This window comes from Excalfactoria chinensis, chromosome 1 (genome assembly GCF_039878825.1).
Source record: "Excalfactoria chinensis isolate bCotChi1 chromosome 1, bCotChi1.hap2, whole genome shotgun sequence".
In the NCBI taxonomy this organism is placed as follows: Eukaryota; Metazoa; Chordata; class Aves; order Galliformes; family Phasianidae; genus Excalfactoria; species Excalfactoria chinensis.
The window spans coordinates 6605407-6718327 of record NC_092825.1 but is presented as its reverse complement, the minus strand read 5'-3'; the positions used below and the strand labels follow the sequence as shown (position 1 = coordinate 6718327).

The 112921-nt window shown below is 43.7% G+C and overlaps 1 protein-coding gene across 3 annotated transcripts; it reads left to right on the top strand.

Moving 5' to 3' along the window:
• Positions 1–54371: 54371 nt before the first annotated feature.
• On the top strand, positions 54372–111754 carry FAM107B (family with sequence similarity 107 member B). 3 transcript variants are annotated; one of them, XM_072358721.1, is made up of 5 exons: positions 54372–54579; positions 81863–82001; positions 103274–103457; positions 107488–107641; positions 108591–111754. In XM_072358721.1, the coding sequence occupies exons 3-5, from the start codon at positions 103330–103332 to the stop codon at positions 108705–108707; spliced, it is 399 nt and encodes a 132-aa protein (XP_072214822.1). In that variant the 5' UTR covers positions 54372–54579; positions 81863–82001; positions 103274–103329; the 3' UTR covers positions 108708–111754. The 3 variants fall into 3 exon arrangements, with proteins under 3 accessions (XP_072214822.1, XP_072214813.1, XP_072214806.1); XM_072358712.1 differs by lacking the exon at positions 81863–82001 and adding an exon at positions 56428–56542; XM_072358705.1 differs by lacking the exon at positions 81863–82001.
• Positions 111755–112921: the final 1167 nt, after the last annotated feature.

The following is a 112921-nucleotide window of genomic DNA, read 5'->3' as shown; positions in this document are numbered from 1 at the left end:
TAGGTAGACCCTATTAGAGGACCTTATAGCTACTTTCAACACTTGAGTGTGTCTCTTTTTCACTTGCACCTTTTTGTTACCTAAGTTAGTTTCTTTGCTTGAGAACCTTGAGAGTCATTTGATCCAATGAAGCTCATTTTTGAGCCTTCGAAAGACTAGATTTTGGATCAGATAAGAGATAATGATGTCAGGCTCCCAAACTCACAGCTGTCAAGGAAAATGAAAAGAAACCTCGTAAATATTTATTCACACAAATAAGAAGATAAATTTCTGTTATCATCCTCATTTTTCTCTGTTTCTCTTTCTCTGGACAATGTAGCCACAGTTAACATCTAAGAGCTTTAAGTCATGCATTGCATCAGTCAAGCTCAATTCCACTAGCCTGACAGCTTGCACAACTGTTTACACCCGCGCAGATCAACAGTAAAATAGAGCCTGATCACAATTCACACATATTTCCAGCACTAATTTACAGCACATATTTACAGCAGGGGAAAGTGCTTGTTGTGTGGAGATAAAGCACTGCAAGAGATGAGGACAGTTGAGAAGGAGGATACGTATCAGAGGCTGCCTAGGTGAACTCCATAAGCATTTGGAGAATATGAATGGTTGGTTGAAAATAGCAAGACTTCTTGTAGCCAAACTCAGTCATAGCCATGGGTTTGTAGTACCAGCACCTAGAAATGCTGTTCCTGGGAGGCTATGGACCAGGTTCCTGGTATTGCTAATGGGAAAATGGACACAAGTGTTGGTGTTCAGCCTCCTTGGGTGCAGGACGGTAGGACAACAGTGTCTGACTGCTGAGGGGTGTTCCAAGTACAGTCTCTCAAAGTTTGGAAGTGATTAAGTATTTTGATTTCTAATTAACAGCTAATGATTGGCAGAAGAGGAGCAGCATTACTCAGTGCCCAGTGCCCATTTGATACTGAACCATATGCTTACCTCTGTGAATGTTTCTCTCCTTCAGCAGAAGAGTATTAAAGTCATTTTATCATGGACATTACACGAGGACGGTCTTTTCTCCGGTTCAACATGTAAAACTTACCTTCAGGTTCTCCAAACATACTCTGGTACAAATTTGCTTTCATTCAAGCAAATGAAATTGAGAGGGTAAATCCCATCCCTTTAAAACACTCAGACTGGGCACTCAGCTATGCACTCTGCTTGCCAGAGGAACATTAACACCCTTGCCTTCTCCAGTATTTTCAGGAGCTTAGCACCTCAAAAAATGTTGCCATGTGCTTAAATGATGTTTATATTTTAACACTTAGGCAAATTCAGCTGGGAATTTATGACCTTGGCAACTTGGCCAGAGCCCTCCAAGAAGCCTGAGGGAATCATTGGACTAAATTCAGTTTTGTGACTGATTTCTTGTGCTTTACCACAAAAGCCTCTCTTACTAGCACACAGCACTGTTATGTTTTCCTTTCATCTCTTCCTCTTAATCTTGATTCTTTAGCTCCAGTGTCTAGGAAGTGTGTGTGGGCTGGGCAATTCTTCACTCTTAATATAAACAACACCTAAATGAAACCAGACTTTCTCATTACATTTTTCTCTGTTCTCCGCTCCCACATAAATACAGAGGTAATGGCATTGTGCAGCACAGAGCCTTTCATCCTGGCCAACGTACAACTTGATTACTTCCATGGTTTGAGCATGCACAAAATCCACCTTTCTGATAGAAGCAAGTTCTAATCAGAAGGACCCTGGGTTGGTACATCACTGCGCCACTAACCCTCTTCTGCCTGCAGGATTCTTCATCCTGCCAACCCCCCTTCATCTTTCACAGGAAATTGCTATTCCAGATGTGACTCTGACCAACATGGTGCAGTTTACTCTCTGTATATCTGGTTCCTACCCCCTCATTTCTCAGCTTCCATCGGCTGGGTTATTTTTGCAGGAGGGTCATGCAGCTTTCAGCTGCTGTTCTGTGACGGCTCCTGCAATACTGGAGTGATGAGAGACAGCCTAAGAGCTTCCTACATGCCCCCTCTCACCCTGAAACCTATTCCAGCAGCTCTGGGTAGTAACGAGCCTCCTATGTGCCAGCACTAATAACAGAAATAGCAAAGCTTTCAGGGAGATCTTAGAAGTCACAAGAGCCTCTTTTAAAGGGGATTAAGGAGCAAAATTTGTGAATTTCCATGAAAAGAGCTTCTGAAAACAAGGTAATGTAACACGAGCGTTTTGAAACTTCCGTGAGGAAACTGGAGACCACATGAAACTTGACAGGTTTTGGGTTTCATCACAGGCACAGGGTCACTGAAGAGTTCATACCCCTTCTCCTCTTTGGATGAGGGTCCTGGGATGCTGCAATGGGAATAAGCCCATCTCATTAACATTGCTTTTGCTTTTACAGAGTTTAGCACCTGGAGAATTGATATTGCTCAGCATTCATAGGCTTTCGTACCCCATTTGCATGTGGTCCCTAGCCTTGCACTGAACACACATGGCTGTTACGTCAGCATTCTCTTTCATCATGCATCCCAGTAAATTAAAGGGTGTCAGCGGCTCTTGAAGAGGAGATAAGATGCAGTTTGAATCAATGGAGTAATTACAGAAGAATATGATACTAATGGAGCTGATTTGAATGTGTATCTAAGGATGAATGCTGTGGCTCTATGCCCAGACAGTGCACACTTTCCTCATTATGAGTTATTTATGACTTGACACATCGTTGCTCAGCTGTTTTGTGGCTCAGCAGCATTTGTGTCACTGATAAAGCAAACTCTGTCAATATTGTGTGTTCTTACTGATCCAGACTTGGCTGCTAAGCAGCATTCCCCTTTGCTGAAGCCACAGTCATCACTCCCTGGCAGCAGAAAGGAGACAAGTTGACATTTGGGGGGAGCATCTTTTCTTAATAAAGAAGAAGGGCTGAGCTCAGGATACCTAAAAGGGCACATGGCTTTCTGGGGACCATGTAAGAGTTTAGAACCATGCAAGTCTTGACTCTTTCTGTCATAGGGCTGAGGTAAGGTAAACCCAGCCAGGGAGACTAGACACATGCAAAGCTCGCACAGGAGCCTGGGTGGCTACCTCCAACCACAAGGCTGTTTGTACCTCATCAATCAACCTTGGCAGCCTTCTGCTCCAGGTTCTTACAGCAGCTGAGCACAGAAGATTAAAAAGATCCTAGCTCAGTTTTGATTGCCTCTTGGGACCAATGTTTTCACTGAGGCTCCTCTGTGCTGTATTGGTTCTTGGGTTAAGAGCCAAAGAGCTTGTCTCTGAAGAGCCTGAGGCAGCAACTAACTGCTCATCAGCCCATCAGGAGTCACTTTGTAGCTGTAGGACCTTGGGTAGTGAAGCATTGGCACAGCTGCCCAGAGAATGGATGCCCCATCCCTGAGGTGATCAAGGATTGGATGGGGCAATGGGCAACCTTGCTAGGGGTACCCAGCCCATGGCAGGGGTTGAAACTGGATGGGCTTTAAGGTCCCTTCCAACTTGAGCCATTCTATGACTCTATGATATGACTCTATGAACTCTGCATATGAAAAAAAGGCCAAGATTTCCATGAACATGATTGTACATTGACCCAGAGACAAAGGGCTCAATAAATCCAGAACTTAATAGATAATCTACTGTGCATATCATTAAAGATATACAATTGTATCCAAATATAATAGACTGAACCAGGCTCTGAGCAACCTGATGTAGCTGTAGATGTCCTTTCATTGCTGGGGAGTTGGACTAGCTGACCTTTAAAAGTCCTTTTCAACTCAAATGATTCTATGATTCTATGACATTTTTAAGACCTTCTGAGACTATGCCTTGTGGCACCAAGTGCTTCTGACATGAAAATGTTTGTTTTTACTTCTGCTTTTCTTATTTGTCCTGTAGCTATAGGTTAAGAACTATACTACCTAAAAGTATAACATACTTAACATACTAGGGCTAGGTGATAACACAAAACATATATATGAATGGCAATAGCTTGACAGCAGCTCAACAATGATGCAAGCATTCATCTTCCCTCCAAACAATATGCCTAAATAGTGATGTTTACAAAAGATTACTTAATGGAAGCATTAAGACCGCAGAATAAGTGTGTGCCAACAGTGGCAAAAATAAACAGCTCTTCTGGGCCATTAGTTCCTCTAATGAAACAACTAGGCACAGCCGGACCTAAGTGGTTGATGAGGTGGGTTCATCCCAAGAGGCTTTGTCATTGATTTCAGTGCCTGAGAAGCAGACACAAAATGCTGTTTGAAATTCACAGGCCTCAGAAAGCTTCAGAATAGGCATGGGGAACTTTATTTTAGGTTAGGGATACACACAAAGACTAAACCCCCTCCAGGAATAATGGCAGGTTCCTGTAATTTGGGCCAAGCTATGCATTTTGAATGTAGCCCTTTTCACCTTCTTTTCCAAACACCAGCAGCCACAGCTTTCCAGCTGCTCTGCTTGAATTAGTGCTTTTTTGGAAACACTTTAATTAAGGAGGAGAATGCTGCAGCAATAGCAGAAGGGACCCTTAGCTGTGCTGCCCTGAAACAAAACACCAACAAAATGTTGCCTTCTCTGAGAACAGTGCATCCTTTTCACTTGTTCACATCAATAGCTGCCTCTAGTCCTGACATCTTACAAGCTCTGAGAAGAGAAACTAAGCAAAGGTAAGAAAGCCAACAAATTCACCATTCATAGGAATCAACCCCACAGGTAGTTGGACAAGTTCACCTTTCCTGGAAGTCTTCCTGGGCAGATTTTGTTCCAGTGTTAAGCCCAACTCTTCCACTGCTTCCACAAACCTGTCTGAAAGCTCCTCTGTCTGCTGCCATCTTCTTTTGTGGGCTTGCTTCCCTTTAGAGGCCAAAGATTCTTGGTACCAGCTGCCTGTGCTGGGAAGTTATGAGGCCTTCGAAAGGTTAAAAGAAAATGTAAATACTGTACAGCAAAAATAGTTTCAGTTCTGCTTTATCTATTGAACCTTAAAACTCAAGTGAACTTCAGTCCTTCACGTAGCCTATTTCTCCACTCTCTGGGGTACATACATAAGATTCTTTTTATTCCAGTTTGTCTGCAATTATTCAATCAGGCGTTCCAAAGACATTTATCTCTTTGACAGAAGCATCTAATATTCATTATGCTGATGCTGTTACATACAGCCTCCACCCGTAGCAGCTTTTCCTAATTGCAGCATTTGCAAATGAACAGCTAGAAACAAAACAACTGCTACTACAAAAAGAAACAACAGAAAGTCACACACAAAAAGAAAAAAAAAAAAAACACAGAAGAGATTGTTCTTGTTGCAGCCAAATATAATAATGCACAATATTTGGAATGTTGCAATAATTTTCAAGACAAGTCTGCTTCCATTGCACAAGGATTCTGCAGTTTATCATCTGGCTTGCTCAACAGAAAAGCATGTGAAATTAAGTACTAAATCTTGAGATTCTTTCTGGTCTGAAGTCATGCACAACTTCAGTGAGGAAGCAGCGGCAGTTCCTTCTCTTGTGAAGATCAAACAATAAACTCAGTGAGTAAATGAAAATTATTTACCCTGAGCCATCATCCACTGGCAGAAGATTAAGGGTGTCTCATGAGGAGAAGTGAGTCTTTTTGCATGTGACTGAGAGGAGTGAAACAGAACAGTATTTAAGGTCCAAAAATGGCCACAAGTTGATGCATGAGTAAATGCATAGCTGAGGTAGAAGGGCAGGAGAAGAACACTTCTGTGTTCACAAAATTCCCTCTGAAAGTCTTGGTAACTGTTGAAATACCTCTTGACCATCTCTCGAAATACCCTTTGAAATACTCACTGCTGGAGATGGGTATTTCCAAGCAGTTTTCTCTTGCTTAGAAATGGTGTACAAAACAGTTTCGCCTTGAAATTCTTCTCCTTCCCTTGGCTTTCTTCTTGCCAAGGTTTACCTGGCCCAACAACCTCAACAGCTGAAATCATCCACCATCATAAAATGCTGGGACATTCCTCAGGCACTTTTCAAGTACAGCTGAGCCTTTTTTCCCTGCTCAAGTTAAACTGTTCCAGTTCGGAAATCGAGCCTTTTTTCCCTGCTCAAGTTAAACTGTTCCAGTTCGGAAATCTACAGTTCCTATCCTTCAGCTCTGTGCTGTGGACTGACTGGGGTGGTCTGAGTCCCTCTTGCTCATGGTTTCTTGCAGATGGACTGAAAGCAACTGATTACTTCCTTAACCTCTTCTGTAAGGACAGGAGAGGGCTTGTGTGCCTATGGGCAGCATTGGCACTGCTGTCCAGAGAAGATGTGGAGGCCATCCCTGGAGGTGTCCAAGGCCAGGTTGGATGGGTTGGATGAGGCCCTGGGCAGCCTGAGCTGGTGGGTGGCAACCAGCTCACAGCAGAGGGTTGGAACTGGATAATCTTTATGATCCCTTCCAACCCAAGGCATTCGTTGGTTCTGTGATTCTGGTTCCTTCACCCCATCTCTGCAGGGCTTTTTCTGGGCATGCGCCTCATACCTTCCACCATGAGATGGCCAGTGGCATGTGGTCATGCCTGACATTCACCTGATGTGAGCTGATAGTACCTTAGAAACAAAGGCATGTTTCAAGTCCTTGTGGATGCCAAGAAAAGCAGAAAAACCCCAGAGGCACAGAAAGCAAATAAAATTAATGATGCTCTAATATCAAAACAAATATTATTCCAAGCATACCTGGCTTTGGTTTGAGCATCCCTAGCATCACGCACACATGCACAGTGTGGTGCTTTGAGACTTCTCAGGAAGGGAAGTCAGGTTGCATTGTACTGTCCTGCTGCCCTGTTTCTGATGCATCTCCAGGGATAGCAGGGGCCGGATTCAGTTTTTGGGGCTGTCTCTGAAGCTGGTGATTTTCAGCAACTGCCCACCAAGAGCCTGCTCTTGAAGCTTTTATTTCTGGAGAGCTTTCCTGTTTCCAGGGGGATTTGTCTTCTCCACAGGAGGACTTTCCCAGTGGGCTTCGCTTGCACATGTTGGGAAGAAAGCTGAAGAGATTTCTATCAAACCATTCTTGCAGCTCCCCAGCCTAGTGCAATTTAGCATTTTCTCAGAATATTAATACTTATATCATTTTTCATCATTATTAGTTTTGCTTGTGGAATTGCTTTGCAGAGAACCCTCCTGGATGCAAGTGCTGGTTGAATCCTATTGATTGTTTCCTTTTACCATCACTTTATTAACAAATGTTACTAGCAACAGAGAGGAGCATGATTTTCCAGCAAAATCAGCAGAATCACATGTGTGGAACATGGGATAATTTCTCAATAAGATCTGCCTGGTTGGGGCTGAAACCCCAAGAGGGAGGAGTGCATGCATTCATATATAAAGGAGCATCTGGAGCCCAGCTTGCTTTAGTGCTGTTCCTAGGAGACTTGTGCTGGGTGCTAGACAAAGCTATGATGATTTTTGTAGTTTGCACTGACATTACAAAGCAGTGTCTCACTAAGCCCATATGGGCACATAACGAGAGGAGCTATGCCAGAGCAAGGCATTAGAGGAACTAAGTCTATACAATCTAACATAATGAGTTTATTTTCTAATGTAGTGTTCCTGAGTCCTTCCAAAGATGTTTGGACAGAAGCAGCATGGAGACCTGAACACGTACTTTGCAGTTTCAGTTCTTTATTCTCTCCCCCAAAGAAAAAATATAAATCTTGTTTGAAATTATTTCTGTTTTTAATAAAGATTTGTTTGTTTGCCAAACAAAACGAATAAAAAAGCTGAGATGGATAGAAAACTTTGTTTAGCCCTACTAGAATTATTAGTAGTCATTTGTACATCCATAAATTCTAATCCATAACCCAGTTTCCAGCAGTATTATTGTTTGATACCAGTAAGAATATTTAAGTTCCCTTCTAACATCTCTTGTTTGTATCATAAAATGCAGTGTGGCACCTGCTAACCTCTAGAAATAGCCAATCGCAGTGATGCTGGTGATTTTCTGTAAGTGATTGTTCTGAAGGCTTTTAGTGCAGTTTGGACCTCAGTCATTATGGATTTCTGGAGATGGCAAAGGGTAATAAGATAATGGATATGTATTTTCCATTGCTGTACTTCACTCACTTTGCCAGCCTGCTCTGTTCAGGTAGAACTGGAGGGCACGTACCCAAAACAATTATACTGCACTTCTGTTTGTATGTGGTACAATAAGGAGCAGCTTAGCAGAGCTACCAAACTGTGGTAGGAATTTGTCTTCACATAGGCCTCCTTAGAATCACAGGATCATTAAGTTTGGAAAAGTCCTCTAAGATCATCCCATCATCCCATCACTACCATGCCCACAAAACTGTGCCCATAACTGCCACATCTACATGTTGCTTGAACACTTCATACCTGAGGGGAGTGTGGTGAATGTGTTGATGTTCTGGGTCAGTTTCAGGTTTGGTAGTGGCTCCTCACTTACCATTCTGTTCAGAATAGCCCTCAGGTGCAGAGTGCTTTCTCTCCCAACTCTGGATTACAGATGGACACAGGGCTCAGCCTGGCCCCTGTCTAAAGTCCTGCTCTGTTCACTTGTCTTCTCTGTTCCTCATGCCCCATATTCTCTGGCACAGCATGGGTCTGAGAAGGTCTGGAGCAGATTATTGGGAGGTGAATCATAGAATCATTAAGGCTGGAAAAGACCATTAAGATCATCTAGTCCAACTGTCAAACCATCATCCACTCCCATTAAACCACATCCTTCAGTGAGGAGCTGTCTTACTGCAGTAACTACCTCTGCTAGAGATGGCATTGCAAAAGAGCAGACAGAGTGCTTGAGGCCTGTTTGTGTCTACCATGAAGCTCTTGTTGCTCAGAAATGAGCACTGGCCTGAACTGTAAGGCACAGCATGGAAGCTGATTTCAGTGCTTTTATGTTGAATGCTGCTACAAAGACCACCTTTCTGCAGTGAAATCGCATCAGTTCACCTTCATAGAGAGCAGGTTGAGACCTCTTCCACTCACCTTTTATTGTTGTTCTGAATTCAGCACAAAGCTAATTCAGATCGGGTTTTCCTCTATCCTGTTCAGAAAGCCCTACTGCAAGCTTTCCATAAGGATTTTTCACTAGACAGTGCATTTATTGTCTGAATTGTTAAAGCTGCCCCGCTGATCAAGATCTCATCCCTCCTCCTGTGAAAGCTCTACCAAGCTCCAACAGAAATAAGAGCAAAGAGACCTCTGCCATTTTTCTCCTGGCTGGCCCACCCTACGGTTGGGGTTGCAGGGAATGGTTGTAGTGATGCCTCTGTGGTTCAAGAGAATCTTTCCATCTCAGCATACCCTCATGCCACTGCTATGTGCAGGGATTTGGTCTGGAAGGTTCTTCTTCATCCTACCTATGACCAGTCATACAAGATCACTCATCTGTTCCTTCTAACACACGGGAAACTGTTTTCTGCAGGGCTGGCATCTCACTGATCTTTTGATGACTTATGCTAGGTTGGGCTTTGTCAGGCTCTGCAGAATCAGGACATCCTTCAAAACGGGAATGAGAGAAAATCTGGGGAAAGTAAACAATGGCATTAAAAATGTATGCACCTAATCCCATCTTCTTACTGCCATTTTCCACTGGTAGAATGCAAGAGCTTCCCCTGCACAGGGTGGGTGCCCATGGACTTCAGCTCATCCCCTGCTCTTTGTCAGCAGTGGAGAATTCACTTTTTAGGGAAATGGGGACACTTACAGAAGTGGTTTTGGTTCCCAACATTCACAGGAAGAACAGAGCAGACTAGAAAAGGTTTAATGCATAACAGGATAATAGATTTAAAGCAAGTCACCCTGGGGGCAAAAGCACAGAGAACTTCTTCTGAATGACTGATTTATGGCCAATAAATTATTATATTTATTATTTTATTGATAGCCAAGTACCACTCGTGAAAGAAAAATACTTGTCTTTCAGAGACATTTCTCTGCATGTTCCAAAGTCACGCAACTAATTTGTTCTTTTGAGCAGACCCCATTGGACATCCATCTGAGTCCAGTTTATGGCACGCAGCACTTTTTCCACAGTGCAGTTCAGTCCCAGTGTTTCGGCACTGCTAGACATTAATGATTGCAGAAGTGAAGTTGAAGAATGACCAGCGACTGCAGAATTCTCTTTACCCTGCAAGTCTGGTGACTCGCACAGACCAGACAGATGAATGTATTTCCCCTTGCAGAGGTCACATATTTTTAGCTCACAGATAGCTTATGAGATGTAGAAGCTCTGAGACAAAACTAACCGGAGACTTTTAAAGGTTGATTCTGCTGGCTACTTTTTCAAGAATCTCTTGCTCTGATTTCTGTTGTATTTTAAGAATAGCACATCACTGGATGCATCCCCTACCTCTAAACCTTGAGCACAAAAACAAGCAGAAGAGTGTGGTAGGGCAGTGCAGTGACAAGGAGGACACTTGCAGTGATCCCTTACACCTCAGCTTTGGACCTTGAAAAGGTCCAAATGAGGTGTTCAGAGCCAAAGATGTCAAGAGTGGGGCTGGGAGACACAAAGGACAGATGGAGTCTGTAGTTGTGAAGAGGTACATCTTGATGTTAGGGAAATGGGGGCAGAGAAACATGTTGAGGGGTGGATAAAAGAGATTCAGCATGCTCCAGAGACAAAGAGAAGATATCTACAAGGGGATGGTTAGTTCTGAAGAGAGGAGAGCTGGAGCACTGAAATAGTGAGAGGAGAGGGAGGCAAAGGTGTTTTTGTTTGAGTTTTACAGGCAATACCTCAGAACACAGCACAGCAGCGGTGTTGTGTGACTGCCTGGGCAAAACTGCTGGGAAACCTGGAAAATAGGGAACTGTGGTGGTGTCTGCTCAGGACGGTGGGCTTGTATATGGCACACTAGAAACATGATGCTGTAACTCACACAGGAGAGCTAGGAATGGCTGTTCACTCCCCATCTTTTGCTTTGCTCTGGGCAAATTTACTAGGGAAAGCCCAAAGGAGGCTTCCTATGGGTAGATGTGGCTGGAGAGCAGAATGCAAAGACCCAAAGGCACTGAACATCTCTGTCCCTTTCTGGCTCAGATTGCAGGACACGGGCACGTATTCTCTGCCACCTCTGCTGCTGCCTGAGGGAGATCAGCTAAGTGTTACAAAGGGAAAAAAGCAAAGAAAGGTCTCTCAGCTGTTCCCTCGAATGTACAGGAGTGCAGTGATAGCCACAAGCAAGTTTAGCTTTTGCCTTCTGGAAAAGATCATAATTTGAAATGATAATCATTCCTTCACACTTTAAAAGCCATTGGGAGGTACTGAAGGGGAAGGAAAATGCTGCAGACCTCAAGTTTTTCTTTTGTATCCTGTTTACCTAGAATCATTAAGGTTGGAAAAGACATCTAAGATCATCCAGTCCAACTGCCAACCCATCTCCTCCATGCCCACTAACCATGTCCCTCAGTGCCACATCTGCCCTTTTCTCAAACACCTCCAGGGATGGTAACTCCACCACCTCCCTGGGCAGACGGTGCCAATGCCTCATCACTTCTGAGAAGACATTTGTCCTAATATCCAAGAGATATTCTCTAAGATTCTCTAAGAAAAGCATTCAAAAGGCATGATTGGCACGTTCTTAGCTAACTCAGTCCCATCTGCTCTTTACATGGACACTTGTCTTTGGGAGGTCCTGTAGCAGCTTAATTCCTGACAATGGTAAAGCTTCTGATTTGACTTTTCTAACAAAAAACTCCGTATTTTTTGGAGCAAGTTACCCCAACTCACCTGCTGGGGGTCACCCATCTCTGAAACATATCAGTCAGCAACCACAGGGAGAAGTGAAATGATGCTCCCCTCCACCCATTTCCTACCCTTTCATAGCAATGTGAAACACAGGAAGGAGAAGGAAGGCATTTGTTTGCCCTTAAAATAAACTCCAATTAAGAAATAAGAGAGAACCGCATCTTTGTCACCACCTCTTCCCTGCCCCTTCAGCTCTGCTTGCTGGGATCACTCTTACCCAACACCAGCTCTGCTAACCCAGTAAATCTGCTCACATAATGGGGATGAAGGTGGTTTGCTGCCCATTGGCAGGGTATGTTAGCAGGCTGTGGGGCTGTCCCTTTGTCACAAATCCCCTATGCTTCCTACATCAATTAATAAGCACAGGACTATCATGGTAGGAGATAGAACTGGTATCCCACTGAGATCTGCCTGAGATCAGGCAGGTACAGCCCTGACATGGGACCTTTCCTAGTCCTGGGTGCTCAGCTTTAGCCGCAGAAACCAGAAGCTTCAGCTTTCTCAATCTTTATTGCAAAGCCCCTCGCAGGATTGCACAACTGCCTCACGGCTCAGTCATCCAACAGTGCTGCTACACGAAGTGCAGATATATGTGAAATGATTTAATGAGGAAGCACCTTTCTTTCGCTCCTCTTCTGTTTTAGCTTTCAACACTGTTGCTTATTCCAGGTCAACTTGCTTGATGATGGCACCTAACTAAAGGCTTTTTGGAAGCTGCTTGGTGCCTGGAGCTCTCTGGACACAACCAATGTCCAAGCACCTCCAACAAATCCAGGTCAGCTGGTGATATAATGCTTGGCACGAGCAGGACAACAGCATGAGGATAATTTCTTGTGCCTTGGGCCTTCCAAAGGAGATCGCCTCAACTGCAAATACGTGAAGGATATGAATGTGGGGAGGCAGCTGAGGGTGGTCCCAGCTGGTGGGAGGGCTGCAAAAGGGATTTGCTTCTTGCAGAAGCCAGTAAGATGCCAGGTCCCCAGGAAAGTTTGCTCTGGGAGAAAGCGCTTCTGATACAAAATGCTCTCCTTGGTGGACCCAACTACCTCTCTGTGGCTGCCCCTTTCAACTTTAGCAAGTACATCCTCATAAGCATTTCTCAGAAGTCTGCATCACAGCTCTTTTAGGCAAGGAAGAGGCCCAGAGCTTAGGCACCAGCCTGAGGTCGGCCTTAGAAGCTTGTACACTCTCTATAGTCCAGTGGCAAGAAAAAAACATGCTGTACTGAGTGCATGTGTATTTGTTGTGATATGTTCAGGTATGGTGGGAGAGGTAGATAGGAAATTGCCTGTCTCACTTATGGCACTTACAGCTTGCTCCTCTGAAAGCAGCTCAATAGGTTGTCTCTATCCCACCACATGTCTCTGGGTGCGTGAGGACAACCAAGTCCATTCCATGGAGGGGCCATTTTTCTCTGCTTTGTTTATCCTTGTTTATCCTCCATTCACTGTAAGACCTTTCCCCTTTCATTCAGTTTGCATCTACAAAGTCCTCAGTTTAGAAACAAAGATTTGTGACCCTGAATCATAGAACCATAGAATCATTCAAGTTGTAAAGGACCATGGGGTTGATTTAGGCCAACCAGCAATGCTCCCCCACCACACACACTAACCATGGCCCTCAGTGCCACATCTGCCTAATACCAAGGGACATCTTTGAGACCTGAAGGATGGAAGATTAGGAATGGTTTTTGAATGCCTATTTTGATAAGAAGGACAGAGGCAAGAATACGATCCAAAGCTGAGACATTAGTGCTATGTGTTTGAGAACCCTGTTTTATCCTGAGGTGCAATTAAGATTTGTTGATGCACTCAGTGCATTTTAATACAATCAAGAGGCTTAAAGGCAGCCAAATTGAGGTTTTATTTCAACTGGAAAGTGGTTTCTGTCACTTCTGTAATGTTTGTGCATGGAGACAAAAAGGTTTTCCAGGCAGAAAATACAAAAGCTGTTTATAGGAGCTTGAGCATTTGATCACAGAGCCCAGGAGAGAGCCAATGACAAAGCCTTCTTGCTTGAGGAGAACCAGGGAGGGAGAAAAGGACAGGAAGAGATCAGGCAATTCCAGTCTGACCAGCTTTTGAATCCCTGAAAATGCCTCCCCTCTTTATAAAAAGCCTTTCTATCATTAAGATGACACTTTGCAATGCTGCTATTCCAGCTAAGCTCATAACTCTGCCAGCCAAAAAAATAGGAGAATAGGTGAGAAGTGAATCCCCTCAAAGTCAGGAAACTTTTTCTAAATGTAGTTTTGAAACATATTATATATTTATGTACACACATATAATTTATGTATAATTTACATACACACACATATGCACACATATATTTATATACACGCGTATATTAAAAGACAAACTACTGAGAGTCCAAGAAATTATGCAATTACTTGCTGTCACCTTTATGCAGAAAGACCTCAGATCCCTTAGCAATGGGCAGCATATGGACAACCCAGAACACATCTGGAAGTTTCTTACGGAACTGAAAACCCAAAGCCAAGAACATCCTCTGACTTCCATGTGCTTTGGGCTGTGTGACTTGCATTGTTTAAAGAGAAATATGTCTGTCTTAGACTCACACTCTAAATTAAACACAAGGGGAATCTACTTTTCAAGGACCTCTGACCTGTTGGATTTGGGTGGCTGTGTGGGCCAGGAGCTGTTTTTTGATCTTGAGGAGAGAATGAAGATTTTGGTTAGAGCAGCAGGTGGGAGACGGTGTTGGTGGCAAACCACAAACGTATTGCCCTTCATAGCGCTCCGTCCCATTGCAGCACTGTGTGGTCAGCAGGATACAAAGGCTGTGTGTAAGAGTCAGGATGGCCACGTGAGTTACGGATGAAGGGACAAAGTATCCCTTAAAAACAGATGTGCAAGGAGAAGTCACTGCTGGCATCAATTGCTTCTGCAGGAAAGGCAAGACTTCGGGACTTGTTCTGTTTCACAATGGATTGGAGGAGGTGTGTGACCAGTTCTTGTTTAGACAGCTGGTGGTACTGCTGGTCTGGTGGGTATTACAACCTAGTTAGGTTGGTTTCCTTCTTCTTTCCTTCCTTCAGTTCCTTGTGGAGAACTGTTTGGATGCTGTGGAAGCAGTGTAGGTGGCTGCTATTGACCCTCACCTACTGGGTCCAGAGTCAGGGAGCACAGCTTTTAACACCTCTTTTGCAGTTCTTTTGGGGCAAACTCAATTTTGCTTAAGCAACTCAGAGTATTCTGAATTAGTTGGAGGTCAGTGTGGTGAGGGTCCATGCTGTAAATGAGGGATCCAAAATCATTTTTGCAGTGCCATTTTCCTGCCATTCCAAGGAGCATCCGTGAAGGGGATGCTCAGAGCCTGTCTATGTCATGCTTCAGGGGTTTTGGTCAGGATGAGCCAGGAAGTCTTTTCTTCTTAGGGGAGTAATTGTAGCAGTTTTCAGAGGAGGATGTGGACATTGAGGGCAGCTACTAATCTCCAGGCGTTTGTGTGAAAGGGCAGCTTGGTTCCTTACTGGGATTTGCAAGAGCATGGGAGCGGAAGCTGGGAAGAGTGGGTGGGTGTGATATCCCCCGTGGCTTGTCTGTGCTGAAGAAAACCAGCTGTCAGACCAAGTGCTCACTGGCAGCCTGGTGGTCAGCACAGACAGCTGTCAGAGCAGACAACCAGACAACCCAAAACTCCAGCCTTTTCGTGCTTCCTTTTATCAGTGCCCTTTTCAGCACACCACAGCTTTCTCCAGGCTTTTCTCTTCTTCCTGGAGAACTGCTGTTCTCTGATCTGTGTCAAAAACCAAAGTATCTGTTAGAAACAATGGCAGATTTTACCAAGGGGAAACTGCTGAGCAGCAGCAGCAGTACCTGAGAAAGAGCTGGTGATAGAAGCTGGAAATCCAACCAGAGATGTAAATTTCTTGCCTCATATCTTCTGTTTGATTCCCCTGGCCTAGGCTTGGTGAGGTGAATTAGGAAGGTTTAGCAGTCATTCACTGAGGCTCTACCAGCGGCTATTCATCTACCACTGACCGCATCCTTGTGCTCTCTCTTCATTGCATGTCACCTTGGTGTCCCTTCCAGTTGGACCATATCTGAGGACCATACTGGACTCACAAGTTCTGGTATACATAATGAGGTCCTATGTCTTAAGGAGATGTTCATAGGCCACTGAGTGATGATACTCAACAAGGCTGTGTTTCACACACAACATCCCTACCATCCATCTCCTCCAGCTCCCAGCATGGCTCAGGTGACAGTAACAAAAGATGCTTCCCAAGAAGTCACAGGCAAGGGAGAAACAAACCCCTAAAGTCTAATTCCCTCACATTCCCTAAGATGGAATGTGCCCAGACCTGGCTTCTAGCCTCAGTATCTTACTGAGAGTTAAAAACCCCAAACCTGAGCTGAGGAGAGGGGCACAGACCCCATCCAACTAGGGGAAGCAGTGGACGCTGTGGCTACCTCACACAGCGCCAAGGAGCAGCCTCAGTGGAGCAAGGGAATGATGGGGGTGGCAGGTAAGCCTCTCTAGTGCTCCCAACCTCCTAACACTATGAAAATCTAATTGTTCCCATGCATTTGCCTCTCTGACCTGTATTCTCATTCATGTTGGGTTTTGTGGAAGCATTATCACAATATGCATACCAGCTGCCACATCACTTAGTGCATCACCACTGTAAGATGGGAAGTGCGTGATGGGAAATAGACTCATCCGCTGCACAGCAGTGGAGCTGGAGCTCCTTGAAGAGTCTCTGCAAGCAGTGGCTGTAGCTGGCAGACCCTGCCACTGAAATGTCTGATCCCACACCAAATTGCATAGAGAAATGTTGGGCTGCTGAGAAGCCAGTGGTGCTGAGGCAAGATTTTGCTTTTCTTCTGCAAAATCAGAGCATGTTTATCTAAACATTTCAGTCCTTGCAGATTTCCTGCTCTGTTCACAGGTTTCATTGTATGTCTGTAGAAAAACGTAAATAGGAAAACTGAGGGAGGAACTACTTATCCCATATCCTCTTACATCTCTGCATACATACCAATACAATATAACATACCTGTGCTAATATACAGGTAAGTCCTTTAGCTCATGCCTGGGTCTCAGATTAATTGTTGACAGCAAACGATGCCCCCTGTCTGTGCCACTGGAAGGTCTTCCTTGACTGCCAGCTTGGATATAACCCATGGTTCTGAGGGGCAGCTGAAGATGCTTTCCCAGGCAGGGCACTTCATGGCTCTGTCTCTCTGTAGGTCCAGACAGTCCCCAGGGCTCTTGCCTTGCTTCAGAATCTCTGCCCAAATTTCCAATGAGCTGCAGCTTTACTGCAGCCCTTAAGAAAGGGATGAAGATGATGAGTGTCTTTTGGAGAGATCCCCAAATAATTCTTGTATGAGGAAGGTGCCACTGATCTGAGCTGGATTTCAACCAGTTGAGGTGGTGGGAAACCAGATGTGATTTATTAAGAGGTCAGGAGTGGAGCAGAGAAAGATACATGGCCAATTCCTGATGTCACAAATGTGCATCTCACCACCAGAAGAGGGGTCCCATCTCAGCCACGTTATGCTGCTGGAGGACACAGGGTGGTACAGCTGCCCACTCTGCTGAGCCAAAGGGAAACAAAAAAAGATCAGCTGTAATTGTTACAACCCAAATTACACAATGGAATAAGCTGATCGTGTAGCTTGTCTCTGATGTCATAGCTGGCACATGAACCAAATACATGCATTTCTAAGGCTTATGGGCCAGAAATGTAGCTATTATAAATCCTCTTATCTATCCCACAAAGTCTATAAGAAAACCTTCTCTTTTTATCTTTGAAGTGTTGAAATATGTATGAAGCATTCCTTGCCCTGTGCACCCATAAATATCACTCTTGCCTATCACCGTGCTTTCATTCAAGACATTATTTCATCCCCTTAGCACGTCATTAACAAAGCCATTCTCATCTTTAGTAGCTCCAGCAGGAAGGAACGCTTGTGCTTTTTGTCATACTCCATTTTCTGGTCAGTTTGAACAGGACCCTGGTCCCCATATTCCTACACTGAGGAAATGTTCTTCAGTTCCCTCAGAAAAAGGAAACATTGCTTCAGATGAAGTCTGCTTAAACATGGCCCGAAGATCCTGGTTCTATTTAGGGATGAGCCACATTTTCCAGATGCCTTGGATATGACATCAGCTTCTGATAAAAAATGTCACATCTTGTGACCTCGTTTTTACTTTTTCCCCACTCAGAGCAGTTTGTATGTCTGGCAGCACAGTTCAGCAGCAGTCCCTATACTTAGTTCCTTGAGGTCATTGCAGGGGGGTTGGACTAGATGACCCTTAAAGGTTCCTTCCAACTCCAAGGATTCTATGATTCCTTCTATTTTATAAGAAATGCCTCTCTTACCAAAATTCTTTTTTTAATATCCTAAAATGAGAATTCTTGAATATAGTGCCCTTATCTCAGGCACCACTGTGTCATGACCTGCATCTTCCAGTATATCTAGACACCGTCTCCCTGAATGCTTCACAGCCTGAAACTTTCGCATGCACTTTCTGCAAGTGAAATGGTTTTGGAGGCTGAGAATAGAGCATCAATATCATAACCTAATCATTTATAAGCTCAAATCCAATCAAATCTCCAAGAGGCATCTTGGCAACATTTCCAGACCTGCCACTTCAGAGTATCATGAATACTGTTGTGTTGTTGTGTCGTTTTGTTTTATTCTGTTTTATCAGACATTAAAATTTTCCATTAAGGATCTTTCTATGTGTTAAGTTCAAACTGCAACAAGTGAATGGTGCTGTTAGTGAGCTGGCAAAGCAACTATCAGGCAGCTGCGCTGGGGATGAAAGATGAACAGGGCAGCATACACTCGGTGCAAGATCTTTACTTGGAGATTATGAAGCTTCCTGCTTGCCTTTGCACTGATCACCGTCAGCTTTGCCCTATTAATATCTCTACAGGCAAGAGATGTTACAGAAGGTGAAATCCAGCGTGCTCCATAGCAGATGCAGCTGTGGAAAGCCAGGGAGATACTTGACAAAAGTTCTCCCCAGAGCAGACCAGGCTGAGCCTTCACCCAGTGTACCCCAGTTGTGTCACCTGCTCTTCCACAGCCATTTCTTTTCCGTTTCCTCCTCTTTACCCCCATGATTTCCTCTCTGATGTCTTTTCCCTTCCAACTCAGCCTTGCTAAACTGGTTTAATTCTCATTCACAGCCACGCTTTCCCACTGTGAGATTGTAAACAAACCTCCGAGCGGATGTGAATGTTCATTCCTTGCCCTCCACGCAGCTCCTTTGTGTAATTTCTGTCAAAACAATGCTGAATAACAGCAAACTGTTCTCAGACTTGTCACTTGAGAGGTTGTTGTTGTCAACAGGTTCTCCATAACCACCTCATCCTTCCTCCTACTCCACTTGGTGGCTTGGGTGTGTGACAGATTTGCAATCCACACTGCATTTTTAATAAGCCTCTCTGGACGTCAAAGGAGTCATCCTGAAAGTGAAGCTCAGCCCCTCTGACCTTTCTGAGCTTCCCTCTTATATTTAATCTGGAAATAGTACTCTGAAAGCTGAATGTGATCTCCTGCTTGCTTTATGCTCCAGCAGCTCCTGCCTCGTGTCATTCCCGGGGCAGAGTCCTCAAGGCTGGATCACTCACATTCATTTCCACGGCCAGCTCATTGCTAAATATCCCACTAAATAGAGGTCTACCTAGTGATGCATCTGTGGTTTACAGCCTGCAGGAAGGCTGTAGTTATTTGCTTGTGGGTGGAAAACCAAGGTCCGGAGAGATGAAGTGGTTTGGCCTGATATTGTGCAGGAAATGTGTGGGGAGGAGGGGGTGAACCTGACCAGCAGGCTGTATGTTGGGCCATACACACCTTCAGTACCGTGTTCAGTTTTGAGCCCCTCGCTATGAGAAAGACATGGAGGCCCAGGAGAATGTCCATAGATGGGCAATGAAGCTGTGAGGGGTCTGGAGCTCAAGTCTTACGGGGAGTGACTGAGGGAACTGGGGGAGAGGAGGCTTGGGAGATTTTATCGCTCTCTACAACTGCTTGGTAGAGTCAGCCTGTTCTTCCAGCAATAGGAGAAGATGGGATGGCCTCAAGTTGTGCCAGGATAGGTTTAGGTTGGCTATTAGGAACCCTCTCTTGGAAAGAGAGGGTGATTCTATGATTCTATATTCTTAGTGGTCTTTTCTAGTCTTAATGATTCTTTGTCAACCTGTTGGCGCCATGGGCTGTTATGAGGAACAATAAAGCAAAAAGTTCACATCTTATTTTAGATACAAGTGATTTACAGAAAGGCAGAGTTGCAGGCTCTGTGGCCAAAGCTGCTCTGAGTTACCCAGAATGTAATTCATCTTCAGGTTAGCACCACAAAACCTGCTGCCATCGCTTGCCCAGATCTCTTGAATGTGCCTCTCTTTTTCCCCTTTTAAATCACATGGGCACTTCTGGCAAGGCATTAGTCGAACAGACTTGAAAGTGCTGAGAGAACAATCTTGACTTCTGCTAGTTTTCAATTACATTTCAGGGTAATTGTAGACCAGCCTTCACTGTATCTGGCTGCAGTCCTAGCGAGCTGTGAAGCTCCATCCATGTATCATCTGCTCATTGCCCAGCGCTGATTTATATCCTGGTAGAGAGCAGAGCCCACCTTCTGTCACTCAAGTCATCTGACAGCTTTGTGTCTGGCCCATGGCAGTCTTTGCTGTTCATCCTAAGCTGTCTCCAGACTCACCTGTCTGAAGTGACTCTTTCAGATCGGACAGGTCACCACATGGAGGAGCAACTCTAGAGCCTACAGGGCAAGCTTAGTGTAGACTTAAGGCAGACAAAGGAGAAAGCATCCCTCTTGGGCCAGCTTGCCCCAGACAAGGAAATAGGCTGCTGGGGGTAAGCCATCTCCACAGGCCTATGGTTATCCTCCATTCCCAATCCCACTTCTGCCATTTGCCAAGCAGTATAAGAAAGCTATTGCCATCACATTGAATGTAGCCACGTGTAATGGACAGACAGCAGTAGAGGCAAACAGGTTACTACATTGCTAACAGTAATGCAGTTATGGGAAATACTGGATTCCTTCTCTTAGCTAAACTTGAGATGACAAGGCAGATGTTTATCTGTGACCAGATCTTTCCTTCTGAATGTTGAGGACATTCACTTCCCAAGGGACAAACTCAGAAGGAAAAACAACTCTGCCTTTTGCTTTCTTCTGCATTTGGCATCACTGGGATTTTCAGATGACTGGAGTTAGCATTTTAATAAGGAAGATTTAATAAGGAAGAGCTGAATAATTCTCATAATTTTGGTGCTTTTCTGAAATGGATAGAGAATCTCTGTGTCTTCAGCTGAAACATGAGACGAGCAATGCGGGGTTTTTATGTCAAAATTAAGTCTTGTATTTTCATCTCCGTCTGACTACCACTCCAATTCTGGGTGGGCTTTATGAGGCTTCACACAATTTCTGGGCTTCAGACCCTCTGTGCACATTAGTGGCATCATGGGGAAGTGAAGTCTGGCACGGAGCTGTTGGGAGGTTTGCTCTCATGCTAGGCATGAGTTACAAAACTGTTAGATGAAAGATGCTTCTGACACAATTAGTGTTTCTATTTGTTATTAGTACCATTCAAAATCTTCTGTCTCTTTTTGACAAACATTTTAATCATGCATATTTTCTCTGCTTTCTCTTTGGAAATGCAACATAAAAGGAAGAAGAGGAGGAGGAGGACAAGTCACAGAAGGAGCTGGATTTGCCAGTCTTGGAGAATGAGTCCTCACCAGGTACACGTGGTGCGTGGAGCTTGCTTCTTGTTGGTGGTGCCAATTTAAACTTGTCTTTTTATAAATGGATCTGATTCAGGATGATAACTTGATGACATTCAGATAGCAGCAAGTGAAACACAGATACATCTGAGATAACAGCCCTGGGACTTGTTATATGTCCATTACAGCCTGCTTGTGATCCTGCGAGCTTTTTAGCACAGCGTGTCTATGCCTGTATAAAGACAGGACAGGCATTTGAAGCTCATGAAATTTTAAGTCTTTGACCTCATCCCTTGCAAAAGATAATGACTATGGGTATACGCATATAGCAGGAGAGCCATGTTCTCTCCTGCAGTCTGTGTGCCAAAGACGCATGTCCTTACAGGGAGAGTGGAGAGGAATTTGTCCATCTCCACATCTAGAAATGTCATTCTCTTTTCCCTAACAAGAAATGTTGGGCTGTGAAATTTGTCTATAAAGTTCTGGATGTGAGTCACAGCCAGGCTGCAGGTTGCTCACTCCTGTTTGGCAGAGCTGGCTGTGAAAATCATTGGCAGCTCCCAAAGCATCTGTTAAAAACATATCAGTGATGTCTGTTCCCTGCCATTCTGAGCTTGTTTTGGTAGGAAATTGCTCCTCATCCTACCCATGGCTGCCCAGACTTGTTTCTGGCAGTCTTGCAGACCTCCTGCTCCTAGAAATGCATTGGGAGGACTGGCCAACAGATATTCCCTAAGAAGAGAAGACCTCAGCCCTGATAAGAGATCTTCCATCATAAACATCGGTGTCACTCATTGGGTCTTGCTGATGCTCCTGCTTTGTAAACTCAGAAAGAAAGCAGAGGACTGATTAATTTGGCCCTGTGAATAATACAGGCCAGAGAGCATTTAAATCTGGGGCGATTTGGTAAAACAGTTTGGGTTCTGTTAGTCATACTCGATGGAACAGCTTGTTGGGTGGAAGAAATTCCAATTAAAAGCCCTCCCCTGGGGCATGGACTCCATCTGCATTCAGCAAGAAGGGTTGAGATCCTACAAAAGGTAATCCCAGATAAATTCATATCAGAACATCCACGTTTCTCCCTCAGACACACAGAATCACAGATGTGCACAACCTTTACAAGTGCTGAGCACGCACTGATGGCAGCGGAGCTCTGCCTGTGAGGTTGGGCCCAGGGGTAGTGCTGCACAGCAGGATGGAGCTGCAAAGGGTTGGCATTGTGCTGATGGAAAACGGGTGGGAGAAAAAAAGTTATTTCTGTCTTCCTTGTTCATGTCAGAGCTGAATCTGCCCTGCTTGGACAAGAAGGGCTTTGTGTGCCATGTCTGTGCCATGTCCTGGAGGCAGCATTGTAAGGCAGCTGCAGTGAATTGAAATGTTTAGCTGACGTATTTTTTCACCCTTCGTCAGTTAGAATCAGCTGCGAGGTAGCTTTTATTTTCTGTGGCAGACAAACAAAAGCAAAGCTCCTGGCTCTTGCATTTGCAATCCAACAGAAACACTAATGAGCAGAGATGCTCTGAGTAGATGGAGATCAATACTGAGATGAAGAGATGCCCTCTGGATCATGATTTATCTCGATTCTGCTGGAGAGAGAATGGAAGCAACATTTAGTTGATTTTCTGGGAAGAAGAGCAGAGAATATTTTCCATCTCAAATCTAAAAAGATCAGAAAACGTGAAATATTTTAAACGTTGCAGACAGGATTGTGTGTCAGTTGTGTAAAATGAAAATCTGCGTTTTCCTGGCTAAAAGCAGAATGATGCCAAATGAAATGAGACTCCATGAAGAGTCTTAAAACAAAACACACAACAAAAGGGTTATTTGTCGTAAATATCTGAGCTAAACCCCATTAATGAGCAGAAAGATACAAAGAAGAACTTGGAGGAAAGACTGATGCTTCAGGAACTCTCTCATGGTTGGTATAGGTGGTTTTGTTGGTCTTTCTAACTTTAGAATCATAGAATCATCAAGGTTGAAAAAGACCTCTGAGATCATCCAGTCCAACCATCAACCTACCACCAATATTGCCCACTAAACCATGCTCCTTAGTACCATATCTACATGTTTCTTGAACACCTCCAGGGACAGTGACTCCACCACCTTCCTGGGCAGCCTGTTCCAACGCTTCACCACTCCTTCTGAGAAGAAATTTTTCCTTATACCCAACTTGAACCTCCCTTGGTGCAACTTTAATCCATCACCTCTTGCCCTCTATTCGCTTGCAGGATTGGGGCAGGCTGTCCCACTGTTCTCCAGTTGGCAGATCTCTGCTTAAAGATGGAGTGGCACAGGGATCCATGCTAACAGCTCTGGGATAAGGCTGTGTCATGCAAACACAAAGTTTCTGCCACCTTCTCTGTGCTGTTTTGCTGCTGCACTTCCTTCACCAAGCCCATCGTTGGGCACTTCTCCTGGCACCAGCCATCCATACCACAGTGTTGGAGAAAGATAAACCCCACAGAGCAGCCTCAAACCACCCATCCTGCCTCCGCAGAACCTGAAAGCAAAGCTGGAGTAGGAAACCAGGGGAAATGAAGGAAAAACAGTGTTCTGGCTTCTTGCTAAAGAAAACCCACAGGATGGCTGCTCTCTTCTTGCTGCCACGGTGTGGTTATGTGCTGTACCACAAGTGAGCTGGCTGCCACCCAAGCAAAGCAGAAATCACGTTTTGGTGCAAGACTCAGAATGTTTGCAGGTAGCTCAGGGTGGATGTAGCTGGAGGGGTTTAAAATGTGATGGACGTCAACTAAACACATCAATCCCCTGCATCTGGACTGGAGAGTAAAGATGCTTAAATTAACTTTATCGCTACATTTAATGATTGACAAGACAGGAATACCAGCATTGAGTGGTGAACTGCCCAGTGAAACCTGGGCACCATGATTTCTCTGTACAGCCTTCCTTAAGTGCAGGATCAGGTCACAAGTATTCTTAACCAGTGCTAATCAATGGCATGACCTTTAAGGTCCCTTCCAGCCTAAACCATTCTACAATTCAATGACTCCATGTTTATATGCACTGCTCTTCTGGTGGCAGCTGCAGTTCAGCATGTTCCTCTGTCTGCCCTTAGCTCACAGCTTTGCAGTACTTCTCCATTAAACCCCAGCTTCCTTGTTCAGCTACTGAAGAATGAAACATTCTGCTATCTCAGACTTCTTCTCTTCCTGAGGTAGCAACTTACACAAGGAAAGCCTGAACTGGCCAAGATGTTTATTTCCTCAGCAGCAAAAAAAGCTGCTTTAGCATCAGGTTAACAAATGACAAATAAAACAGTGTCCAAAAAGGATATTGCTGAAGGAACTCAATAGTGCCAAACAGAGTTATACCAGAGATGGATTTGGGTCTTGCAAATGGGAAAGCACTCCATGTTTCATATTTATTTCCCTTCTGCTTCCACCAAGCACAGTGAGGCTCTGGCACAGGTTGCCCAGAGAGGTGGTGGAAGTCCCATCCCTGGAGACATTCAGGGTTAGGTTGGTCAGGGCTCTGAGTGCCTTGATCTAGCTGTATGTGTCCCTGTTCACTCCATTTGTGTGTGCTGAGATAAGAAGAACCTAAGAAGACCTTCCTTTCTATAATGTACACAAATATACATTGCCCATCTTGAAACAAGCCACCATGACACATGGATTTGATCCAAAGTACAGATGCCATGTAACATATCAGTGCTCAGAAAGCAGATTCTTCCGTGTTATTTGCGGGTGAGCTGTGCTTTTGTCCTGGCCATCCTATGAATGCAAGCATTTCTAATTGGTCATCTATTGGAAAGTGAATCAACAGAGAAATGGGTTCCCTGGTGCTTCTGGACCACTTCAGAACTCCAAAGCCTTTAAGGAACCAGGGACAACTCCTCTGTGGGATTCCTTCCCACGTCCTCCATGGGTGGCAAGGAGAAGGTGCAGGATGCAAAGCCTCCAGATAGCACAAGAGTGAACTGCACTGGATATTGTTTTGCAAGCAGTTTTCCTTTGGTGTGCCTGATAAGGAATCAAATATTAGGGGATTTATTTGTATTTCCTAAAATGGGCAAATGGAGCTGGAAATTCTGAGGGGTTTATGATGTTCCCTACTTCCAATCAGGCTAAATATACTGAAGAATAACCTTTATCTCGGTATCTTAACACTATCTCTTCTAATCCAATATTAAAAAAAGAAAAAGAAGCAAATTGATTCCTGGAAATATAAGGCCCTTTTAACTACTGCTGGCCCATCATTTGACCATCTCTGGAAACAGAATGTGGTCATTGAGAAGTCTGGCAGATCAGCCTAGTTATTATTTTATTCCATATAAATCCAAAGCTCTTTCATTGTGCTCAGTGAGGCTTTCCTCACCTCCTGCTCTTTTATAGAAAAGCATAAATCTCTTCTTTTGAAATTCCTTTTGGACCACCACGGATCTCTAGGCATCAAAAACGTCTTGCTGGAGAATCTGGCACTCGGTTGAAACACATAAAACTGAGTCAGCAAAACTTCTAATCATTTAAAACCTTTCCTTTAATCATAACAGTCATTTTCCACGGCAAATTCCAGAGGAGCAATCTTGTTGACGCGGCCTTTAGGTGGTACTGAACCTTTGGCAGACCTCCTGAATAGAAATCAAGGAGCTTTCCTTCAGCTTCTTGTGTTGCACAGGAGAGACTTCCATGCTGCTGTTGATCTGAAGGGTGGGACTTGGGGCATAATCTTTGTGTCTGCTTGAGGATGCACACAGTGATGGCCACATCCCAGCAAATGCACCGTTACAGTTCCCTTTGGAATTTACTCTACCAAGATCCATTATCAGTGTTTTACCTATTCCTCTAATATGGTCATTTAACTCACGACCATGAAGTACAATATATTGAGATATTGGGTTTACGTTATGTTCACACATCTTATATTATTTAGTCTCAAGAGCCCATTTTTTTTTACCAGGAGATATAGGGCTTGAAATAGGCCATTCAGGGCAGAAGGGCTGGAAAAAGACCCAATTTAAGGATTTTTAAGTTATCAGCACTTCTGAAAGAGAAATATAAACCCCATGGCTGAAGATACATACTTATCAGTTCCTGAAGTCACTTATTTGGCCTTGGAGATTGGATACTGAGCTAAATGGACTTTAGGTTAGATCAGGTTCAGTGATTCTCATGTTCCTTTTCTTCCATTTGCATACCACAGACTCTACAAGTAAATGGCTCTAAACTCCTGATGAGTCAGGTTTGTACTTCCATTGGATCTGCCTCTGCCTCTCTAGTCTTAACATTTCAGACACTCAACTGATTGTGTATGAAGCAGAACAGATATGAATATAAGCCTAAAGGGGATGTATGAAGCATGATGTATACAGCATTGGGTAAATACACTAGTATGGATAAAAGAGTAGATGTGGCACTGAGGGACGTGGCTAGTGGGCATGGTGGGGATGAGTTGATGGAGTGGGAGAGAGCAGGAGTGATGCTGAGGGGCGCCTGCGTGTCACCAAACAGCGCTACTGGAAGAGTAAATAAAGAAGTAGGTGAACTTCAGTACTCGTGAAGTGAAAAATGCGTTTGCTTTTTTCAACTGTCGGCTGGAGAGAGAGCTCTTCCTGCTCACATTTGGAACTGTGTGAAGCCTGCCAGTCACAGGCCTGCCTGGAGTAGGGTAAAGGATATGCTCTCTAAAATATGGCCAGGTTTCTAGATCAGACTGGCTAAATACGCTTTGGAGGCAAAGTCTAGCATGAGAATCCTCCACGTTAGACTTTGGAGATGTGCTTAAAAGAGCTTTTGTGCTTCAGCATGAAGTCCTTCCTGCTGGGGCCCCTCTGATCTGGATTCTCAGACTGGTGGGAAGCAACAAGTGGGAGGACCATTTGGCTCCAGAATGCACACGCTGGGACACATCCATGCAGCCTGACACAAAGGAGCAATAGGAGCAAGCTCCCAAAGGCAATCTGTGGCCATTATATTCATGCAGAGCCCACGTACAGGAACCACAAAGTAGGTCTATGCATACTTCCCTGGAGAAGGCAGAAGACATAGAGAAGTCATGTCATCCTGGGTACTGCTGGGGTGCCAAAGATCAGGACACAAATAAGAATAGGATCATAGAATCCTTAGAGTTGATAGGGACATCTGAAAGCCATCTAGTCCAACTCCCCTGCAGGGAACAGGGACACCACGGCTAGATCAGGTTGTCCAGGGCCTGATCCAGCCTGGCCTTGCTTTGAAACCTCCAGGGATGGGGCATCCAGCACACCTCTGGGCAGCCTGTTCCAGTGCCTTGACACCTTCACTGTAGAAGACTTTCTCCTTATATCCAACCTAAATCTACCCTCTTTAAGCTTGAAATCAGTTCCCATTGTTCTGTCACCACAGACCCTGCTCAAGAGTCTTCTGTAGTGCCCCATTAGATAGTGAAAGGTCACTCTCAGGTCACCTCACAGCCTTCTCTTCTCCAGGCTGAACAACCCCAGCTCTCTCAGCCTGTCCTCATAGGAGAGGTGTTCCATCCCTTGGATCATTTTTGTGGCCCTTCTCTGCATGCACTCCAACAGCTCCATGTCTCTCCTGTACTGAGGACTCCCCATCTGGTTGCAGTACTCCAGGTGAGGCCTCACCAGCACAGAGCAAAGGAGCAGGATCACCTCCCTCACCCTGCTGACCCCGTTTCTTTTGATGCAGCCCAAGATATGGTTGGCTTTCTGATCTGTGAAGGCACACTGCTGACTTATGTCCAGCTTCCCACCCACCAGATATTAACTAGTATTGGTCCCAGCACTGACCCCTTTGTGACACCACTCATCACTGATCTCCATCTAACTATTGAGCCACTGACCACCACTCTCTGGATTCAATCCTGCAGCCAGTTCTTCATCCACTGAACAGCCCATCCATCAAATCCATATCTTACCAATTTGGAGAGAAGGATGTTGTGGGGTACAGTGTCAAAGGCCTTAATGAAATCCAGATAGATGACATCAGTGGCTCTTCCCTTGTCCACTGATGCAGTTACATCATCATAGAAGGGCACTAGTTTGGTCCATACAGGACTTGCCCTTGGTGGAGCCATGCTGGTTCTCCCATATCACCTCCTTGTCTTCATGTACATTAGCATAGCTTCCAGGAAGATCTGCACCACAACCTTTACCAGCACAGAGCTGAGAATGCCAGGTCAGTATTTCCCTGAGTCATCCTTTCTACTCTTCTTAAAAATGAGCGTGATGTTGCCTTTTTTTTCAGTCACAAGGGGCTGCCACAACTTTTCAGATATCACTGAGAATAATGTTCAATGCTGCTGTGCTTCAGCATAGGAAGACTAATGTTTGTACCATGAGCCTTAGGCTGAGGAGAGACAAGTCACCTTCCCTGTGTGTCTCCATCAGATTCATGGAATCATAGATTCATCATGAAGGGGTTGGTTTTGGCCCAACTGCCTGCACGGAAAGAAAATAGGACATTTTTTTCTGGTCCAAACGTGAGAATTACTCTTGGCTTGTCAAATTGATTGTGACTGTGCACTGATTTCTTTAGGAATATTCCCACATACAGCAGTAATGTCCTAGGTGGGAAGGATAGATGTGGCACTGAGGGACATAGTTTAGTGATTATGGTGGTGGTGACAGGTTGATGGTTGGCCTAGGTGGTCAACCTGAATGTTTCTGTGATTCTATAAGGAAAGAGCCATGGTTGGCAGCACGGTCTGGAGATTAAGAGCCTCAGGACCTGGGATCAGGGTTTGGTCTACTCAGGACTCTGTATGAACCAGGTGGACCTGATAGGACCACATAAAAGGTTCTTTTGTGTCCAAGAGCTATCCAAGCTTGGTGTTTGCAAAGCATTAGGCCACATACAGAGAGCAGATGGGTGGCGAAGCTCAGTCTACCTGAACCTGAGTTCTGAGCAACCTTATCTAGATGTAGATGTCTGTGCTCATGGAGGGGAGTTGGACTAAATGATCTTTAGAGGTCCTTTCCAACTCAGATGATCCCATGACTCTATGATTCAAGGAAGCTGGAGGTGTACAGTCAGGCCCAGCAATAATTTGTCTGTTGCATTCTTGCATTTCCACTTGGCTTCCTCTCCCACACAAACCAGCCCCCCACACTCTCACTGAATCTGTCTGATTTCCCAGCTGTAATCCTCACCCCATCCACATCCCTGCTGAATGCGGTCTAGACACTCTAATTGTATATAATCCCAGAGTTGTATTGAACACTCCACATTGAGCCCTGCAGTTTTGTGCACGCTGGGGATTCATTAACACTCATCTTTTCTGCACATTCAGAGCACGTTTTGTTAAGGATTAAAAGGTGAAGGTGAGGATAAAGGTGAAAGCACACTACATCTGCGTTTGATAAGCAGTGCTGCCTTGCACTGGTTTTTACTTAGGAAGCTTATGTTGAAGAGAGGCATGATGCTATCTAGAGTACATTGCTGTGCTTTTGTTGTGCTACAGCTCTTGAATCTGCAGACACAATGCAGTCAGGAAGACCTTAAATGTCTCTCTGTATGCTCTGCCAGCCTTTGGGGCTGCCATTGGCTGCTTTGTGGACACAACTCAATGTCCTCTTTTTCTGCTATCCAAAGCAGATGTCTTTTAAAATTAAGCATTCTTTCCTCTTTTGTTTCCTACTTCTTCATGATGAGGGCAGACTGCCTTCAGGAGGCCTTCATCAGTCTTGCTGGGACATCCAAGCTGAAGAGATGAGCTCTGCAGTAACATCTCATCTTCCCTCAAATCATGGCGGTGAGGCACTGGCACTTAGGGCCAGAGGAGCTGTGGATGCCCCATCCCTGGAGGTGCTCAAGGCCAGGTTGGATGGGGCCCTGGGCAGCCTGAGCTGGTGGGAACAATCAGCCCACAGGAGGGGGGTGGATCTGGATGGACTTTAAGGTCCCTTCCAACCCAAGCCATTCTGTCACTCTGTGATTAGCGTTCAACAAGGTGCTACAAGAGATGGGGCAGGCTGTTGCATTTGGGGCACTGGAAAACTCAGTGTCTGTTGTGCTCAACACAAGCTATTTTTAATCAGTCTCAAGTCCTTGGCAGTGAGCAAGTTTCAAGTGTTGGAAAGTGTGAAAACGAGCTGAAGGAAATCAGGCAGACAACTTATCTGACTTTGGAATAAGAGACAGGGGCCAGATGGCCAGAGGTTACTGGGGAAAGAGGTTTTGAATGACAGGAGTTTATCTTTCATTGCTCATAAGCTTTCTTTGTGAGGAGGGAATGAGTGGGGAAGAGCAACATGTTTTGGTGTCCTTTGAAGCCCAAGAAAGAGAGGAACAGCCTTGCTACAGCAAATAAATGTGCAAGACGTGACAGCCACACACAGTGAAGAAGCACTGACAAAGAAGATGGATCAAGGCAGGGGGAAGGGTTCTTGGATGCTGTGATTGTAGAGATTGGAGAGAACCTCAGTGGATGATGCTGACTGGTAGCACTGGAAGAGGTGGCTCTCCTAAGCAAGTGAAGGTTGACCAGGAACTTCTTGCAGTTCCATGAAGTAGAGGGAAGAGGGTTGGGAGAAGCCAGGTGTGTGACGAGGAGGGTGTTTCGGTCATTTCACCCAGCTCAGTAGCAGGACTGACTCAAAATATGTCTCCTCCTACGGGAAGGACATCCTGGAGTAGATTAATGAAGCAAAGGAGTGCAATTAGGGAAATCTTCACAGCAATTGTCTGTATCAGAGCATGAAGATACAGCCAGGGTATGCCATGGGAGGAGCTGAATTCTCATGCTGGCATGCGCAGTAATTGAAATATTCCTGCTAAGGCCAACTTACATTATTTCCTTCCCTTCACTGACTGCTTTTCTCCTTCCCCTCCCCTCTCGCCCCCCTCTTTTTTTTTCTATAACCAGAGCAAACTCCCTCCCTGTTCAGGCTCCTGCCCTGACACAGCAAAGCACGTTGTGTCGGTTCAATAGCAATCTGTGTTTTCAAAGCTACAGGAGATGAAGTGTGAAGGACTTCCAGGCATGCTCACAGGCCGGCTCCCCCAAGGGTTAGCAGCTGCTGTGCAAAGCAACACTCTTCCTGCTCTACAGCCACAAGCACAGGAAACAGATGTGGAAATCCCCCCAACCCAATACTCAAAAGCAACCAAAAACCGGTTCAGACTCATTTTCTATGTGATGGCAATGGCTGATTTGTTATGAGAACGGAAAAGGGCTGCTGATCCTGATAGTGGTGTTATCATGTTGCCACGCATGCAAGCAACAGAGGAGGAAAGCAGATTTTGTTTTGTTCCCTTGCTGTTTTCCTGTCTTGCCACCAGCCAGGTGAAAACCAGCTTCACAGGTCACCAAGGTGCAATCAGGGAAGAGTCGTGATGGAAATTCCTGGAATTATTAGTTCTTCTCTTATATTTAGTCTTGATTTGTATTGGATCAGGAATAGAAGTCTGATAAGGGAGAGGGGTTTACATTCATCGGAATATTTTATAGAGCATAAAATCATGTGGGACTATATGTACTGATCATTTACTTGACGTATCAGAAAGAAGGTGAAGATTACAGCTGCTCTTAAAGGGTGAGCCAGGATCCGAGCTCTGTTATAGAGAAACCAAGTGGGAGCCAAGCCTGAAGGTCCCCCTGTAGTAAAAGGAAGGAGCTGCAACCCCATTTTCCTGATGGCACATTCAGTTAGAGATATCCATAAAGTGTAACATTCCTTCAAACAATGCCTATGAGATATAAGAGCATTTTCTATACAAGAGGAGTAGGACCTCAAACCCTGCTGCTTTGCTTCAGTTTTACCGGGATCCATTTGGCCAGTTTGATGAAAGCTTTAATGTGCTGAAAAGCATTCTGTGAGTCATTTGAGCCTGGAGAAGAGAAGGTTGTGGGATGACCTCATTGCAGCCTTCCAGTATCTAAAGGGAGCCTACAAACAGGAGAGGAGTCAACTCTTTGAACAGGCAGACAACAGCAGGACAAGGGGAAATGGTTTTAAGTTGAAGGAGGGAAGATTTAGGCTGGATGTCAGGGGAAAGTTTTTAACTATGAGAGTGGTGAGATGCTGAAACAGGCTGCCCAGAGAGGTTGTGGATGTCCCATTCCTGGAGGTGTTCAAGGCCAGGTTGGATGGGGCCCTGGGCAGCCTGGTCTAGTATTAAATATGGAGGTTGGTGGCCCTGCCTGCAGCAAGGGTGTTGGAGCTTCATGATCCTTGAGGTTCCTTCCAACCCAAGGCATTCCATGATTCCATTATTTGGTTAAACGTGTGAGTGGTCCTGAAGCAGGTGTAGCTCACGCTCTTGGTGATTTCCCGAAGTGTTAGTTGGTGTAATCTTGCCCAAACACCTGCAAACTCAAAGTGTTCTCAGTGCAACCATCATTGCAGCCACCTTCTGCTTCTCTTTGCCTTCACCCTGGACATAAAAAGTTTTCTAAACTGAAGTGTAGGCATCATAACCAACGGGGTTGGAAGCGCTGCCTGGCTCAGCCTATCAATCCGATAAATAATTGCAAAACAAAGTGAGTTCTGCTGTAGCTATCGAAACCACTGGAAATGTTATCTCTGGTGTTGCAGGAAGCTGGATGGGCCTCTTAATCTTCCTCACTCAGGGAGGAGTAGGACTGGGGAAATGCAGCTTTCGTTAAGGAAGAAAAAATGATGTAGATAATATGTAGTATTTTTGTCAGCTCCTTAATTGTAGTTGCCAAGGAAATGTATCCTCCTGGGCCAGGGTAGTGTAATGACAAAATGCAAACAGCTTGATTCATGTTTATAAAGGGACGGAGCCAAATCTATCTCTGGTGCAGCTCAGCCAAAATGCAGAGCTGGATTTGGCTTGTTACCGAGCGAGCAGTGCTGTATGAGCATGTTCTCCCAGGCTATTTTACGAACAGCACCTCATTTATTAAAAGGTAAAGTTTAGGAAATGTAATTTTCATGATTTATTGCTACTTGCCCGCCAGTTGTACGAACAAGGAGCCCGCCAGTCTGTTCTGTGCATTTTTATATGCTAAAACAAATGCTCCAGCTTCAGGATTTAGAATCTGCCTCATAAAGTTTTAAATCAGCAGCACTAATCCTTTCCTCCTTTATTATCACTTATTCCTGCATACTTTTTACAAGACATTTCTAAAGTAATCAACAAGTTATTAAGCTCCCATTTGCCATATTTCGTTGTCTGTCTGAAGATAAGTAAATAATACTACTACGAATTTGCATTATAAATTACCACTGTAGACCACGGTTATGTGTTTCAAGCGAGAGGCTGTAATTAAAAGACTCATAAAGCTCTGTTGTGTATTAAGTGTTTGCTCAGTGCCAGCTCATTCACATCCTCATCCTACAGAACAAGGATCAATGGGAGCTGTGCCATGCATGTAAGGTCACATACACCCACCGTGAAACAAGGTCCAGGTCTCTGGGTCTGCACAGGATCCTCTTTGACCTCAGTACAGCCCCAGGCGTGGTTCAGCCCTTGTTTTGTAATTCCTGTCTGCACTCAGTTCTTCTTTTCTTACACCAAGTGGGGAAGTAGGAGCACCTGGCTTGCAGAGATGGAGAGTTTGGGGATGTTCGGCTCTTTGACTTTCACATGAGGGGAAGGACAAGAAGCATCCAGACGTCAATGAACCTCTTCTTGAGTGCTGGGGATACATACAGCTCTTCGTTTCCTAGCAGAGATTTTTTCTGCAGCTTGTTCCAGCAAAGCAAAGCTCATGTCACTTTGTACTGCTCTTCCAGCAGAAAATGTAGGCTGCTCCAAAACCAAAACATGTACCCTTCAAAAAAGGGTTCTGGAGTCTTAAGGGGAGCAGCTGAGGGAACTGGGATTGTTCAGTCTGCAGAAGAGGAGGCTCAGGGGAGATATTATCATACTCTGAAAGGAGGTCGTGGTGAGGTGAGGGTCAGCTTCTGCTTCCAGGTAATAGAAGGACAGGGAATGGCTTTAAGTTGCACCAAAGGGGGCTCAAGTTGTTTATCAGGCAATATTTCTTCTTTGAAAGAGTGGTGAGGCATTGGCACAGGCGGTGGTGTCACCATCCCTGGAAGTGTTCAGTAAATGTGTGGATGTGGCACTGAGGGCCATGGTTAGTGGGTATGATGGGCATGGGTTGATGGTTGACCTTAGAGATCTTTTCCATCCTTTATGAATCTTTGATGTAAATCTCAGTCAAAAATGAAAATGTTTCAAAGTTTGCAACGCAAAACTGAAAATGATCTGCTTGTCCAAGGATTTTCCAGGTCTACAGTAAACCGCCAAATATATCTATTGAAGAATATTCAGTGAACACTGAACACACTGGATTCTTGCAACTCATATTGAGTGTGGGATGGAAACTGTCCAGGTTGCAAAATCCTTCTCTAAAATGTGGAAGATGAAGCAAGCTGAGGAAGAAGTGAGGGGAAGTAGGAATGGATAATTCTTAATTAAGAGCTTTTAGCTGTGAAATGAGCTTGCAGTGCAGTTAGGGAAGAGCCTCCTGCTATCTTTAGGAGCCAGGAAGCAGGAAAGATTAATCTTAATCTTCCAGAAGTTCTTGCTACCCCAGCAGAAAATGATAGAAACTGCTGCAAACTCAGCATTCTTCACTCCAGTTGCCACCAGAAGAGTCTGTAATGTTCTTGAAAAACTTAAACCTGGAATAGAAAAATCAAACAAAAAACCAAACAACACATAAAACCGATCCGTATATACAGAAATAAGATAAAGACTCTGAGAAGTCCAGCGGGAAGTTTTACGTCTGTGCTGTATTTCATGCAGAAGATGCCTGTGTCACGCAGTACCTGATGGCAAGCAGAAATCACAACAGACGGGGGCACTTCACCACCAGCGCACTGCAGGGCATCTTGGATTGCAGCACAGATCTTTCCTACAGATGAAGGGCATTTATGAGCAAGGTGGGGGATTTGTTATCAGCCTGTCCTTCGTAGACATGCTCGGCAGCTTATTGCTCGTGTAACTCACAGTGCATGTGTGTAAGCTGTTGTTTACTGCTATCTGCTACCCAAGAACAATGGAAAAGCAGAATTCAGAGCCCTGCGTGGGTTTAAATAATTTGGATGCTCTGGGGAGATCTTATATTGGTGATTTTATTTTCGGTTTTAAGAAGCTGTTATTTGGTGGACATACAATATCACATTCTTTAAGAAGAAATAGATTAGATTAGGCTGGCCACGGGCAAATTTAACAACGTGCTTCTATTTCCTGTCAGACACACAGACTGTTTGCTTAGGAATTTGTGCCTCTCAGTTCACATTTAACTCCATTTGCTGCCTGCTTTCTATTTATAATGTACAGAGCAATACTGTTAGCCAGTAACAGTTTAAACAATGCCAGCGACATACTGCAATGTGAGCAGTAAAGGAAAGGGGAGAAGGCATTCCTAAATAAGTTAGCCAAGTAAATTTCTGCCTCGTTTGGATACTCGGGGAACCACAGGAATGAATCAGAAGTATTCAAGGTTGGCAGCGGAGCCTGACAGCACTGTGTTAACAAGGAGCCGGGGAATAAGGATTCAGTACATCGTATGGTGGTGGGGGTGTCCTTTCTGAGAAAGGAGCCTCGTTTCCCTCAGTTTCTGTGGTGTTTTGTCAGTTCTGCCCATACATGGGAACCAAACCACTGCAAACTGAGCTCAAACCAACATAAACTCCGGAGCATCTTTTTTTTTCTCCTTCCAACCCGATGACATCTCCATCTATTACTGAACCTCTGTGCCTTCTCCAGATCTTCTCAGAGCCACTCATTTTTTCTCTCTCAGGGCTGTTTCCTTCTCCTTTGGCAGCTTGTCCCTCCACAATCACAGAGTTGCAGAAGTTGGAAGGGATTTCTGATTTCAAGTCCAACCACCCCTCTAAGCAGGTTCCTTACAGTATGTTGCAGGTTCCTCTCATTGTCTGAGCACCCAAACCTTTGCTGAGCGTTTCATCAGGTTACAAATATGTCGTGGGTTAGCCTAAAATCTACCTGCACCCATGACAGGGGGGCAGTCGGCCCGCAGGCCGCTGGCCCAGAAGGAAAAGAAAAAAACAAGGAAAAAGAAATAAATACAGCGGCAGCGATCTAAGGAGGCACACTTATTTACTAAATACTATATCGGAATACAGAATAACACAATATAATGCAATATAATTGGAATTAAGGCTAACAAATCAAGTAAAATAAGAGAGAGTGAGTCCCGAAACCGAGAGGCCTACTGTAACTCTAGGCGAAACGGCTGGAACGCTTCCACACACTCCCCCATGGCTGGCAGGATCCGAGAGGAACGAGTCCAGCACTGAAGTGAGATTATATAGTCCTGGTCATATGACTGACCGTGGTGCTCCCTGGGACATGTAGTCTTCTTTCTGTGAGCAGCAGATTCGTCAAAATTATCTATGCTTAACATGATGTTATGATGTGGAATACTGATAGCAAAATTACAACATTGCAAAACCATGACATTCCACCCCTTATTCTACATCATTACATTATGCTTATTACACACACACACACACATATATAGTTGTGAGTAATCAGCAACCTTATTTTCTTAACAACTTATATCTATTTCATGCAAATCCATAAGCTGAAAATAAAACTCCGTAACTTAACACACTATTATTTACTAAATTGAGGAAATGGCAAAACTGCCAGAAAGAGGAATATGATAACGGTGGAGGGAAGAAAGGGGAAAGGCAGCACTAGCGGGGCGTCCCCCACATCATAGTGCACTCATCCTTTCCCTAAGCAACAGGGCCGCTGCATGGAGGACTTCTTGGGACTGTCCTCGTCTGTCTCCATCAATCTGGATGTCAGGCAGGAGCCCAGAGCATAAGCAGAGCGGAGAAGCAGACCAGCATCACTGCTGGTGGTATGGCCATCCTCCAAGTCATCTGTTCCCTTCAGTGGAACAGAAGCATCAAGGAGAGGCTCATCAAGAAACTCCCCAGCAGGTGATCACAATATCACAGTATTGTGCGAGTTGGAAGGGACCTTAGAGATCACTGAGTCCAACTCCCGGGATTCGAGACTTCTGTGTAGCAGAGCGGCACTTCTACCACTTGTGCCACAGCGGGGATTCGAACCCAGGCCTCCGGTGTTGCAAGCGGCACTTCTATCACCGCGCCACCGGGGCACACGATTGTGCCAGCAGCTTCACATCCTGGCCTGGAGAGTTCAGCTCCAAACCCTCATAGGGGAACAGTGAACCCAGGCCTCGTGGCTGCGGGATGACCCCCCTCACTGCGGGGTGGCTCACTTGGCACATCCACACCATCCTCACCATGGGCTTCTGCTTCATGCCCAGGTGACAGGGATAGGAGTGGAACTGCTGGGGCAGTGTCTGGAGTACCATGCCTCCATAGAACTTGCTTCTCCAGCCCTAATATGGTATTTCGGGTGATAGCATGGGGTACTGTGTATGTTTCAAGCCACCCAGTGGTTGCCTCCACCATGGTGAGCACATAACGCTTACCATTGCGAGATCATGGCAAGGTGATATAATCAACCTACCATGCCTCCCCATATTTATATTTTTGCCATCGCCCTTCCCCCCAAAAAGGTTTCCTCCTCTTGGCTTGTTTAATTATGACGCATATTTCACAGTCATGAATGACCTGAGCAATAGCATGCATAATTAAGTCCACCCCTCGGTCTCTGGACCACTTGTATGTTGCATCTGTTGCTTGATGGCCTGAGGTCTCATGGGCCCATCGAGCTAGGAATAATTCAGTCTTGTTCTGCCAGTCCAAGTCTATTTGAGCCACCTCAGTTTTGGCAGCTCGATCAACCTGATGGTTATTTTGATGTTCTTCAGTAGCCTTACTTTTAGGCACGTGAGCATCTACATGGCGCACCTTTACAACAATGTTTCTTATTTGGGCAGCAATGTTTTTCCACAGTTCAGCAGCCCAAATAGGTTTACCTCTTCGTCGTTGCCAGTTGTTTTGTTCCCACTGCTGCAACCACTCCCATAAGGCATTTGCCACCATCCATGAATCAGTATAAAGATAAAGCATTGGCCACCTCTCCCGTTCAGCCACATCTAAGGCCACCCCTCATGCTGGACGGCCGGGCCTCCAGCGGGCTGGATGGGGGGCAGCACGACCTCCTGCCCCGTGGCCATAGCAGCGGGTGCCTGCTCAGCCCGGAAGCGCACCAACCCCTTCCAGATATGGAACAGACCCACCGGGGGAGCCGAGACCGGTGTTGTCCGCTTGGGGTTGCGCTGCTCCGCTACAGGCTGCCTCGTCTGGGCTCGGGAAGGAGCCTTGCTCTGACCGGAGGTTGTTACACTCGGACTGGAGGGCGTCGTGCTCAGACTGGAGGGCGTTGTGCTCGGACTGGAGAGTGTTGCACTTGGACTGGAGAGTGTCATGTCCAGACTGGAGGGTGTCACACTCGGACTGGAGAGTGTCACACTCGGACTGGAGAGTGTTACGCTCGGACTGAAGGTCATCTCGCTCAGACTGAAGGGTGTCTCTCACAGACTGGGGTGCGTCTTGCCTGGACCAGAAAGCATCAAGTTTGGACCGGAGGGTGTCACGCTGATATAGGAGGTCATTTCTCTCAGCTCTGAGACTCTCCATCTCAGTTCTGAGACTCTCTATCTCAGCTTCAGAAACTTTTTCCCTCTCTGCCTTTTCAGCTCTGAGACTCTCTCTCTCAGCTTCAAAATTGAATAAGGCCCAATAGGCATTAGCCAGGCCCCAAATCATTTGTGCCTCCTGAGATCTGCCTGTGCCGCAACATTCCTGCCTCAAATATGCGATCAAGCTCTCAGGATTCTTCAAGTGTTCAGGAGTAAAGCTCCATGACACTGAAGATGTCTGCCTTTTTAAAGTCTCCTCAAAGCCTCTCCACACTCCCTGCCACTCAGTATTCTCTGGTTCTGGGGAAGACTTCCTCAGAATGTTATAAATCCAGATACTGAGTGAGATTAATAAAATAACCAACAGTATGTTCAGGGAAATTAACAGTGTGGTCAAATGGGCATTCAAAAACTGCATTAAGGATTCAGGGAAGGGACGAGGAGCATGCAGTCCCCTGAAAAGCAGTTTTACAAGCAGTTTTAACAGAGCACACATTTTTTTTCCTCTCTTCAATAACGAGATAGCAGAGCTAAAAGTTTACAAAATATTCTGGGGTATTGGCCGTCCGCCTGGACTTTCAAGGTCAAGCTCCCAGGTGCAGAAACGTAAACTTTAGATAGCTCCTTAACGAAAAAAAAACTCGTAGCTCTGTAAGAAGCTAAAGGAACAGCAGGAAAAACAGCAGCTTTTGCAGTTTTTGCCCACTTTTGCCCCTTTTTGCCCAAATTTCTTGGCAATCTGCCCGCATTCTCCACCAATAACCTGTCGTGGGTTAGCCTAAAATCTACCTGCACCCATGACAGGGGGGCAGTCGGCCCGCAGGCCGCTGGCCCAGAAGGAAAAGAAAAAAACAAGGAAAAAGAAATAAATACAGCGGCAGCGATCTAAGGAGGCACACTTATTTACTAAATACTATATCGGAATACAGAATAACACAATATAATGCAATATAATTGGAATTAAGGCTAACAAATCAAGTAAAATAAGAGAGAGTGAGTCCCGAAACCGAGAGGCCTACTGTAACTCTAGGCGAAACGGCTGGAACGCTTCCACACACTCCCCCATGGCTGGCAGGATCCGAGAGGAACGAGTCCAGCACTGAAGTGAGATTATATAGTCCTGGTCATATGACTGACCGTGGTGCTCCCTGGGACATGTAGTCTTCTTTCTGTGAGCAGCAGATTCGTCAAAATTATCTATGCTTAACATGATGTTATGATGTGGAATACTGATAGCAAAATTACAACATTGCAAAACCATGACAAAATAAAAGCAAAGTTCCTGGACACTGAGCTTCCAACTGAATGTCCACATTCTCACCTCAAGCACATCCTTCAAATGCATTGATTCTTTTCCCTGAGAACATGGTTATTGGCATTGTGGGGATATGTTGACTGCATACCTTCACCATTGGCCCTTGTTGGAGACATGCACCATGAAATAACCATAATGGGACCAGACTTATCTTTGTACAACAGTTAAATGACAAGCACGAACTGAATTAAAGCATGCTCCATATCCTCAGAAATGTGAGGTGAAACCAGCAGCACCTCAATACAAGACAACTATCTGCCTTTGGTTTTGCTCCTCCTTTAGGTTTACCATTCAATAATGTTAATCTGGAGCAGAGACGCTCACAGGCCAAAGCAATTAGCTCTCAGTCAGGAAGTTCTCCCAGTGTCAAGAGCATAATTCTCCCAGCCCACGCATTGCTTTGCATTCCTGCAGCACATGGGGCCCATTATCACTCCCTGCAGCCCTTAGGAACGGTGATTCCGGAGCAGCTCTGCCCCAGTGCCTTTCAGCTGCTATTCCTGCTCTGTGTCCCTGCTCTCACTGGGGCTACTTCTGACTCAGTTACTACACCAGATGCTACTGTGATAGCAGGCTCCTTAGTAAAACCCCAGTGGATGTTTTGTGCTGACCCTGAGCCAATGCCAGGGGCTGGCAGCTCTCCTGCTTTGCTGGCTTTGAGGACAATCATGGTGTTGAATTGCTGAGTGGCGCCAGCAAGCCCCACAATTTTGCCTCATTATGCTCTAATGAAGCAGGAGTTCCAATGTCTGTTCTTTTTCAGCAAAGCTGGAGGATAAATGTTGTATTTCACAGAGATGAAACTTGGAGGACTCAGCACACTCTGGGTTTAGATTCGTTCTGATTAGATTAATTCTCAAGATGAAAGCAGCTCTACACATAAAAAAATCACCGGACGGCTGAGGTCAGCAGAGACCCCTGGGCACATATGGCCCAACCCCTGCTCAAGCATGGACACCCAGAGCAGAGTGCTCGGGGACACATCCAGGTGGCTCCTGAAGATCTCCAAGAAGGCTCCACAACCTCTTTAGGACATCGGTCCTTCCTGATATTTAAATAGAACCTCCTGTGCTCCAGTTTGTGCCCACTGTCTCTTGTCCTAGCACTGGGCAACACTGAAAAGAGCCTTCCTCTGTTCTCGTCAGGTACTTATAGATATTGATCAGGTCCCCCTGAGCCACCTCTTCTCCAGTCCCAGCTCTCTCAGCCTCTGTCTGCTCATAGCAGAGGTGCTCCAGTCCCTCTGTCATTTTGTGGCTCATCACTGAACTCTTGAATCTGAGATACGACATCCAAAGTGAAGGACCCACATCAGCAAAACTCTGATGAGAAACAAACCTCCCCGTACCTCATCCTCGTCTTCACAGCTCAGATATGCCACAGCACAGAAAGGGAAGCAGCAAACAGCAAAGAGGAGCAGACATCTCTTCATATGACTTTGCAAGTAGGTGATGTGAAGAGTTCGTTCTGATGTCACCTGCCTCAGCTTTGCTTGGAGTCTCTCTGAAGCATTCAAGGTCAGGTTGGATGAGGCCCTGGGCAGCCAGAGCTGGTGGGTGGCAACCAGCCCATGGCAGGGGGCTGGAACCAAATGACCTTTAAGGTCCCTTGCAAGCCAAACCATACTGTGATGTCACCACTGTTGAGATGGGTGTGAACATTCCCAGGAAAAAAAACTCAGCTCAGGTACATCAGTTTTATTATCTTTGTTTCCCAGCCAAATGCAATCTCACTGGAAAACTCCAAGTCTTGTTTCAGCATTATCCCTGCAATTTGCACCCACGTCCACGTAATTGCAGGTGTTTGTTTTTTTTTCTTCTGGAACTGGGCACAAAAGAAGCAATGCCTGCAGTTTTGCTAAGCCCTCTGAGCACATCATGTAACTGCTGTGCAGCCGGGTCAGCCCCTACGTTTCTGCCAGGTTCAAATGTGTATTCAGAGTGTGAAAGGGCACAAAGGAGCGAAAGGAGATGTGGATGGGAAAGAGAACCACCAGCCTCATTAGTACAGGGAAGAATGCAAAGGCATGGCAGGAAAGCAGAACAACAGGAAAGCAAGCTGAGAAGATAAAACACAGTGTGGGGGCCACATGCTGATTAATGGTCTTCCTTGGCCTTGGCATCTGCTACTGACCAAAAGCAAGTCACGGGAGTGTCCTATAGCCGAGACACTGTGCAGCTGTTAAATGTCTTGATGAATTTCTTCCCTCTGCTAAAGTTTCCATCCCTTTTAACTTCTGACTGCGGGAAGCCATGTTCTGGTGCATGTATGTGGATGAGGATGTGGAGTCTGACCTGAATTGCTGCTGGAAGGGTCTGCTTGTACCTTCCCTGCTGCTGCTGGACACCTCTTGGCAGTCATGAATCAGCTCTATGGGTGCCCCCATGAACAGGCATCAATGGGGGGCTATGTTAGCTGTGGCATTGTGGGATAACTGGATAACTGGATAAAGTCTATGGACTTTACTTCTACCTCTGTGAGCTGGTAAACCTGAGTTATACCCCTTCTCAGGTGCCTTTCCTCCAAAGTGAGGAGTCCCAGCCTTCCTTACCTCCTGCTGTAAGGCTGTGGATCCATCTGTCCGTGCCTCCCCAGCTCCACCAGGTCCTCTGCTGATTTCCAGTCACTTTCAGTCACTCTTGAGATGGAACTGTGCTGCTTCTAAGTCCTGAAAAGCCATTCAACTCACATGAAAAGGTTACACTGAGTGAATTACAGCTGTGACACAGTCCTAGTTAATACAATTTAGAGACAAAGAATTATCTCTAGTTCATTAAACCAATCATCCAAAGAATGAATTCATGTCTTCTTATTTGTTTATATGTTGGTTTTAATCTTGCAGCTTGTTTGCAAAAACAGTTTGTGAGCTTAATTTGTACAAATCCACAGAACAAATTATATACTTGAAGTTATTCGCACAGCTTTAAGTTGGCCGTGACTTCCCTGCTCTTGTTTTAGCTGAATTCTCGTTTTAATTTCTTGTGTGTGTCTTGTTTCGAATTGCAACCTTATGAGAATCCCCTGGGAAGACCTTGCTTGCCTGTTCCTAGCAAACAGATCATCTTGCAGCTGGGTATAAAAGGAGCTGACCAGAAAAGCACTTCATTGTTTCAGTCTCACTCCTCCCTTCTCTTTGCTTCCTTCCACTGTGAGGTCTCTAGCTAGCAGATTACTTCCTGCAGCAAAAGAGAGAAGCTGGTGAGGCTCCAGCTCTGCTAGGAAAGCCATTGTGCTGATAGACCAGAAGCTTCCAGCTCCATCCTTTTCCTCCATCTCCCCCTTTCATCACTTCAGCACGCTGCCATGATCCTTGGACACAAGCAATCTTTTTCCTGTATCCTGTGGAGCCATACAAAGGAATTTCTATGCCCAATAACTCCTTTAGATGCTGGTTATTAAAGAAGTTTGGACTATTGCATTGTATCTATCTGAAACACACCAACCTCCTAACCCATATGTATAATGTATTCACAATGGGTTAGATGGAAGAAACCAAAGTGACAATACTGATATTCATGCTCTGGAGGTTTGGATGATCTAAAATGTCAGAAGCACTGAAATTTAGTCTGCTTCTGTAGATGTAATAGCTCAGGATTGTTTTAATTGGGTTATATATTTAGTTTAAATGAGCATGAGATGGCTCTAATAAGATTAACAAATGAGATAGGCTGAAACCAGAACCATTTATCTAACTCTTCCCAGTTAGGGAGTTTTGATTACATCCCAGTCATTCCCACTTTGGGTTTTACAAAACAAAACTCATCCAGCATAGATTATCACATGCAAATGAGGCTTCTGACACAGCGCTAGGACTGGTAAAATCATGTTTATATGCAAGACATGGCAGGTCCTGAGAGAGCTGGGGACACATGGTGAGATTAAACTTGCTTTCTCCCAACACTTGATCTTACAGTCCCTGAGATGACATGTGCCATAAGCCAAACCTTTGCCATCATTTTTCCATTCACTTTATAACTAAACAAACACATTATCCCTACTGTGGATACCGTGAAACCAGGACAATGAAATCAGTGGACAAAACCAAAGTGCCATAACTAAACCCCACAGAGCTCCCCTCTCCAAAGCCCATCCTGCAACATTCACACAAACAAAACCCCAATGATTTTCCATTCTGTATCTCTGGGGAGGGGACATATGGAAAAAACCTGCTCATCACAGGAGATGAATGAAAGATCCCTCCACTGCCCATTACACCCAGGGAACACAGACAATGGGGTGCACGCAGCGGGCGTCTCAGTGTTAAAGGCATGGATATGCCATTTGTGTAGGGCTTAACGCATAGGCTGGCACTATAAGCTGCTCACAAGGAAGCACTGATAATTTTCCACATGATTGGGTCTTTCCTAGGATCACAGGATGTCCAACATCAGCTTTTGAGGAAGAATTGTTATCTCCAAAAAGCACTTTTCTGTTGTTCTCCTGCCCCACCAAGAAACTGATTTTTAGACTCAGAAGTTTTAGGAAGGCACACTTTGTTTAATTCATGTCTGAACTAAATGTGACGAATGTTTGATTTTAAACCAAAACAAGATTGTTTTCAAATATTCATGTAAAGATTTTGCAAGAAAAAAAACCAAAACCATCAAAACAAAACAGAACTTACCTCTGAACAGCTCCTTTCATCAGAACGGGATCAGCTGGGGGATTGCATGTGCATCAATAAAGACATAAACTTGCAGTTCAGTAGAACAGGGCAGAAGAGTTTATATAGACGACTGGCAAAAAAAGCACCCTGTAAGTACAAGCAAAGAGGACCAAGCGTTTTCTACAGGGTTGTAATGAGGATCAAATACACAGAGACAAAGCCGTCTATTTCTAAAGGCAAGATGTTCGCTGCTCCCCTTCTAGGACCGTATTTTTATGGAGCTTCATTTCTGATGTTTTCTAACTAGGCTTGAATATCGCAGGACACCAAAGAAGTGAAATATTTCACTTGTGCACTTCCAGGAAAAGCTAGCAGGAAGCTTTTTGTTTCCTCTTTTGTGCTTACGGGGATTTATTTAATGCAGCTGGGAGGCCGGGGCCTCCTGGGATCTACTTGTGTGCAACATTACGACTGCCTTGCATTATAAAAGAATGCAAATGCAGCACACACTGCCTACATGGGTCACATCTATTTGGGGAAATATTTATATTGCCTATAAACGTGTAAATAACAGAGCCCTCTTCACCAAAGCCTACTGCAGGTACAGAGCACCTTGGCATTAATAAATAGCAAAACAGATAATAGCTGATAAAAGAATGGAATACATGGGGTATAAACTTGAGGGAATTACAAGGAGATCAGCCAAATTTAATCCTTTGATATAAAGGGCCACGATTTAGCTAGATGAGCGCAATAGCCGTGCAAATCAGAGCAGAGCTTTTCACTGAACTCATTTGTTTCCTCAACTGTTTGTAGGGGAACAGCCCCACTTGCCATTCATTAGCATTCATCCTTTCATCTTTCCTTCAGAAACACCCTGTAGGTGTTTTGAAACAACATCAAGGCTTGGGTACATTCTGCTACAAGCCAAAGGCAGCATTACAAAGCTGGAAAATACGAAACCAGTGCATTGACTGGCACTGGTTACTTAGGGGAAGTGAAACCTCTCTTTGACTCGGTTGTTATTTTGAAAGACACGGTATGTATTTTGAGTCTTTTTGTTCATTTGTTTTGGCAGACGGGAATTGTGGACCCAAGTAAGATGACTCTCACTGATTCTGAAGGGAGCTGGGTTAGGGCGCTGAGAAGCCTGAAAAGGTTGCCCTCATTGATTGTAGGATAGTGTTTCCCATAAGAAAGATATTACTAGGTGTCCAGATAGATCTGCAATCTGAATGCTACGGCCACTCTTGAAGTCCTTTGTATCCTTATACTACAATCAGTTGGAATGAAATGGCAAGAAAAGAAGTTTCTAAGAGGACAGAGAACACTTCTGTGCTGGCTATGTAGGCTCTGGCTGAGAAAAGGTGGTCTAAGAGTTCCACCATATCCCCACATGTGCTCCTCTGTCTATCATCTGGCATCCCAAACAGTCTTACTCTCCTCAGCGCTAATGTGTGATCTAATAAATAGCACACATAGATGTTGGCAGCAATGAGACTGCATATTTGTTTCTCACCATATGTCAAAATTCACCCTATATTTTGAGGTAGAATAACAAACTTCCCTTAGACAGAAATAAATGCTGTGCAGGGAACACAGAACTTTAGAAACTGGGTTTCTAATGCACTAATTCACTAATGTTATACTGGGACAAATTGGCATATGACCTTGGTCAGGCTTCACTGTTTCCATTGATCTTGTTGGTAGATGCAAATTTGCCCCTTGAATGAAAGAAATTCTTCTGTTTCTTTCTGTTTATCCAGAAGAAAATACGAAGCTGTAAATAAAGAACGACTATCTACTAGTGATGAAGCATACCCATTAGATTTGTATTAACACAACACGCTACTTGTTGCTATCACCAGTGGAAGGGTTCTCACAGTGGTGAGGTTTAAGATGGGCTGGAGCTCAGGCAGGACCTGCAAAGCTGTCCATTCGTGTTATTACGTGTGTGGCTGGTCACAGACAGCGATGGCAGCTGTCTCAATGGCTCCAACTTCATCAGGTACTTGAGAGCTATAAACAGAACAACTTGTCTCCATCAGTACTGAGGTGTTGAACTCATCCTCCAGTCCAGGACATCATTCATCTGCCTAAAATGGCAAGATAAGCTTCTTCCTTTTCCATTTGCTATCTGACATTCATCGATCTCCCAAATGAAATGTCTTTCCTGTATCCTGGCACAGAGATTAAGCATCTCCCAAGGCTTTTCATGGCAGATTGGAGGATCTAAAGCAAGTGGCTTATTTAGTACATTTCCTATCACCTGAATTGTCACAAACGTAGCTCTTGCAGGCAGAAATACTTACAAGTAGTTCCACTGACAAGTGTAAGGACATCCAATTTGGAACGTACTTTTCTGTGGTGAAATAAGTCAACACTAACAGGAGTGGTGATATGTTATTTAGTTAGAAAGCACATAGAAATCAGAAGAAGACTGTCCTGGAAATGCTTAGTTTCACTCTTGGGTATTCATGTTTACCCTACTTAGGAATAGCTTATCTCATTTCATGTTCACCAGGGAAGCCACTTCTTGAATTGAGCTCTCCAGTAATTGAAGAGACATGCAGGATTAGATCAGGTTTTATAATGAGGGGAGGGCAGCCCTGAGGCAGATGCTCTCAAGCAGAGCTATAGCCTACTGGCACCCTTATCTAAGGTATGGCCAGTCAATAAGAAAGCCTCAGAGGACATCAGGGTAGCCACAGCCTCAATCAACCTGCAGGTTTCTTTATAAGGAATGCCAGCTGGCTGCTAAACCACAGGGGGTGGAAAAAAATAAAAACAAGAAGTTAAGCATGGAATAATGATTTATTTCAAGTAGGAAAGCAGAACAATGTCAACAACCTATTTCTATTAATTGCTTATGTCCCTGTCATAATTTTTTATTATTATTTGTATTAGAATTGGTAACTCCGGGCTCAGCTGAGAACAGAAGCTGACTAAGCTGGAATGTGTTCACACTATGTCTTCACAATCCACTGTAGAAGGCTCTGAGGCAATGTTTCCCATGGTTTCTTTCTTGATCATACACAACCCACTGTTGCTTGACTTTGAAGCCATGGGTGGAAGTGCAGGTTATGGCCAAGGCTCTGCTTTCCCTTGGGATGCTAACACATTTACTCTGTCCTTCAGTTTCTTCCCACAGTCTTTCCCACGTGTCTAGAAGAACAAGACAAGTATTCCCCTGATCAATGACTCACTGAGAAAGAATCAGAGAGAATTTTAACTCATTTTAGCACAACTTCCCCTGAAAGTATGACCCTAGAATTAGCAGAATCAAAGGATCGTGGAATCACGGAATGGCTTAGGTTGGAAGGGACTTAAAGATCACTGAGCTACAATCCCCATGCCTTGGGCAGGGTTGACCAACCACTACATCAGGCTGCACTGGTAGAATGCAGTGCCAGAGATAAGGCAGGCAGAATTTCAGCATGAGTGCCTGAGACTCACCCAAGCCAGAGAGCTGCCATAAGCAGGTCACACATCTGAACCAGTTCTGTGATGGACACGGGCTGTAGCGTGCAACCTTTCTGTGACTTGGATAGTCAGCAATTGGAGCTCCCTACTGCCAATACTGTTGTAAACTCAGTGTGTTGACCTGGGTGTCTGCCAACTCTATCACTCCAAGTCATCTGTCATCCCTTGGATTTTTCTCTTGTTCTATGACTTTATGGAAAAACAGTTGAGCTTCATTATTGTAACTCTCACATAAAGGGTTTCTGGGTGACATGCTCATGGTCCTGCTCAGGAAACCCCACAGAAATACTGGGAATTCAACACCTAGAGATGAAACTTTCTGCTTTTAAATATCATGTATCAGCAAACACAATGTTTTCTTTCCCTTCTTCTTCCTGCTTTATTTTATATTCAAATGTGGGGGACTCTGAGGTTCCAATTAACTTCAGTTTCTCTGAAGCAGAAAATCTTCTGTTTACTCATTTCTAAAGTAGACATGCGGATGTATTATGGCAGTAAGCATGCTGGAAAAGACGTGCTTATTGACTTCCAAGAGTTGTTAGGCCTCACCAGCACTTTGAGATCATGCAATGGAAGATGCTGTAGATTCTGAACCAATGTGTTCTCTAAGTGTGCGTGAGGTTGGTGGAAAGTCTTTGGAGTTCAATTATTATTACATAAAATACAGAAAAAAGCTACTTACATGTAGTTGATGGGTTGATGGTTGGACTAAATGATCTTAGCGGTCATTTCCAACCTTCATGATTCTGCGTTTCTGCTTTATGATTTAGAGGATGGAGGACATCTGTCTGTCTTTCTTATCATGGAGGAAAAAAGACTTACTTGCTTTATGTGGGAAATGACACAAGGTTATCTCTCTAAGGCCACCCTGAGTACAGTCTGTTAGTAGCCCGTCATATTCAGTAAATAAAATAGCTTGGAAATGTAAAAAAAAAAAACAACAAAAATGCAGCCCGCGTATCAATCCAGATGTGTCCTAATTGGAGACAGGGACAGAGCTTCTCACGGGCTTCGTGTCACGTTTTCCTGTCTTTCCAGTTTTTACAGCTGTATTTTTATAGACCTTTCCGTCATCCCTGGGAAGACAGCTGGGCACAACTTTGTAGGCCCTGTACAGGCATTATTTCTTGTGATCTCCATGGGAGCAGGAGCAGCTCCTAGGCCTTCATCAGGCTTTGCTGCTTCATCCCATCTAAGAGGAAAGCAGAAACGAGAGCTCAATCTAAACTTGTTTGAAGGATGTGGGAATTTTTGCAGCGGCTTTAATGTGGACAACATCTTCTGTGTTTTCTCTAGAGTCAAACAGAGAGGAATTCTGGCATTATTAATCATTGCATCTCAAGGCTTTAAGTCTAGAGCAGACGCCAGGGGCATGCTGTGAATCTGTTACATGCTCAGTATCACAGCTCCGAGCTCACCTATTATCAGATGTCTGAGGATCTCATTTCCCCAGAAAAGTGCTGTAAATACTATGCACTGCATATTTGTAATGCATGAGGTGCATGTATGTTCACAGAAAGACCGTGTGCCTTCAGGATGAAACTGATACATGGGGATGGAGATCTCGATGCCTGCTTTGCTGCGTCAGGGACAGTAATTAGCGGTATTGATGGTTATTTATGGTATTAGAATGATCAAAAGTGTCTAGGATGTGAGACTACAAACTGAATCAGTGGGCACATATGAATTGCAAGCTAAGGGGTGAAGGTGCCCACAAAGCCATGATCCATGTGCAGCAATGAGTTTCTGACCTAGCTCCAGATTCTAAAGGTCAGTACTTGATTTCGTTTAGAGATGAACTTCTTTATGGTTTCCTATCTGCAGATTTCAAGCTGTGTCATCAAATGAGTCAGTGATTTTTGTTGTTCTGAGATCAGAACATGAGGTAAAATGATTTATCGCAGACTGCCCAGCCAGTAGCAGAGGCTGGAGGAGAAAGTAGAAATCAAGAATCCTAGTTTAGGGAGAGCAGAACAGATCTTCAAGGCAGCTGATAAAAAGGCAGGGAGAAAACAGTCTCCAAAAGAGTGATCAAATGAAATTCTGTGGTTGGAAGGTAAATAAAATCCTCCTTCCCCCCCTACAGCCTGGGGAATGATCATACTTTGGATCCAACCATGCCACGTTAATCACAATATGGAATATTTGAGCCAGGGGTCAGCCACAGGGGGGCAGCTATTAACATATGGGATTTATCTGCCTCCTTCTTCCATAAAGATGCAGCATGCTGGATAATTAAACTCCTGAGTGCCAGTGTGGAAAGTACTGCTTTTTTTCCACTGCTCCCTGTGATTCGATCCAGAATCATTTCCTTTCACTGTGTATTCAGAAGAGGAGGAAACAAAGGTGGCATCCTGATCCTCATTATTAACACGCAGGAAAACTTGGAGGAAATCCCTTCTGTGCCCGTGGTTTTGTGTATAGAGAACTGCAAACTGAGCATTGTGTTGTTCAGCTCCCATATGTATTTACACATCTCTGCACAAAGCAGATGTTTCTTCAAACGTTCTCCAAAAGTCTTTATGGCAACTTGCATTCCAGTTGGTTTACTTTGCTTAAATTAAAGGAAAAACTCTAGGAAGAAAACAAACAACTCTGTAAATGAATAATTTTCAGCACAGAAAACCACTTTCTCGTACAATCGGTGCTTCTGCACGTTATCTACTAGATGAGCAGCGCTCATCTCATATTTATAAATGAAAGTAGGTAATGGGGAGGCGTTTTGCCACTTTGGGGGAAAGGAATTACACACAACTAAAGAATTTATGAGGAAGGCAACTAGCTGAAGCTTGTCAAGCTGCTGCCTTTTGTAAAGCAGCAGAGGCACTTCCAGAAGGAATTTATCCAGTTCTGGAATAGACACCTAAGGTAGGAGGCACAAATCTCTCTCCCCCATCTCTCACCTACCCTATATGACCTGCTTAGACCAGACGTCTGCTTTCAGACAGCTAAAATTAAGCAAGGGGAATCCCACAGCAGATGGCTCTAATCCACTTTGCTTCTGCCATACACGAAAAAGCTACTATTATTATTTCAGATTACATTATGGTAACACTCAGAGGCCAGGTATGGTGCAAGCATGGAGGAAGATGCAGTCCCTGCTCTGCAAAGAGGAGAACTCTCGTAGTAAAAGGATGATTTTGCTTTTAATTCTGAAGTTTGGCTGAAAAGAAATATAAACAGCAACAGGCAATTAAAATACAAAATAGATTTCATTCATAAGGTACCAAAATGCCAAAACCAATTCTTTGAAACTTATGTAATAGAATTGCTATATATTTTTGGCTATGATATTAATAAAAAGGGGATTTATCTTGTTGAGTGTTTCCAGAGCCTCGTCCTCTCTGAGAGTTGTTCTAAAGTGCAGCAAGTTTATTCATGGTTTGGATTCCAGTACAGTGCTTTTCATTTAAAATCTAATAGTAATGTCTTACGTTTATACAGTGCTTTTCATCTAGAAAGACCCCTGAGGTTTTCTCAACCTCCTCCTGGAGTTTTAGCGCAGCCAGTGCTGGTGGAAGGCTTGTCGTGAGTAAAACACAGTTGTGGTTAAATTTCCTCATCACGTGGACCATGCTCTGTGATTTTCTTGTGGTCAAGTGCCATGAGGCACACACTGCGTGCCTTAATGAAAGAAGGGCAACCCTAGGAACCTGAGTGGCTGGTGACTGGGAGACAAAACTAACTCCTCACCAGTCCTTCTTCCTCAGTTATGGGCTGGAGCAGAGCTAAAGTGATTCAGCTTCTCCAGACCCAGGCTTACCAAGCAGCTATTCCACCAAAACCAGACAACCACACGACACAGACCTGCCCCTTAAATTACTTGCGAGATGTCTGACTCAAGGCTTATCAACTGACACTGTCTTGTGTAAGGCACCAAGTAAGAAACTAAGATAACCTGTTGATCTCTGCCATCATTGGTCTCCAGATGTGTTCTTGGTGAGCACTTTCAACTTTCTGCCTCTCTCTCCCAACTTTTTGGCTTTCTCGTGTGTGTACAGCAATGTTTTTCAACCTGGATATAACCCTATAGCTGTGTGACGTTACAATCATTTAATGGAGCACAGGCTGACAGTACGTGAAACATAACCACACTCTTCAAACTGAATGTATCACTGGAACAAGCCAGCTATCACCATGCAAAATGCCTGTGGCAAGGTACACAGAAATTGTTGGCAGTGTCAGCGCAGTGTTTTATATTGTTTAAAGGTGTGGATATGCAGTATATGTTGGGGAAATTGTACATATTGCAGCACAAATAGCTGTCTGAGCTCAGAATGGGCTGGGAAACATTGATGTAAAGTGCCAGATTTCAGAGCATGGACAACTGCCTGTGCAGTGTCTAAAGCAATGGAGATAAAACTTGATGAGGACTACAAAGCGTCCTTAGAATACGAATGGTTAATGCTGAAATACAAAAATGATATGGAGAGGTCAGTAAGGTCAGGAATGCAAAAGATAGGGAAATCCAGCATTCCAGCTGCCTTTGCTGTTCATTTTCTTTCCTCACTGTTTGCACGTCTCTGGTAAATACACCTTCCTTGCACATTCCAAAGAGAAGGCTGTTCACAGAACAGGGAACTCAGCATTCAATACTGATACTCTCTCATCTGTCTAGGCACATCACTTACTGCATTTAATTAAAAAGAATCAATTTTTATGAGGTTCTTCTCTCTATAGTAACCACGGGCTTTACATACAGGAAGAAATGTGCCTCACACATATCACTCCTGTGATGAAATACACACCTGGGGTATGAGTCAGGTCAAAGTCAGGGCTCAAAAACTATGAACACAGACAAGACAAACAGGTGCCCAGCTTGCAGTGCTGATATTGACTTCATGACAGTTCCTCAGCATAGCTCTGATTGCAACAGTTGGCACTTGACAACAGACTTCCATGGCACCAGAACTGAGAGCATCAACACACACGTGCTGGTTTTCATCCATTTGCCACGTTTCACACAGGTACTTCGTGGCTGCCATTTTTTTTTCCTAGTGATAGAACAGCTGCACACAAAGACCTGAGTAGTCTTTTAATACATGCCAGCACTCAGGATTTCAGCCTTTCCCCACAGGAAACACTTCTCCCTACCCACTGATTTCCCTTGGATGTGTAGGGGCAGTGGATTATGTAAGGCAGGCTCAGTGGAAACAGCACCACCTGCTGAGTGCCCACTATCCTTCCAACAGAGACTTTTTGGGGCTGGGGTTTCTGGGGAGCCCATGACATTGGATGTTTAACATTACTTGGCTCCTCAAGCAGCCTGACAGGGCCAGCAGCTTTCCATCCCTGGGATGATTCAAGATGCTTCTGTCACTGTGCCATGATGCAAGTCATGAAGAAACTCAAAATAAGCCCGGTGATATAATAATATACAAAAGAAGCTGATTTAATCCAAGTACGTACAGCAATATATAAACATACATTTCATCCCCAAAGGTCATTTTTGGGGCTCATACTCCAAACATCCACACACTGAGCGGTGTTCCAGTCTGTCCTGTCTCTGTCACTTATTTCTTGCTATGAGACAGACTTTGGGGCACAGAGCACCATAGGGATGAACTGCAGAGCAATCCGAGCCTGTCTTCTGTACCTTGGTAGTGCCTGGACGTGTCTGCTCACATAATGGGGATCCTAATTCCTCTCTAGTGGGAATATCCAGGGGGGACAAAGCGGAGCTTCAGATTTGGACAGAAGGGAACAGAAACGCAAACGAGGGAGTTAAAAACGCACTTGGAAGCTCCTCTTCCAGCAGGAAAAGAGTCACTCGCAGGTGAACGAGCTCACTGGGCGGCCTACCGCCCTCGGCACGCGTTCGGAAACCAGCCGCGATGGAACCACGAGCGCTGCGCCTACAGGAGCCCGTCCCGCTCCCGGAGCCCGTCCCGCTGCCCTCAGAGCGGATGGAGACAGCCCAGCGCTCAGGGCAGACTCCAGCCCCGCGGGCAGCCCGTCCTGCCCCCTCCCTCCCCTCTGTCTCTTTCAACCCCTTTTTTTCCCTTTCTTTCGCCGTTTCCCCCTCGTTCCTCCTCCTGACAACAAAGACAACGCGGGGCTCGAGCCCGGGGCCGCCCCGGCGGTGACTCAGCGGCAGACCCGCCCCCGGCCCGCCCCGCCCCGCCGCTCCCTCAGGCGAGGCCGGGACGGAGCCGCGCGTGTGGCGGGGCTGAGCCGGCACTCGGCGAGCGGGCGGGTATTGCGCGGCCTCCTTCCATCCGTCCTCCCGTCTCGGGGTCTGTTTCCCCTCGTTCCCCGCGGAGAGCCGCCCCGGTGAGGTAGGTGTAGCGTCTGTCTGCACACAAAGGCGGGTTGGCTGAGCTGGGGGAGGCGCTCCTGCGGAGCTCCGTCTGCCCGCCCGTAGGTGTGATCGGGAACGCGGAGCTGAGCGGGAATAGAAGATGCCCGACGCTCTTGGGGCACGCAGAGAGCTGGGAGAGCTCCTGCCCGAGCAGGCGCTGGAGCCTGGATGGTGGCTTTGCCCATAACGGGAAATTTCCTCCTGATTTTGGTTTAATGGAAGGGTTTCCTCTGTGAAACAACTTTTGTTCTCTCCAGGAGGAGCCCGTGGGCTGGGGGTGGCCGCCCGAGCGTGTGGGGCTGGGGAGGAGGGAGGGGATGGCCGAGGGGCAGCACGGCGCTGTGATGGCAGGGAGCCTCCCGCACCTCCTGCACGGCTCAGGGCAGCGACTGCGGCTGAACTTCTCATGTCCGAAGTGTGCAGAGCGGCCGCATCCGTACCCATCTTTACTAAGGAGTGAGAGCAGGCTCTGCGCACTCTGTGCTCCCATTCCTCCCACTTGGTTTCAGTCAGGGTTTCCCCGAATAGCCCTCGAAGTCTAAATGTCTCAGTCCTCCAGTGTGTTGCTAGTCCAAATGCCCAGATCTTCCTACACGTTGGGTTGAAGGATGGTACGAATGGACAGTGTGGCTTCAGGGGTAGATGGAGGAGAACAGGCTGCCCAGAGAGGTTGTGAGATCTCCTCTGGAGATATTCGAGAGCCATCTGGATGCTTTCCTGTGTGATCTGCTGTAGGGAGCCTGCTTTAGCAGGGAGGATGGACTCCATCTCAACAGGTCCCTTCCAGTCCCTACAGCTGTGTGATTCTTGTGTGTTCAGATGAGTAAGGGGTGGTATGTAAGTCTCTGTTACTTCGTTATTTGTTTCCTTCTGCCAGGACTCATTAAGCTGTATGTCAGCACTGCGTTCTGTCTTGGTTGGAGCTGGTTCTGCAAGTTCAGGGCACATTTGTAGGACACTTGGGAGGGTATGAGAGCAAAGGGGACAGTCTCGTTAGCAGGGTCTGTTGTGGTAGGAAATGGTTTTGTGCTAAAAGAGGGGAGGTTTAGATTGGGTACAGGGAAGAAGTTGCTTTACAATGTGGGCAGTGAGGCCCTGGAACAGGTTGCATAGAGAGGTGGTGGATGTCCTGTCCATGGAGACATTCGGGGTCAGGCTGGACAGAGCCCTGAGCACCTGGTCTGGCTGTAGGTGTCCCTGTTCATTGCAGGGGAGTTGGAGCATGGAAGAACGTTGTTAAAATGGAAGTAACTTGTGGATCTTGTGGGCAACTGGAGAAGCTGATAGTCTGCAGTCTCACCCTAACACGAATTGAGTGCGAATCTCTTCCTTTATTGATGGCTGTTTTCCCAGCAATGTATGGACAGGCAGTGTATACAGCGAATCTGGTAGCTGCTTGCTTATTGTCAGTGATGTTTGCTCACTAACAATAAGTGATTGTTTGTCGGGCTTTATTAAGAACAACATGAATACCCTATATCTCCTAGGACAAAGCTTTCATTGTCTTAAAGCAACTATCAGCCTATTTCATGGTTAGTGAAGCTCCGCTGATGTCAGTGGAGTTTTGCCAGGGATGGTTTTGGCAGGTGAAGTGTCACTGGTATTTTTCAGGGTCTAAAATGCCTGTGAGTAATGTTGCTATTTTACCTCCAGCATTTAAGTGTCATTAAGCATCAGTAATTAAAGCGTTAGGCTGGCTCTCCCTGAAAGTTAGGGGTGAAGGTGGGGACCCGCTTATAATCAGATCTAAATACTCTCCCATTTGCTCTCCCCTTTCTGCTGCAGATCCTGTATCCCTTGGTTTACAATCTTCCTTCTTTTTCAGTCTTGGCCCCTTTTTTTCCTCTCTTCAAAATTAAGGAGTTTCTCTGAACTGTGAGCACGGGAGGGTTTTGAGAGCAGCTGTATTGAGCTGTCCTACAGTAACACTGCCCTACTAGGTAAGTGACAAACTGCATGGCAGCTGCAGTTTGGACATCTTTCATTATTCACACATGCACATGCCTCTTCTTTACAAGCTGATTTGTGTGGTAGTTATGGTCAGTGCATTTGCTGAAGTGGCAGATTGTTTGCCAGAGTCACATAGTGTAACAGCCAGGCTTGAGATAGACTGAGTGAGCGGATCAGGGTGTGTGGGGGGAATTCACTGCATTTTTATTCAGCGCTATGTTAATCAAAACCAGTTCTGTTTTCTCAGCACCACATCTAGACATCAGTAACATAATGTTAGTAAGGAAAGAAAAATCATCGAAAAATTGGAGCAAAAGAAGAAAGTAGTAGGGAGAGAAGCAAAGGTTCTTGTTTAATAGTTGTGGGAAGAAGAATGGAACTGTTACACTAGAAATTGGCCTTGATAGATGTTTGGATCCAACAAAGCTTCAAAACATGGTTTAATCGAACAGAATGATGTTATCTTTGTGTGCATGTAACCCTACTAAATACGTTTGTCTGACTCTAAGCTGTCTGGCACTGTGGTGGTTGTTTGAAAGACAGCAAGCTTCAGTGCTCAGCTTTACAGAATCTTTGATTCATTTTTCTATCTGACAGTTTTGTACAGTTCGACTTTGGATCTGTCTGTTTTCACAGCGTAAGTACAAAAAAAAAGAGCACGTCAGACACAACTTCCAGCTGATGCTATTCAGACATTTTTGGAAAAAACAAGCATTAAAGAGCAAGTTGCACATACTGTCTAAGTTCAGTGGGAGGCCCATGGCTTGGACAGGTACATTCTTTGCAGGGTAAAGAACTGGCTGGAGGGCCGGGCTCAGAGAGTGATGGTGAATGGAGTTAAATCCAGCTGGTAACTGGTCATGAGTGATGTTTTCCAGGGGGTCAGTACTAGGCCTGTCCTGTCCAGTTTCTTTACTGATGGCCTGTATGAGAGTATTAAATACACCCTCAGTAAGTTTGCAGATAACACCAAGTTGTGTTGATCTCCCTGAGGGTAGGATGGTCCTACAGAGGAATTTGGACAGGTGGATCACTGGGCTGAGGCCACTGGGCTCAACAGGACCAAGTGCTGGGTCCTGCACTTTGGCTACGACAACCCTGGGCAATGCTATAGGCTTGGGGCAGAGCAGATGGGAGACTGCAAAGGAAAAAGAGCTGGAGGTTGTGGTGAGGTGGGGGTCAGCCTCTGTTCCCAAGTAGCAAGCTATAGGACTAGAGGGAATGGCCTCAAGTTGCAGCAGGGGAGATTCAACTTGGAATTTAGGAAAAACTTCTCTGAAAGAGTGATCATCCGTCTATTACATGGAGTTGATGGAGTCCCCATCCCTGGAGGTGTTCAAGAAATGCTTAGATGTTCTACTGATGGTCATGGTGTAGAGGGCAATATTGGTGATAGGTGGACAGTTGGACTGGATGATCTTGGAGGTCTTTTCCAACCTTGGTGATTCTATGGAAGAAAAAAAAGTGCTTAATACTTCTCCAGTTCACTGACTAGTCAAAAGTTTATTGTGGTTTGGCCATAGCTACAGCGTTGAGTCTTGAGTACCAGTGCAAGTATGGTTTGAAGCTCAAGATGATGTTGGAAGGCCTGAAACTTTTTTGCATTAATGTACCCGCAGAGCGTAGAAGTTGAGGCTTTAATGTTTATTTCTAATGCAGCCAACGGAATGGTTTGTCTGTAGAAAGGAAACTGGTTGTATAATAACCTGAATGGGGAGGTGTGAGTTTGGTATGAAAGAGAAGGATAAGTCATCTGGCTAGAACCACATTTCTCTGTGGTGTTTCCTCTTTCCATGTCTTGCGTGTTTCGTCAGACTTGTCCCCGTACCTCAGTTATATTAACCCTTCTAAAACCACGCTTAAGCAGAAAAGTGCTGTGTCCTTCTGCAGTGAGGAAGGCACCTTTCCTTTGCAGGTGGGGAATAAAAGCACACAAACAAGTAAATGGCTTTTCTGGGATTGCACAGGCAACGTGCAGTGGTGTAAGAGCTCAAACTTGTACCTTGAACAGCTGTTTGGTGCTAAAATGCAAGAGCTTCCTCCCACCACACAAAGCGAGTGGAGTGTGGAGAAGTGCAGTACAAACTGTCTGAGCACAGAGGTGTGAAAATCAGTTTGGTTTTGTGTCTGTGATGCAACTGGTTGAAGAAGTTAGCCACTACCAGCGTGCATATTGCTTGTTGTTAGATCATGGCAAACAGGAGATGTTTGTACCGATGAGTCTTTAAACAAGGACATTCAGCACATACAGGAGGGAGAAAACAAACATTTTTCTTCTCCTTTCTGCATCTTCCTTTGAACGGTGGGTGTGGTTTTCACAGACATTTCTCCAGATGAATTTCTGGGGTGCTCCTTCAGCCCATTGCAGGTGAGCAAGAGCCAACAGAAGAGAAGTGGAAGCCCTGCAGAGCCAGGAATGTTCTGGTGAGACCATGACTGCCTCACTGTGGCCCCTTTGACTCGGATAGATGATGTGAGTGCAGATCCTACCATGAGAGATGAGGCTCCTGACCCTCCTTGAAGGTACTTTCTGTAGGTCCTGTTGCTTTGTGCAGTCTGCTGTGTGAAGTCACACACTTTGCTGGTCTTAGTGCCAAGGGTTGTGTGCAGCGTGTGGCAGCAGGGGCAGCTGGGGTCATTCTCTTGTAGCAGGGTTCTCATAGTGATTCTGTGAGCAGGGATTGCTAACATCTGTGAGGAAAGGACGTGGTCTAACAGAACCATTTCCTTCTTGCCACAGAACCCAAAAACATTACAGGATACCTGCTGTGTTTGTGTCTCATGGCACTGGGAATACAGAAGGTTGAACTAAAGCTTTGTTGGCTGTTAGAATTGCAATTTCTTATGGTCTGAAGTTTAGTTTCAGAACGTTTTGAGCTTGCAGTCTGCTTTGTGTTTAGTTTATAATGTTTCACTGATGAAGGGCAGGAAGATCACAGGTGAGAATTCAGTGTTTCCAAGTTATGACTATCAAAGAACAAGTCACTGAGATTTTGGGATGCTTGTGATTTAAAGGTATGATACAGTCCAATGGACACATTTCAGCTTAGTATTCACTTCTATTCTTTTGCCTTGGACCTAAAGCTAACAGGGCAGGGTTTGTTGTGGCTTGGTGCAGTTTGAGTTCTAGTATAGATATTGTCTAGCTTGCAATTAACAAAGTCTTTAGCAAGTCATCAGCTTACTTTGATGGAACGAGGATGCTAGTTTCATGGTGAGAGCAAGGAGCACAAATGCAGTCAGTCTAAATAAGGTAAGAGTTATTTATTCTTTGAGCACAACTTCTGGATTTTCTTACATTTTAAAATCTTCTCTAGCAACACAAAGCTAGAAGTTTGCCTTTTGGGCTCCTCCTCAAAGAGAGGAATAGCTCAGTCTGCTAGGAACAGAAGAACAAATTCTTTCAGATGAGATCCGTTTCCTTCTTTTTTACTCTTACACTGAAACTTTGGGCAGGATAAAATTTTGCACTGAAACTTTGCAGGATAAAATGCAAGCCCATGACACGTAGAACTTCATTAAGAATCCTGCGGAGAACTATCTTTAGGATGATCAAGCACAAAATGTGCTTCTGCTATGCAGAGTGCTTTAATGACCTGGACAAGAACAACCTTGCTGTTTGTTGTGGTGGGATGGATCTTAGTTTTATCCTTCAGCCAGGAATTAGTCATCTATCCTGTAAGCTAGAAAGGTACAACCCGTGAAGGCTTCTGGAGGAGAAAATGCCCTCATGTTTGGCACTGGTTGAAGTGGTCCCTCTGCTTTGCAGTGTAGTGTATTTTAGAGAGGGAAACTTGAGTCTTGAAACCATAAAGCAAAACCCACATTAAGCTGCTTTTGTGTACTCGAATGTTGAGAGTTCTGCCTGTGTTAGAAGGACATTCTGTTCACTGTGCCAGCTGGTGCTAGCTAACTCACAGGGTCCAGTGGCATCTGCTCTGAATCAGAACCAAACACTGCCAGTCAGATGTATTTCTATAGAGATGGCCTTCTGTGGGTCTTCTAGTGTGCTGGTTAGAGGAGGATGATGATGGAAAATAATGGAATGATTCTTTTTGCATTTCATTCCTCGTATGTGCAGTGAATGGGCATTCATAACACCTCATGTATATACACGGGCCTTTGTTCTTGTGCTAATAATAAAATGGAGTTCACAGCTCCGAGTGTTGGAGACAGTGTGACAAGAAGTGGGTCAAGATTGTTCATGTGTGCATAAATGTGCTCCTAATCTAGGCCAATGGCTGTGCTGGGTGATTCTAAACAAGCTAAAAAGATTTCAGAGGGGCTGGAGTTTAGCTGTCAGATGCATGAAGCGCACCTCTTGCTGAGCAGAGCACTTAAAGATCAGGATCCAAATGCACGGTCTTCAGTCACTTTGCATGTTAATGCGAATAAAGGAGAAACTTTGCTTTTTGGTACCCCTGGAGAGCAAGGAATTTAGTTTGAGCCAAAGGAAATTTCCTTCTTACTGGCTGGATGAATTGCTGAGCAGCCCTTTAAATATGTTCACTGCTTTCTTGTTTCATATGAAGGACTTCCCTGCTACCTCGGTTTCCTTGCAGGTATCACCAGGGAAAAAGATGATGTGCTGACTCCTGCTGTGTTGCTGCTGTGTCCTTCTGCTGCAGTAGCTGAGCTCCTTGCTGCCTTTCATGGAAGAATTAACCAGGCTGCCTCTTCCCAGGCTCTTACTTGGTGCAGCTTGGTGCTTGTCTCTTTGTAGAGAGAGAAAGCCAATTTTCATCTGGATCCACTAGGATATTGGGGGTTTATTTCTGCAGAGGATATGAAGGAGTTTGATTGGGTTATGATAGTCTTTGTGTTGTGATTTATTTTTCATCCAACTCTCTTAGGCTGTTTGCTCATGAGGCTTAGTTATTAGTCTTATAATGCAAGCTGTAATATGTATGTTCAACTTGCATAATGTGTTACACATCACCACTGTTCCCTGAAAGTAGCCTGGTAAAAGTTTATAGCCAAGTTTTTTGTTTCTATTTTGTAAATAATGGAGAAAAGGGCAGGGATAGAGTAGCGGCATTCGTGTTTTTTGGGGGGGAGGGGGAGGAAAAGAGGGATCTGGGGGCTATTTTGAAAAGTAATCCATTTATTTTTCTTCTTTTCAAGTCTCAGAAATACTTCTGTGTAATACAAAGAAGCAAATCAGAGCATCGTGCATTGTAACTGACTTCCTGGTTGTGCTGGCAGGTAGGCTTTGCAAGCTGAAGAGATGACTTTTTGTAAGAGCAGGTAGGCAGCCTGGCTTGCTTGCCCTGTGACTCCCCTTTGAACACCCTTTCCAGGTACTTTTTGTCACACACAGCTGCACAAGGACACTCTGACCTGAAATGCTCAGGTACGGGGAGCTGTGTGTGTTCTGGAGTGAAGCCCTGGCTGTATGGTTCTGTTACTGCTGCTAACTCTCCAAAGACAGTCTAAGCATGTCCATTGTTTTCTTCATTTACCCGCATCATCTTCCAAGTACAAGAAGACTGAGCAAGTCATTTGTAAAGTATGAGCGAATAGGAGGATGTTCTGTCTTTTTCTGGGAAATAACTTCTGGCTGTAAATCTAGCTGTAGCATGTGAGAAATGTTATGTATCTGAAGAGCAGAAAACATTATTTCTTGGGCTGATGTCATGTTCCATTGAACAGGTGTATAAAGATGTTCTGAAGTTCCAGCAGCTGGAAAGATAGCCTTGACATTTAATATGCAGATAGTAGCTAAGAATGTCCACACAAGTCCGTCTCTGTTGGTTTAAAAGGCTGAAATGCATTACAGACAGCAAAAGTGTCAAAGTGTCATACCTACAACTCTTCCCTTATAAATCCAACTATTTATTGAATATTCCATAACTTTCTTTTATTCTTCTTATTACAATGAAATAAATCTTGCTTGAGCATGAGGGCAGATTACTACCTCAAGTTAGCAGATGAGTGTGTCAGCTCTTGTTTTGTTTCCCAGTCGCACAAGGGCCCTGTCAGCTCAGCACTATCCAGTCACATCTATAGAGACAGTCTCAGCCCTGAGGAATGTGCAGTTCAAACAGGGAAGAGAGTGAGGAAGTGGTGATTAGAAATACAAAAAGGTGAAGCATGTTACTTTTCGTGTCACTAGTTCAGTGTTTTTACAGACTTCATGTATCTATATAAACTGCTTTATTGCTCATGCGTATTGCGTTACAGGAATAATTTTTTTGCTCTGCAAGCTGCCTTACAGGAATCTCTGCACTTTCCAGCTAGTTAAGGTCCACTTTTCTCTGTAGAAGTATTAAGAAGTCATCTCCTTAACCTATTGTCTGCTTCCAGGGAACAAACAGGATTGACAGATAGAAGAAAACACGTTTCTGTAGTTAAATATAATCCATTTCCTAGTGTTTGCTGAAAGTAATAATAAGGAGGAGAAATAGTGGTAGATACAGCAAGTCTCCTTGTCCAGGAAAATAGGACTGAAAGAACCCTAAAGCAAAACTTGTCTCTTGAAAATCTCTGCAACAGATGTCACTTTTATTGTGAAGTGCTATAGTTGATTCCTCAAGTAATGGAGGTCAGTTGTAAGTGCAAAGACTGGTCTGGCCAGTGATGCTGGGATAGCTTTTTAAAGGAAAAGAGCTTTTAAAGAAAGGGAAGCATTTAAGTCTTGGGAGGCCTCTTGGATGCTATAGCTGTGGTCCACGTAGGTAGCTAGATTTTCTGCCTGAATTACAATTCAGGTGTATTTCATCTCTTCCTAATTCACTGCCACGATATCCTGCAGCTAAGTCATTTTATTTCCTTTCTTCTAAACTGCCGTGGTGTTTCTGGCATAGCGTGACTACAGATGGCAACAGGAGGGTTCCTGTTTCTATGACACTGAGGCTGTGCTCAGCTCTGTGGGGTACGGAGCTTTCCACCAGATACTATAATGTTATGCTGTTAGTCTCTTAGTATCTGCTGTGTGAAATTCTTAATTGTCCCAGTATCGGTTTTGAGCAGAACTTTTTCCTCCTTCAGAATGATGGAAGAAAAAAAGTTCTAGCTGCCGAAGCACGATGCTGACTTGTTTTACTTGTCTGTGTTTCACTGTGTCTTCGGATGGCTTTGTTTTAATGCTTAATTCCTTTGACTGCAATATCTGGTAGCATACAGGCAGAGGGCTGCATTTGTAATCAACTGTTCTGTGCACTGAAAGGCAAGAGATTGGTAATGAACTTTAAGGTGAAGGAGTATGTGCTGTCAAAGGTGATACATATTTAGTCAACAGAATGTTGAATAAGAAAGATAACTCATTCTCAAAGCAATGAAATAAGGAGCTCTAATCCCCTTCCTGTTGAATATTTTCCTCTTTAAAATAATACCGTTCCGATTCTTAAGTCTCTGTAATCAGTGTATCAGTGCTCTTTCAAAATCTGACAGAGGTAAGATGCTACAAAGTCTTCTATATCATGTTGTGCAAAATGGCAAACTGTTGTTAGCTGTTAGAAGTGTGTAGGAAGAAATGGTATTCCTCAGAAATGGTATCCTGCAGAAAGGGGAGGATGTGAAAGCTCAACAAGGCATGTACCAAAAAATACGACTGTTATTTAGTGTTGTTAAACTAGAATCATGGAATCATGAAGGTTGGAAAAGACCTTTTAAGATCATCTAGTCCAACCATCTACGTACCGCCAGTGTTACCACTAAACCATGTTCCTTAGTACCACATCTACACGTTTCTTGAGTGCCTGCAGGGTCAGCAGTGCCACCACCTTCCTGGGCAGCCTGTTCCAGTGCCTGACTAATCTTTCAGAGAAGTTTTTGTGAATATCCAACCTAAAGCTTCCATGGTGCAACTTGAAGCCATTCCCTCTCATCCTGTCGCTGTTATGTGGGAGCAGAGACTGACCCCCACCTCACCACAACCTCCCTTAAGGCAGTTGCAGAGAGCAGTAAGGTTTTCATTGAGCCTCTTTTTCTCCAGACCGAATAATCTCAGTTCCCTCAGCTGCTCCTCATAGGACTTGTGCTCCATTGCCCTTCTCTGGACGTGCTCCAGGGCCTTGATGTCTTTCTTGTAGTGAAGGGCCCTAAACTGAACACAGTATTTGAGGTGCAGCCTTGTCAGGGCTGAATACAGAGGGATGATTGCTTCTCTGCTCCTGTTGGCTGTGTAATTTTTGATACAAGCCAGGATACCATTGGCCTGCTTGGCTACCCTGACATGCTGCTGGCTTACATTTAGGTGAGCGTCAGCTAATAGCCCCGGGTCCTTTTCCTTTGCAGTCTTCCAGCCACTCTGCCCTAAACCCGTAGGGCTGTTGTGGCCAAAGTGCAAGACCCAGCACTTGGTCTTCTTGAACTTCATCCCATTGGCCTCAGCCCAGCAATGCTGCCTGGCCACATCCCTCCGTGGGGCCTTCCTACCTCCAGGCATTTCCTTCCAACTTGGTGTCATCTGCAAACTTAGTGAGGGTGCACTCAATGCCCTCACCCAGATCATTAATGAAGATACTGAAGAGAACAGGCTCTGGTACAACCCCTGGGGAACACCACTCATGTCTGTTTGCCATCTGGATTTAACTCCATTCACCACCACTCTCTTGGGCCCAGCCTTCCAGCCAGTTCTTTACCCAGCAAAGAGTGTACCTGTCCAGACACAGGCTGCCAGCTTCTCCAGGTACATAATGTGGGAGGCAGTATCAAAGGCTTTGCTGTAGCCTAGGTAGATTATGTTGACAGCCTTTCCTTCATATACCAGGCTTGAAACCCAGTCATAGAAGGAGATGAAACTAGGTAATTTCTGCTTAGAATTCTGCAGTCATTGTGTATTTGAAAATCAAACTGTCGGGGTAAACAAATACGTATTTGAATAGATAAATATTTGTTGTTGTCCTTTTTAACTAATTGGGAAACAAAGGCTGAAGCGATTTGATTACAGCTTTAACAAATTAGCAAAGGATAGAATTTTAACTTGGGACTTTGAACCAAGAGGAGAAAATAAACAGGATGAAATATTGCAAACAGAGCTAATGAAAAGAAAACATAAACATGCTGGACTTTGTATTTCAAGCATGAACTTATTGCACCAGTATAGAAGTCATAGAAAGGCCTTCAGGCAAGTAGGCAGCTTAAGAAACTGCTGTGTGGTGAGAAGAGGATCTGGTTAGGCCATGGTCATTTCTTTACATGACAACTCAGTGCCTCTGATGTTACCTTTATTAAGTTTGGTGCTTCACAGGAAATTCCTTAAGACAAATTGAAGTTTAAATTGAATTTCCAAATAATGGGAGTTCAAATAAGGAGCACCAGGCAAATCGGGCTTCATCTTGGGAGAAGATGCTACAGAATCCTGCTAAGAGATTTTCTGTGCTCACCTCCCAGGCTGTGTGTGTGAGTCACCTGAAGCAACAGCACTAAATGTGGAAATGTAGCTGACTCAGAGACAAGTGGTTGCCATTCTTTGGTGGGATGTCATCAGCTACAGCTGAGCTACGTTGCAATTTCCTCCCTATCTTGGTCAAATGTGAAATGTCATTAGAATTTGGGCTAAGCCAAAGGACGAACATTTCTTGTTGCACTGCCTCAGTTCATTGGAATGTGAAATAACCAGCACTCAACTGAAGGAAAACCTAAGGTAAATACATGAGGGTGTATGCTGGACAATCAGAAGGTCCTACAGTGATCTTAAAAACAATCTAAAGGTATCAGCTGTTGAATGAGGAGTGGGTGGATGGCTGGAAGCTTAAAAGCTTGAATCATTACAGATCGGGACATTTAAAGCTTAGACTAGATTTAAGTGCTCTTACTTTGAAGCCCTTAATGTGTAGAACAGCCTATCTGAAATGTCCGTTTCCTTTGCTTAGGGTTTATAATTGAAGCTAGAACTTGAAGTATATGGAATCACTTTCCTGTTGGTGAAGGAATGTCATCATACTGTTCAAGTGTAGTGTGGTCAGCTTAAATACTCTGACTTCAGAACTAAAGGCTGGTTAGAAACCAGCTAAGGTGTACATGCGTGTGCATTAAATATCAGTGAAGAAAAAATCTGCCTTGCAGCTGTTGCTGTTAGTGTCACTGAGCTTCTCCTCCCAGCCCTCTGCTTGACTCCTTGTTGCCTTTCACAGGCAGGACATGAAGTACAGTGCAGAGCTGCGTGCTTTGGTACGGGACTGTGTATGTCTTCCAGAGCTGGGTAGTGATGCTGGGTCTCTACCTGATTCTGTTCTAGGCATGAACAAAGTAAGGAAGAGATGTAAAGGCATATCAGGCATTACTTGGAGTAAAGACTTTTAGTGATACAGCTTGTCCTCAGCTGAGTAATTAGCCTGGGGTCATTCTTACTGCAGGAGAGCTGAACCTTTAGCATTATCCAGTATATGGCAGTTTGCTAAAATTTAACTTTTTAAAGTGAAAGTTGCTTTGGAATATAGGTGTCAGTTATGGGATAGACAAATGGCAAAGGCTGTAAAATGACCCAAATTGCTTCTTGCAAGGATATGAATGGAGGTCACTGAGGCAGCACGTAATGAGAGTAGAGAGAGGATGTTAGTAGTTGTTAATTATGTGCAATATGACGATGGTGTGTTTCTTTGCTTTTCTCTATAAGTTCTTTGTACTTAAAGCTGGAATAGATGGGGATTTTGTTTTTATTTTTCCACATGTGCCACAGAAGCCAGAGATACCAACCTTGCAGAACATCTCCTTTCAGATGGAACATGGGCATCTAGGCACATTACGGTTGACCTTTTCTTCATCACTGTTAGATAAATTTTGAGCCAGTTTCTGTACAGGAGGAAAAAAGTGGATCAGATTATGATACCAGCGGTTATAGTAGACTGAAAAGAAAAGGAAATGAGAGAATTCAAGAACAAAAAGTATCTTTATCTGTTTGTACTTGCACTCTGAGCTGGAGCTGTCAGCTTTCTAGCTGATCAGTGTGAGATAAGCTTGCATGAGCCTTTTGCACCAGAATCACAAGCCTGAACTCTTCTGTGCTGCATAAGGAAATCCCCATTGTCATCCAGTTCTCATGCAGGCAATGTGCAGACCCTCAGGTCTTGCCTTCTGTAAGCCCTGGTTTTCTCTTCTGATGCTTCATCTCTCATATCGCAGCAGCATTCTAACTTCTTTCCACGTGTCTACATGCTTTACAACCTGGTTGCTACCTTTTTATAAGCCTGTTATGGAAGCAGACCACACTGATTTCCTTCAGCTCGATTTCAACTGTCATTTTGTGGGTAGCTGCGATGGGGAGTGCTGGCTGCGCTTTCATTCTCACTGTCAGACCAATGAACCATATAAAAACTCTGTGAGGCTGAAGGTGGGGGGAAAAACCCCATGTATTTCTGCCCCCTCATTCTGTCACTGCGGTATAACCGTAATGCTTACTTCTCATTTCTTTCTAGAAACTGAGTGTAACCAAACGGGCAATTCCTGTAATTCAATTCCTGTATTGCGAAGTCTTGAAAATTAGAGCAGAGAGTAACCTCATTATCTCAATCTGTTATGTATCTGTAAACTTATTTCAGGCCTCTGAGCTGAGCGAGCAACCATTGAGTTCAACCTGCAGCAGGGTTATGCCACAGAAAAACACAACTTGCACTCTGCATGAAATGGAAACTTAAGCAAGTCTGAAACTCAGTAAGCCCACAGCGAGAATACTGTGTGCTGCACAGTAAAGGACTGCGTGGTGAGGCAGTTTCTTTGGATTGCTGGCATTATCACATTGTACAGGATCAATCTTTGCTTCAATAGGAAATAGTTGGAAAGGAAAGCTGCTGCAGACCTGCGTGTCTTCTAACTGTGTTATCTCTGCTGGCCGCTAACCACATGTTTTAGCTGGTATCCTTCCCAGAGCATGAACACGCCTGGTGAGTAATGCATGAAAAACAAACATAACGAGGCTTGATACGTTTGGCCAACTCGTAGAGCATAAGGATCTTGTTGGGTTTTGTCCTATTTCCTGCCTTTGCTTTTTTATTCCACATTTTACATTTGTAATATAGCTTTTCTCTTGCCTATTTCTCCTGCCTGTTTTATCTATTTATTTATTTATTTTCGGTGGGGATGCTGTGTTGAATGATGAATTCAACTTCTTGTTGTAGCAGTAGTCTTTTATTTGGATCTTGCAAGGAGCTGCATGGGTATATGTTTGTAATTTTCTTTTATGTTGGTATATTAAAGGAAGGCTAAGGGCCATATTCTACTGGGGAGAAATGAGGGCTGTTAGAAACATACCACTTTCTACTTTCAATAAAACTTCAATTAACTAAATGTTCTATCTGGCCTCTTGCCCACATAATAAATACAAACTAGAGAGATTTGCCTAAGTCATTATTATCTGTTATCAAAAATGTTTCCATTCCCATCCCACATTGGAGCTGAGGAAATCTGGCTAGCAAGTATTTATATGCAAACAAATCTAGCCTACTCAGCTTACTTGGTTCCCTACATCCGTATGTTTGTGCTGCTGTCCTAAAGGGTCACCTGTATCAAGCCGAACCATATTCAAAGTCTCCTTTGTATATAAAACATAGGAAATATGTGGTAGGATTCCTGTTGACTTTGTCTACCCGAGTCACCGCAATATGTGGCTGCCCTCTGCAGAGTTCCTTGGAGAGGAAAATTCCTGTTCAGCACAACTTCTACCATGCAAAAAGTTAGCCACTATGGGCAAGGCTTCCTCAACCCAGTAAGTCAGGATTTAAGCTGTCTGAGCCAGTGTTGGGCAGCTGGGCTGCCCAGAGCAGACAGCAGGTTGTGTTCCTAGAGGAATGAGTCTCCCTGCTCCCACCTTGTGTAAGGTGTCTGTAGTTCTGAGTTGCTTTTTGGGAGGTCTTATACCTGCCTGACCTACCCTCTGAAAGAGAGTTGATATAAATACTGTCAGGTGATTGTCCTTTGAGAGCAGTTGCAATGAGGAATTAATGAGGAAGGAAATAAGAGCTCCTATCGTCTTTGTTTACTTTTTGTTCTCGAATCTCCCATTTCTTATCTCTAATCTTCAGCTCCAGCAAATGAGGTTTAACTGCAGATCCTAATGCTGAGCTGATTAGGCAGAGACCTGCAGATGAAATGTTAAGCTGTCAAAAGGGAGATGTGCATTTGGGTCCTGGCTGAGCTGTCTGAGATGAAAGGGCATTTTGTTAGCTCCTCGTCAGAATGACAGTGTGTTACAGGAGGGAGCTTCAGTTCCAGAGCGTTGTGTCCCTCTGGAGCACTGTGTGCTGGAGCCAGGGCTGTGATATCCATGTATTTGCAGTGTCAGCTCTTTCACCTTAATGGGGATCCCTGGGTACAACCCAACAGTGCACAAAGGAAGGATGCAATGGTAGCATCCACACCCTGTTTCAAGCCTGGCTTCCTGACTGACTGTGAGTTGAGGCTGACATTGTGGGTGCAGGCTTGCCCTCAGCTATGGGCTCAGTGTGAGCTGACACACACAGCTTCTTCCAGTTGTTCTGCAGAGTGATGTTCTCTGGTTGTGGTGGCCTTTTTCCAAGGATCATGCTCAGGATGCTGATGGCCCCAGCTCGAGCATCCTTGCCCATGCACTGCTCTGGTTGGCTGCAGCTGGTTGGCCATATCCAGTAAGTTGCAGATGCTGTCAATTTCCCAGCTCTGCTTTTTTGCTGGAGTCACTGCAGCAAGAAACATTTTAGGAACATCTTTTTGTCATCAGATTATTCCTTTGCTATCTGAAAAGTGCAGATGAAGGATGACCAGAGTGATTCTCCCGGACTCTTAGAGTAGCTGAAGTCCACTGTGCGTTAACTGTCCTGAGCTTCATTACAGCTCTTTCCAGGTCCCACAGGAACGTTTATAGCAGTGGATGGCAGCCTCTGGTAACAGCCAGCAAAGGGAGGGAGAGGAAACAACATCTTGAAAGCTTATTCCCTGCAGACAGAGAACCCAATGACCAGTAAGTGAAATTCTCTGAGAGCAGGGACTTCCCAAGGCTGCTCCGTGGGTCACAGGAAAATCCATCATTTTTTCCAGCCCACTTTTTCATTTCCTGGCTCACCATTCAAGTTAAATTTCCTCATAAGTGTTATTTACATTTGCAGCTTTAAAAATAGGATAAGCTGTCCTATGGCGGGCTGTAATACACTGCTGGTAATTATTTTAGAGATGACCTGTGCTTTGCCTCTTGCCCTCTTACGTAGAATCAGCTCACTCCTCTGTTTTGTAAACTTTTGCTTTGCTGCTCAAGTCTGCTGCTATTGTGACCAGGCAAAAAACGAGCTCAGACAGAGCTCAAATGACTACTGTACTAGTTCAGATCTCCTTAATGGAAACCTTCCTTCTCTCAACCATTTTGCACTCGTTTTAATTAAGCCATAAAACTTCATGTGTTTGTCCTTCATGAAAACAAACCCAGATCCTCTTCTGTGTTAGTTAGAGAACAACTTTGGTTCTTTCCCCTGTTTTTGTTTCAAATTATTTACTGCGTTGCTGCTGGAGTAGCTGCTCAGGGTAAAAAGACACTGCTTCTCAGCGCAATGACTTCAATCTTTCATAAAGGGAGATGTAAACCAAACTCTTTGCGAAACGAGTTCAACATCCATTCCAGCTCAAGCATTAAATAGAAAGCGTGGATCATCTTAAAAGCCAGCAAAATTTGGATGTGATAGGGTATGGAAGTGATAATAGTTTTCAGCAGCTGTGGAAATAAAGGAGAATGACTGATTCTGGCAAAACCTTGTGTCAGTTTGTAACTTGGGGTGCATGCGTACGATCTCATGAGACAGCGAATCTTTGCAACCGCGTGTAACACTGAGAGGTAGGTGAGCATCACCCTGTATTTACAAAATCCTCTGGTAAGTATCTTTTCAATTTGTTTTCTTTTCCTGAGGCTGAGATGTGCCAGCATCAGTTCTGTATCTTAACATGCGTTCCGTCTCTCCTTTTGTGTTCTTGGTTTGCTTTTTGGCTACGGGCTGATCTTGTACTTCAGGGTAAAAAGATCTCAGCTGCACAGTCAGTGATGTGGAAAAAAAATACTGTATCTGCTTCCGAGCTTTTCTCTGCACTCCGTATGTTTCCTCCAGTTTTGGAAAGGGTGTGATGTTGTCCAAGTTACTTTGGCAGGTTGTGAAAAGCTTTTTTTAAAAGGGTCATTCTGGTGTTTTGGCAGGAAAAAAAAGTTTTATCTTCTGTCTCCATGATTCCAGCAAACCTGTGGCCACTGCAGCGTGTGGGTTCTCTCCAATTGCTGTGCTTGATGTTTTGCCTTTCTCAAGGCACTGCCCATGTTGCCTTTTGCTTTTCTCTTTCCTTTCTTTCTTCCTTTTAAAAGAGGGTATTTCGACCCAGCGCTCTGCATGCGTGCAGTAAATGACTCTTGTTGAGATCAATGGTTTCCTGTGTTTTATTAGCACTCCAGTTTCAGCTGGTCCTGTAATCTCACGTTTCTTTTTATAACTATTTTATAAGGAGAAGGACCCAATTAAAGAAGTTCAGGTTTCTCTGTTTCAGTGCTGTTATCCTGTCTCTCATTGTAACAAACCTGCCCTGGCTTTCTGCTGTGCTTTGTGAGCCTCTGGCATGTTCCCTCTGTGCTCTTATGTTTGCTCTGGAAGCTTCGGCAACCATTTATGCAGCAGTATCTTTTTGACCATCTATGCCTCCTTTTATCCTGGCTTGTACACACGAGCACATAATCCAGTGTTTGGTCTGTGCTTTTAACAAACAGGGCTACATTATTAGGTGGTTCCACATCTGTATGCCAGACTGTTCTAGACACTGAAAATTCCCAAATCTGGTAGTGTGCTGCCCTCATCTTTGGCTTTTGGGTAATGTGGCAGCATCATGTGCCAGCCCTGAGAGGCATGAAAAGAGAGGGGAAAGAGGGTGGTAGCTACTGTGGGCTGTTAGGGCAGCTTCTTCTACCTGAGCTAGAAAGCCACGTGGTTTCTGTCCTTGACAGTAGAAGTGAGAAGTTGGGCAGTAAAGGGGCCAGCCTGCACTTAGAGCAGCAGCCATTCAGATGCAGGTTGCTGAGCTGTAGCAAGAAGAAAAGGGAGAGGTTTGTGCACTGAATAGTGTGCCTTTTGAAGAATCCGCTGTGTCTCTGAGAAAGAAATAACAGGTAAACAGAGCCTGAAGACTTTCTACTGAGCATAGAAGTTTTTAAGACGACGTTTTGGAGGTGACGGTTTGAGCAGCAAACTCTATATGCATCTCATTGTGGGTGCTCATCGCTGTTGTGGTCTCCTCTGCTTTGCTCTTTAACTGGGAGCCAAATGGAGTATGGAAGCAGCTGCTGTTTGTGCCTTAGCGTTGCTGTGTAGGCATCCTGCCAACGCTGTGATACTGAAGCACGTTCTGACCAGGATCCTCTGTTGGGTTCTGGGATGCAAACACTGACTGTACGTTCAGGATTGACAAAGGGCCTGTTGTAGGGTGAATGTGTGTGTGTGGATAGGTCTCTTAAATTCCATAGATTGAAACTTTGTATTTAAACTGGATTAGAAATACCTATACAAAGACAGAGAAGGTTAAGTGTACTAGTTTTAAAACGGGAATAGTAACAAAAAATAATCAAATTGTTAACTTTAGATGATAATTGCTTTTTTAAAATAAACTTGATCTGTTACCAGCATGCATCCAGCCTGCTTCAAGTGATTGCATTTAAGTAATTAAAGTCAGTTTTGTAGTGCTGATTTTGCTGTCTTCACTTGTTTTAGTGCAACTTTGATATGAGTAGCTGCTGAAGATGTATTTGCTTTGAACGCTGGAACTGAATCATTTTCAATGCTGCAGTAAGATTTTGAATGAGTATGGTATCCAACCAATTAGTGCATCTTACCTGCCTGTTAAGCAAATAAAATGCTCGTATTACAACAACCCTTCTGCAGAGCGCAGCTGGAATCATAGAAAAAGCTACAAATACTTCACAGTCAAGATGTGTGCTTAAATCATTTTGATTTTAGCATCCATTCAGTCCCAGAATACAAATCAACGCATATTTTTTTTTTTCCCTGATGTCATCTTGAATCCTTTTTAGTTGAAGTGAATAATGGAAGCGTAGGATTATCTTGTGGCTGTTCCTTACTCTGTTCTGAAACACTGAACCCACAGACTGCAACCTTTGAATACACAGAAATCGCTCCTAGCCACGCATGAGTACATTTCAGTGTGCGTTGTGAAGAACCTTTCAAGGGAGGACTACTTTAGGTAAAAGCAAGTTTGGAAATGGAAGCTTGTTATGACTTCTTTCTTAGATCTAACAGATGCCTGGATAAAGGGAATTAGTAATAAGAAGGAAGTCTTAAAGCTGGTTTCAATTAGATTTCAAAGATGATGGTTATGTTAGTGATTTACAGCTTCAGGTTTCTCTCCACCACCAGAGTCAACGAGTGGTAATCTAACATGAAGTTCTGCAAGTTACTGTCTGGTCTGTTAAAGGCTGCATGCACGTTGAAGCAGATGTTTGAAGCAGATTTTCCAGGTTCCCACTGTGTGCCTGTGTCTGCCGATGGAGGTAGAAGAGGTGATGGATGTTCCTCAGCGCAGGATTGTTGTAGGTTTGGCTGACACGAGCCCATCAGATATGCAGGTTTTGGCTGCTCATCCTTCTGGGCTGAGGTGGAGGATGTCCACCAGCTGCCCCAGTAAGGCTCTGGTTTCTGAAAGGTAATTGCTGGTTGTGTCCCAGTGCCTCTCTTCAGTGCTGTCTGGAGTTCTTTAAAAGTCTGTTCCCTCTTCCCTTTGGTTCTGAAGACTTATTACCCGTTAACATAGAAGATGGAACCACTGAGGCAAACAGAAGGGAGACTTTGAGTCTGTGCTTTCCTGTGTCATTGCCAGCTGGTGTCCTGTGCAAAAGACAAGCAGGAAGACAGTGACTTTGCACAGTCTCCTTCTTCAGTCTGTGTGACCCTCTCATGTGCTTCTTGGCTCTCTGGAGGAGAACACGTGCTTCTTTGCATGTTTGCTCAATAAATAAAAGAAATAAGTATCAAGTGTGTTTACCTCCTTGGAGATCTATAAGGTTTTTTTTTAACCCTTACTATTTATCTGAATATTTGTTGTCAGAATCACAGTAGACTAAAAAGCACATTCAATTCCATCTGGGTATGATTGCAGCAATTGTTGCCTGGCGTTATTTAAAGCCATTCTGTCTAAGTACAAAACCTAACCAGTGGCAGAGGGAGAGAGTCTGCTAATGAGATTACAGGGGAAAATATCAACGAATGAAATTCTCTGTTGTGGAGACTGGAAAAGCAGGAGAGCAATTTATGCAAGATGAATGAAAAGAGGCCTTGGTTTGCAAATTAATTAAGGATTAGAGTTTGTACTTTAAGCGATGGGACTTGATCAGTTAGCAGAATTACAGTTTTATTGTTAACATATGTGAAATAGACTTAAATGTCAAAACACAAATATTGAAAGCATTTAAGCCAGATGCAAAAAGGGGAAGAGGTAGAAAGCAACTGTTGGGGTCTCTTTTTGCAAAGCTCTACTCAGGGCTCGTGGGGTCCACATTGTTTGATTTATTTCCCCCAGCCATTTTCATTATTGAATAGTGGTTCTCTTTTAATCACTTTTTTTTACTGGTTAAATTCAACTTTTTTGCCTAAAGAGAATATAATCCAATTTTGTTTTTCTTTTTAACTTTAGATCTTTAAGGTTGAAAGGGAAGAAAGTTCACATTTGTAAGAACGATTCTGTTTCATAGAGAGACTTGCCGATCTTTCAGTTCTCGTTAGTGGTTTAAAGAACCAATATAATGTACTAATGCTGTATTTTTCTCAAAAGCTTGCTGGAATGGGAGTAGCTTTGCAATGGGAGAAAAAATGTTTCTCTATCAGAAATGGTTTGAAATGATTAATTCAAGAATATGTATTGACCGAATAGGTGTAGCAATGCAGTGAAGGCACATGTGAGGCGAAGTCTTGGAAAGAAGCATCCTGCTCTGTGCGCTGCACCTATTCCAAGATAAGGAATGTGGATTATTGCTTAAGCTTCTTGATTCCGTCTATGTTATTAACTGTGTTGAAATTCTTGCCAACCTTGAAGAGCACTGAGAAGAAGATACTGAACTGGCACCGCTGCTATTTTACATCGATAAAGGCTAATGAAAGTCAGTGAGAATTTATATATTCTTAACGTCAAGCATAGAATCATATCACAGAATCATAGAATGGCCTGAGTTGAAAGGGACAGCAATGATCATCCAGTTTCAACCCCCCTGTTATGTGCAGGGTTGCCAGCCACCAGACCAGGCTGCCCAGAGCCACATCCAGCCTGGCCTTAAATGCCTCCAGGGGTGGTACACCAAATGGTTTATAAAGTGGCTTTTCTGCTTTTGATATTTATGATTAGTTCCAAATATATTATCCTCCTTCCCTCAGCTGCATGCTTAAAAAAGAAGGAAAAAAGATTTGCACAAAATGTAAGGTATCTATATGAAATGCTTTGTTTTCTTTTTCCCCCTGCAAATAACAAAACAGCAGCATGCTATTTTTCTGTGTATGGTTAAGGTTATAATCCTGCTTCCTCATGTGTAGTAGAGTGGTGTTGTAATGCAAACGTAAGTCTAATTACGAAAGTGACGATTTCTCATCATAATCTGATGTGAAGTTAATGCAGTTGATCAGAAGGGGTTAAGCTGAAAGCTAAATAGAACAATCTGAAGGCTTTCAAAGCAGTGCATCTTTTGGTAAATGCAGTGAAACTGGTTTGTCTGGCATGGTGGGCAATTACATAAACAACAGAGATGCGCTTATGTCATTAAAGCTATACCCAAAATAAAGCTGTATCAGAAAACTTGAATTAAAATAGAACCATAACACTGTAAGATGTGGGAGCAGAGGCCTTATTGTGGAGTAGTTTTGAAGACACAGAGCCAGTGTGGGACAGTTGTGCTGCTGTTGGAGGCTGTATTCCATTATCAACTATAGTCACCAAATAAAGCAGTAGATACTGAGGGGAGAGGAAATGTTTATGCAATAATAAAAGAACTCTTTAACTGTCAAAGTTTTAATGTGTTAGTATCATATCACTTCAGTGCTGGATAGTTTCTTTTAGAGTTTATAGAGACTTGCCTTCATCCCATCTACCATTACAACTGCAATGTGTCTGTCTTCCTTCCAGCAAGGAATGTTTGTAGAAGGTGATATGGAACAAAGCTGAGCCAGAACTGCATCTCTGGAACACAAGAGCTCTTTGTTGGCTGTAGGGAAACTGGTGACGAGACTCCCTGGCACATGGGGTGTCTGGCCAGGTGGGAAGAACTCATGGAGATGCCATCTGCTTTTCAGGGCAGTTCCTACAACAGCTTTGGGTAAAGCTCTCAATTGCCCTTCGAGGACACAGAATGCATTTATTTACTTATTTTTAATTGAAGCTCTTTAAAGGATACTTAATAATAAATACGCCTTCTCTTAGAGGTCAGGGATCACCAAATTATCCAGGCTTACCAAATGAAAACATTTTAATTTGCTTTGGAAATTAAGACAGCAGAGCAGTTCAGCGTCCGTAGCACCCACCTCCTATTGAACTGTTTCAATATCAAAGGGCTCTCACTGGGGATAAGGTTTTACACTGTCTGTATGTCACTTTGGTTCTTGAAATCTGCATATACCTTTCTCCCATGTTGACCTCTTCTGTAAAGGACTTGTGCATCTTACTGCTCCTTCTCGCCTATGTCCTTTGGTGCAGGCATCTGATCAGAGAAAGGACTCATTTATGACTTGGTACAGACATATATATTTTTCCTGTAGATAAGAATAAATCTGTCATTATTTTAGAAAACATTTGCACACTGATAGCACCTATTAGGCATAAAACGCTTCTTTTGATATTCCTTAAAAAGAAATCCACAAACTCCTTAAATCAATATTATTGCTTTTCATTCTCTGCCTTCTCAGTTTTGCCTGTTGCTTTTGTTATGTTCACTGTATGAGCTTTCCGTGATGGTATTTTCCTTTCAGAAGAGTCCTTGTTACTCTCCCTTGCTTTGTTTCATCAGCAGCACATGCAGTAATATGATAGGGAATTTGGGACTTAGAGTTTCAGAACAGCTCTGTTCTGAATGTCTCTAAGAATCATTTTCTTACTATTTGTTGGTGAGTAGCCTTGTGCACTCACTTCTGTTCATCCTGACTTTGTTGCCTATTCTTTTTGCAGTCCTAAAACTAGATTCTAATGTAGTGCAGATCCTCATCATCCTCTGCCACTCCTTTGTCAGCAAGGAGATGGACACAGCTCTGACACTGAGCCCACAAACCATACAAAAGCAGTTCATTGCTGGTGCGCTGAGCTCCACTTGAGTAAGATACCTTTGATGGTACGCAGAAGCAGCGTGTGTACTTTCTGATCATGACAGCCTGCTAAGTCTAATTTTTATAACTGAAAGTCTTGTGGAAAAAATAAAAATCAAATACAGGTTATTTACTAAAAACTGTTCCAATGAGTGACAAAGGATATGTTTGTGTGTATTTGTATATCTTAGAACTGAAGACTTCACTCATGTGGCTTTAACCACATGCACAATGCAAACACATTGCTTTTTCTTGGCTACAAACGTACTGGATTTAAAAGAAGTGCAAACAGATGCAAGCAAGAAGGATGATTGGGATTGTCTAATCTTCCCTGCCAGAGTTTGGGTCATCTTTTTCCAGTGAAGGAAAATTCAGCAGTGTTCAGTGAGTGCTTAACTAGGCTGAATTGGAAGCATCTAGAAGTGGAACAGATGGTCAAATGCAGCAGAGTTAACCTTAAGATACTCAGCTGGGACTCACAGGATCTGCCTTTAGTTCCCTAAGTTCATACGGAGCTTTGGACAGATAGCTTGATTTCTTTTTTTACAGACCTCATCTTACTGGTGCTCCACAGAGTGCCAAGAGGTCAAACTGGGAAATACACAGTGGATGAATGCAGGCTCCTACTCTTACCATTAGCTCTGGTCCAGTTGTGGAGGCAGTCAGGTAGGGAGGAACATCTCAAGAAGGTAACTTTGTGCATTTCAGATGATAAATGAGTGCACAAATGTGAGTTTCCCTGGAGCTGTGGTGTGTCCTGCCTTTTCTTTTATCATTTAATGGCTTTTCTCTGCCATGGGTGACCAGCTGCATGTAGTGGTACCATCACTACCTCTGCGTTGGCGTTGGTAAACTGATTTGAAACAGATTTCAATCTTGCCTTCTTAAATGTTTGAGTTATTATAAATTTCTTTAATTTCTTTGCAAAATGGCTCAAAGGGAACAAAGTTCTTTGAAGGCAGTCAGGGAATCCCTGACTAAGGCATGTGCCTGATCCCAGTGGGTGTGCTCCTCTGCTGTCCTGATGCTGGTCAATTCTCTTGCTCTCTCTCCTGCAAGTCACTTGCAAGATGGATGCGCTCACATGCAGGGCATCTTTTGTAGCATTTGTATCCTGGAGGCTGACTGTAGTGCTACATGCTGTAATGACAAACTCTGATGATTTCCTTTTCTGAACTTGTCTTCCTTTTGCACCCATCCCATGCTTCAATGTAGAGAATCAAATTGTTCAGAAAAGCTCTTAAAGTGATAAGGGGGGGGATGGTGATTATGCTGGTGTCTAATGATGAGTCTCACGCTAATTTAAACATACATTTATTTTGAATTTATTTAAATAAGTGTAATAAGTTCTACAAGAGCCACGTTTCCCAAGACCCAGTGGCTTTTAGGTCTTGAAAAACTCCTTGTGTGCATGCACGTCTATAACTCTAAACATCTTTCATATCAATCTAGATTAATGAAGTGTCTTGAGAGTGCTTGTCTATACGTGCACTTAACCTAAGCGGGTGGTGATTACGAGGACAGGCTGAGAGCTGGGGCTGTTCAGCCAGGAGAAGGAAGGCTGTGATGTGACCTGAGAGCGGCCTTTCAGTATCTACAGGGGGGCTACAGGAAAGAAGGGGACAGACTCTTGAACAGGGTCTGTGGTGACAGAACAAAGGGAAATGGCTTCAAGCTTAAAGAGGGGAGATTTAGATTGGATATAAGGAGAAAAATCATTTACAGTGAGTATGGTAAGGCACTGGAACAGGTTGTCCAGAGGTGTGATGGATGCTCTGTCCCTGCAGACTTTCAAAGTGAGGCTGGATCAGGCCCTGGGCAACCTGATCTAGCTGTGGTGATCCTGTTCCCTGCAGGGGAGTTGGACTAGATGGCTTTCAGAGGTCCCTTTCAACTCTAAGGATTCTACGGTTTGACATTTCCATGATTCTATGATCTGAATATCTGAATAGTTTATTACAGAGAGATGGAGACGAGCCTGTAGTTTTTAATTTAAATGAAGGAAGCTGGGACTGACTTTTATATGTGACCAAATTGTGCTCATGTGTCTCCTTGTGAGGAGACTGTCACGCATTTACAGTCTGATCTCATTCTACTCCAGTGGGAACAGATGGGGATTTTTGAACTCGGATCAAATTCCTAGAAAATCACTGCACTGACATTTCAGGAAGGTGTGAGAGGAAGTGGGAATGTGGATGGCAGAGGGTGCGACAGCAGAGGATGCTAAAAGGAAGAAGCAACAACACTTTCCTTCGCTTTATTCAACGCTGTGGGGATGACTGTGAATATAAAATATTTCGCTGTAGTAGAATAAACACTTCTTGCCTTGCCGTTTAGGTTCAGTGTGATTGATTTCCGGTGCCCTTTTGTAATTAGCTCAAAATGGTAATTCTCAGTGACACTTCCAGATGTGAATGTATGAGTCTTCCTCCCTCCAATCTGCTTGGGAACCTGGCTGCCTTGCAGATATTTTGACATGTGAAGAAGATGGGACTAGGAAGGTATTTCCCTTCACTTTCTGGCCCCATTCCTTCACTTTCTGGCCCCATTCCCTGCCTTTAGTGCTGCTGCTTCTATCCTGTGGAACCTGAAAGGAGAAGCTCCCACTCACCCCTATGGGTGTCATCACATTGGACCTGAGGCGTAAAAAGTTTGAAGAAGACTTTGCTGCCTTTTGTTATCTAATGGAACACACAGAAATGTATGTTTTTATTGTAAAAAAAAAAAAAAACAAGACACAAAAATCACCACCAAGATGTTATATTTGGTCATGATTACTTAAAAGTTTTCCATTTGGCGATGTGATTCTTCTCTTTTTGACAGGCTTTTCTCACTAGCATGGCAGGGTGGTTATCTTGTTTGTCCACAGCTTTTCTGACTGAGTTCCTCTGGTTTTGTTTGGGGTCTGGAGATCTTGTGAGCAAGCTTCCAAGTTGGTTAACCTTAATATAAAACATGCAGCGTTTAAGAGAACAGCATGTGCTTCCGATGGAACAGCTTCTCAACACAAAATTCCCTCTTCTCTCTGAACATTAAATATTCACATCTGAGAAGGTCTGATGGCTTTCCTTGGAATTGTGTGGCTCGAGCCACAGAGCCAACAAGATTTTGTGTCGGATTGAAACTGCTGTATTGTATCAGACTAGAACTGCCTCTTATTTGTATTTATGAGATACCTACTCGCGTGATGGGCTTTTCGGAGCACATCTGAACACGTCTTTTGTTCTCAGTAGAAGTGCAAAAACTCTGTGTGTGCGAATGTGTGAAATAGAACTGAAATGAGCCATGGCTTTGGAAATGGTTTGTGGTTGGCGAACTTCGATTTTATGGTCTCTTTTTAAAGTTCCAGTTTATCAGTTGTTTTTGTTCCAACAGAAAGCAAAAATATGCAGCTTGTGTTTTTTAAGTCTTCTGGATCTGATGAACCCACACAGCAAGACTAAAGTAAGAAAGGGAGCTGTTGCTGGTGGATGACTGTGGATGTATGCAAGAAAACTGGCAGACAAGTAGGCTGCAAATGTGGTGCTTCTACAACGCAAGCTGCTTGAGTTTTTATTCACAGTACACAACTCTGACTAGCATGGACTGATCTTGTGTGCATATCTACAGCACAGAGTCATTTGCCCTCACCCGGGTACACAAGGCTTTTGTGCATTAACTAATGGCTTCCTATTCGGTGCTCCTTTATGACAAAGGTGTGAGAATAGACAAGACAGGAAACATCCCATTGCATTGCTAATTTTAACCATCATTGGAAATGACTCGAGGACATAAGTCTGCTGTGAGTATACTGAGCTGTATCCTCAAATGCGCAGCAGCTTCTACATGCTTCTGGCATCAGTAGGGTGCTGTGCTCTGCTTCAGAGCAATGCAAACCACGTCTACTTCTTACCAGGCATTAATTCAGCCCAAAGGCCTTCTGCTCCTCTATGGAACGTTTTTGCCATCTGGCACTGTTGGGTCAGCAAAGCAGTTTTGCTTTATGATGCACCAAAGAAAAGAAGAACAATCAGCCTCGCTGCTGAAGCAGCTGCTTTGGGGGCAGCATGTGGGCTGCCTGCTCTAACATTTGTTCTCTGTGTACAGCAGATAATACTATCCCTTGCCATTGGATCTCTTCCTTGCGATGGCACAAGCTGGAGCAGGACGCCTCCTGCTTTACTGGGACAACTGTCCTTGCTGCATCTCAGAGTACAGAACAAATGTGTCGCAGCAGACCTCACTGGTAATTTCTTACATTTTATACTGTCTCTTTTAGGCCTGCACATGTGTTTGGAGTGTGATTTTCTTTTAAACTATATGATACAGTTCCTCTTATGAGTCTTAAATTAACTCTTGTCCAACAAAGACCCCCTTGTCTGTTAAACATGAAGCATATGCTGGCATGGCATCTACTCCGTTCTTTTGATCAAATATTTGGCAGTGTAATTATGTACGTCAGGTTGTTCCTCCTCCTTGTACCTGCTGAAAGATTTGCCCCACAGTTTATGTCTCTCTGTGGGTTTTGATTTAGTCAGCAGTTGGAAGATGCACATAAATGTTTGTGGGCAAATTATGTAACCATCAGGCTTCAGAATCTGCACTCAATTCTTTACTTCACTTAAAGCCAGCAGGGTTATGTTTAGTTTGCTAGTGGCTAAATAAAGGTAATATGAATTCATATGTGTGGATTGAATAAAGGATTTAGAAGAGTATGAAAGCATTTCATGTGTGAAATGAAACTTTAGGAATCCTAAGGTTTTGGAGAGGTTAATGGTTCATGACAGAAAGCTTTGTAATTGCTCTCTGCTTTGGAGGAACTGGGCCTCAGGGGAACTGCCCAAATAAAGGAGGGTCCTTGGATTCTGCCTGCCTTGTTACAGCGTTCAATGGCAAGTCAAGACCTAATAAGGGGTCACCTGGTATCATTTAAGGGATCTTCTGGTATTATTTTAGTGTCCTGTTTAACACAGACTTCTCTAATAGCTGGTGAGCTCTTAGACTTTCAGAGGCTTCCCTGGAAATCCCTTGGGTGGTGAACCATAAGTGTTTTGTCCAGGATTCAGCATGCAATTATTGCACCCCCATTTCTGCATGTTCCATGTGGTATTCAGCCTACCTGGGTTTGTATGCGCTTGTTCTGGATCCCTTCTGTCATTCACTTTCTGCAGGGTGATTTTTGCAGTAGGCATTACTGTGTCCATCTTGCTACCTTGTGAACAAAAGAAATTAATGCTGTCTTTCACCATGTTCATGCCTCAACTGTATCTCTGACCTGCAGTCTGTTCTATGGTTGTCTGAGTGTTGCACATCTGCGACAGAAGCTGGATTCAATCCTTATGGGTCCCTTTCAGCTCAGGCTATTCTATGACTCTACAACCCTGTTTTTCACTCTTCTGTTAGCACATAGGCAGAACAGGCAGATGTTGTTATAAAAAAGATGCTACATCTGAGTAGATGGTAGAGGTATGAATGCGAATCACTGCTTTCTTGGTTCTCCCTTGTCCATCTTTGCTTTAGATGTAGTTTGTATTTCAGTGTAAGCATATCACTGATGGGCAGCACTGAGAATTGAAAGCGAGCTGTTCCATGTTGGTAAAGCCACCCATTCCGGATGTGGTATAGTTCCTTTTAGTGCTGGATACAGGAGCTGTTGTTAGAGGAGGGCTCAGCGTTACTCCAGCTTCTGGGTCTTTGTTTTTGTTTTTCCGGTTTGCCAATTGCTCCATAAAATATTCAGGCACACCAAGTGAGTGAACCTGATACACAAGGAATGAGCTCGGTCTGAAGTGACATAAAAGTCAAGGCTTCAGTAAGCAACATGAAGAAATGTCCCAGCTTCTCACTTGCATCAGCTGGGGGAGATGTGGCTGCAGCAGCAACTGGCCGTTCCTTGCAGGAGTGGAGCAGTTGCTTCTACTGCAGCTGCCAGTGTTAGAGGGTTGGACCTTGGTGATGGCATGAGCTGAGACAGGACTCCTGCTTTACTGGAACAACTGTCCTTGCTGCATCTCAGAGAATGGATCAAATGTGTTGGAGCAGAGCAAGCAAGTGCCATGAGTAGGCAGCTGTCGAGAATTGGAGCCCTGTGCCGGATGCTGCAAGCACAGCTCCTGCACAAGCACTGATGAGCACAACCACATTGCTAACAGGGTCACTGAGAGGCTCCCACATGGGTCACTGCAGGTACCCCAGCTGCCAGCTGTGCAGAAGGAGCAGAGCCACGAGAAATACTCCTCATTTAGTACTTTTCTTGGTAATGATGTAACTTGCAGAGGGTTTTTAATCCAGAAAACCAAGTTATTCCAATTTAGTTTTGATTTTTATTGCTTCTAAGAAAATGCTTTGCAGGGCTCCATCTCATTAGTGCCTCTATTCAGAGTGATGATCCAAGCAGGGGAACTAATAATAGTGTTTAACACTGTTGCTTTTGATTTGAGAACTGCATAAAGAGCGATGCGGAATTAAAGTACTCAGTATTTTGTGCTGCTTTTTGTAGTCTGAACTCTTTGTGACAAGAGACATTAATTTTCATGCAATCGTGGAAGAAAGAAATCGGATAGCTATTTCTAATTGTGAGTAGTTTGGAATGTGATATGTGTGTGATGTAGGAGAGACTGATCAGACTCATTATGACATGAAATGAAAATGTCAGATTGCAAAAATAAGCAATGGAGTTGTCACTTATTTTTGTTACACGCTGCCTTTTATGATGTTGAAAAGGTATCAAGTAACACCTCCTCCCCCCAAAAAAACCCCAAACAGTGCAACCCTGAAAGAACATCAGTCAACCCCAAATGATGTTATCCTGCAGAACATCAGAGAAGGGGAAAATACTCATAATTATTGGTGAAAAAACTGACTCCCGGGAGATGGATGAGCGGAATTTGTTTGAATAATTGCATGAAAAGAAGTAAACAGGAGGGAAAAAAATATATATATTCTGGTTTAGAACTGCAGTGAGATGGGGTTGCATCTCCTTACATGCAGAGGATTGTTTTCAGGGCTGTGGCAGAAGAGATGGAAACCCTTCTAAACAAGCCCTAGTTGCCATGCCAGGAAGCTCTGGAAGGAAAAAAACACTGCCTGAAGTATGTGCTCATTGCAAGGAGGCTTTTAAAAGCTAAGGGATGGAAGACAGCACCAATCAATGACTGTTTATGAGGGTGGATAGTGACAGGACAAGTGGGAATGGTTTTAATCTGAGACAGGAGGTTTAGGTTAGATACTAGGATACTTTTCACACAGAGGGTGGTGACACACTGGAACAGGTTGCCCAAGGAGGTTGTGGATGCCCCATCCCTGGAGGCATTCAGGGCCAGGCTGGATGTGGCTCTGGGCAGCCTGGCCTGGTTGGTGGCCCTGAACATAGCAGGGGGGTTGGAACTGGATGATCATTGTGGTCCTTCTCAACCCAGGCCATTCTATGATTCTGTGATCAGGGTAGTGCAGGAGAGAAGAGTGCTTTGGGAACAGAGTGGCCTCTTCCCCCAGCAGTGGGAAGATGGATCCTGCCACCCTGGTTACCCTTCTTTGCAGCGGGTGGCCTTGTGGGAGCACTGCGGGCTTTCTCATGTCCTCTCTGCTCTTCTCCAGATGTGCTAAAGAGAGCTGCTGAAATGAAAATCACTTAAGCAGACTTTTCATTATGATTTTGTTTCTGATATGGTCGACTCTTGCTCTAAAAAATAATTAATTCTCCCTGAATATATTTTCTAGTATCCCCAAGTTAGCAAAGGCCCAGGTCTGTATTCACTACTGCTTAGGAATTGGCCAGTTAGTTCGATGTTCTGTATATGTATCAGCACTAACAATCAAGCACCTGGAGCTTAAAACAAGCTGAGTAACCGGGTTTAAGTCAGATCTTGTTCTGGACTGAGATCAAGAATGAAACATTTTGGCTCAGCACTGTCAGAGGATGGAGACATGAGGAATGCTGAGGTGCCGCAGCAGCTTGCTGTGGGGCAGGGCTGGTGTGAGCAGCCTCTTGAAGTTCCTTCCAGCCCCATTTTCTGTGATTCTGCAAAAACACGATTACAGTGCTTGTTAGCTGTGCAAGCTGCTATAGAAACATTGCTTTCAGCAACCCGAATGTGCTTGGTGTCTGCTTGCATCGTTTTAGTTGGTGCACTTTTGTGGGAGAGGTGTCACGGGTGCGTTGCTGCAGGTCTCCAGCACTGCACTGCCACACATGAAGGTGAACCCAGGCCGTTGCCCTTGGCAGTAGTTCTGCATATGCCAGCCTATGGAGAACTGTAATATCAACAATTGAGCGCGTTCCAGAGCGAGTCGGATAAGCTGAGGAAGATTAATTGATTTTAATAGACTAGCTCCAGCTCGTTCCAGCCCAGTGTAGAATCTTACGTTATTTATAGTAGTTCTTAATCTGATCGTGGAATCTCAGTGTAAAAACATGATATTTTGTGAGTGTGTGGCTCTCAGCCTCCTGGCAGACCTGTAATTTCGGAACTCCTCAATTCTCAGTACCCGAGCTGAGCTGCACATGAAGTGGCTTTTAGTTAAGAGTACAGATCAGCTTGGCTATTTTAAAACAAACTAACAGCAACAACAAAAAATAACCCTGCCCAAACAAAGACAACAACCCCCCTCACCCCCCCAAATAAGACCCATATCCAGACCTTAAGAATATTAAGTTGATTCCCTGGAAAATGATTGGTGTAAAACTCCCATCTTCAAATTTTCCGCCTGTTTAATACTGGGAAATCTTCAGTTCCAATATATTTTTAAAGAAGTGGTCTGGGAATGTCAGTGAAGGCGTTTCAAGTATTTCCATGCAGTCCTATTTCTGGAGAATTTCTTCTGAAATTCATCTCTGGTATGAAAACATCTCTGGGCCAGATTTATCCCTGGGGTAATTTTCTTTCATGTTAATAGCATTGCAGGAAGGGTGATTTTGGCTTGTGCTTCCATTTATAAAATGGGAACCGTGTATAACTACAACCCGTCTTTACACAAGGTATATTTCACAGGGGGGAAAAAACACGCACGATTATATCATTACTTTGTTAATTCAATTATAACAGCAGATGTGGCGTTTAATCTATTTGACTTTTGTTATTGAGTTACTAAATCCCACTCAAAGAATGTTTTGATTTCCCCCAGCTACAGCGCAATAAACCTCACAGCTTCTTGAAATGTTGAGCAGCTGAGCGGCTTTGCAACTTCCTCTCTCTCTCTGCAGCAATAATCTAACCTTCTTGCTGCTAGCACTTTGTTTTGTAACTAGATGTAAACCTGTCTTCCTTGCTGCTCGTACCAACGACTATTTCCTCCTGTGCTCTTTCCCCCCCTTACTTTTAAGTTAGAAAATGCTCAAAACTAATTTAAAAGCGCGGCTCTCTCAGACACATTTCAGGCACATTTGTGATCGGTGGCATTTGGTATGGATTTAAGAAAGCACTTCTCGTCAAGGCGTCTCTCATATTGGAAACCAGAGTAGTAAACTAGTAAGTGTTACTTGTGTTTGGTGGCCTGGAAATAACAGAAGTATTTCCATTGCTGTTTCCACTACTGTGATTTATCCTGCCTTCAAACAGAAATCTGCCTCCTGCTTAATCAGGATGCACAGAAATGAGAGGTTTCCAGCTGTGTGGGGGTGGATGCCCATGGGTTCTGTTAGGGGAGCAGAAGTTGTGCCCGAGGGCTTCCTGTGGCTGCTGCAGTGGTTGGCAGAGCTGCAGGGCTCTGTGGTCCAGCAGGGCTCAATTGTCTTGGCTGTGGTATCTCAACATTGGACTGACTTTGGCAAATCAGCACAAGCACTCTCTAAAGGAAGTCTTTATCCAATCCTAAGATAAATGGAGTTGGTCACTTCCGAGAGGTGCTGATCTTTATCTCTCTCTCTCTCTTTTTTCCCCTACAGATAAAGCCTAAATGGGCATAAACCAGCTCAAAGCAGCAATGTAGAGATGTTACATCTTTTAGATGTCAGTGCTGAATGACAAGGATCACACTCAGTAGCTGTTTTTTGTTCCTCTCCCCCCTTCCTTCATGTCCTGGTTCCACTTTTTGAGTAGCCACCTCCACGCTACGAACTTGGTGCTTCATAGACTGTTTTCAGGTGGAAGGGAGCCACAGCCATCATCGAATCCGACCCCTGGCTCCACACAGGACCACCCAAAAATTAGACCATATGTCCTAGAGGATTGTTAAACACTTTGGCAGCTCGAGGCCACAACCACTGCCCTTGGGAGCCAGTTCCATGCCCCATCGTCCTCCAGTGAAGATTCTTTTTCTAATCACTAACCTGGACTTGTTGTGATGCAGTTTCTGGCCAGGTTTGAGTACTTGGGAGCTAGAAGAGGGAACATCCTTTTACTTTTGGTACTGAGGATCCTCTGTGCTAAGCAGCAAGTTGAAACATTGATGGTACTGCGCTACTCTTTGGGCTCCTACGTGAAGGACAGAAAGATTATTTACAGTATGCAGCATTTACGGCATGGTAATTTAATGCAGTGATTGATGAGATTTTTTGACTCCCCATTAGATTTCAAATGAAAGAAAAAGTTAGATGTGTCAGACTCAGTGACCTGTCCTTCCGCCCTTTTGAATTGATTTCCAGGCACAAAAACCCTTTTCTCTCTTCTCTTTTCCCAGTCACTGGGACTTTCTGCAGTTGCATCATGGTTTGATTACCTTCATGCACAGGGGGAAAAGGGGGAGCAGGTAGGATGGGATCTTCCTCATTCAGCTTCCTTCTCAGTGCAGCAGTTTGCATGAGCAGATGGTTTTAGATGACTGCTTCAGACCTACAGCTTGCTTGCCCCATGCGGGCATTTTCTTATCTAGATAATTAATCCACAAGGTATTGCAGACAATGTGGTGAATAATACAGGAAATGATTAAACTGCTTGTTTTATGTTTATACAGCGTGTGAAGCCTGAAATATCTGGCACACAGGAGATATAACAGAAAGCAGTGACAGGCTGATGTGTTCAGTGTTACTGTAGTTTATGAAAGTTGGGGTGGAATTTCTCACTATTTGCACTTCTTACTCGAAGAGACCTTTCCTAGTGCTGCCAAAGAGCAGGCTGGGGAGCCCAGGCCCCATGGGCTTCATGTAATCATAGAGGAAGAAAGTGAACATCTCTGGAAACTGATTGAGGGCGATGATAACTGACATTAGTGATCTGGGTAGCTGCTCTCATTTGCCCCTGGGATCACCATGCTAATGCTATAAGGAGCTTGCTTGCCTATTTTAGCTACAGCAGTTGAAGGCCTAAAGGTAGGTGACATGAATGCTTCTATAAATATGTATAGTTTTAATCAAGTCGTTGTTTATATTTAGATAATATAATAATGGTATAAACAGAGGTTAGAGGGGGATATAGAAAAGATGTTGAAGAAGGCTGTGACGAGTGGTTGCTGTCTTCAGTTTTTAATTGAGGTCCTGAGTAAGGGAAATAGAAGATGTCTGCATCTTAACTATGCTGAATTGTCTGAAGTATTTATATCCCTGATGTAAAAAAGGAGAGAATGAGATGTGAGAATTCAAATGAAGTTCTTCTTGGTCTTTCATGTATCTGCCTTACTCATGTACCATACTATCTCCTCCTGTCTCTCAAACCATATATTGACGTAATGCAGCTGTCCTGTGGGATTTTGAGGGGAAGGGATTTTTTTTTCCTCTAAAATGGATGTCACCATTCTCTAGCAATGGAAATAACCTGAACTTAAAGAACTCTGAAATTCTGCATGAATCTCCTTTAAATTGCTGTAGCCTCTACAAACTTCTCATTTAGGGCTGTGCTGGAAACAACCAGCAAACGTGCTGATCTCCCCAGCAGTGAGACCAGCACTTCTGCTGCTGGACAGGCACATCTGACGGCATGTGGTCGAGTAAACCCCTGCTGCTGACTCTCAAAGTTCATCCATTTACTTCCAACTTTTAACATTTACATGGTTGTTTTTGTCACCGTGTGAATGCGACTGCAAGCACTGCTTTCCTGGAAGTACTGCTCTTGCAACGGTAGTAAATGTTTATGCTGAATAGAAGCCATAGGAAAACACAGGGCACAGTAGGATGCGAATCAAAATCAATTTGCAGACATACATTTCCTGTCTCAAAATGTGGACCACTGTAGAGCTGCAGAGATTTATTGTTTTTTCACCAGGTCCTAAGGTGTATGTTTAATTGTGAGAAGGAAGTGACTCCTGAAAGAGGGTATTGAGCTTGAAATGGTGCAGCTGTGAGCCAAGCTGCATACAGAGCAATGCCACAATAGTGTGCCGTGAGGGAGGTGATAGTTCTGCTGCTCAGAGACGAAGAAGATACCATCTTGCACTGCCTGCTTTGTAGCACCAGCCTTGTAGTGCTGGCAAGGTGATGGAGGTGCCCACTTACCTTTGTAAAGTACATTTATAACATGAGCTCTAATGAAACAAATAATAATGATTGAAAAGTCATTTCAGTCAGCTTTGTGTGACCTGTTCCTCATTGCCTGAGTACATCATGAACAATGAGGAAGCTGGGTTGGTTTTTTTTTTTCCTGATTATGTTATTAAATAGGGAGATGATTGTATTTTTCTGCTTACGCTTTCTAATCTGATGTTAGCTGTTACTGAAATTCCAACCTTTTCCTACAGGTTGCATTGCTTTGGTTACAATGCTGTAGCCATACATGATTCCCTATAGTCTGTACCTGTGCTGTTGCCCTTGGCAGCCCTGGAGACATACAGGTAGGACAAGAAGAATTCAAAACACAGCACTCAGGTTGGACACTAGGAAGAATTTCTTCTCAGGAAGGATGGTGAGGCATCGGCACAGGCTGTGCAGGGAGGTGGTGCAGTCACTATCCCTGAAGGTGTTCAAGAAAAGGGCAGATGTGGTACTGAGGTACATGGTTGGTGGGCATGGTGGAGATGGGTCAGCAGCTGACCTAGATGATCTTAGTGGTCTTTTCCAACCTTAATGATTCTATGATCTGTACAGGGGAAGGCTGCTAGGTAAGTTTTGATGGCCTGTTTGCTTTCATAGCCCAATGCACTGAAGATCTGCTAATGGATCCTTTGTTGTGTTTCTGCACAGCTTTTGGGATTGTTTTATTTTGGATCAGTATGAAAGCAGGAAGGCCACCATTCCCTGTGCAAACAGGCTGCTGGCTAAGCAGACTGTGGAGGAATTCTGTGCTTATTATATTGTATATGTAGAAGATATAGAATTAAAAAAAAGGCTTTTTGACATTGGTGTTGAAAGATTAACGTTGTGATGAAACAAGACTTAATTGCCACAAACGGTTACTGTAATTCAGATGGTAACGTAGATGTTAAACTTGCTTTGATGAAGTGTCTGAAGATGCAAAATTTGTGCCCTGCTGAGCGCTGAGATTACTGAGGAGCACATGCTGCTTTAAGGAGGACAGGTTTTGATAAATGAGTCTCCATCTTATTACTGACACGCTTGAGAAGAAAGTGCTGTATTCACCAGCGGGTAGGAAAGCCCTGAGGCTCCCAGCTCTTATTCTGGCCCTTCATCCTGGAGACGCTTCTGAGGACAATATTTCCCAGTGCAAATTAGGAAAGCATGCTTTTTATGTGTCTGAGTTTGTTGCTTAAATGAGAAATCAATAGACAAACAACAACCAAAACGAAAAATCTTGTGACTGCTAATAACTTTGGAAGGAAGAAATTCATAGAAACAGATGCAGAGTGAAAACGGCAGTGATGGTCCTTAAGGCATGAGAATTAAAAATCCCATGCAATTCTGTTGTAACACCAAGAGAAAATTCCCAGCTGGTGTGTTATTAGTTTTAATCTCTTTCCAAGCTTTCTTCTGTATATGTGCTAACCCATAACTTACCAGCTTATTTTAAACATCATTGGCTTCAGGCAGCCAGTTACCTGTTTGAATTACCTTTTGACTCTAAAACAAGCGTTTTTTCTATCATAAAAGTCTGCTTAACATGAAACATATCCAATTTTTTGTACAAAGCGCTGCCTATAATAGAACAAAGCGTAGCATTGTCATAATTTATGATGTCTCTTACCGATCTGCTCACCCAAAAAAGCATGTTTTGTGCTCTGCGTTTGGTATCCAACATATTGTCTTGTGCTGACAACCACAGCCTGTTCCAGATTAACTTAGGCCAAAGTTTCCTGCTTAGCATCACAAATCCAGTATTTGGTAGGGCTGAGAATAGAGCCTCTCTCTTCTGTCATAGCTCAGTTCCTCACTGTAATTACGGGGCAGCTCTCCTTCTGTCATGACCAAGCCTGCTATAATGAACAGGTCCCACTTTATTTTTTGATGAATTCTCCTTCCTCAGTGATTCTTCTGCAGTTCTGAATTTTACTTCCTCAGTGAAAGGAAGAAACATAGTAAAATAAAAGTCTAATAAAAGTAATCATAATAAAAAAGGAAATGTTGAATTTCTGCTTTAGCAATATTTGTTAAGCAAGGAGGTTGAGGAAGTGATTCTGTTGCAAGAGAATGGATCAGATCTGCTTAGATGTAGAAACTTGAGCCATGGAGAACACTAGCAGTGGCAATGCTTGCTGCCATGACTGAGCACGTTGAGCTCACCGGAGTGCTCTCAGTATTCACCAATGACCATTTGTTTAGTCTCTTTTGACTCCAAAACAGAGACATGCTAAAAACCACAACCATGTATACTTGTTGGAATTTTAATTGCAGTTTTTCTGTATTTTTTTTATTTTTTTTTTAAACGGTTCATTTAGGTATTGAAGGAGAGCAGGAAGAGGACCACAGAAAAACCTCTTGACATTACTTCATTCTACAAATATCTTAGAGAGTAAGATGACATCTTGCTGGGGATGCAGCATGGTGACGTCTTAAGGATTCCTAGCATGGCTTATTGCACATTAAGCTTCCTGGCCTGCAAGCTTCTCTCTTTGGTTCTGGACCCAGTGTGCAGTGAGAGCCCATGTCTTTTGTTCAGCAGAGGGACAAAACCAGGGCTGCCTTCAGGCACCAACAAGTACAGCTGGCTACTGACAGTGAGGAGAGTTTATCAATAGATACTCACCACTGCTTGACAGTTTGTGACTGACAAATGGTATTCTGTTCTCCAGAAGCTCTGTGTGCTGCTGCCTCAGACCTTAACCAGCAGGAGCCAAGTTGTGACCTAACACTGGTTTTATTCCCCAGCCAGTGTGTTTAGGTCCATTCTTTGCTCTGTATGAGTCTTGTGCAACCCTTTCTTCTTTGGCTTCTTTTTCTTTGAGGTTTATCTTTATTTTCTCCTGCGAACATGAGGAGACAGGACCTCTATGAATTAGCATGTGACTCTGGGATGTGGGTAGTTTGTTTTAGTAGCTTGCTGGAGATCCCAGCAGTACTTCATAGGAATGCTGGCTTTTTTTTTTTGCTCGTTTGCATTTTTGCAAGCTGAGCTGACAAACTTTGAGTTGTCCCTGTTTATCTTTAAGTCCTGGCCCATTTCTTCTGTAGCACATAGAGCAAGTGATCTGTCCTACTGAAACCCCAAAGGAAGGAAGCAAGGGGCAGAGCTGAAGGGCTCCTACCGATGCTGGTGGCACGGCTGGGCCCCTTCATCAGTGCTGCAAAGGGAGGACAGGCTGGGATTTCCCTCCAGGTGGTCTGTCAAGCAGAAAGGTAACAATTGTAGGAAATTCCTGTCACCAACTCAAGCTCAACAAACAATCCCTTTGTGAGAGACTGGGGTCATCCCTCTGATTTCTTATTTATTTTTCTTCATTAGCTGTTGGGAGTTTGTTGAGCAGTTCCTTTATGGGGGGATTATGGAGTGGTGGTTGGTTTCTCCCTCCCTGAATTTCATCAAGCCTTTTGAAGAAAACCAAAGAAGACAATGTTCTAGAAAACCTCCTAGAAACAGCCCAGTGTCACCACATTACTTAATTTGTTCTGCCAGAGTATAAGCTAAAATCTCACCCACTTGCTAAGCTGGTGTGACTGCTTTTGGTTTAGATGTTGACATTGTGGGTTCTTCTTTCAAGCAAGGCAGCTCAGCTCTGTGAGGAGCACATCGATGTGGTGTTCAGAGGTAGGCTTGTTTCTTCGGAAAACAACGCCCTTCCTCTGTGAGCAAGGCAGGCTGTGCTGCCATTTCTCTTGCTGTGTACCAACTGATACGCAGCTCTGCCCTGATTTCACAGCTTCCTGATTTAAGGGGTTGCAGTAAAAGCTGCTGGCTGTAGCTGCTCTTAAAGAGCATGTGAAAGTCAACAGCTCTGACAGATGTGACCCAGTGTCAGTAGTTTTGCTTTCTATAATTTCCTGTTTTTGAGGGCTCCGAGTCCTTCCATTAAACAGCGAAGAGGCGATGTTTCTGTAGATGCATTGTGGCACATTGTGTTCTTTCAGGTCCCCTGTTAATCACCTTTGTGGTTTTATAACTTCACGTGTATCAAGCTTGGCTGTCTGAAAGCCATCTGATGTGTGCTATGGCTCCTATGTCTTACATTCTCTGAAGGCTTGTTCTGACTTACATGCATTCTTACACCCACAGTTTCCTTGTAAATCCATTAGAGAATTATGGTACCTTTGGTTAAGGTCACGAGGAGGGTGTGGAACAGCCTATTCTTTTTATTTCTTGCTCTGCCTCCCTTTTGGAAGATCAGGTCATCAGTTTTATTCAGGCCTTTTCTTTTAGGTCTTTCTTCCTTGCCTTTGTAGTGGTGCCCTTTTGGACTGAGTTTAAGTGAGGATTCACATACCTAAAATACATCTCAGAGTGCTGAGAGCAGATAGAACAGGTCTGGGCAAGGAAGGGTGTCTCTTTGTGGACACAGCACAGTCTGGAATGTGGATGTAGTTGCCAGAGCCAAAATCAACTTGCAGAGGTGAAGGCTTTATTTCTTTCCTATGAGTAAGCTGGGAATGTATTATCTTGGAGCAGCGATATGTATACAAAAACTATTCCTTTCTTGTTTCATTTTCTCTGTTTCTAAGAGAAGATATTCTTTGTGTTAAGAAATGGAAATCATACAATCATAGACTGTCGTGTGTTGGAAGGGACCCATAAGGATCATCACATCCAACTTGCCAGCAAAGAGAGAACTTGGAAAAAACAATTTTACTAGCGCAGATGTTTTGGTTTTTTTTCCTTCAAGCCAGGAAAGGATTTTCTTCCTGGAAAATGAAGAGAACTTGAGAGGTTGAGTTGGCTGGTAATCGATTCATATCTGCCTGGTTTGAGGAAGTGCTTGGTTTTTCTGTAACTACCTATGAAAATACTTAGGAAATGGGCAAATTGCACTGAAAAACACTGTGTGTTTTTCATTACGCCAGTGTTTCTAACTGTGTTGAAAATAGTAATCTTTTATGTCGAATTTCTTTTAAGTTGTCATTCAGAAACAATGTACACCCATTATTAATGAGGGGAAGCATGACAGCGCAGCAGATCGTGCTGTGCCATAACTCCAAACAGAGTGCTGGTCTATCCCAGAGACCAGCATGAGGCACGAAGCAAGATCTGGAGCTTCACTAAACCCTCACACTCCAAAGGCAAGAGTTGGGGATTTACAGCACTGGTGTAGCTTAAGCAGCATGTCAACTACTCAGCTCACTTGGTCTCATTTTTGCTGCTGTTCCTACTTAATGTAAACCTGATTAATGCAAAGATTCTAATTTTCAGATATCATTTCAAATGCTTATTAATTGCATTCATAGACTTACACATTTCTAAAATTAGAAGGGATAATTATCCTGTAATTTAATCTCTCCATGTGATTGAACTGCCTTTGACTTCATACTACAGGTCTTCCAGTCACTTTACCATAGCGTTTTCCTCGCTTTAAAAGTGTGCCTTATTTTAGCAATGTGTTGTCTGATCCCTGTCTCCAACCATCTTCAGGCTTGCTGTTTGTAGGATAAACAAGCTGGTCTTAAACTGCACATTTTTTAAGCCAAGTGGACTGAGCTCTTTGGATCATACCAATATGCAATGTATTCTCCAGTTCTTAACATTACTGCTTCTGTATTTTGTAGAATCATAGAATCCTTAGAGTTGGAAGAGACCTCTGAAGGCCACCTAGTTCAACTCCCCTGCAATGAACAAGGACACCACAGCTAGATCAGGTTGCCCAGGGCCTGATCCATCCTGGCCTTGAAGGTCTCCAGGGACCTATATCCTCTCTCACTCCAAAATTCTGTTATATATACTTATAATGGTTGGTTTACCTATTTTGGCTTTTAAGTGGCATAGACTTATGCTCGAATGAATCAAGCACTCAGATCTCTCTTGGTCATTGTTGCCATCGTTGTAGCATCCAGAAGAGGATTTCGATTTAGAGAGCATGATTTAACTTAGAATCATAGAATCAAACTGTTTGTGCTGGAAGAGACCTTTACAAGTCATCTAGATGAACTTTCCTGCAGTGAACAGGGACATCCACAGCTAGATCAGGTGTGCAGGGCCCCATCCAGCCACACCTTGAATGTCTCCAGGGATGGGGCACCCACCACCTCTCTGGACAGCTTATTCCAGTGCTTCCCTTCTTGTGTTTCTGGACCTTGCATAGAGGCACATATTGCTGTCTCACCTCTCTCATCAGTTCTTGGTGGACAAAATAAATAATACAGAAACAACCATCACTGTCTGTTCCTCTCTTGTGTGGAAGAGTCTTGCTGAAGTGTGTGAACTAGATTTTAAGAGTATTCAAGACTCACCAGTCTCTTTTTGGCAGCTGATGTCAGATGTTTGAAACGTTTCCACTCTCCATATTAATGAGATGCTGCTGGCTGCTCTGGATGTTTTTCCTCCAGCAGAAATACCCCTCTTTAATGTTAAACCTTCCTGTGACTGAGAAATGTCCGACTTGTAATGCTGATGGCTTCACAAACAGACCGTCTCAAAAGTAGGACCTCCTGCTAAAAGGCCATGGGATTTTTTACTTGTTTACTCATAAGTTTTGTACAGAAACACTGATTTTGGTCAGCCTTTCCACTTCCCCCTGCATTGACTGCTCTCTGTGCCAAAAGCTCCTGTTCCTGTCTTTAGGAAGTCCTTTACCACTGGGTGACACTGTTTGATAGTTCTTCAGATTTGCAGTAGTCAAGTCCTGGAAGAAACTGTCCTCTGACTCTTGGAACTTCTGGTTTTGAATTAACACTCTGTTTTTGTATGAAATGTACATTGACCTACTTCTCCTGAGCATCATGTTTACTATGGTGCGCAATAATTACCGCGTAGCACAGAGGTGAAAGCCACATAAGCATTTTCAGTTGCACGTTTTTACTAGTTGTGATTTATTCATGCCAAGTGAATGACATTAGATTAGATGGAAGGGAGGTGGTGTGCATGGCATGCCAGTGTTCTGTGAAATGGGTACATGCAGTGCTTTTTGGGAACAGGAATGATACGGAGTGCATAGCATGTTTTATTCTGTGAATCTCAGATTGGAAGCATGGTGTGCCAGTAGGTTGGCCAGGGACTACCATTTTGGGGAGATGTCTGCTGTTCACAGCCTGCTAGTTTTCATCCTTTGTCTTTCTGTCCCTCCTCTGCTCTAATAAAACATAAGATGCCAAATAGTTTTACGGAGAAAATCCATACTTGAGTTTTGCCTGCTTGGCAAAAAGAGGACCTGGTCTTCATCTGCAGTGGTGAACACAAGTCTTGGTTTCCTTCCTTCCCTGTGCTCTTACTGTCGCCTCTGTGTGCAGGTTTTCAAGAGGCACTTTCTCTCCTTTTCTACCTCTAATTGCACAGCTTCATTGGCACCTTTTCGGCATTTTAACCAAGCAACAGAAGAAATTCAGCTATGCAGGGCTGCTGGTACATGTAGCTCATTTCAGATATGCTGACAGAGCTTGCAGCTGTAGGGAGAATTGTTTTGGATTACAATAAATTCATGTTCGTTGGTTCTCATTATTTCAGTGTAAAGTGAAAATACTCTTCAAGTCTCTTGTCTCTCTTTTTTTCCAGATAGACTGCAAACTAAGAGGGACCAGTCATTGTGCCCTTACCAGCATCACCCTTTAGCCATTAGCCTCACTGGGGATGTAGGCTCTTCTCTTAGCACCCAAGGCTTGACTGAACTTCAAAGCGCAGGAACAGAGATTGCCTGGTAGTGTTTAAGTTGTATGAGAGCCATGAGCAATGCTTTGCATTTAAGAGAAGTGTGGTAGTATGGAACACTGCCCCAGATCTTGCCTTGCCTTCCCCTTTAGGTGTCAGTGCCAATGCAAACATCTTTAAAATGACCCTTTTTCTTCTGGTTTCTCATCTAGCGGATGTTTTATCTGTGCTATGTTGACATTACATTCTCAGCAGTACTTAATGGAAGAAAATGAATGTTAACTGGATATCCTTAAGGTTCGGAGTGCTTTAGTTCATTTTAATATGACAGTGGGAATAGTTTCAGTAGCTGGTGAGCCCTCCTTTTTTTCAAACTCATGGCATCACTGAAATTGCTTAGGGCTGCTCTAGTCAAGTGATCAGGAGCAACACCACAGTTACTGCAAGGAGTCTCCATGGTCCTTCAGTCTTTTGGCAGCCATGTGACGAATGTAATGAAGCTATCAGCTGCTGGTACCAATACCTTGTTCCCTAGGTCTGAGGCTGGATGGACCCTGTTCACTGCCATTGCACTCAGGAAGGTGTTCTGAGTTAATGTGATTGTGTTTATGTGGGCCTAATTGCAATGTCATCTATCAGCCTCGCACATTTCTTAAGAGCGTTGCTATAAGATGTGCCATCAGACTGCGGTGAATGAAAGGAGAAGGGCAAATTAACCATTTCTATTTGCATTTAATAGTAATTTAGGAGTTTGCTGGTGTATTCCTGTGAGGTAATCCCAACGTTATTGCAAAGGAGAAAGGTTACATACATTCAGAGAGTATCTAAAATCTGCCTGTAAGAAGGGTGCCGTTAGTCACACTGTTCTGGCATTGTACTGTGATCCAGACCTCACTGTTGCTCTGAGCTGCAGAAGCCTGCATGGATAGAAGCCAAACTGCTTGGACATGGGCTGGCATTAGCATCTTGCCGGGGAAGAGTACTTTGCATTCTATTTTCAGCAACTCTAAGAACGAAAGGGTGAACTGTGGGAAGTTATTAATGATATCTGTAATCATGGATTAATCAAGTATATCTTTGTAGTCAAGTGCCTCTTGCTGCACTGAGTGCATTTAGATGAAAATGATAATAGTGAAGGGCTTTGATGTACGGTGTTGAGAAGGTGATTGGAAGGTTCAGTGTGTATAGAAGTAGCTCTTTAGCTTTCCATCCAGGCTGGACTGCACAAGGCAGCACTGTCTGTTTGAGCTGGCACAGTGAACACTTCTTATTCCAGTTCTTCTCAAAAGAAGGAGGAGAGTAAAACCATATTTCTTCCTAAAGAATGCCTTTGGGTTACTTGTAACAAACCGCGAGTCTGTGAAGTAGTATAAAGATCTAAAAATGTAAGTCTTAAAAAACAGTGCTTGATGGTTTGCAGTACAGCTCAGAACAGATGTTCAGGCTTTTTCCAGAGTAAAATCTGATTTCAAGAGGCATCCAGTGTTTGGGCTAATGCTTCTGGGGAAGGTATTAATTCAATAATTTAATAAGACGAAGAGGAAATGATATGAATTTAGCTTTAATGTAATTTTTGGATCCTAGATTAGTCTTATTTGGATGTTCATCTGTACTCTTAGGCATTTATTTGTCTGTTTTTTAAGGGGCCTCAATTCTACCTCCGCTTCCACAGCTGTAAATAATTGTGGGAACCATTTGAAGGGTGAAAATGCCTCATATATGTACAATCATATAAATGTCTGGTGTCTTGCAGGAATTTTTATGTTCAGATTCCATGTGTGCAGGGTGTTTTCTGATACGATGAATACCAGAGAGAAAATAAATGCAGTTCCCTGAATACCATGTAAACACGAGCTTTAATTTTTGGCATGAACTTCCTTCTCTGAAGCCGTATGAGCTCCGTTGCTGCAAACTGGCATCTGGAGAATCCTTCACCCAGTGTTGTTGAGATCTACATTGAATATGCTGAAAATGCCAGTGGCTGTCCATAGCAATCTTGGCACATGTCTTGCAGGGAGTTCTGCTGGATAAAACTCTATAGATGGAATAAAAGATGAAGAACACCAGAAATGGATGTCTCTTCCCCCTAAATGTTACTTTCATTCCTCTAGCATGCAATTATTATGAGAACAAGCTCAGCTAGAACATCCTGCCCATCCAAATCTCTTTATCTCAGTTTTGTTGTAAGGTAACAGTGAAATGCAGAAATGGATTGTGCTTACTCTGTGGATGTTTGGATGATTGAAAGGAGCCTCTCCAGCACTATGAAGGCAGCACAGTCCTGCCAAGTGATTATTTGGATTAAAGCTTGGAAAAATGTAGAATACTTTGTGTAGATTCAGAAGACACAATTGTGCAGAGACCATTCATAGAATCATAGGATGGCCTGGGTTGAAAAGGAGCACAGTGATCATCCAGTTCCAACCCCCTGCTATGTGCAGGGTCAGCAACCACCAGACCAGGCTGCCCAGAGCCACATCCAGCCTGGCCTTGAATGCCTCCAGGGATGGGGCATCCACAGCCTCCTTGGGCAACCTGTTCCAGTGCGTCACCACCCTCTGTGTGAAAAACTTCCTCCTAATATCTCACCTAAACCTTCCCTGTCTTGCCAGTAATGCTGGAGCATTACTAATAACACGTAATAGTAATGTGCTTCATGTTCACCTGTGATGATCTGAGAGCGACTCTATGTCTTGTGGCTTTTGCAGTGATGAATAGTAGGGACTCATTGAATAAATTATTATAATTTTCATTGTCATTGTGTTAAACTTTGTTTTTGAACTTAAGAGATTCTATTGTTGAGCTTGGCTGATGTACCAATGTGTTGTTTAAATATCAGAATGAAACTCAGTGGTTACACATCAGCACAGTTCCTGTCTATTGTGTGCTGAACTCTTGGTGCCTCAGTCTCTTTCCTTTTGTGAAATCTACCTATGTTTTCCTAACTCTTTGCTTTGAAAGGGTGTGTGTAGAAATCACACTGTGTTAATTGTGTTGGTTGTGTATTGCAGGACTGGGATGGTGGCCTTCAGCCAGGCCAGCCCAGATTTGCAATGGGTGGAAGGGGATTCCATAAGCAGGAGCTGGGTGCCCTACAGTGCTAGCTTTGTTTGGAAATCCTAGCTGAAATCGCTTGCAGCTTAATCACACGTGGAAAGCGTCTTCAGTTCCCAAGGGAATTTCATTCATTCATGCTTGCTACTGGTAGAGCTCATGTTACATTAGGAAACCACTATTTCTGACCTTGGAGTTTTGTTTTTAAAAATAGAAATGGGACAGAAGAAAGAAAAATAGACTCCACTTTAAGTTTTTTTTGCCAAAAGCAAAATGTGCAAGTTGCAAAATATTGCATCAAACTTTCTGAGAAATGATTGAATCCGATTGTTTTTCAGGGCCTCGTGTTAGAAGACCAATATGTTGTTCATGACTAACAGTTGTGGGTGATTCTGCATTTTTCATCTTTGCCTATGCAGATGGGAAACTTGTCTTAAAGAAGCAGCGGGTCCTTTTCTGGATGATTACACAGTTATACTGTATATAGAAAGCTATACTTTTATGATTATACGGTACTTTTATGGAGGGCTGTGGATGATAAATGCCTTCCAAGAGACTGACATCCCTACCAGAACAACAGAGCTGAGAGTATGGAAGAACAGAAGTTTATATCCATCCTCTGACCAAAAGAAACCTGTAGGTATCAGAGTTGTTTCAGTGTGATAGGCCTGACCAAGGAAGTACTAATTGCTGCATTCTTACTTCAAATAAATAAAAGGAGGAAAAAAAAAAAAGCCTGTTTATTCAGTCATTCATAAAGAAGGTAAACTTCAACACTTCTAAGTGACGTGCGTTGAGAAATAGGCTCTGTTTGGGGTAGTTCTTTGGCCTTTTTATAGGACATGCAATTATATAGCACCGTGGTCTTCCCAGCAGTGCATGGCAGGAGGATAAGAGCAGCAGACAGAAGCTGGAACACAGTTCACCATGAAGCTCAGTGAGCCTGGGAACAGGTTGCCCACAGAAGCTGTGCAGCCCTGGGGGATGTAGGACCTTGCTGGAGAAAGCCTTGAGCAGCCTGGTTTGACCCATAGCTAATATTGCCTTCAGCAGGAGGTTAGACTAGAACTGAATTTCTTCTGATCTGAATTTTCCAAGGTTTCTATGTATTTAATATTTGTGGGGATAGGTGGTTGCTTGAGTGAAGCAAGAAGGACTCCCTCTGAAGGGCTGACTGAAGTGTTTCTATTGCATAGTCAACATCAGTAATGGGTTTGTGCCATCTGTACTAGTTACAGAGATCCCAGTGAGAGCTAACACTCCCACTGAGTTCACAAATGCTACAGATGTCCTCACCATGAAAAACTAATACCTGGGCCACCCTGAGAGCAGCTCACTCTGGTAAGCTGTTTCTCATGGGATTAGCTCCGTAGAAGCGAGATGTGTGAGATGTAGCACCAGTAACAGCTTTCAAATGAAGACACTGAAAGGGCTTTACAGGGTACATTAGACACATTCACATCCAGCATAGCTTCCCTGCATCCAGTGACAAACCAGTGCTGTAGTTTCCCTTCTTCATCTGTAAGCCCACTTGCAGCCCTGCTGCTTGCTGGTGATGTTCTGTATGAGGGTATCCACATCTTACAGTGGAAACCTTTTCACTGTGCCAAGAGGTAAGCGCTGGTTACAGTGGGATCTGAATTAAAACACAGATTCAACTTCTAATGGAAAATATGTAGCAAACTCCAGTGGTTCCCTGACTCATCTCAGAGCTCCGTATTCTACAGCACGCAGCATTTGGCTGTTCTGTCAGTCAAAGTCAAGTCTCTGTCTTTTTCTTTCCTGTCCCATTGATTCACCTCTGTAAAATCCACGTGCTGTGAGGCTGTTTTTTCTTGTCCAATCAAAGGACCGATGTTTGTTTCACCAAACTGCAGCGTGCTGGATTCTGTGTGCTGCTTTCTGTGGCAGCAAGTGGAGACAGAACTGCTCTGAATGTGTTTTCTTTCAGATGCTGAACTTATTGTGGCTGAGGCTTTTAGTGGAAGGAGAGGGGTTTCTTCTCAGGAAGAGTGGTGAGGCATTGGCACAGGCTGCCCAGGGTGGTGGTGGAGTCACTATACCTGGAAGTGTTCAAGGAAAGGCAGAGGGACGTGGTTAAGTGGGCATGGTAGGGATGGGTCAGCAGTTGGATGGTGTGCTCTTAGTAGCCTTTTCCAACCTTAATTGTTCTATGATTCCATGACTTTTTTAAGATCAGTAGGGTTTTTCACGTGTTTGACTTGGAATATTTGTCCAGCTATTAGAATGAGAGGAATCTGTGTGTCGCAGTGAAGGGATGAAGGGTTCTGAAATATCTATTAAAAAAAAAAATGGTACTGATGTTTGCGCTAAGCACATTAATTTACTCAGACAAAATCTACCCAGAAAAGCTTAAATGTTATTCATATGGTAAAGTGTGCCACTCTGTGCCTTAATACACTGAAAGGCCTTTTGAAAATGTTGATTTACCATAGTCTTCCCCCCCTCTATTGTTTTCCAGATACTGTGAGTAAGGACACCGAACCCAAAGATCCATTTCCCATTCCAAGAAAGATTATGGCTGAACCAGACTACATAGACGATGACAATCCTGAGTTAATTAGACCTCAGAAATTAATTAATCCTGTGAAGTCATCCCGGAATCATCAAGATCTCCATAGAGAGCTGCTCATGAATCAGAAAAGGTAAAAGTCTGACAATCACGTGTGCTACTCCCCGACCCCAAACACACAGCTTGAGTTTTAGTTTCATCAAAACGATGTTTCAGCCCACACCCAGTGGACATATGTTTTTAGTATTAAATCATTAATTCCATTATGAAGGGTTTGCCGTGTTACCTGCTGTTAACATGTTGTGTAATCAGTGGTGCTACCTACACCAGTTGCAGGTGGGATACTTAAAAAACCTATGCATAACCTACAAACAAATGCTGACACAGTAGTTGTGTAAGAAAGCTATAGGCTGCCCCACTATTTCATCTGAGTCTTAATCTAACTGAAGGTCTTCCATGTCTGTTTCAATGCTAGTCAAAAACATGAGGTCAGTTGTTGGTCTATAAAAGCTTCTGTAAATCAGACTTGCCTCTTGGTGTTTGTTCTCCCATTTCATATTTGATACTTCGCTGTATTTTGTCTTCAGCTCTCAACTTGAATGGATTTTGTCAGGTATTCGATAGTCACCAGCAATACCATCAAATCTGTGGATTCTCACCATTCCCAGCACTTCTAAGTTAAAGAAATAGTGCATTTTGTTTCAGAAGTTATTCTGTGGTTGCTTGATCTTTCATACGATGCAGTGATAGCCTGATGCCTGCTCTGCTGCTGCACAAGTGTTTCTTTTGCAGTTTCTGCTTCCTTCTTTCTGGGACAGGATTGCGCAGCTGTTGCTTTATCTGTTGCTTTTGAAGATGTAAAGAACTGGAACTTGATTTCATCAGCTGTGCTGAGACACGGGGGCTTGGCCCAGGGGTAGACGAGGGCCTGTTGTTAAATCTCTTCAACAACAAAGAACTCCTTTTAAAAAGAGAAAACATTAAAAAATAGCTGCCTAACTACACAGAGGAGAAAAAAAGCCTCCAAGCTTTTGGGACTCTACCATTTAAACAAGTGGGGATTAACATCTGTATAGATTCATGATTTGATGGAAGATATCCATTGTTACTTTGATGTCAGGAGTGTAATCCTGCATGGCTGTCCTAGCAGGAGTAAGTGAAGATGTGTTGTCTTCCTGCCTCCTCACAGATTAATTAGGACTTGCAATTCAGGACTCTTATGTAGTCCTTTAATAAGATGCATAATTTCAGGCCTTATACTGGCCTTGGAACTCATACATTCCTCGGCCGCTTGCAACTGGCATGAAAGTAGATCTTTTAATCATCATTTTCACATCTCTTCTGATAACTCAAATGCAGGGATTGCAGTGTGGATGCTACTATATCAGGAAGTGGTTTGGACTTGATTTGCTCCTTTGTCTTTTGCCCTCATTTATCTGCTGCCTCTGCAGTTATTAACTTAGTGCTGCAGTAACACCCTGAGTGTCTTCTCTACAGACTGTCTACAAAACAAGAGAACCACTCAAAAGGGATATTCTATAGGCAAGGGTGTGGGGATCCCCAAAGCAGAAGTGAAAGAACTATTTCAGAGTGCATTTGAGAATAAAAAATTGCTGTTAACACCCATTCAGGCTTTTTAAGACCCAGGACCTTAATAAAGTAGAGGAAGAACTACTTCAGTTCAGCTGGATTTGTGTATTTGGCAGAAGGGTTGCATTCTGAAAGTTTATCTTTTTTCCCTTTCTGGCAGGGTGGTATTTTGAGGGGAGAAAAGGGCCTTTTCTGTGTGTAAAAGCAAAATCCCCACAAATGCTAGGCTTAGATACTTAATTCTAAATGAACTGCTTACACAATGCAGCATTTCTTTAGTGATGAAGAAGTAGAAATGTTTTACAGAATGCCAAGTGAATTGGAAGAAACTGGCCTAAATAGGTGTTTGTCCTATATTTTTTTTGTTGTTAACGGGATTAAACATCAAAGTCAGTTCCCAGCACCACAGAGTTTAAAGGCATTGAATGGAAGATAGTTGAAGTTTCTCAACTTATGATTTTATTGTAAAGGATGTGGAGACTGCACTAAATTAAGTCTATTTTTTTTTCCTTTCAAAGTTTATGAAAGCATAAAGCACTTGAAACCAGTATGAAGTTCTTTTCTTTCTGAAGAATATCCTATTACACAAAACAGTTGTGCTGCCCGCAATACCCCCTTCTTCTCTTATTGTGATTTTGATTAGTTGCAGCTGTTAATTTTAGAGCCTTATTTATTGGTGCAGAAATGAAATACTTTGAGGGTTTCAGCAGCAGAAAGTCTTTGAAGAGGTGTTTAGGTCTCTGTGCTTTATTCTCTGGTACGAGGCTTTTCCTTGGTGTAGGTATTAGGTTTGTGTTATGCTTTGTTACTGAAAATTGCCATGTATGTGAAGGAATTTCAGTGCACTGATAGAAGTGGTTAAGCACAGTTTGCTTGCTCCATGCTAAAGTTTCTAAGGCTTATATTTATCTAGAAAAAGCATGAAGGTAGAAGACACCTCCTTAATCCAGTAGCAGCCCATTTGTTGCATACCCTCTCTAAATGCAGGAGTGAGAACAGGATTGACGTTATAAGTGTTATTTCACAGCCTGACTACTGATCCCTTTTGATTAGATGGAAAGATCTTCTGCAGGTGTTAGTTATGCTGTAGTTAGGATAAATGGGACATCTACATCAGCAATGTGTATTGTTACTTAACAGCTTGCATCTGATTCATGGCTATTTTCATTGTTCATCAGTATAGAAGTTCCCATCGATTCAGCTCTCGCTGACCCAGATGTAGTAGAAGTCATTAATAGTAGTAGCAGTAGTCATTATAATAAAATATTACTTCAGCTTTTTCTCTGCCTGACTTATTTTTTAACTGCTGAAATGTAATTAAAATAGCATGAAACATAAAATATTAATACAATCTTGTAGCTCGTTGCATTCAGGCCATGTGATACATTATGAGAAGTATGGAGCAGCATGTGGTGTTGCTAAATATTTGATTTTGCTGCCAGGGTATGTACACTGATAGAATGTTGCATAATATATGGAGTCGCCCATAGATGCCACTTTAAAATGGCTTTTTAATATATTTTTAGGCGTGCTGTCAGATACACATGGAAGAATTAAGCAACCACAGATAATATACAGTGAGAGGTGGTAAAAATGAGCTTTTTTTGGAAAGCTTCTTCAGATTACTGAATTTCTTGAAACTGAAGTTAAAAATGGCTGGTGTTAAACTCATACCGTTGTCCTCCCAGTGAAGACTTACAGTAGCAAAAGCATTGTTTGCATCTTTCTGCTCCAACTACTAATGGAATGATGAGGATATTCCAAATAGAAACCAAGAATAGCTCGAGTTGGAAGGGACTTAAAAGGATCATTGAGTCCAACTGCAAACGCTTTTTCATTTTAGAGCAGTGGGCTTGGAAAATATTTTGCCCTAACTAAAATCTCATCAGAGAGAGCATCCCTTCCCCCTTTGTCCGATCTCCAAGGTGACTGCAAGCTTTTCTGGGGGTTCTTTTTGTTGTTTTAGCCTCTTACTGTGTGATTTTCAGCACAGCCTGGGAACTCTCGCTGTTCTCAATGGAAATAGTGTAGCACCAGGCATACCTAAAGCTGCCATATTGTCAAGGAAGGACTGAATTAATGATTTCCAGGAGCAACGTGACAAAATCCGGAGGGACGATGTGATTCTGTTCTGTCCATGCAGACTTTCTGCCCAGTGCAGGACTGTGCAAATGCAATTGCTCTGAATTACCAGCCAGCTTTCTTTGTTTTCCAAAATCAGTTTTCAGCTCTTGATTTTTGATGTTTTTCAAGTTGGTTCTTCTGGAATGGAGAAAAGAGAGGGAAGGCTGAAGATGAAAGACATAACAGCGAATTATTCAGGAGAAACACTAGCATGTGTGCTAAAGGCAAATATTCTCAGTAATAATATGGCTTCATTTCCAGCTGACAGAGACCAATACATCTTCTGCCCATTTTTTCCTTTTAATGAAATATTTGTATTTCAAAGTACCCAAATGGGCAGCCAGTTGACTTGAGGAAACCTGCCTGTGGTTCACTGTGAATGTCAGCTTATTAAAAAATGATCTTTCTTCCTTCTTTCCTTCTCCCCTCTACTCCCATTTAATTTGAAGGGGTCTTGCACCTCAGAACAAACCGGAGTTACAAAAGGTGATGGAGAAAAGAAAAAGAGATCAAGTTATTAAACAGCAAAAAGAAGAGGAGGCACAAAAGAAGAAGTCAGACCTGGAAATAGAGCTACTGAAGCGGCAGCAGAAACTGGAGCAGGTAAGATGGGATCTAACACTGACTTTACATATCGATCTCTGAACACCTGGTATTCTCTTTCTAAGAAAGAAGCAGCAGATGATTTTTGGCACAGTTCCTCTGACAAAATGCAGATAAATTGTTTACAGTAAGAATAGATGTTAGACTGCAGTGCATTAAAACTAGACACTCGATGAATGAAAACCTCAGTCGTTTCTTGCTCATAAATGAATGAGCCCATTGGCTTTCTCAAACGAAGGAAAGCATTCTCATATCCTAAGTACAGAATTAAATGGGGTTGCAGTATTTTGCTGGGGAACATAGCTGCTAAGCAGAGGGACAGCTAAATGAATCTATAAATAAATGAATAAATAAAGCCTGCCCACTGCAAGTAATGTTGTCACTTTGTAAGCATCATAAGGATGTCATTAATTGACAGTTTGACACATGGAGGAATTATGTCATGATTTACTGTTACAGGGCATGTTCCTCATCAGTGAACCAGTGACAAAGGAGACATTACTGGGGTGAGCTAAACAACACCAACAGTGTGGTCCCCATTAATCAGAGAGACCGTGGTGTGTGTTCTAAGACAAAGATCCTTTCAGGAGCTTTTGTTAGTTTTCTAAAGGGTTGTTTCCTTCTTTCTGGTGATGTGACCTGTCTGCCTTCACTGTGGATTGCTAAGCAGTCCTTGTTTTGCACAGAGTTTAAGTAAGGTTCTGCATTAGCACATAGTGCAGGTTTTTGCAGCCTGCTGGAATGAGTTAGAGCCAAAGGTTTGAAAAGGCTGGTAGTTTGTGAGAACAGATAGTCCCAAAGAAATTCAGCTTGAACTTTGCTATGAGAGAAAGAAAGGAAGCAATTTAAATTGTTTTGCATGGCCATCTATTGGAACCGTTACATTTTTGTCTTTTACTTTGATCATCCCTTTAATATGCTTTTATTTAACACCTGAATCTCTTTTAAGCTGGAACTGGAGCAACAGAAGATACAAGAAGAGCAGGAAAATGCACCTGAATTTGTCAAAGTCAAGGGTAACTTGAGGAGGACGGTCCAGGAAGCTACAGAAGCGCCAGACTCATAGAGGCAGCGCCCACTAAGACTTCCAGCTTTCCTGCTGTGGCTGCAGAGAGACTTTTGCAAGTTGTCTCAGATTTGCCCCGTCAGGAGGGAAAGGAACAGCATCCACCTAACACTTATTGAAGATGAGATTTTTGTTTCCTAGGATGTGTGGATTATAAAGACTGTCACAGATCGACTTGCCAAATGCAGTTCTGGGATTGATGCGTGGCATCAGTGTCATGGACCAGTCTGAAGTGCTTACTCAGAGATTTTAACCAGGGATAGTAGGGAAGCTTCTACAGTGTTGCACTGCTTTTTCTCTCTTGTGATTCTAGTTTAGTGGAGGTACACAGATGATATTTTGCTTTAAGTCAAAACAAACTCCTCCTGTGATATCTTAGGAAACTTTACTGTGCAGATAAGTTTTCTCCATCTAGACCTAAAGCCTGCGTATATCTCACAATATATTTGTGTTCATTTGGAATTTTTATCAAATGTGGGATGACAGGAGGTGTGTTGATCATCGATGCCCATCCCCACAGGGATGGGCACTTGCAGGCAGAATGGGAATGCTTAAAATTCACCAGCAGCAGACAGGTGAGCAGCCTTAAAGCCCAGTTCTCCCTGTTCAGCATGCAGAATCTGGGCTAAGAAAGAGCAGAAATCTGGTGATCCTCTCACTAGAGAATCAAGAAGCTGATTTATCTCTGTCTTTAAACCTCTCCCTTAAAATGTTGTTTGGAGGTCTGTACAGTGCTACCTGTGTATTTACCTCTTTTATCTCTCAATGCAAAATGACCTGTTTTCTAATCTTTGTATTTTGAAATCCTACCTATTTTACTGCTGTGGCCTTTCTCCTCCAAGAACATGCTGGTCTGAGTGCAGTGTTAGCGCATGATTCATTTGCTGGAACTGAAATCAGGAGTCTTTTCTGCCATCAGTTCCTGCTCAGCTCTTGCAGAGATTTTATGTAGCTCCTGCAACAGCGCGGTGTTTAAACCAGGCCAAACTGATGGTTGGAATCTACCAAAATGGACAATTCTTCCCTGAAGTGACGCATAAAATGACATTCATTTTATCCCGTCCTTCCTCTAGCCTCAGCAGAGGGGAAATGTGTTACCACTGACTTTCCAGGTCCAATTCCATCACCTTCTGCCTTTCTGCAAGTTATTCCATGACTTGCCATTAAATAAAATACTGTTGAGTTTTATAGGGATGGCAGAATCTGATCCTTCATGCTTATGACTACTAGTTATCCAGGAAAGCCTGGGATGTGGAGGGGGGGTGAACAGATGACTCTTGTAGGATTATAGGGTTGGATTCTTACCTGGTGTGAGTAGGTGCAGATATTTTGTCTTCTGGAGGTGGGGAGAAATCCTCATCTTTGCTTAGCATATTCCTAGCTTTCACTAAAGCTGTGCTCATCCATATCAGCTGAGGATCTAATCATAGTCTTTGCCTTAGGATGCTAAATGAAACGATTTTGACTTTGTATTTATAAAGGACATAACTGTTTGAGAACCCTTTTTTACTAATATCAACAGTGGCGTGTTTGTATTCTGGGGGAGGGTTTGTTGGTTTGCTTTTTTAGTTTCTTTTGCCTTTCCTGTAAGTATCGGATGTTTTAAACACAATTTCAGCATAGCGCTTGGGACAAAATGCTCCCAATTAGCAATGTTTCCTAGAGACAGACTTCAGTTTCTCAAGATCCAGGCATTTATTATGAGGACATAATCAGATCAAGAGTAAATTGAATTGCGATAAGTGTATTGCCATTGATTTAGATTTGCAGTGTGACTCATATCTAGATGATTAAATGTGAAGATGGTCTGCCAGACCGTTCTGATTATGGAGTTACAAAGGACAAAGGCCAAATACGACTCTTAGTATTTTCTCAGAAGAGGAACACTCAGTGCTGCAGATTCTTCCTTACTCTTCCTTCCTCTATAAGGAGAGGACCGTCAGTTCTGGCATTTGCACTGTTTAGAGTTGTTCCATATTGTTGATTGTTGGGACAGTGTTACATACCAGAGTTCCATGCCACACGTTTTACCTTAACCATTCCCAGCCTACCAAAATCTATGTCTGTTGGCTTCCACTCTACAATTAGCCTTCTGTTCAGCATGGAAATGTCTGGGAATCGGTGAGGAAACCCTCCTCTGGCTTCAGCAGGCTATTTCTTTGCAGCCCTTTGTCTTCAGTGAATGTGGCAATCCTACTGTGCAGGCACAGCAAGGTGAATGGAGTTGGGTGCAATCCAAATGGCACCAGAGTCGGTAGGGACAACAGTTTGTCCTGGACTTCTGTAAGCATTGGATTGGGCCCTTGAAAGTGGAAAGTATGTTGCTTCCTCTCCATATCAGCTTGTGATTCAGGGTCGTGTCTTGTTACTAAACACAGGCAGCCAGAAAAACCCCTTGTACATACAGTGTGAAGTAGGTTTTTTTTCCATTTGGATTTCATTCTGCATACGAGCAGAATATCAGCGTGTTCATTAGAGCATCTTTGAATCCTGCTGACCTTTTAGTCTAGGAATCCGAATCACTCTCCTACTGATTTGACAAGCAAAAGCCTGTCTTTAATGTCAGGATTGGGCTGGGTAGCTCTTACATGGGTACTCAGCTATCAGAGCATGAGTGTCCTGGGTGGCTACCCAAGTTAGACACTGCTTGCTGATGGAGGTGAGCTACTCCTGATGTGCCCTTCAGTTCCAGGGGATCTGAAGCAGTTCTTCAAATACTGCAGTGATTTGAAAATGACTTTCTTACTTTGACCCCTTCTGCCTCTAATAAGGCAGTACTTTATAAAAATTCTTGCTTTTTGATAGTATAGTAGTAAATTTTTTTAGCATTTTTGTGGCTTTAACCTTCTGTTAATATCTGCACTTGTTTGAGTGTACATATATAAATATATATAAATATAAAAAAAGGGAGCCTTAAAGGATTTGTTTTCATAATTTAATATTTTTTGTATTTGCTCTTGTACAATTGTTTTTAACTAAAGGTATTACAAAAAAGGAGGAATACTTAGAACCAAAGTTATGCTTAATAAAACCTTCTACATGCTTGGAGTATGCAGCGGTGTCTGTCACGTCCTGTTGGAATCAAAACCACACTGAAGTATCCAGCTGATATAAAATTGTGAAGCATCAAGATTGTGGTGACTTCTGTGTCCTTAAAACTGCCTCCGTGTTCATATATGCAACACTGCTGGCAAGGTAACTTGCAGGAGAAAGGTAAGTTGTGCCTCTCAGTCCTGTTATCTCCCCATGTCTTTAAAAAGGGCTTTTTAGCTAGTGTAAGGTGAGACAATGAGGAGAAACCTCTGATGGGAACCAAACAAATTTGGCAGTCATTCCTTCTAAGTTTATCAAGGCAGCATTCAGCCTTGGAACCACAATCATTACTATTGCTCCATTGAAAAAGACAGTGACGAATCTGCTCCTGCGTTCAGTCTTGCAAAGGTGCTTTTAATTTAGCTACCGCTCAACCCTGTGTTTCTTGCAAGAGAAAGCTGGACAGGTGAAAGAAAGTGCATGCCCAGATTTGCTGGTTTAAGGTCAGATCTGTGTCTTTGAGAGCAAAATCTTATGTTAATAGAAGGAGAAGAAGCTAGCAGGGCAGTGGAAACATGGTTGGAACAGGTGTGAGTGATCAGCTCACCCCAAAGAACCTCATCCTGGAGCTCATCCCCAACTAGCAGGGGACAGGTGTTGGTGGATGGGGAGACAGAGCAGAGTGCGGTGAAATGAAATGGGGAAGGAGGAGCAGAGTGGTGAATTCAGAACAGATGTCAGGAAATGCTTTTTCCTTCAGAAACTGCTCAGCATGTGGAATGGATCCTGGCAGTAATGCTGATGCAATGGTGCTGGGCCTGCTCCAGGAGCTGTCAAACGTGGGGGAGGTAAGAAAGAATAGAGTTAATAGAGACTAGATTTCTATGGTCTGGTGGAGATACTGCCTCGTGCTCTCCTACCTCAAGCACATCCAAATGTGTTTTGAATTATCCTTTGATATTTCACTCCAGCTCCAGAATGAAAACAAAGTGGAGGACATTTGATATTTCTTTTGCAGCAAGTCCAGCGGAAAAGCTGATCTTCCCCCTTTGCACGCCTTTTTGGATCACACTGAGCTAATGCATTTTGTCGTGTGGCTTTGCAAGCATAGGTCTGCTCTACAGGGATCTTCACAGCGGGGGCTCTGCTTGTGTTCCTGTGGCCGTGTGCAACTTGGCTGT

Bases quoted from the DNA above. Each gene is read 5' to 3' on its own strand.
- FAM107B (XM_072358705.1), top strand. From the start codon at position 103,330: ATGGCTGAACCAGACTACATAGACGATGACAATCCTGAGTTAATTAGA. The intron at 103,458-107,487 runs GTAAAAGTCTGA...TTTAATTTGAAG, and splicing joins CTGCTCATGAATCAGAAAAG to GGGTCTTGCACCTCAGAACA. The intron at 107,642-108,590 runs GTAAGATGGGAT...ATCTCTTTTAAG, and splicing joins GGCAGCAGAAACTGGAGCAG to CTGGAACTGGAGCAACAGAA.